General features: G+C 57.1%; 3 protein-coding genes across 3 annotated transcripts in view; 2 read left to right on the forward strand and 1 right to left on the reverse strand.

The window, feature by feature from the left end:
* Positions 1-6,916, forward strand: part of CCN5 (cellular communication network factor 5) — a 7,356-nt gene extending 440 nt beyond the window's left edge. The window contains exons 2-5 of the mRNA XM_055140226.1: positions 1,068-1,179; positions 2,045-2,261; positions 3,972-4,223; positions 6,240-6,916. Of these exons, the coding sequence (XP_054996201.1) occupies positions 1,120-1,179; positions 2,045-2,261; positions 3,972-4,223; positions 6,240-6,448 (738 nt within the window). The 5' untranslated portion in view covers positions 1,068-1,119 and the 3' untranslated portion in view covers positions 6,449-6,916. The remainder of the gene's footprint in view (positions 1-1,067; positions 1,180-2,044; positions 2,262-3,971; positions 4,224-6,239) is intronic.
* An 8,735-nt stretch (positions 6,917-15,651) lies between these two features.
* KCNK15 (potassium two pore domain channel subfamily K member 15) lies at positions 15,652-21,411 on the forward strand. Its single transcript, XM_004612613.2, has 2 exons — positions 15,652-16,734; positions 20,446-21,411. The coding sequence occupies exons 1-2, from the start codon at positions 16,452-16,454 to the stop codon at positions 21,096-21,098; spliced, it is 936 nt and encodes a 311-aa protein (XP_004612670.2). The 5' UTR covers positions 15,652-16,451; the 3' UTR covers positions 21,099-21,411.
* Positions 21,412-21,608: 197 nt separating this feature from the next.
* Positions 21,609-81,583, reverse strand: RIMS4 (regulating synaptic membrane exocytosis 4). Its single transcript, XM_055138256.1, has 6 exons — positions 81,332-81,583; positions 41,293-41,431; positions 28,173-28,285; positions 27,837-27,938; positions 27,056-27,195; positions 21,609-25,098 (listed from the first exon to the last, which is right to left on the reverse strand). The coding sequence occupies exons 1-6, from the start codon at positions 81,426-81,428 to the stop codon at positions 24,880-24,882; spliced, it is 810 nt and encodes a 269-aa protein (XP_054994231.1). The 5' UTR covers positions 81,429-81,583; the 3' UTR covers positions 21,609-24,879.
* Between the last annotated feature and the right edge of the window lie 45,182 nt (positions 81,584-126,765).

The raw sequence follows: 126,765 nt of genomic DNA on the forward strand, positions 1-126,765 counted from the left end.
GAGAGTGCGTGGGTGTGTCAGCCTGTGAGTGTGTTATGTGTGTGAGGCAGTGTGTGTGTGTGAGAGAGCGCGTGGGTGTGTCAGCCTGTGAGAGTGTGTTATGTGTGTGAGGCTGTGTATGTGTGAGGCAGTTGAGTGTATGGATGTGTGTGTGAGTGTGTGAGGCATTGTGAGAGTGTGTGTGTGTCAGTGTGAGTGTATGGGTGTGCGTATGTGTGAGTGTTTGGGGCAGTGTGAAAATGTGTGTTGTGAATCATTGTGAAAGAGCATGGGTGCATGTGTGTGCAGGTCACTGTGAGAGTGTGGATGTGTGTGTGAGTGTGTGTGAGTCAGTGTGAGTTTATAAATGTGTGTGAGTCAGTGTTGACTATCTGGACGTGTGTGTCTGTGTGTGAGTGGATGTGTGTGTGAGTCAGTCTGTGCAGGTCAGAGTGTGTGTGAGATAGTGTGTGTGTGAGTCAAAGTGGCTGTGTGAGTCGATGTGTGAGTGTGTGAGTCAGAGTATGTATGTATGTGAATCAGAGTGTGTGTATGTGAGTCAGAGTGTGTGTGTGTCAATATGTGAGTACATAGATGTGTGTGTGTGAGTGAAAGTGTGTGAGTCAGAGTGTGTGTGTCTGTGAGTGTGCGTCGGTCTGTGTGTCAGTGTGTGTGTGTGTGTGAGTGTGTGAGTCAGAGTGTGTATGTGAGTCAGAGTGTGTGTATCAATATGTGAGTATATAGATGTGTGTGTGAGTGTGAGTGTGTGTGCGTGAGTCAGAGTGTGTGAGTCAGAGTATGTGAGTCAGAGTATGTGTGTCTGTGAGTGTGTCAGTGTGAATGTGAGTGTGTGTGAGTGTGTGAGTGTGTGTGAGAGTGTGTGTGAGTGTGTGTGAGTGTGTGAGTGTGTGTGTCAGTGTGAGTGTGTGTGAGTGTGTGTGAGTGAGTGTGTGTGTCAGTGTGAGTGTGTGTGAGTGTGTGTGAGTGAGTGTGTGTGTCAGTGTGAGTGTGTGTGAGTGTGTGTGAGTGTGTGTGTGAGTCAGTGTGAGCGATGCTGAGAATGATCTCACAGCCTCCGGGACATAAAGACTCACAGGTCCTGCCTCCGAGCTCCAGGCTGGCTCCGTGGGGGACAGTGGCATGAGGGCGGCACCGTCCACTCACCTCCTGGCCTTCCTCCTCCTCGGCCTCCTGCCCACGGTAAGGGGGCGCCAGCCCTGCCCCTGGGCACGGTGGGGGGTGACGTCACAGAGGTCCCCGGGGCGCAGCCCTGCCTCTGGCCAGCGCTGCTGTGTGACTCAGCTGTTCCCGGCCATCTCTGAGCTGCGACGCCCCGGGTGGGACCGGCACACAGCAGGGGCTCCAGAGAGGACTTAGCCTCCCCCCACCCGCCTCCCAGGCCCCTCTTTGGAAACGGGGCGAGGGCAGAGCCGAGCACAGCCTGCTGGGGGCGGGTCTGCAAGCTCAGCCACAGGGCATTGGAGCTAACTGGGTCCCCGGGTGGGGTGGGGCACGGGGGAGGAACAGGAGACCCTGGAATATTGGCCTTCTCCCCAGAAGTGCTTGGGACATTTCTCAAATGGACACTTGGCCTCGCCTAGTGTGCCCAGCCACCCAGTGATTACGCCCCGTTTCCAGTCCAGCCGGGCTCAGAGAGGGCAAGCAGCTGGCTCCATGCCGCACAGCACACACAAAACCCAACGGAACAAGACATAGACGCCTCAGCACCACCGAGCGGGCAGGGCGGGGGCGGGGGGGGGGAAGGCTGAGTCTCTGGGGTTTCGTTTGCGCCCCCGGGTCCAACCCTGCCCCGGGCGGCCGCGGCTGCTGAGCACTGTCCCGAGTACCACCAGGAGTGACCCCTGAGCATCGCCAGGACTGACCCCCAAACAGAAACAGGCGGCGGGGGGGGGGCACAGTCTGGAACTCGAGGCCTGAGGCCCTGCTCCTGCCTCTCGGGGGTCCGGGCCGGCCCGGGGGCTCTGGGGCGGACCCCGCCCCCGCCGGAACTCGGGCCGGTCGGGAGCGCGGCTGAGCGGCTGAGCGCTGTCCCCTCTCTCGGCAGGTGTGCGCCCAGCTGTGCTCCGGCCCCTGCGCCTGCCCCGGGCCCGCGCCCCGATGCCCCCCGGGGGTGCCCCTGGTGCTGGACGGCTGCGGCTGCTGCCGGGTGTGCGCGCGCCGGCTGGGGGAGCCCTGCGACCCGCTCCACGTCTGCGACCCCGGCCAGGGCCTGGTGTGCCGGCGCGGGGCCGGCCCGGGGGCGCCGGGGGCCGTGTGCCTCTGTAAGCAGGTTTGGGGGCCGCGGGAGGGCGCGCGGGGAGGGCAAAGGCTCTGGGGTCCAAAGGAGGGGCTCCCCCTCCGTCCCCCCAGGGTCCCGCGGGCCTCTCCCCTGCCAGCCTCCGCCCGGACGAGGCGCCCCCCCTCCCCGCTAGCCTCCCCCATCTCCGCGCGCGTCCAAATTACTGTCACCTTGCAAATGTCTCCTCCTCTGGGAATCCCTCCGGGGTTTTCAAATCATCCTCCTCCCACCCCCGAACCCCCACTGAAACTGACAGCTCATGGGCTTCAGAGCCCCACACAGTACCGTCCACAGTACCGGCCACAGCAGCCTCACAGTGGTCCGACTTGGTTGGTACTTTCAGACCCATTGCCCTGACATGCACAACAAGGCTGGGGATGGTTTCCCGATGGGCTTCTGTGCCTCTTTCCGGACATGCACGGGACATTCCCGGCCAGCTCCTCCCAGACCGGGAGCCTTCGGACCACAGCTTGAAGTCCGTCTCCTGCTGGCCCCCCACGCCCATTCTCAGGGGGCAGCTTCCGCCACTCTGCTCTGGGGTGGATCTCAGAGCAGAGCTGTTCGCTTTGCCAAGAGCACCAGGGGGCGATACTCAGCCCCACTTGAGAGCCACAGCTGGTTTTTTTGGTTTTTTTTTTTTTTTTTTTTTTTTGCTTCTTGGGTCACACCTGGCGATGCTCAGGGGTTACTCCTCGGCTCTGCACTCAGGAATTACTCCTGGCGGTGCTCAGGGGACCATATGAGATGCTGGGACTCGAACCCGGCTCGGCCGTGTGCAAGGCAAACACCCTCCCCACTGTGCTATTGCTCCAGCCCCGAGAGTCAGTTTTAGAACCCAGAGGAGGTGGGTGCGCCCCTGTTTAAAATGCCTGACGGTGAGCCTGGAGGGCAGTTTGACCAAGTCGCCTCTTCCCACCTGGGCATCCGACTGGCACGCGTCTGCGGCATGAGAACAAACATGAGGGCTGGGGTTGAATCCCGGCGAGGAGTCAGGAGGACCCCAGCGTTAAGAAGAAGGCAGCGGGGGGCTGGAGTGATAGCACAGCGGGGAGGGCGTTTGCCTTGCACGCGGCCGACCCGGGTTCGATTCCCAGCATCCCATATGGTCCCCTGAGCACTGCCAGGAGTAATTCCTGAGTGCAGAGCCAGGAGTAACCCCTGTGCATCGTCGGGTGTGACCCAAAAAGCAAAAAAAAAAAAGAAGGAGAAGAAGAAGGAGAAGGCAGCGTAGACAGCAGCACGGCGGGGAGATAGTTGGCCTCGCATGTGACTGGCCTGGATTCAACCCCGGCTTCCCACGGGGTTCCCGGAGACTGCCAAGAGTGACCTCTGAGCACAGAGCAGGACCGCTGCAGCCCATTTTGTGGATAAAAAGACTGAGGCCACAGGGAGTAGAGCGATAGCACAGCAGGGAGGGTGCTTGCCTTGCGCAGGGCTGACCCAGGTTCGATCCCTGGCATCCCAGATGGTCCCCTGAGCCCCCGCCCAGGACGGATTCCTAAGTGCAGAGTCAGGAGTAAGCCCTGAGCATTGCTGAGTGTGGCCCCAAAAGAAAACAAAAAAGAAAGAAACTGAGGTAGAAGAGGGGTCATCACCGGGCCGAGGTCCCTGAGAGACGGGGCCCCGGGCTGGCGGCGGGGAAGGGGCTGGGGAGACGGGGGGTCACGGATGGGCTCGGGCTTCTCCTGCGCAGGGCCGGACGATGACGGCTGCGAGGTGAACGGCCGCCAGTACCAGGACGGGGAGACCTTCCGGCCCCACTGCGGGACCCTGTGTCGCTGCGAGGACGGAGGCGTGACCTGCGTGCCCCTGTGCAGTGAGGACGTGCGGCTGCCCAGCTGGGACTGCCCGCACCCCAGGCGGGTGGCCGTGCCCGGCAGGTGCTGCCCCGAGTGGGTGTGTGACCGGGGTCCGCAGCCCGGGGCGCAGCCCCTGTCGGCCCCAGGTGAGCGCCGGTCGGGGGGAGGTGGGGGGCGGGGAGGGGGCACTGCATCACAGCAAAGGTTTCCTGTTCTCACAAAAATCACAAATAAGGTGGCCAGAGAGGGTCAGAGCGGGGAGTGCGGTAGTCCAGGGGGGAGGGCGTTGGCCTTGCACGCGGCATGCCCGGGTTCGATCCCCGGCATCCCACAGGGTCCCCTGAGCATTGTCAGGAGCAATTCCTGAGTGCAGAGCCAGGAGTAACTCCCGAGCATCACCAGGTGTGACCCCCAAACCCAAAAATAAATGAATAGGGGCCTGGGTGGTAGGACAGCGGGTAGGGCGCCTTGCATGCGGCCGACCTGGGTTCGATCCCTGGCATCCCGTATGGGACCCCTGAGCACCGCCAGGTGTAATTCCTGAGTGCACAGCCAGGAGTAACCCCTGGGCATCTCTGGGCGTGACCCCCAAAAGCAAAAATGAATGAATAAATAAACAAAGCGTCTGGAGAGAGAGTACAGCAGGTAGGACACTTGCCTTGCACGTGGCCCGCCGGGGTTTAATCTGGCCCTGGCGCCCCGAGCCCTGCTAGGAGCGACCCCTGAGCACAGAGCCAGGAGGAAGCTCTGAGCACCAGCGGCTGTGGGTCCCCGAAACAAAACAGAGCCGAAGTAGGTAAGGTAGAATCTCCAGTAAGGGCCGTGGGGAGCGCCTCGAGTGGGCCACACCAGCCCTGATGCCTCTGTTTGCTCAGAGGCAGACGCGACTCTGTGCCCAGTGCTCGGCGACCATGTGACGCTGAGGACGGCCCCCCAGGCCCCCCACATGCAAGCGTGTGCTCAGCCCACTGAGCTCCCTGGCCCGAGACCCGGTCTGTGTGCATGAGGCCTGAGGGGTTTGGTGCCACAGGGAGGGAGGGCGTGAGTACCCCCCGACGAGGCTCCCAAATTGGAAAATAAACGAATCCCAAGTGGCTAAACATTGAGATTGGTGGCGGGAGCGGGGAGCGGGGAGGGAACTAATATTTGAGCAAATTCTCGAATTCGTGGCAGGTTCCACATCTCTAGCATCTTGTTTGTGTGTGGAAGGAAGGTCTGGGCCTCCTGGCGGTGCTCAGGGGTCACGCCTGGCAGTGCTCAGGGATCACTCCTGGAGGTGCTCAGGGATCGCTCCTGGAGGTGCTCAGGGATCACTCCTGGAGGTGCTCAGGGATCACGCCTGGCAGTGCTCAGGGGTCACTTCTGGCGGTGCCCAGGGGACCATGAGGTGCCAGGGGCTGAGCCCAGTCGGCCCCGTGCAAGGCAAACGCCCTCCCGTTGTCCTATGGCTCCGGCCAAGTTCTTGACTATACTGGTTTCCTGAGGGTCGCCTACGACCTGCTCTGGAATGTTCTATCCAGAGTGTTGGCAGCCTCTTCAGGGCTCTGGGGAGCGACTCAGGACCAAGCTCAGCAAAGGGGCCACCCGGGGGACCAGCCCAGGGCCGAGTGTGGGGTCCACCCGGGGGAGGAGGCTGCAGCCCTGCGCACTCTGCACCCCCCACCCCACAGGGCACCCGCATCCACGCCCCCCCACATGCAACCCCCCCCCGCACACGCCCCCCCACCTGCACCCGCACCTGGCCCTGAGCGCCCTTCCCAGCTGGGGGCTGTCCCCTGGGCCTGGCCACAAGCCGCCACCTGCACCCCTCCCTTCCCGCCCCCCCCGCCCCGCTGTCTCCAGACACTGCCAGTGTCCTCCAGGGACTGCGACCCTGGCGAGAAACCCCCCGGGATAAGAATGGTCAAACTGAGGCTGGGGGTCCCGGGAGCCCCCTCGCTCCTGAGCTTCCTGGCCTCAGAGTGGGACCCCCACGTGGGCCACCCCCCTTCTGGAGCTGCAGGAGGGGACAGACATGAGACACTCGCCTCTCCGGGGCCACTGTCCTATCCGGTGAACGCAGGCGGAGGCTCAGAGGGGTCGTGCCACCTGGCCTGCGCTGCACAGCCAGCAGGCTGCTCACCTGCCCGCTGGCCCCCGCTGCCCCCTCTCTCTCCCCCCAGGAGCCCTCCAGGCACCCCTGCCCGCCGGAGGGCCCTGCCCGGAGTGGAGCACCGCCTGGGGGCCCTGCTCCGTCACCTGCGGGGTGGGGCTGGCCACCCGCGTGACCAACCAGAACCGCTTCTGCCGCCTGGAGCCTCAGCGCCGCCTGTGCCTGGCCGGGCCCTGCCCGCTGCCCAGCGGCCTGCGCGCCCCCAACGCTGCCTCTTAGGGCCCGGCTGGCCCCTGCGCGGAGACGGACGCCCACCCCCGGAGAAGGCTCAGCCGCCCCTGGGCCCGGACACACGGGGGCGCCTGCCCTGTTCCTCCGACAGGCTGGAGGACGGGCCATGCCCTCTAGAATCTTCTCTTTGCCCCCGCTTCTCTCATGACACCCTCCCCTGACCGCTGGGTCAGGAGATGCTCAGAGTCGGCCTCCTCCCCTGGAGCCGTGTGAAAATGTCTCTGAAGACGCGCTCACGCAAGACCTTGAGTCAGGCTAGTGACATCTAAAAACGCTCCCACCACACACACCTCCACACGCATGCGCACACACATGCACTCACACATATGTGTGCACACACACACGTACACACATGTGTGTGCACACACACTCACACACATACATAGATGTGCACGCACATGTGCTCGCACACATGCACGCATGCGGGCTCACCTCACACACAAAGGCACATGCACACACATACGCATGCGTGCACACACATATGCACACATATGCACACGCATGTACACACATACGGATGCACGCATGCACACACCCCATTCCAGACAGAATCCAGGGGCTGGGTGCTTTTTGGAAACCACAGTGGGATTCTGCTGTCCCGAGGAGAAACAGGATGTCCACTGGTAAGAACGACCCTTCGTGGGGTGCGGGGCTGGGCCAGACGCATCCCCCACACGAGTTTCGAGACACCGTCGGCCGGGTGAGAGTGGGAGCATGAGGGATGCACCCTGAGGTCCTGAGACTGGGTCGGCCTCAATAAACCCCCCCAGCCCCCGTGCGACATCCTGTCTGAAAGCCCGTGTTTGTCATCGGCAACGACAAACCGGCCTGGGAGAGCTCAGAAAGCTGCACGCAACCCCGGCCACGGGGGGCCTGGCCGCTGCTGAGGTGGCTCCTGGGCCCCCGGCCCCCCGCATCTGAGCAGCACGCGGCCAGGGTGGACCCCTGAACCTCCGGACATCACTAGAGTGACGACAGCCGAGTGACCCAGGGCCCCTAGCACCACTGGGGGTGGTCTCGTGTTCTAACCCCCCTACATGGAATAGTGACACCCTCCTCTGTGACCGGTGTGTTTGTTTAAAAATAAAAAACTGTGGGGCGGGAGATGGCCCCATGGCTAGTGTGAGGTCATGAGTTCAATCCCTGGTACCAGTATATGTTGCTCTGTGTGTGTGTGTGTGTGTGTGTGTGTGTGTGTGTGTGTGTGTGTTTTCGTGAACCCTGATCCCAGTGCCAGAGCAGTTTACAGCTGGTGTGGGTGAATACTGCTAGGGAAGGGTGGAACCCCAGCAAGCCCCATACTGAATCAACATGCGACCCCAGGTGATCATGTGTGTGTGTCTCAAGGAATGGAGTGCGCCCCCTAGTGATCATGTGCATGAAAGGACTGCCAGTAAAGGAGTGCACCCCCCATTATGATCATGCGTGTCACCACTAAAGTGCGCCCCCTGGTGGTCACCGTTGCCAGTTGCACAGCCTCCCATCACTACCATCCGCAGCTGAGGGTGGGTTGGGGAGTTTTTCAATTAAAGTTGGTTTGGGGCCAGGGAGACAGCTGAGGAACGGCGGTGCACACCGCGCACGCGCGAGACCCTCAGTTTGCTCCGCCGCTCTGCGTGCCCTTCCTCCAGCAGTGCTTGGTGGGCGGGGGCCTCGGACCCTACGGCACAGCCGGCCAAGCCCCCGCGGAGCATCCCCAGGCTCCCTGAGCACTGCTGGAGAGCCCCGCGCTCCATCCACACCCTCGGCCGGGAAATCTGAGAACACTTCTGTATTTAGATAAGGGGTTCTTCTTCTTTATTTATTTTTTCTTTTTGGGCCACACCTGGCGATGCTCAGGGGTTACTCCTGGCTCTGCACTCAGGAATTACCCCTGGCGGTGCTCAGGGGACCCTATGGGATGCTGGGAATCGAACCTGGGTCGGCCGCGTGCAAGGCAAATGCCCTCCCCGCTGTGCTATTGCTCCAGCCCCAGAGTTTTTCTTAAACTCATTTTACTTGTTGTTTCATAGCTTTTTTTTTCTGGAGGGGAGCACACTTAGTAGTGCCAGGGCTTATTCCTGGCTCTGTGGCTCAGGATCACTCCTGGTGGAGCTGTGGGGGGGAACTACATGGGATTCTGGGGATTGACCCCAGCTTGGCCATGTGCAAGACAAACACCCTAAGCCACTGTACTATCACTGGCCCCTTCAACTCATTTTATTGGCATGTTTTAAGGTCATGCAGTGAGCACGAAGTCAGGAGTATGACCCCAGTGAGCACTGTGTGACTCCCCCAGCGAGCACACCAGGTGCCTCCCTAGCATGAGTCGAGCGTGTGCGACTTCCCCAGTCAGCGGGCAACCGCGACAAAGGGAGAGGAAGGGGCATCAGGGTTTGTTCAAACCTGACAAGTTTCTTCAATGGAGCATGAAGGAGAATGGTGGGGTGCTGCTGCCTCCTGGTGGTCATTCTGGGCATAGCCCGCCGAGGGGGACTGACCAGAGGAGCCTCAGATCGTGTCCGGTGACCAGCTGGGTCCAGGAGGCTTTCCTTTTTGTGCGGGCTCCCCGGCCTTCTTTGAGAGTACAAGCAGGTCGGGCTGGAGCGATAGCACAGCGGGGAGGGCGTTTGACTTGCATGCGGCCGACCCGGGCTCGACTCCCATCATCCCACATGGTCCCCCCTGAGCACCACCAGGGGTAATTCCTGAGTGCAGAGGTGGGAGGAACCCCTGTGCGTTGCCGGGTGTGACCCGAAAAGCAAAAAATAAATAAAAAATAAAAGTTCAAGCAGGTGCCAGTGAGGGGCGCTATGGGTCTCTCTCCCCCACGTCAGCCATACCGTGCAGAAGGAGGAACTTTCTGGAACACCCTCCTGAGCTGTCAGCTGCCCTCTGGGCCGGGGGGAAATCTCCTGAGGCTGCCTTTTCCCCAGACTTGTCTGTGCCCGGCCACACGGGAGGTCTGACCTCCCCAGGAGGGGCCTCCAGCTGCCTCTTCCTCCCCCACCACCGATCCATCCCCTCCGGCCTCCTTCCCTGCTCGGCACCCCCCCCCCCATGCCTGCTGTTCCTGCCCACATCTCGCCCGGGGGCACCGTGCTGGCGCCTGTGGTCCACCCAGCAGCCCAGCGGGTGTGTCCAGGCCCGGCCGGAGTGGGGGGCCCTGGGGGGAGCTGCCGGGGGTTCCTGAGAGGAGCGAGACTCTCTGTGCCCCTGGTGACCCTGAGTGAGCCCCACGGCCAGCGTGAACCCCTCGCCACTCCTCACCCTTCCCCTGACGCCCAGGCAACGCCCCCCACTCCCATCACTCAGACCCAGCAGCAGTCCTGGGGCTCCCACAGTCTGCTCCCAGGATCTCCCCCAAACGTCCTCTTTGGGGAGGAAGAGGAGCCCGCCCTCTGGGGGGCGCCCAGGTGTCCCTCCACGTTTAAGGGGGTCCCCCATCACGTGGTTTGTCCCCACTGCCTGGACTATCCCGGGGGACCCCCAGGCCCTCGCCAGAGCATCTGCATCGCGAGTGGAGACGCAGCTGTGCCCCGGGCCCTTGGCATGAGCGCAGGCCCAAATGTTCAGTGCTGGGACTGGCACGGGGGTCCCGGGGGGGGGGCGTGGGGCCTGGAAGGGAAGCTGGCCCCGTGCCCCCGCCCAGAGCCGTCTCCGGGTCCCCGCAGGCTCCCACAGCCCCGAGTGAGCCCCGAGCCTCCGCTGCCACCTCGCAGGAGCCGGGCGCGTGTGCCCGAGGGAGCACTCAGGGGAGCACTCGCCTCTGCCTCTGGGCAACCACCACCCAAACCGGCCCAGGGACGAAAGACGAGGAAAGAGACGGAAGAAGGGGATGGGCTGGGTGGGCCTTACGGTGTGGGGCGCCCGTCTATGCTGCCCCCACTCTGCGCGTGTGTGTGCAGAAATGTGTGTGTGAATGCAAGAGTGTTCACGAAGGGGTGTGTGTGTGCGTGTGTGTGTGTGAATGTATGTGTGAATGTGTGGGTATATGAGTGTACACGAATGTGTCTGAATGTGTGTGTGTGCACATGCATGTGAGTGTGTGTTAGTGTGTGTATGTGAGTGTGAATGCATGTGCATGCATGTGTATGTGTGCATGTGTGTATGAGTGTGTATATGTGTGTGAGTGGTGTGTGTGTTTGTGAGTGTGTGTGAGTGTGTGTATGTAAATGTGTGTGTGTGTGTGTGTGTGTGTGTGTGTAGTGTTGAATATCACTCCCAGGGCCTCACATGCACACGAAGCACTGTGGCATGAACCCTCCCTGGCCCCTGCTCTCACTTCCATTCGGCCTGATGGGGAGTCTCCTTCCTTCCTTCCTTCCTTCCTTCCTTCCTTCCTTCCTTCCTTCCTTCCTTCCTTCCTTCCTTCCTTCCTTCCTTCCTTCCTTCCTCCCTCCCTCCCTCCCTCCCTCCCTCCCTCCCTCCCTTCCTCCCTTCCTTCCTTCCTTCCTTCCTTCCTTCCTTCCTTCCTTCCTTCCTTCCTTCCTTCCTTCCTTCCTTCCTTCCTCAGCAGTGCTCAGGGCTTACTCCTGGCTCTGTGCTCACTCCTGGCGGTTCGGGGGGCCCTCTGGGTGCCTTCATGACCGTGGCTGTGCCCCCCGCCCTGGACGAGCGTCCTCCCTGGGCCCGTCTCCCCGGCCGGGCATGTCTGTGGAGCCGAGCTCTCCGCGGGCTCCTGGCTCGGGGCCCGGCAGCAAGTGCTGAACACGCAGGACTCCGCGGCCCTGGGGAGCACCTTCCTCCCAGCTGGATTTGGAAGGGGGACATCCAAGTCCTCGGCGACTCTGGCCGGGAGGGACAGAGGAAAATTACTAGGTCCGCTGAGGCCCTCCGAGGAGCGAGGGGAGGGGGGCCGGGGGTGCCTGGGGGTGTTGCCGTTTCAGGCGCTGGCTCAGCTGACAGCTCCCAAGCCGAGAAACACGCCGACTCCAGCCTCCCCGGGCTTAAAATAGAGCCAGTGCGAACCCCTGGCACCCGGCAGTCACCTGCCCGGGGACCAGCCGGCTCCCCGCGGCCCGTCCACGCTCCCGCCCGCTCCGGGCTCATCTGCCAGAGCAGGTCCCAGCCGGGCCCTCGGCGAGGGGAGCTGCCCGCCAGCCCTGCCCCTTCCAGGAGGCAAGGAAAATGAGGTCCCGGAGGCCTTGGGGATGAGAGGCGGCAAAAGTCAGCTGGAGAAAGCCGGTGGGGGGGGGGTGCGCCAGAGCCTCTGCCCCCAGGTCCCTCCCCCCGCTGCCGGGAGCCTTCTCCCCACGGGCCCGTCCTGGAAGGACCCCACTTGCGCTGTGGTCCAGCGTCCGGAAGCAGAGATCCCGCCGCCCACAGAGGGGGTAAGGGGGGCCGGGCCCTGCAGTGACCACCCCTCCGTCAGCCGCTGCAGGGCCCCAGGTGGTGTATATTTCCTGCTTGCCCCCATTCCCCCGGCGGGAAAACTGAGGACAGGTGTGGCGTGGCCATGGAGGAGTTAGGAATTGGAACCCAGGCCTTGCTGTCCGCAGCTCGGATCCCGTCCCTGTCCTTTGAACCAGGCCCCCTCTCTCCCGGAAAAGTCCTGCACTACCCCCCTACACACACCCCTCGCCCGACTTTTACCCAGGTTTCTGCTCCTCTGAAGGCTGGGCGGGATCCAGGGACCCAGGCTGGCTGCTGGCGCTGCTAAAAATAAGGCCGAGGCCGGGCCCTGCTTCTGGGCCGCCAGCCGCAGCCCTGCTTCTCCAGAGAAGGAGAGGCCCAAGCTCCCCCCCAGCACCCTGCAGGGGCCCCGAGTGAGGCAGGCGCTGGCTGGGACCCGCCTCCCTTGCCGTGGGTGAGGCTGACACTTCCCCACGTGGCCTGTGGGCACTGCCCAGGGGGCCACCATCGGCCCCTCTCCCCAGACACTCTCTCCCGGGGAGGGGGAGGCCGGTGCACACTGGAGGGACACGGACCCCCTTTCTGGGCATTTGAAGGAGAAATCTGCATCCTTGTCTTTTCTTTTTTTTTCTTTCTTTCTTTTTTTTTTTTTTTTTTTTGCTTTTTGGGTCACACCCAGCGATGCTCAGGGGTTACTCCTGGCTCTGCACTCAGGAATTACTCCTGGCGGTGCTCGGGGGACCATATGAGATGCTGGGAATCGAACCCGGGTCGGCCGCATGCAAGGCAAACGCCCTACCCGCTGTGCTATCCCTCCAGCCCCTTGTCTTTTCTTGGGTCTTTCTGTTTGGTGGGTTTTGGGGCCACAGCCGGTGGTGCTCAGGGCTTTCGCCTGGCTCTGCTGGGGGTGCGCGGGGACTGAACCTGAGCAAGATGAGGGCCCTGCCCGCCAGCCTGTCTGTCTGGCCCCTGCGTCCTTGCTCTGACAAAGCCTGAGGTCACCTGCGGTTCTTGGCAGCCCCTGTCTGCACCCTCAGTGCCCAGCCGGTCCTCACGGTGTCTCTGCAGCTCCCGTTCCTGCCTTCGCCTTGGCTACCGGGGTCCGTGTCGGGACAGTGGCCCACCCCCATCCCCAGGGGACTTGCCCCACTCAGGGGGCAAGTCTGATTCCATCCATGTCCTTCACTCCCCTTGGCCCCACCGCCTAGTCACGAGTCCCGGGAATGTGACGTGGGTGTCTCTGCCTGATTGGTTCATTTGACTGTGGGGGTGTGGAGGCATATCCCATTTCTCACCACTGAGAAGCAACAGAACAGTCAGGGGGGGGGTCTATGGGGCAGGTCCATGTCCTTGGGAGGGGGGTTCCCCAGCAGTGCTTGGGGGGCGTGGCGCCACTCCTGGAGATACTTGGTCAGTTGGTTTTTGTTTGGGGGGTCACACCTGGATTACTCCTGGCTCTGTGCTCAGGGATCACTCCTGGTGGGGCTCAGGGGACCATATGGGGTGCCACTGGTTAGTTGGGTCAGCGCGTGCAAGACAAATGGCCTTCCCACATTCCTGTCGCTCTGGGCCCTTACTCTGTCAGTTGTCAGTTGGGTTGCACCGTCCAGTGCTCCAGCGGGCAATGCTGGGCTCTTGGGCACCCCTCTCCCTCCGCACACACACTGGTGTCCAGGGCCTCCAAGACTGTGCCCGGAAGTGCTAGGAGTGGAGGCTGAGGCGCCAGGGATCAAACTAGGGCCATCTCCTGACCCCTGAACCACCTCCCTGACCCCACACCTGTCTTCCTGCACTCCAAGCCCATATTCTTTCTTTTTTTTCCTTTTTGCTTTTTGGGTCACACCCGGCGATGCACAGGGCTTACTCCTGGCTCTGCACTCAGAAATTACCCCTGATGGTGCTCAGGGGACCATATGGGATGCTGGGAATTGAACCTGGGTCGGCCGCGTGCAGGGCAAACGCCCTCCCTGCTGTGCTATCGCTCCAGCCCCCATCCAAGCCCATATTCTTCATTTCCACAGGAAGCTGCTCATGGTCCACGGTCAGCGGCCGTGCTCTGTGCCAGAATCTGGCGCTGGGGACAGAGAGGTGACCAAGCTGGGATCACGGGGAGGCCACTTAGCTCTAGAACTTCAGAATTACAGTGCGGTGTGTGTGTGTGTGTGTGTGTGTGTGTGTGTGTGTGTGTGTGTGTGTGAACACCAGTGGCAGGGGCCGAGAAGCCCCCCTCGGAGGAGTGAGGAAAGGCGACTCCAGCTCAGCTGAGCTCAGAGTTTCCCAGGTGAGGCCGGCGTCGGTCAGGGACAGAACTTGAGACGCAGGAGAGAATGTTCCAGGTGCAGCGAGAGTCTGTGCGAGGGGCTGACAGCAGGGTGTGGCAGGAGCAGGCAGCCGGGGCTGCGGGGACAGGCTGGAGCCGCAGTGGGGGGACACGGGGTGCAGCAGAGAGCTGAACACAGGCACCGCGGACAGCTGCAGAGCAGAAACCTGACGCCCGGCCCGGCTCCGTGGCTCCGGGAAGCACATCCGCCCCGCGCTGGGGAGCAGGTGTGGACGCAGGGCAGTGCGCTCAACAAAAGCTCTGCCCCAGGCCCCAGCTCCTCGGCAAAGACCCGGGTCCCCGAGTCCTCTGAGATCCTCAGCTAACCCATCAGCATCCCCGGTGGGTGGGGTCCCCCTCTCAGAGGCCCTGTCACGGAAACGGAGAGCGGGGAGGTCTCAGTGCAGACCTGGTGAATGCAGCGGCAGTGGCCACCCACACCCACATGCCTCGGGCTACCACCCACCACGAACATGTCTGTGAGTGAGGCCCACAGTGGCACCTGCCTCTCCCCAGGGCCAGCTCCTGACTTAGCTCAGCTCTGACCACCGTCTCCCACCACACGTGGACCATGAGCTCCAGAGTGGTCGCCATTCTGTGGCTCCCATTCAGTGGCTCCTGTTCAGTGGTCTTCATTCAGCAACCCTGTTTGGCAATCTCCATTCACTGGTTCCCCGTTCAGTGGTCTCCATCCAGTGGTCTCTGTCCAGTGGCTCCTCATTCAGTGGTCTCCATTCAGTGGCTCCCATTCTGTGGCCTCCATTCAGTAACCCCTGTTCAGTGGTCTCTATTCAGTGGCTATCACTTCAGTGGCCTCTATTCAATGTCTCCCATTCAATGGTCTCTATTCATTGGCTCCAATTCAATGGCCTCCATTCAGTAATCCCTGTTCAGTGGTCTCCATTCAGTGGCTCCCATTCAATGGCCTCCATTCAGTAACCCCTGTTCAGTGGCCTTCATTCAGTGGCTCCCATTCAGTGGCCCTCATTCAGTGGCTCCCTTTCAGTGGCCCTCATTCAGTGGCTCCCTTTCAGTGGCCCCCCCATTCAGTGGTCTCCATTCAGTGGCTCTCATTCAGTGGCCCCATTTAGGGGGCCCCACTCAAGCACACCCCCTTTTAACTTTTAACTCAGCAGCCACTGCTCTTCCTTCAACCCTGCAGGCCGCTGTAGCCTGTGTGCCCCTGCCTCCCTGTCCCCTTGCCAGTTTCCCTTCCTCAGCCCCCTGCAGCCCAGCACGGATTCACAAGGCTCCAGCCACTCAGGCATCTCTGCTTCAAGGCTGACACTTGCACCAGGAAGCCTCCCCGTCACTGCTGGGGGTCTTCCCTCCCCGCCCTCCCCGGTGCCGCAGCGCCCAACACGTCCTCTGAGAACGGATCCGTTTGCACCCCTTTTTCACCCTTGCCTGGCCTGTGTGACCCTGGCTTCAGCTCCCCCCTCCTATCCGACACCAGCCTCCTTCGCACCGGGGAGGGTGAGCACCGTTGATGCAGGGTGAATATTAGTCGGGTGACGGTCACGAGAAAGAAATGAAAGAGCGAGCGGTGGCCAAGGTCACAGGACTCCCGCGGAGCCCGCTGCGGGTGCTTGGTCCCAGCTGTCAGCGAGCGCGCACACATTAGCCGCTCGCCCAGGGTAAACAGAGGCAGGTGTGTGGGCGGGGCGCGGCGGGGGCTCTGCCTCCGGCACCACCTCTGGCCGCGGGCGCGCGCGCGGGCGGCCGTCGGGGTGCTCGGAGAGCGCGCTGGGCCAGGCGCGGGGCGTGGGGCGTGTCTGGGCTGAGCGCGCTTGGGGACAGCCGTCGGGGCGCACTGAGCGGGCGCGGGGTCTGGAGCGGGATTGGGCGGGGGACTGGGGCTCGGGGCCGGGGCGCAGAGAGCGGGCGCGGTGTCCGGTGCGGGGTTGGGGCACGGAGCCGGGGCGCGGGACTGGGCGCAGGGCGGGGCGCACGGAGCGGGTGCGGGTTCTGGCGCGGAGCCGGAGAGCGGGGCCGGGCGCACGGAGCGGGAGCGGGAGTGGGCGCGGGACGGGGCGCACGGAGCAGCTGCGGGATCCGGCGCGGAGCCGGGGCGCACGGAGCGGGCGCGGGCCGGGGCGTGGGGCTGGAGCTTGGGGCTGGGGCGTGGGACCGGGGCGCACGGAGCGGGCGCGGGCCGGGGCGTGGGGCTGGGGCGCGGGGTTGGGGCTTGGGGCCGGGGCGCACGGAGCGGGCGCGGGCCGGGGCTTGGGGCCGGGGCGCACGGAGCGGGCGCGGGAAGGGGCTTGGGGCCGGGGGCGCACCAAACGGTCGCGGGCCGGGGCTTGGGGCCGGGGCGCACGGAGCGGGCGCGGGGCCATGAGGAAGCAGAGCGTGCGCACGGCCGCGCTGGTCCTCTGCATCCTGTCCTACCTGCTGGTGGGCGCCGCCGTGTTCGACGCACTGGAGTCGGAGGCGGAGAGCGGCCGGCAGCGGCTGCTGGCGCAGAAGCGGGGCGAGCTCCGCAGCAAGTACGGCTTCTCGCCCGAGGACGACCGCGAGCTGGAGCGCCTGGCGCGCCAGGCCGAGCCGCACCGCGCCGGCCGCCAGTGGAAGTTCGCCGGCTCCTTCTACTTCGCTATCACCGTCATCACCACCATCGGTGAGCGGCCCCCGACGCCACCCCCTACCCCTCACCACACGCCCCCCGCCAGCGGGCACCAGCTCCGACCCCGCGCGCCCCGGCCCCGGGTTCGAATCCCGCCTCTGCTCAGCGCGGGCGACTTTGAACGAGGCGATTCCGCTCCCGAAGCCTCCCGCCTTCTCTCGGTCCTGGAAGGCGGGCCCGGGAGGGGTCCGGAGGTCGCTTTCGACAGACAGGCGACCCCACACCCCAGAGGGTGGGTGGGAGACGGACGCGGTGGGGTCCGGAAAGCCACGTGGCTCCCGTTACATTCCTGCCGAGCTGCTGTCTCTCCCGGCTGTGTGACCTCAGACAAGGCGCCTAGCCTCTCCGGGCGTCTCAGGGAGAGGTTGACGCAGGACCCTGAGATGTTATTTCCAGGAGACAGCACGCAGGAAGTGTCAGCACAGGACCTGACACGTGGAAAGCCCTAAAGAGAGAAGGATTGATTTGGTTTTTTTTTTTTCTTCTTGTTTTCACTTGTTTGGGGTCACGCCCAGCAGTGCTCAGGACTTCCTCCTGGCTCTGTGCTCAGGGATCACACCTGGCCAGGCTCGTAGGACCGTATGGGGTGCTGGTGATGGAATCCCGGTGTCCTCAGGGTGCAAGACTGACGCCCTCCCCACTGTGCTAAGGCTCCAGCCCCAGGATTGATTTTTGTATCATGACAACCGCTCGGTTTTCCTCCAGGACAAGACCTAGCCTGCCTGAGGCACTGTACTATGGCCAGTGCCTGCGCTTAGTAGATGCTCAATAAATATTTGTTGGAGGAATGACTAATTACCCTGCGGGACCCAGAGCACTTGCTGGCAGCATCTGGAGCGCCAGCTGTTGCCATAGCTACTGTCTGGCAGGTATCTGCGGAGCTCGGGGGAGCAGGAAGGAGGGAAGCAGATTCCACGGGGCTCCTGCTGGGTGCCAGCCAACCCCCGGCCAGCTGTGGGCTGGCATCCAGGACCAGCCGAGGAGATTTCTAACCAGGGCTCGAATGCGTGCATGTGAGCTGGGGGGTGAAATGTCTCCGGGCCACGGCTCAGTTCTCACCTCCTCTGGCCTCCTGGGCTCTCTGTGGCCTCAGTGGTGTCTCCTGGACCCCCTCGGTCGCACGCCAGGGCCATTCCTGCCCCACTGGGAGGTGGGCGGGTGTCGTGAGCGTGTCCGACGGTGTGCATGGCGCCTGAGGCTCAGTGAGTTCTCAACTGGCCACTTGTGAATCGTTCGTGAATTGGCCGTTTCATTGTTTGCCCTCCTCCTGCCCCTCTGCCCCCCCCCGCCTCCACCTGGCATCCCAGTGCCCCTCTCTAGGGACCAGCCTGAGCCCGTGCTCACTCAGGGTACTTCTTCCCTCCCCGACCCCGCACTGTGGATGCTGCCTCTCCTGGCTGTTGCCCGCTAACTGGCCCCTGGCGTTTGGGGAAGGGACTGTGTGCCCCACCCTCAGGGTCCACACGATTGTCATTCCTGTCACACTTTTTCTCTGTGTGCTGGCTGCGTAAGGCAGTGTGGTGGGGGCCAGAGAGACGGGGCATGAGGTTGGGGGGGGGGCCCTTGCCTTGCATGTGACCAACCCCGGGCAGCGCATCTGATCCTCCGAGCACCGCCAGGGGGCACTGCTGAGCACCATCAGCCTGGAGGAGCTCCACATGCCTGCAGTGAGCGTGGCGCAGCTCGGAGCAGCCGTGGCGGGAGGGGTGCCCCATGGCGGGAGGGGTGCCCCGTGGGGAGAGGGGTGCCCCGTGGCCTGGGGGGCCGCTCTCCAGCCTGATTTCCTTGCCTGGGAAGGGTGGCCGAGTATCCGTCCTCTAGTCCTCGCTGGCATAAGCCAGGTGACCCCTAGGGTGCCCCTCATGCCTGTCCCGCTGCCTCACTTCAGTCTGGGCAGCAGGAAGTGTGGACGGAGCCACGGGCCTTCGCAAACACTGTATGTTGCTTGTTACAGGAGCCCGCTGAGTCTTAGTTTGGGCCTGTCCTGTGCCTCTGACAGGGGCCAGCGCTATCCGTGGTCTCTGCCCACCTGGTGCCAGCAGCACGCCACCTTCTGGCAGTGAAGACGGCCCCGAGGGGCAAACTTGGCCCCTGCTGGTGGCAGGGCTGCTGACTGCGCCAGGCCGCTTAGCAGGGACACGCAGGACCTTCCACTGGGCACTGACGGGCGAGCCCAGCGGCCACCTGCACGCACAGTCACTTTGCACAGGTGCCCCTGCAGGCCCCAGGGCCTGTGCCGGGCTCAAAGAGGCAGTTCTGCTAAGCTGTAGGAGGGGCCTGGGTCCCTGGCGTTGGGTCTCCTGTGACAAAGTGGGCGCTTTCTTATTCATGGCCACGCTTGCTCCCCAGAGTCCTCTCTGGGGCCTGGGGCCCCTGCTGGGTCCACCCATGCCCAGCCCGGGTCCAAGGGAGTGGACGCCCCAGACTGCAGAGGGAGACTGGAGCAGGGCCAGATGCCCGGGCGGAATGCTGGCAGGAGAGGCGTTGTCAGTACGCATGGCTAGGAAGGGGCTAGCAAGGGAGGGGTGTGTGTGTGTGTGTGTGTGTGTGTGTGTGTGTGTGTGTGTGTGTGTGTGTGTGAAGGGTACAAGGGAGCTTGGACACCACTGAGAAGCAGCCGTGAGTCCTGGGAGGCTGTGGGCGACTTTTCCCTCCCTGCCCTCCTCTTCATCAAGACCTTATGGACACACCCCAAATTTCACTTTTCTATGTACACTTCTGAGTTTTTCCAAAGAAACATATATTTGTTTTGTAGCACTGTAGCACTGTGGTTGTCCCATTGTTCATCGATTTGCTCGAGTGGGCACCAGTAACATCTCCATGGTGAGACTTGTTGTTACTGTTTTTGGCATATCGACTACGCCACGGGGAGCTTGCCAGGCTCTGCCGTGCAGGCGGGATACTCTCGATAGCTTGCTGGGCTTTCCGAGAAGGACGGAGGAATCAAACCCGGGTCAGCTGCACGCAAGGCAAACACCTTCCCCGCTGGACTATCGCTCCAGCCCTCCAGTGCTCTTTACTTTGTAGGCATATATAATTTTGAGGTCATTTCAGTGTTTCTCGGGGGACTGTGGGGTGCTAGGGGTAGAACCGTCGTGGGGTGCTGGGGATGGGGAACAGGGTGGGGGTGGGGGCATGGAGTGTTGGGGCTGGCGTGGGGGGTGGGGGTGCCCCCTGCCTAGGAAGCGTGTGCTCAGCCTGTTGGTCACTCTCAGCCCCTGCAGACGTGTCTCCTAGTTGCCACCACGCCAGACATGGGACATCCCCAGCACCCCCTGCCCCGGGCCAGGCCCCTTTGTGGCTGGCACCTCCCCCAGCCCAAAGGACCGTCTGGTGAGCTCCCTGGATGTTCCCAGAATGTTGCCTACATGGGACCCAGCAGTGTGTGCCCGAGGAGGCGCCTCCCACTCGGCAGAATCCTCACCCCGCCCCCTTCTTCCTTTGTCACCTCCTGCCACCGCTGTGGGGCGTCCACTGTGCCAGTAGGTTCTGCGGTGGCTTATCCAACCCCCAGTCCAGGGCCGTGTGCAGTTTAGGGGCGACTCTGGGTCCCCATGGGAGGTTGGGAGGCAGAGGAGTGCGCCCCCCACCACGCCCCCACCAGCACCAGCCTTCCGGACCCCTCGGGCAGTTCTGGGGCTGGTCAGGAGGGCGTGAGAAGGAGCTCACGCCCCCACCCCTCACCCCCACCCCGTGTCCCCACAGGGTACGGCCACGCGGCGCCGGGCACCGACTCGGGCAAGGTCTTCTGCATGTTCTACGCGCTGCTGGGCATCCCCCTGACGCTGGTCACCTTCCAGAGCCTGGGCGAGCGGCTGAACGCGCTGGTGCGGCGCCTCCTGCTGGCGGCCAAGCGCGGCCTGGGCCTGCCGCGGCCGCGCGTGTCCACGGAGAACATGGTGGTGGCCGGGCTGCTGGGCTGTGCGGCCACGCTGGCCCTGGGCGCCGCGGCCTTCGCGCACTTCGAGGGCTGGACCTTCTTCCACGCCTACTACTACTGCTTCATCACGCTCACCACCATCGGCTTCGGCGACTTCGTGGCGCTGCAGAGCGGCGAGGCGCTGCAGCGCCGGCCGCCCTACGTGGCCTTCAGCTTCCTCTACATCCTGCTGGGGCTCACGGTCATCGGCGCCTTCCTCAACCTCGTGGTCCTGCGCTTCCTGGCGGCCAGCGCCGACAGCCCCGCGCGCGCCCCCGGCCCGGGCCCCCGCGCGCGGCCGTCCCCGTCCCTCTCCTACCGCGTCCAGCAGCTGGAGCTGGGGGCCCGCGACAACCCGGGCTTCTCGCCCCCCGCGAGCCCGAAGCGCGCGCGTGGGGGCCGGCGCTGCGGGCCCCGCGCCAGGCGGAAGTCCATCTGACCGCCGCACAGTGGACACCTGTCCCTGAGCCTGCAGAGGGCTGCCGGCGGGTCCCTGCAGAGCCAGGTCCCGCCCCCACCCCCTTGTCACCCAGCCCCAGCGGAGGCTCTTCGGGGCGGTGTTTCTGCGGCTGGAGCGGGGGGTAGGTTTTTCCGGGTGGTCCCGGAAAGCCTCCGGTGCGATCCTGAAGCCCCCTCAACAGGATCTGGAGGGGTCAGCCAGAGGGAGCAGGGGAGCCGGCAGCTGGGGGTGAGGCACACCCACAGCCCCCCAAAACGGCTGCTCTGTCCTTGCCAGTCCCTTTTGGGGGACCCACCTAGATGCACGGTGGGTTGCTTTTCGGGAAGCTGTGAGGAGGGTCTTACCCACCGCCTGATGCCTGGCCTTGGAGTCTCCAGCCCCTGCCCCAGAGCGACCACACCCCAGGAGGCCACGCCCCACACAGAGAGGCCACGCCCTCACAGAGCGGCCACGCCCCCAGCCGAGGCGGCCCCCACTTTCCCCAGCATCACCTGCTTTTTGCCCCTGCTAGAACGGACTCCACGCAAAACAGCAGGTTAGAAAAGCCAAAAACTTTACTTTTCAACATGAGCTACATGGTCATGAACGCAATGCAACGTGGAGCGCGCCCCCCGTCCGGGCTGGACCCCTTCCCGCCACAACCCCCGGCTCCTGCCCTGGACAGGGAATGAGGGGGGAGGGGTGATGGAGAGGGCCCGGGGTCCTGGCAGCCCCCAGAGGAGAGGGGGCCCAGCTCGTGTCGGCCTTGTCCTCCCCCCCGCAGCTCTGGTGTGTCCCCCCGCGGGGTCTGTGTCTGCCGAGCTCAGGGGCAGGGGAGCTCCGTGTGACCCGAGGGGCGGCCGTGCAGATGGGGCGTGGGGGACGGGCGCGGATCTGTTGCTCAATAAATAAACGCAGGTGGCCTGGCCTGGTGCAACAGTGCTCCTGGGGGGTGGGGTGGGGAGCCCGGGGGGTCTGGCCGGTGTGGGGGCGGGTGGGGGGAGTGTGCCCTGATGGCTGGGGACCGGTTCTAGTCTGGGCTCAGCTCCCATCTGGGTGGGGGGGACCCCCGCAGGTGCCTTCCTGTGGAGGGGAGTCTCTGCTTCAGCCTCTTGAAAGGGGGGCAGGCAACCAGGCCCCTCGTCTCAGGGGGTCCTGGTGGGGGCACCCCCAGATAAAAACACTTTGAAACCCACTTTGGGTTTGGAAAGCATGATGGGACAGGAGGCGTGATTTCATCTGAAGTCTGAGGGTCTCCCTCAGATGGGGGGGGGGCAGCGCTGCCATCCCTCCCCCTCGGCCCCAGGCAGGGGCCTATGCAGAACCCCCAGCCCCCACATGTTCCTGAGGGGTGAGAGTCCCTCGGCCTGAGCTCCCACCCCGAACAAGCCTGGGGTCATATTCCGAGCCACATCTAAGTCCAGGCAGGGGCTGGTCTCGCCAAACCCAGAGAGGGGGCGAGTGGGCAGGGAGGGCAAGAGCAAGGGGGATGTGGCCTGGGGCCTCTGTGCCCAGCAGGAGGGACCCCCGGTGGCGCCCCGCCTCCCCCCCTGTCTCTCCTGCCTCCCCCTTCCCCGGGTACCTGGGAGACTGCGGAGAGAAGCCGGGGAGCCTGCGCGTGGGAAAGCGCCTCAGGACAGAGGCCGGGGCCCCCTCACCCGGGACCCACAGATGGAGCCAAGGGCCGTCTCCTGGAGACCCCAGGCTCTGCTCCCAGCACCTACCGCCTCCCCCCAGATGCTGGCTCTGAGCTGGTAGAGGGTCGCGCACAGCGGCGCTTGGGACTGGGCTCCGAGGGTCCCGAAGAACACGGTGACAGCAGGCTGCCCGCTCCCCAGAACCCCGTCCTCGGAAGAGGCCAGGCCAGGGCTCCTTCTCGGGGCGGGGGGGGGGCACAAGCTTACAACAACAACACAGAGAACCGGGGTGTCTGCCCCCCAGCCCAGCCCTCCAGGAGACGGGTGGGATTTCACAGAACAAACAACGGAGTCGCTGGGGGGCCCTCAGAGACCACCCCAGGATGGTGTTATTGCTTTGAAGCCCTCACTCGCTCGCTCCCTACAGCCTGTGTGGGCGCGGAAGGGGGTCTCGGCCCAACGGTGAGTACGAGCAGAGGGACTCGTGGCCCAAAGCCAGCAACGGGGGAGCCGTCCCCCCTCCCTCGGCCCGGCGCCAGGAGGACCCCGACCCCAGGAGGCTCCGGGATAAAGGGGTGCCCCTCTCCCCTGTACAGTGTGAGCCACTGGAGAGGGGGCGTGAGCTCCAGCCAGAACTTAAGGGGAGACCCGGTGGCTTAAACAGGTGAAGGGGTGCGGGAGAGGGGCTTCAGGGGTGTGTGTGTGCTGGGGGGGCAGCAAACGTGACCCCTCCCCCGTGCCCCAGCCGCGGGAGTGCTTCGCCAGAACGTTGATAGGAGCTCAGCTAGAACCCTACAGGGGTGAGAGGAGGGGGGGCGTGCACAGACCCGGGCCAGGGCCAGCCCCAAGGTGGGGACCCCCTTGCGCCCCGCCTGGGGCCCTCAGGGACTCTGTGTGTGGGCAGAACAGGGCCCGGCTGGAAACCCCAACCACCCGCCTAACCAGGGAGGGGCCCCACACGGGGGGGGGGCAGAGGGGAGGGGTGGGGGCCGCGGGGGGGTCCTCCAGGGCAAAGTGGCAGAAATGTGCTTCTATAAAGAGGGGCCTCCGAGCTCCCCAGCATGCAAAGGGGCTCCCGGGGCCATGTGTCCGTCTGTGTCCGTCTGTCTGGCTGCGCCCAGGCCTGTCTAGGAAGGAGGGGAGGAGCCTCCGCGCCCCCCCACCACCCAGGACCCTCCCAGACCAGACCTGCCCTTGAGCCACGGTCAGTGAGGCTGGGTGCTCGGGACAGGGCGGTATGTCGAGAAGGACTAAAATCGGGGGCTCTGTCGCCTCCCGGGCCCCAAGAGTCTGGAGGGGGCAGGTGTAGATGCAATGACCCTTGACCTCAACCAACAAAAGGAGGGGATTTTCCAGCTCGGGAAACCCTGACCTTGGTGCCCAGTCAGCCCCAGGTCACTCTGCCCAGACTCGCTCTCCAGGCCGCACCCCTACAAGGCGGGGTGGCCAGCTCGGGTTTCCCGCATCCTGTGCCCCACGCCCGCGGGTCCTCCGGGTGTTTCCAAACTCGCTTGCGGCAGCCCCGAGGGACAAGGCGCCCCGGAGGCCGCAGCCGGCGCCCCCTCTTCCTCTTCTCCTCCTCGGGTCCCCGCTGGCCCCGCTGCCTCCAGCCCCCCGGAAAGGAGTGGAGCGACAGACCCCGACAGGCGGCGGGGGAGGCCCGAGCTCCTGGTCCAGTTGAGGGGGGCTCTGGGCGCCCCGGAGCTGGCTCCGGATCCTTGCAGAACTGCCCCGGGGGGCCCTGGGCAGGAGCAGCCCCTGAACCCGGTGCCGCGGGAAAGACACTTGCTGGTAGTTGGCACCATGGAGACGGCCGCGGGGGTCTGGGCTGGCAGCTTCGGGGGAGGCGGAAGAGGGGAGCAGCGGGGGGGGCGTGGGGGTGCGCTCTGCCGCCTCGGTCCTTCTCTCCGTCCGTCCCTTTCTCCCGACAGCAGCCGCGTCCTCCGGGTCGAGGCCCCGCCAAGGGAGGGGGGAGGGGGGAGGAGGCCCAGGAGGGGTGAGGAGGGGCCCGAGGGGGGTGGATCTCCCCATCCTGCCGCTGCGTCCTCCTCTGTCCGAGGTGCCCCTGGGCCGCGGGGCGGGGGCCCCCGGGCCGGGGCCGGGTGGTGGCGAGGCCGTCTGGGGTGGCCCCTGCCGCCCCCGCACTAAGACCTTTCCCCGCAGGGCCCCACGGTGCTCTCGAGGGACAGCTGCGACGCCTGCCGGAGCAGGGGCCCCGTGGCCGGGTCCACCATGGAGGAGGTGGGGAAGAGCTTGTACCAGCCCACGGCCAGCGAGCTCAAGTCCAGCTCCTCCAGCAGCACGCGCGCCACGCCCATGAACTGCTTCCGCTCCATCCGCCCGTAGTTGCCCCACACGATGACCTGGAAGACAGACACGGCGGTGGGGTGGGGGCCCGGCCGGGGGGGGGGCCCAGGCCTCCGCCCAAACCCCCTCCCCCTGGCTCCCACCCCCGGTCTCCCCTCACGCCCCGCCGGCGCGGCTGGGAGTCAAGCCTGAATCTGGGGAGCAGTTTCCAGGCGCCACGCGCGTTGGGTGTGCTCAGAAGGGCGGGGCCAGTGTGGCATCCCCCCAATCATAGACCCCCCCGGCCCCAGGTGTGGGGGGCAGGACTCAGGGCCCGTCAGGCGACAGGAAGCCCCCAGGCTGCTTCCTCACCTCCCCGCCCCCTACAGAAAACAGGAGGCCAGACCACGCACACCCGTCCCAACGGTCTCTTCCCTTTTCCCGCCCCAGACAACTTGAAACCCCGTTTCGCCTCTCGCAGGGCACGGCCCTACCCCAGCCTCGCCAGGGCGGCCGGGAACGCGCCCCGACAAAGTACTACGGTTCCTCCATCTTTACTTGTCTCTGTCTGTGCCAGGTGAGGGGTCCCATCTGCCAACTAGGCGCGGTACCCATCAAATGAACCAAATAACCTGCTGGAGTCTGACCCATCTCCCCCCCTCCAGGGGAGCTCCCGCCTCCTGGCCTCCTTCCTGTGCCCCAGGAGGACCAGAAACTTCCAGCCATGTTCTCTTCCTGTAAGAAGGAGCGATAGCATAGCGGGCAGGGCGTTTGCCTTGCACGCGGTCAACCCGGGTTCGAATCCCAGCATCCCATAGGGTCCCCTGAGCACCGCCAGGAGTAATTCCTAAGTGCAGAGCCAGGAGTCACCCCTGTGCATCGCTGGGTGTGACCCAAAAAGCAAAAAAAAAAAAAAGATGCTTGTTGAGACCTCCCTGACATACCTTCCTCACCCCCGGTGGGTCTGTGGGTCGGCACAGCTCTGCTCTCGCAGGGTCCGCGCTCCCCAGCCTGCCCGAGGCCCACTGGGCTCTGCCCACCTGCTTTCCCGCCCTGGCTCAGAGCCAGAAGCAGGTGGCCACAGGGCAGCTTTGCGGCCACAGACCGAGAGCTCCTGCAGGCCTCTCACCGCCCTGGTGGTCACCCACAGTGGGCCTGGGTCTCTAGCTCCGGCTCTGAGACCACTGACCCCTCTCTGGACCCTCAACAGCTCCCGCCTGGCTCGCCAGGTGACGATGTGCAGGAATGAGCCGTGTGGGGCGCGGCCTGCAGCAGCTTCTCTCGGGAGAAGAGTTACCCCGGCCCAGACGAGGCATCAGCCCGCACAGTGGGTGCCCCCGCATCCCCGTTTCATAGAGGCTGAGTGAAGGCTCAGAGAGGGCGTCTGCCATAGAAGGACTGCACATATTTGTGGAGTGTGGGATAGCATCACATGAGGCTGACACCCAAGGATGGCAGATACAAGGGCCAGGGGGATTGCCCCATAGCTGGAAGCCTGCTTCATGAGCGGAGGGGAGAAGGCAGATGGAACAGAGAAGGGATCACTAAGGAAATGATGGCTGGAGGAACCAGCTGGGATGGGAGATGTGTGCTGAAAGTAGATAATAGACCAAACATGATGACCTCTCAGTGTCTGTGTTGCAGCCATAATGCCCAAAAGTAGAGAGAATATGGGGAATATTGTCTGCCATGGAGGCAGGGGGAGGGTGGGAAAGGGGGGGTATACCCGGGCTATTGGTGGTGGGGAGTGTGCACTGGTGGAGGGATGGGTGTTTGATCATGGTGAGATTGTAACCCAAACATGAAAGCTTGTAACTATCTCACGGTGATTCAATAAAATTTTAAAAATAAAAAGAGAGAGGGGGGGCGGGGTGTCTGCTCCACGTCCCTCGGTCAGCTGAGAAGCTTGGAACAGCCAACGCTCTTGCAGAGGGAGCTTCAAGGGACTGTCCCCATCCTAGGCGGCCCCTGCCCCCACCCTCCCAGGAAGCCCCCCTCTCCTGCTGGTCCCACATGCCCTCCCGGGCCCCTCACCTGCAGGACTTTGCCCTGGGGACTCTCGGGGAACAGCAGCACCTGGTTATACAGCGGGTCCAGCGACTTGCGTGCGACTTTGGTCTTCTTCTTGGCAATGCAGACCCCGTTCTCCAGCAGGTAAGCCTTGATGTAGGCCGCTGAGGACAGGGGTCAGCCTGGTGAGTTCCGCCCTGGACAGCCCCCTCACGTGCATGCCCAGAAGAAGGCAGCTGCCCACCCACTGCTGCCCGGAGTGCCCCCCAGTGAGGCAAGACGGGGGGGGGGGTGTGGCAGGGCGGCCCTGCTCCCCTCCCCGCTTCCTTCGCTCACTCTGGACCTGTTTTCTCTCCCCTACCCAGCCCTTCCCCGAGTCCCTTACACCACTGACCCACTCACTGCTGGGCATTCACTGTGCGCCAAGCCGGGGGGTACATCCAGGAGAGACAGGACCTCCGTCCAGTGGGGGAGACCAGGAATGTGAGGGAACAAGCTCAGCCGGGTCCTAGCACCAACCCCAAGCGACCAGTTCGACGGGACTCACTGGGTTGGTACAAAGAGGTCCCCGCTCCCTCCACCAGTGGGGGCCCCAGCTTTGCTGGGTGGTGGCGCTCAGGGATCACTCCCGGCAGAGCTCGGGGAGCTTCGCATGTTGCGGGGACCGAGTCCTGGTCAGCCGCACGCAGGGCAAGTGTCCTCCCTGCTGGGCTCTCCCCCTCTGCACCGCCACCTCCTCCCCCTGCCCCCCGACTCTTGGGTTCCGTCCGGACCCCTCAGGGCTTCCTCCCAGGCCTCAGCCCACCTGGCAGTGTCTTGGAGCCTGGCTTGGCGGTTAGTCCCCGAGCCTGGATGATGTCCACTTCCAGCTGGCCGTTCCGCTCCTGCAAGCCAATCTCCACATCCCCTGCAAGAGGCCCCCGAGATGTGGCTGGGAAGTGGCCCAGAAGCTCAAGCAAGGACCCGGCCCCCATCCCTGCCTGGGGGCCACCCCCACCGGCGTCTCCAACTAGAGAACCAATGTCCACGTCCGGTGCCCGGCTCTGCGGGGGTGGGGCTGGCCCAGAGCAGAGGGGAAGAGAGACACGGGCAATACCCCCTCCCCCCCACACCCACTGGGAGCCGGTTTGGGGGTACTTACCCATTGGCGTGGTGGCCAGGGTCTGGCGACCCACGAATTGGGCGGGCCCCATGCTGCCCAAAAAGTCACTGAACTGCGCGTCCGAGGCCAGGCAGAGTCCACCGTAGTTCAGGCTGTCGGGAGGAGGAGGCTCAGCCGGGACCCCTCATGCCGAGGGGATGCCAGCCCAGCCCCACCCTGTCTCAGCCTGACACGCACCCAGTCCCGTTTCTTCTCCCTCTCTCTCTCCGGCACCCACCATCCTGCATGTCCACCGAGAGGCCTGGGCTTTTGGGTCCCATGCCACCCCCCCGCCTCGCCCTGACCAGCCTCCGGGCGCAGCTCCATGCAGTGGGCAGGGTGCGTCCCACTCCGTGGGGGCTGTCGGGGTGATGGGAAGGTGCCCGGGTCAGTGAGGGGCTGCGGCTCCTGGAGAGAATCTGGAACACAGGGGTGCCCCTCTCTGCCCCGGAGTGAACGGGAGCCCAGGGGGGCCCCTCTCTGCCCCCGAGTGAACAGGGGCCCAGGGGGGCCCCTCTCTGCCCCGGAGTGAATGGGGGGCCCAGGGGGCCCTTCTATGCCCTGGAGTGAATGGGGGGCCCAGGGGGGGACCCTCTCTGCCCTGGAGTGAATGGGGGACCTAGGGAGGCCCCTCTCTGCCCCCGAGTGAATGGGGGACCCAGGGGTGCCCCTCTCTGCCCCCGAGTGAATGGGGGACCCAGGGGTGCCCCTCTCTGCCCCCGAGTGAATGGGGGACCCAGGGGGGCCCCTCTCTGCCCTGGAGTGAATGGGGGGCCCAGGGAGGCCCCTCTCTGCCCTGGAGTGAATGGGGGGCCTAGGAGGGCCCCTCTCTGCCCTGGAGTGAACGGGGGACCCAGGGGTTCCCCTCTCTGGCCCTGAGTGAATGGGGGACCCAAGGGGGCCTCTCTCTGCTCTCGAGTGAGTGGGGGACCCAGGGGTTCCCTCTCCGCTGCCAGCTGCAGCCTCCAAATGTGCATCTCCATCCTGGCATGGAAGACCTGGTGTCCAGGCCGCACTGGGTCAGCCCGGCCGAGGCCCTGCTGCAGCTGCCTGGCCACGCCTGAATCCACAGCAATATGGGAACAGACCTGCGTGGCCACTCACTCCCAGGAGGCAGAGCCCTGCAACGCCATGGATGCGTGTGAGCCCAGGCTGCCAGTGAGCACCTGCCTGTCCAGTGCTGCCCAAGGCAGCCCACACGAGTCTGCCCAGTGACTGTGAGAAGAGGAAGCTCTTGTATTATCCCACATGCACCTGAGAAATAAGAGGAGCATCTCCAGCAGCTCTCTGGCTACCACCTGGGCCCGTAAACAGTCATCAAGTCAGTCACATTGCCTGAGCTGCTGGATCAAGCTTTGCCTGAAGCAGTTACTGTTGGTTTTATTGTTTGTTTGTTTTTCCTGTTTTTTTTTTTATTACAAATGTTAAAAACAACAAAATTCCTTATGATCACTTTGCTTAAGCCAACTTCAGTTGGCTTTAACTTTCCCACTGATGAGGTAATAAAGCCTCTATCTCCGGGGTCTCCCGGCTGAGACAGGCACCAAGTGCCATGCCTGGTGGGCCCCATTAGCGGTAGAAGTGAAACACTTGCAATTATTCTCTCCTGGGATCACCGCAGCCCCAGAAAGCTGCTTCCTGCCTTTCCTGCCAACACCAGGAATGAGGGGTGGGGGTGGGGAACAGAAGGCCCAGCATTCCCAGGAGCATGGACTCGTGAGCCCCAGACCCCCATGCTGCTGCCCACCGCTCTCCACAGAGAACGTGCCCAGAGCCACAGCCCAGGGTCAGGAAGCATGTGTGGGGTTGCAGGCCTCACCTCAGCAGCGGGGTCGGGGGCTGATTGGCCCAGGGGTCCCTGGGCACCACCACTCGGCGAAGCCCGTGTGACCTCAAGCTTGAAGAAGCAAGAAGGGGCATCCGGGTGAGGAGGGGTTTCTGCCTCTATGCCCCAGGGGTGCCCCCTTTAGTTCCGAGCCATTCTCTCTTCCGCTTGCAGCACCGCAATCCTGCCCCTTCTGTGCTTAGACACGGTCTGTGTGCCCCATCGACCAACCTATCCCCCTCCTGTGCCCCCCATCGACCAACCTATCCCCCTCCTGTGCCCCCCCATCGACCAACCTATCCCCCTCCAGTGCCCGCAGACCACACCCTTCCTTCCACCAGGCCGGCCCCCAGCTCAGTGAGCGAGTGAGTGTGGCTGAGGTGCTAGGGGCCGCCCCCAGGCCTGTTCTGTAAAAACCACCCCCTGGACCGGGCGCCATAGCACCGTGGGAAGGGTGCCTGCCTCACACACAGCCAACCCGGGTTGGGTCCCCAAGGCCCACTCCAGGGGCAGAGAGGGGCGCCCTGCAGTCCCCCAAGCCCCCCCAGGCGTGATCCCGGAGTAATCCTTTACAGAGCCAGGAGTCAACCCTCAGCACCGCCAGGTGTGGCCCCCAAACAAAATGAAACTGAAAAAAGACCCTCCCTCCTGCCAGCGCGCACCCATGGCTGCTACCAGACCCGGAGCGGAGCAAGAGGAGCGCGGCAGAGCGGGCCAGGAGCTGGAGAAGCGCACCCCTTCGCATTGCGGGGGGTGTGCAACGGCGCAGCCGCTGCCCAAAACTGGATGGCAGTTCCTCAACAAATCAAAAATAGAATTAACATATGATCCAACAGTTCCATTTCTGGGAATATACCAAAAGAAAAGAGGGGAAAAAAAAAACACCCCTCTGAGCACACGGTCTCTAGAAGGCGTCTGGACGCCCCTGAGCCCAGGAGCGTTATTTGTGGTCGCCAAAAGGTGACACCAGGGGCTGGAGGGATAGCACAGAGGGGAGGGCGTTTGCCTTGCACTCGGCCGACCCGGGTTCAATCCCCGGCATCCCATAGGGTCCCCTGAACAGCGCTGGGAGTAATTCCTGAGTGCAGAGCCAGGAGTGACCCCTGTGCATCGCCGGGTGGGACCCAAAGAGCTTTTTTTTTTTAAAAAAAAGGGTGACACCAGCTCCGTGCCAGTGACTGGATGAAGGGGTAGGTGAGACGGGGTATGGACAGACATTCTGGGGCCGGGAGAGATAGTACAGGGGTTAAGGCACTTGTCTCACACTCTGCCACCCACATTTGATCTCCCAGTACTGCCCCCAAGCCTGCCCTCCTCCAGGGGCACAGAGCTGGGAATGGCCCGTGAGCACCACAGGGTGTGGCCCCCCCAACAGAACACGAAAGAAAGGTGCTCTGACAGCCTGACCACAGATGAGCCGGGAAGGCCTTAGGATGAACAGCCTAGGGTTGTACCTGGCCGGGATCCGTAAGAGGAACCACAGTCACAGCGGAACGGGTTGGCGGGGGCCTGGGTCTGGCTGAAGATCCATCTTGTTGGATGGATCCAGTTTCAAAAGATGGAGAGACAGAGACGCAGTGAAAGAGCAACACACACACACACACACACACACACACACACACACCACATACCCTGGTGGGGCTGGGGGATACCAAAGCCACACACACACACACACACACACACCACACACCCTGGCGGGGCTGGGGGATACCAAAGCCACACACACACACACACACACACACACACACACACACACCGGCGGGGCTGTGGGACGCCAAAGCCAGAGGCAGTCCTGGAGCCTAAGCAGCCAGGCGCTCGCTCTATCACCTCAACAGCTATGCGGGAGAGGCCCCAAGACATTTTACAGATCCCGATTGGTAAGTATTGGGGTCCCCCATCAACAGCCCCTGGCTGAGAGCACGTGACAGGGTCCTTCCTCCGCACGCGCCTCTGTCCCTACCCTCCAGGACACCTGCAGGCTGGGGGAGGGCGTGGGAGCTCGGCTCTGCCCTGAAGGAGGGCCTGGGCTTCCAAAGCGCCCCAAAGTGCTGACTCGCGGGTTGCAGAGCGCAGCCGGGGCCCAGCCTGCCGGGCCGGGTGCAGCCTGAAATTGAAAGTTTCCTCCGACAACCTCGTCGTCTGCGCTGCGGTTCCTGGTGAGGCTGTGAGCAGACAATGGGGAGCTGGCAACCCTGGTAATTAGCAGTAATTGTTGATAATGTCTGGGCGGCTGCCTGATTTCCCGTCCCAGGGTGCCTCGCCGGCTGCCAAGGAACCAGGCTGATGCCCCAGAAACCCTGCATGGGTTGGCGCGTCCTCCTGGGGGCCAGAGGGAGGGAGGATCAGGTGGTGGTGGGACCCCTCGGGCCAGGGACCGGCGTGTCACCAACCCTGCTCAGAGTTGGAGACTCCCGGAGTCGGAGGAGAGACGGGCACCGCACAGCCACGGGCGCTGGTCTTGCCAGTGGCTGGCTTGGCGTGAGCCCCTCGCCAGCTGCCGACCCAACTGTGCCCACGTCTGACGGACGAGAGGGTGGCCCAGAGCACTCCAGCTCTGCGGGTCCTTGAGACCCATCGCCGGGGGGGCGTGGGGGGGAGCGGGAAAGTGCCGGCAGAAGCATTGAGTGCCCCCTCCCCTGTGCAACTACGGACCGTGCCCCTGGCCAGCTGCAGGCTGGGCCTCCGGCGATGTGGCTTGGGGACTGCCATGCGCTGCGGCTTCCTCATGAACAAGAGGGAGACCGACCCCCACCATGGCAGGTGAGGGTTGTCGGGGGAATGGATGGCAGCTCAGACCGGATGCTCGTCACGGGGTCTGAATGAAGGGGGGACGCGTCCCCCTGCTATGGTGCAGGTCTGTGAGGCCTTTCTGGTTCTGGCTCGAGGGCGGGAGCAGGATGCGGTGGCCTGAGACCTTCAGGGCGGGGGCCGGGGAGGGCGATGGCATCTGGCTCCTCCGGGGATGGCCTCCAGGCCGGCCACCAGGCAGAGGCCTGGAACTGGATTATCTCGGAGCCCCGCGGCCTTTTGTTTTGTGGGAGCGGTGAAATGAGATTTCCCGCCGCTCCAATCTTGTTAGTTTTGCCGGCCGAGCTGAGACCCATTCGTCTTTTCTCATTAACCTTCGTGCTCCGTTTGGCCCCTGGATCTTCTGCGACGGTTCAAGACGTAATCGGGTTATTGAGGGGCTGAGTCTCCGTTTTGCAGATGAATCACCTGCCAGCCCGCACCTGTCCAGCCGCTCGGAAAAGGGCCTAGTGGTTCCGGGTCGGGCTGCCGCCCTCCCCCCGCCATGTCCACCTGTCCATCCACCTTCCCACAGACTGTGATAGGGTCACCTCCGCGGGAACCCGCCCTCGACTCCTAAAGCTCTCTGCGAAGGGCTAAAAGCGGCAATGAAAGTCTTCGAGTTTACGGGGTTCGGGGGAGGGGGCAACAAGGAGGGGAAGAAGAGCAACAGTGTCACGTACAGGCCACACGTGTGGCCAAGTGGGAGCTCACTGGTGAAGACATGAGAAAACCAGGGGCTGGAGAAGCGGCCTTGCAGCCCTTGGCTGTGTGAGGCTCTGGGTTCCAGGCCTGGCACCCTGAAACTAAAAACGAAAAAAAAGAAAAGAAAAGAAAAGAAAAAAAAAAAAGGAAATGGAGGCACATGGGTCGGGGAGACAGCTCGGGGCCAGGCACACAGGCCTTGTACGTGCAAGGACTCAAGTTCGATCCCTGAGACCACGTGGCTGCTGGAGCGTCACTAGGGGGCCTGCTGACCATGACTGAGTACTCCCCTGGGTGCCCTCAGCATTGCTGGGGAGGCCTCTGCCCGAATAAAGAAACGGAGATGGGTGCAGACATGCCCTGAGGGTGCATCGCCCTGACTAAAGCCTCAGGTTGGCTGGGGGGAGGGAGTGCGTGAAGGACCCCAGCAGGGGCTCTGATGAAGTAGTGTGAAGAGACGGCGTGCAGGGGGCAGAGGTGGGGCCGCGGCTGTGTGGTGGCCCCCGGGGTTCAGTGGCGGGTGCCAGGGGGAGAGTGTGTTGTGAGTGCTCTCTGGTGCAGTGCTCGGCATTCACCTGTCTCTTTCCTCGGGTGGGGCTCACGCCTGGTGGTGCTCTGAGGCCACTCCCAGCTCCCCGAGGCGTCCCCTGTGTCCCGTGGGTGCAGCGACGCAGTGCCAAGGTGAAAGGGCTCTGCTCCGCTTCCAGGGATCCCACGTATCTCTCTGGCGCTGGAGCGGGTTTGCGTTTTCAGACCCAGGGTGCGGCGTGCGGGGCCCACGGCAAGGCTCCTGGGCTTTTCAAACCCGAGGAACAGTCCAGAACCTGCTCCCAGCCCCCGGGATGTGACGCGACCCGTCAGGGGGTGTTTCTTTCTTAAGGGTCAAAAGTGTGCAGAGAGTGCACGGGGGGCACGAGGTACTGGAGCTCGGGCCCGGCCTGCTCACTGCACAGCCCGCGCTCAGCCCCGGGAGAGTCTCAGGGGTCCGAGAGCCCTCGGAGCTGGCCCCACCCTGGCAGCTCGGTGCCCATCGTGCATGTTTCAGCCTGGCTGGGCGCCCACACGATTGCTGCCCCGTCCTGTAACACTGACTCCAGCTTTCACCGAAACGGGACTTGCTGTCTGGGTGCCGGGGACGCAGGGCAGTGGGTAAGGCCCCTGCCTTGCCTGCAGCGGACCTGGGCTCAATCCCGGAACCCTGCATGGTCCCCCAAGACTCAGCGGGAGTGATCCTTGAGCACAGAGCCAGGAGTGAGCCCTGAGCCCCATCGGGTGTGGCCCCAGAACAAAGAAACAACACACACACACACACACACACACACACAAAATCTAAAAAAAATAAAAATTAACAAAACGCATCGAGGCCACTGCTGAGTACTCGAGTGCCAATGTGAACGCACTCATCCTCCTCCAGCTCCCTGGAAGCTGTACGTTAGGATCTTCGGGTTTGCACCATGCACAGGGGCAGAGGCCGGAGCACGGAGACGCTGGAACCCAGCACGCGGGACTGGAAGCCCGAGACCGCTGGCCCCAAGCAGGGCTGGGCTCGAGGCTGCCCGCCTGGGGGGGGAGGGGTCCTGCTGCGGGCACAGCGCCCTCCCGCGCCCAGCCGCCAGGGTCCTTCCCGCAGAGGAGGAGTCGGGGACAGCTGGGTCCTGGGCAGCGCCGTGGCGTGGAAAGGAGCTCAGGTTCTCGGCCCGGAATCCGGTGCGGCCGAACGCTCTGCAAACACGGGCACTGGGGATCAGGGCGAGGCACACAGCTGCCCCGCCCCACCCGCGACCTCAGCCACCCTGCCACGTCCTTCAGGAGTGATGCCAACAAACCCGCAGAGCTGGGCAGGGGCGGGCGAGGGGAAGGTCCTGGGCCCTACCCAGACCCCTGCCCTGGGTGACTGAGGAAACCACCTGAGCAGGGCAGCAGCCCCGAGCCTGGGTGCCATGGCTGGCACAGGCCTGCCATGGACACGGTGACCCAGGCCAACAGGGAGCAGGATGTCGTGACCCGGACACCTCGGGACAACCGTGGGGAGGGGCACTGGAGTCAGCTGGGAGGGGACGGGCATGGCGGAGAGACTGCCAAGACCGGGGGAGCGGGGGAGACATGTGTGCAGGGAGGGGACATGTGTGTGCAGAGAGGACACGTGTGTGCAGAGGGGACATGTATGTGCAGGGAGGGGACACATATGCAGGGAAGGGAACATGTGTGCAGGGAGGGGGACATTCATGTGCAGGGAAGGGAACATGTATGTGCAGAGAGGAAACATCTGTGTGCAGGGAGGGGGACACATATGCAAAAGGGGACATGTGTGTGACGGGAGGGACACGTATGAGCAGGGAGGGAACATGTATGTGCAGGGAAGGGACACGTGTTCGGGGAGGGGGCATGTGTGCAGGGAGGGCACATGTATGTACGCGTCACACGGGGGCCCACTCGTCGTCTGAGCAGGTCCGTGAAGCAGCCGTGGCCCGCGCTGCCTGGTGGGACAGACGCCCAGAAGCAGGAGGCTGGGGTGCCGGGTGTGGAGCCGGGGAGAGCAGGGCTGCATGAGGCCGGGCAGCGACAGTCGCGCCTGCCATCGGCGCTGGGCTCCGGGCCCTTCTCCCATGCTGCAACCGTGTGCCAGCCAAGCTCTGGAGGAGGCATGAGTCAGAGCGGGGAGGGGGAAGGAGAACCAGGTGGGGCCCGAGGGGGGCAGGGTTGGAGGAGATGAGGCTTGCGAGGATGCTATGCCCTGCAGAGGAGCCTGTTGGTGTGCGGGCAGGGGTGCTGCAGGGGGGTGCGGGCAGGGGTACTGTGGGGGAGTATGTGGGTAGGGGTGCTGCAGGGGGTGTGTGAGCAGGGGTGATGCAGGGGTTGTGTGGGCAGGGATTCTGCAGGGGGGTGTGCAGGCAGGGGTGCTACAAGGGGAGTGTGCGGGCACGGGTGCTCCAAGGGGGTGTGTGGGTAGGGAGGCTGCAGGGGAGTGTGCGGGTAGGGGTGCTACAAGGGGGTGTGTGGGCAGGGATGCTGCAGGGGGTGTGCGGGCAGGGGTGCTGCAAGGGGGTGTGCGGGCAGGGGTGCTGGGGGGTGTGGGCAGGGGTGCTACAAGGGGAGTGTGCGGGCACGGGTGCTCCAAGGGGGTGTGTGGGTAGGGAGGCTGCAGGGGAGTGTGCGGGTAGGGGTGCTACAAGGGGGTGTGTGGGCAGGGATGCTGCAGGGGGTGTGCGGGCAGGGGTGCTGCAAGGGGGTGTGTGGGCAGGGATGCTGCAGGGGGTGTGCGGGCAGGGGTGCTGGGGGGTGTGGGCAGGGGTGCTGCAGGGGTTGTGCGGGCAGGGGTGCTACAAGGGGAGTGTGCGGAAAGGGGAGCTACGGGGGGTGTGCAGGCACGGGTGCTGCGGGGGATTGTGGGCAGGGGTGCTACAAGGGAAGTGTGCAGAAAGGGGTGATGCGGGAGGGTTGTGGGCAGGGGTACTGCGGGTGTGTGTGGGGGGGGGCAGGGGTGCTACAAGGGGGTGTGTGGGCAGGGGTGCTGCAGGGTGTGCAGGCAGGGGTGCTGTGGGGGTGTGTGCGAGCAGGGGTGCTGCTGGGAGGTGTGCGGGCAGGGGTGCTGCAGGGGGGTTGCGAGCAGGGGTGCTGCTGGGGAGTGTGCGGGCAGGGGTGGTACAAGGGGAGTGTGTGGGCAGGGGTGCTGCTGGGGAGTGTGCGGGCAGGGGTGCTACAAGGGGAGTGTTTGGGCAGGGGTGCTGCGGGGGGTGTGCAGGCAGGAGTGCTACAAGGGGTGTGTGCGGGCAGGGGTGCTGCTGGGGGGTATGCGGGAAGGAATGCTGCAGGGGGGTGTGGGCAGGGGTGCTGTGGGGGGTGTACAGGCAGAGATGCTGCAGGGGGGTGTGTGGGCAGGGGTGCTGTGGGGGGGGAGAAGTGGATGAAGTCAGAGAGAGTCGAGCGCAGTGGTGCAGCCCGGCGAGGGCGGGCCTGCCCTGAGGCCCCCGCTTTTGTGGTCTGGGCAGCTGGGAGGAGCCGGTGCCCAGGACTCAGGCGGCCCAGTGGGCCCGGCTGCCCCCAGGGCCTCCCCGCGCCCGGCTCCTGGCCTCTGCCAGCCTGTCTCTGGTGCCCAGGGCCCACGGTGCTGCCGGCAGGGGTGGGTCCCGGGGCTGCCACCGCGGCGCCCTCCCCTCCCCGAGCCCCCTGGGCTAAGCTCTGGTGCCCCCTCCCCGGGCAGCCCTGCTCAGCCTGCCCTCAGCCCGGGCCGTGGCTTCCAGAATCCCCTCCTGAGTGAGCTCCCTGCTCTTCCATGTTTGGGGGGTCTGGGGCTCAGGGCGTGGCTGCACGTGGGAAGGCGGGTGGGGGGAGTTCGCGGTGGGGGTGGTCTGGCTGCCTCCACTCCCCACCAGCTGCTCCCTTCCACCCTGTGTGCTTGGGTCCTCTCCTGGCGGTGCTCGGCACTCTCCGGGGCAGCTGGCCTGAGGCCGGGCCTGCCGCAGCAAGGCCAGCGTCCTCCCTCCGCCCGGGGCCCACCCCGAGGGAGAGTCCTGGGTCAGTTCCAGGGATAAGCCGCCCGGGTCCCACGTGCTGAGGCCCGAGAAGGGGAACTCTGCAGGGACAAGGACACCTGGAGGCGGCTCAGAGCCACCAGGCCACCCCTGAAGTGCCCCTCTGGGAACTCGAACCCCAGCAACCACAGGATGACACGACGCGGGTGAGGACGTAGGCCGATGCCAGATATCTGCATCTGCACCGGGGGTGCCCGTGGCCCCGCAGACGCGCCTCCCCTGGGCCTGGCTCCTTGCCTGTGGGGGGCCATGATGGCCCCCACGGCCCTCGGCTGACGCGGGGATTGAATGAGTCGACCCTACCGCCCTGTTAGTGGACGCTCCAGGGCACCCACCTCCACCCGCCGCGTCGGGGCTGCTGCCGGCTCTCAGGAATCCCTCCTGGGGGACACAGAGGGTGCTGGGGATTAACCCGGGTGGGCCACAGGCAAGGCCAGAGCCTTCCCGCTGCCTCCCTCCTCGGAAGCACCTGGGGGTCTCTCCTCTCGACACTGACCTGCTCTGTTGCCCACCTGGCTGCTTCACACCCCTCCTCAGGCGACCTGCTGGTCCCAGTGCCAGGGGGTCACCACGCTGACGCCTAGCTTAGCACGGGCCCCGGTGGGCACGGTGCACAGCAGCCCGGCACTGCAGGGCCCCTCGGCTGGGCGATGGGCACAGGCCTTCCCGAGACACTCCCGGGGGACTCTGATGCAGAGTGGGGTGTGTGGGGGGGTGTGGGGGTCACTGGCAGCTGGAACCACTCGCCCTGGGGCCCGAGGGTCTTCTCGACAAGCACCCAACCCTGGGGGGGGGGTAGGGTGTTGGCCTTGCCCGTGGCCGACCCGGGTTTGACCCCTGGCTCCCGCGGTCCCTCTGCCTGTCCCCAGCTACCCCACCGCTCAGCACTGGTCGGCAGAAGGCAGGGTCTGGGGGTCCCAGCCCCGTTGTCGGGGCGCAAGGGGAGAGGCAGACGGCATCTCCTGACCTGGAAGCCCCCGGGGGGCAGCCCAGTGTGCCCTCGCAGGGCGGCAGGCGGCTCTCAGGGCTGCCTGGGAGCCTCAGCTGGGCTGGCAGGGGCCCAGGGGGAGGGCGCTGGCATCTGGGTCACACCAGGGCCCAGAATACCTCCCGCAGAAGCAGGGGGCTGGCCAGGCCTCACTGACCGCCCCCCTCCACCCCCACCCGCCCAACCGGGACCCTTGACTTCCCTTTCTCACCCAGATGTGGGGGCGGGGGAGGGGCCACACCCGGCCAGCTTCCACCAGGACTCGGCCCCTCTCTCGGGACCACAAGACTCCGTGCTCTGCTGGACCCAGTTCCCTGCCCACCCTGGGGCTGGCACTACCACAACGCGGCCACGCGGGCCCCCCTAAGCGCCAGGTGAAACGCTCACTGAGTCCTCCGGACGCCCCGGGCTGCAAGCGGCAAGCTGCCCAGGCGGAAACCCTAAGCGCGGGTCTGCAGACAGACGCGTGGCGGGTGCCAGCCTCCCTCAGGGTGCTGCTTTTCCAGATCTGCTCGGTTAACCCTGCCACGCCTCTCATCAGAGGGCTGCTCTGGCCCTGCTCCTTCCTGCAGACGAATGAGTGGGGCTCAGGGAGGTCGAGCCGCTCCCCCAAAGCCATCCAGCGCCTGAGGAACGGGGCACGAGCCCGGGCTGCCCGGCCCCAGAGGCTGGCGTGGAGTCTCCCCACTGTGAAGGGGTGAGACCCTCCGTGGCCCGGAAGCCGCCGGTCAGGGGACCACGGGGACTGTCTCCTGCTGTCACTCGGGCACCGTCTCCCCTGGAGCAGGTCCTGCGGGCTCTCTGGGCCTCCGGCTCCTCGTCTGTGCCACGGGAACGCGGCCCCGCCACCCCCGGAGACCGGGGTCAGGCAGGGCGAGGGCAGGGGCTGTGGCAGGGCCAGGCAGGGGCCCAGAATATCTGCCTCCCAGTGTGCTCTGGGCTGACTCCCTCAGGTTACAGACCGTGCTCGTTCCCTCCTCCCCCTGCTCCCCCTGCTCTCCCTTCCGCTGTCCTCCCCCTCGCGCACCCACAGGAAAGTCTCCCCAGGAGGTGGGTGGATCTGCAGCCTCTGCCAAGGCGAGCCCATTCACAGCGGCCGGAGATGCTCGCTTTAGGAGGGCCGGGGGGGGGGAGGGGGCAGGGGGTAGGAGCCCCCAGCTGCCAGGCGGGGCCAGAAACGGAAAGGGAAGCAGAGATGGGGGCAGACCCGGGGCTCAGTGGCGGGCCAGGGCCTGCCTCAGACCCCAGGGCTGCCCTCAGACGCCCCCAGAGCTGTTGTCAGTCTCCCCCTCCCCGTGCTGCCGTCGGACCCCGGTGCTGCCCTCAGATGCCCCCAGTGCTGTCGCCAGTCCCCCAATGCTACCCTCGGACCCCCGGCCAGCGAGGACCATCCCTGAGCCAGTGTGTGTGGTGGAGGGTCAGGCTCAGGGGTCCCCCAGGCGGTGGCATACGGCTCAGAGGACAGGGAAGGGAAGATGGGGGTCTCACTGCAGACAAACTTGCTGTTCCGTGGCCTTGTGTCCAGGCCAGCGTGTGGACCTGCCCAAGCCCAGGCCTCTCGTGGGAGCAACAGGGGTGCTGATGGCCCCCACCCCCGTCTGGGAGCTGGGACTCCGGACTTCCTGACTGCCCCCCACCCACCCCCACACCCACAAGCTGTGTGGCCCCCGGATGACTCCTCAACCTCTCTGAGCATTCCGGCAACATCCCAAGCAAGGGCATCTGTGAAACTTGCACTCCCCGGGGGGACCAGGCCCTGGGCAACCCCCCAAACTCCCAAAGAGGCCGAAAGCACCAAGACCCGTGACTCCTTCTGCTAGGCTGCCTGGACCCCCAATCAAACCGAAGCAAATTCTTCAGTCTTGAAGACCAAAGCCGAGGTTACCAGAATGGGGGCAGGGGTGGCGGGTAATCAGGACCTCGGGGTCCCTGCCTGGTGGTGGTGACTTGGGGCCGCCGACAGGCACGGAGGCCGGTGGCTAACGACGCGCCCTCAAGGCCCCGCGGTGGCAGAAAGCAAAGCCGGCACTTTAAAATCAGGGCCGGAGCAGTGACACGGGGACGCCCCCGACACCCCGCGAGGGAGGCTCCATGGAGCCCATATTCCAGCCGAGGAGACTGAGGCTGGGCAGCGGCCCGCACACACGGGGGAGAGCCAGCGCCCAGCCGAGTGGCCGGGCGGGGCCGGGAGGGTTCCCTCTCCTCGGAAGCCGCAGCCGGGGGGCCCGAGCCCCCCCCCCCCCAGCCAGCCTCCCCACACCCCCGGCCTCGGCCCACACTCACTTGCCCTCCGAGCCGTAGCTGTTCATGCTGTCCTCGATGGACTCGTGGCTGGCCTGGCGCAGTGTCCGGCTGGGCATCTCCACGGCCAGGCCGGTCTCCGTGCTCCTCTGGATGGCGCCCTTCAGCCGCCGGCTGTCCCCTGCTGGGCAGAGAGGCCAAGGGGCACAGAGAGGGTCACCCGGCTAGCCGTCTGCTGCGGGGCGGGGGGACACGGGGCGGGATAGAGGGGAGGCGCTGCCCTGCCTGGGCCCCGCCCCGTCCCCACACGCTTCCTCTCCCTGTGGCTCCCCACACCCCCCTCCCTGCCCCGCGCCCCAGCACACGGCCCGCATGGGGGCTCTCACCGTGACCCCCGCCCCCCTTTCTCTTAGGTCACACCTCCCCTGCAACCCTTCCTGACCTCCCCTCCTCCTCTGCAGTGACGGGGACCCGAGGCCCACTGAGTCTCCTTCTCTCTGTCCCTGGCCCTGCAGGCCTCGGACCCGGTGTCCCGTCCTGGACCCGCCCGGTAGTCTGTCGGGTTCCTCTGGCCGGCAGCTGCCACCCACTGGGTCTGGTGGCAGCCTCCAGCTCTGTCTAGGCGCTGAGAGCCCCCCCTGGGGCTGGGGACGCATGTTCCCCGAGTCGGGGACCAGAGGACGGCAGCTCCTCCCCACTGCGGGAAGCTGGCGGGCGCAGGGGTGAGTCTCAGCCCCTCGGAGCTCCTTGGCACTGAAACGGGAGACGGGCTCACCTGAGGCCGCGTGTGTCATGCGGCAGGATCTTGGGGACCCTCCTGGGCCCTCACACCCCTCTCACCCAGGACTTCCCTGTGTGTCTGCCGTTTCCTCCCAAGGGCTGGGGTGCGGGAACAGGAGCCAGCCCTGAAGGTGCTCAACCACGGCGTCGTGAGCGCACCCCGAGAGCGTTCTGGGGTCACACCCTGCCGGGGACCAGCAGCAGCAGCGCCAGGACGCGGGCACGGAGGAAGGCACCCGCAGCGCCAGGACGCGGGCACAGAGGAGGGCGCCCGCAGCGCCGGGACGTGGGCACAGAGGAAGGCGCCAGGACACGGGCACAGAGGAAGGCGCCCGCAGCGCCGGGACGCGGACACAGAAGAAGGCGCCAGGACACGGGCACAGAGGAAGGCGCCCGCAGCGCCGGGACGCGGGCACAGAGGAAGGCGCCAGGACACAGGCACAGAGGAAGGCGCCAGGACACGGGCACAGAGGAGGGCGCCCGAAGCGCCAGGACGCGGGCACAGAGGAAGGCGCCCGCAGCGCCGGGATGCGGGCACAGAGGAAGGCGCCAGGACATGGGCACGGAGGAAGGCGCCCGCAGCGCCGGGACTCGGGCACAGAGGAAGGCTGTGTTTTGTGCAGAGGTGGAGACTGTGTGTGTGTGTGGGGGGGGGTGGCAGGACCTGAGCCTTCAGGGCACACCCGCAGGCCTGCAGCGTGCAGGGGGAGACCGCCAGGGCACTTCCTGTGTCTCCACAAACTCCAGCGCCAGCCGGGAGACCCCACAGCTCCCAGGGTGCTTGCTACCCCCACGGGGGAAAGCAGCATGGCCCAAACCGCATTTCCCTGCTGGGCGGGGGGAGGGGGCCAGGACTAACAATTCCCCAAGCCAAGTGTCTGCTTTTATCCAGACTTTCCCACAAACACATATGCATGCATACATGCTCACACACATACACACACATACATGTATGCACATACACACACGCACATATCTCACACACATACACTCACATATGCATGCACACACATATGTATGCACATAAGCTCACACACATGCACATACACTCACATGTACACACTCACAAATGCACACACATGCACACATGCATGTACACAGCTTGTCACACATGCATGCACATATACTCACCATGCACGTATGCACATAAACTCACATGCACATACAATCTCACACACACCTGTACATATGCAATACACACATGTATGTATATACATTCCCACAGTTCATGTTTAACTCCCACTGTATCTGTAACTCCAACATACAAATGCCCATTCTCCCAAAGACACCAAGAGCACACACACACACAAAGGCAGAACTCATTCATGTATGTCCACCTGTACCTTCACAGGTCCCTGAATGTCCACCTGTGTTCCATATTTGAGTACCCACCTGTGTTCCATGTTCTCTGAGTATCTGCCTGCGTGTTCCGTGTTCTCTGAGTATCCACCTGTGTTCTGTGTTCTCTGAGTGTTTGCCTGTGTGTTCCGTGTTCTCTGAGTATCCACCTGTGTTCCGTGTTCTCGTATCCACCTGTGTTCCGTGTTCTCTGAGTGTTTGCCTGTGTGTTCCGTGTTCTCTGAGTATCCACCTGTGTTCCGTGTTCTCTGAGTGTCTGCCTGTGTGCTCTGTGTTCTCTGAGTATCCACCTGTGTTCCGTGTTCTCTGAGTGTCTGCCTGTGTGTTCCGTGTTCTCTGAGTATCCACCTGTGTTCCGTGTTCTCTGAGTGTCTGCCTGTGTGTTCCATGTTCTCTGAGTATCCACCTGTGTTCCGTGTTCTCTGAGTATCCACCTGTGTTCCGTGTTCTCTGAGTGTCTGCCTGTGTGTTCCGTGTTCTCTGAGTATCCACCTGTGTTCCGTGTTCTCTGAGTGTCTGCCTGTGTGTTCCATGTTCTCTGAGTATCCACCTGTGTTCCGTGTTCTCTGAGTATCCACCTGTGTTCCGTGTTCTCTGAGTGTCTGCCTGTGTGTTCCATGTTCTCTGAGTATCCACCTGTGTTCCGTGTTCTCTGAGTATCCACCTGTGTTCCGTGTTCTCTGAGTGTCTGCCTGTGTGTTCTGTGTTCTCTGAGTATCCACCTGTGTTCCGTGTTCTCTGAGTGTCTGCCTGTGTGTTCTGTGTTCTTTGAGTGTCCCCCGCATGCCCATGGGTCTCAGTGTTCTGTGCCGTTCCTCAGACTTCATGTCTCCCACAGGCGTGTGCGGAGGTAGCACCTGCCCTCCAGGGACCCTCCTGGAGAGACACGACATGCCTGTGGCAGGGAGACGTGGGTGACACCCGCGTCCCTCGTGACTCAGTTTGTCCCTGACCTGCGTCTGCAGCCTGACCCCAGCCTCCTGGCCCCATTTCAATTCCTCAGCGGGTCTGAGGAGCGGAGCCAGAGAAGGATCCAGAGCCACACACTCACTGAGCACCAGGCCGCGGAGCACCTCTGGCTTCCCTGGGGCGCCCCGAGCCCCGTGCCCCTCACCAGGTCTGATGCGTGCTCCCGGGGGCTGGGGACGGAGGCCAGCCCCACGCAGCCCCGGGGGAGGGGTCACAGCCCTGGGCGCGACCTCTCAGCAGTGGCCCACCCCCCGCCCGGGGCAGCTCCTACCCGCTGCCCTCCCCGCACTGCTGGGCCTGGCACACGGCAGGGGCCACGGCACAGACACAGCCCAGGGCTCCGGGTGACCCGCGCTCTGCATGAACCCCAGGGAGAAGGCGGGACCCAGCGCTGCCGGTGGGGCCCGTCTCTGCCCCCCGCACTGCCTCGGCACCCCTGCCCCTCGGTCACAAGGGGACAGGACAGGTCCCTGCCCTGCAGCCACTTTCCCTCCCTCTCCTCCCCCTCCCTCCCTCCCCTTCCCCCTCCTCTCTCCTTCTTCCCTTTTTCCCCCTTCCTTCTCCCCTCCCCCTTTCCTCCCCTCCTCTCCCCACACTTTCCCTCTTCTCTCCCCTCCCCTCCCATCTTCCCCTCCCTCTCCTTCCCTCCTCTTCTCTCTCCCCTTCCTCCCCTCCTCTCCCTCCCTCTCCCCTTCCCTCCCCCTTCTCTCTCCCCTCCCTGTCTTTCCCCTCCCTCCCCTCTCTGTCTTTCCTCTCCCTTCCCTCCCCTCCTCTTCTCTCTCCCCTTCCCTGCTTCACCTCCCTCCCCCACTTTCCTTTCCTCCCACCCCTCCCAGGCTTGCGGGCCCCACCTGACAGTGCTCCTGGGGCTCGTGCAGCACGTGGCCCTCAGCACTTTGCCACGGCTCAGACTCTCCTCTTCAGCGGACTTTGCCTGGCTTCCAAATGCCGCCATCCTCAGACCCCCTGCCCTGCGCTGCCCCGCCCCCTCCCTCCGCGCTGGTGCCTGGTGCGCCATCTGTCCTTCTGTCCCACCTCCTCCCACCCCTGCAACGCCTCCCTCCAGGGCCCCGAAGCTGCCACCTCTCCTTGGCTGCTCTTTCCGCTCCTGCGAGCCTGCTCAAGGCTCCAGCTCTCCGCCCGCCGCCGCCGCCTCCAGACGCAGCAGCCTCCCGGCGCACACCCCGCACAGCCTCACCCCTGCAGCTGGCCCTGAGCAGCGGCGTGTCCACTGCAGGCGCACACAGGCCTGCTGGCCGGCTGGGCCGCCCCCGTGCAGGTGCTGCAGCAAGCTCGCTGGCAGATCGCGCCGGCGGGAGACAGTGGGTGCCGGCTCCTGCTCCCCCCACCCGCTGGGGGCCCGAAACAGACCCCTGGTGCTCGCCCGTGGCCGACAGTATTGGGCCTCCGTGTCCTCCTGCCCAGGCGCCTTGTGTCCCTGTCTGGGAGCCCAGCCCACCCACTGCTTCCACAGTCACCCCCTGTCAGGGCGGCGGGGCTGGGAGTCACAAACCCCAACTCGGGGGCTGCCTCGGCCCCTCCCGGCTCCCGCCCTCCCGGCCCCACCGTCACGGCCAACCAGGGGGCCGCCCTCAAGTTGAAATTATTTTAACAGCCTCCTAACTGGTGTCTCAGCTTCTAGCCCCCCCACCCGCCAGCCACTGGCAGCTGAACTACCTCGGGACACCACTCCAGACCCCGACTACTCCACTCTTCACAGTCACAGGAGAACACAGATATGCAGGAAGAGGTTTCCCACGGCACCACGGACTCAAAAGAAACGCTGAGCTAACTAACCTGTCAGCAACAGGGGACCAGGTCGCCACACGACACAGCCCCCAGTGACACGCTGCCCCTTGGCTAGGAAGCCCACCGAGGCCTCCCTGTAAGGCACTGTGCAAAACTACCTCCACATCTGTGTTTTTTTTTGCGGCGGGGGTTGGGTCACACCCGGCGATGCACAGGGGTTACTCCTGGCTCATGCACTCAGGAATTACTCCTGGCAGTGCTTGGGGGACCATATGGGATGCTGGGAATCGAACCCGGGTCGGCTACGTGCAAGGCAAACACCCTACCCGCTGTGCTATTGCTCCAGCCCCTTGTGTGTTAAGCTCAACTGCACGTGCAGGAGATTATCGAAGACATAATGCCACACTGTTATATACATACACTGATGTGTGTGTGTCTGCATCTGGAGCTTTGGGCAGAGGCAGAACATTCTGGAAAGATTATACATCAAACTGCTCATGGAGAATAACTGTAGGGAATAGACTGTTAGAGGAGACAGATTAAAGAGCGTTTTCAAAACTTTAAGTACAATGAAAAGTGCACACACCTGAAACGTATAGCTTGAGGAATTCTCACATGCGAAATACGTTCATGTAACTAGCACTCAGAGAAGGGGCAAAAGAAGCATTCCCAGAGCCTGCTTGCATCCCATTGGTTTCTGCTTGTTGATTTATTTGTCTGGACCAATCTCACTACATCAAGAAAAAGTCCCATCCTGACCTCTAACACCAGATATTAGCCTCACCTATTTTTGAGCTTTATATAAAGAGCCTGGACTTGTGTTGGGAAGAGAAAAAAAAATAGTTTCTTCTGCTCAAAATTATGGTGGCTCGGGGCTGGAGCGATAGCACAGCGGGTAGGGCGTTTGCCTTGCATGCGGCCGACCCGGGTTCTAATCCCAGCGTCCCATATGGTCCCCTGAGCACCGCCAGGGGTGATTCCTGAGTGAAGAGCCAGGAGTAACCCCTGTGCATCACCGGGTGTGACCCAAAAACCAATAAATAAATAAATAAATAAAATACAAAATTATGGTGGCTCAATGTGCATGTACCACCTCAGAGGGCCAGCACCCATGTAACCTCAGAGGGCCAGCACCCGTGTAACCTCAGAGGGCCAGCACCCGTGTAACCTCAGAGGGCGAGTGCCTGTGTAACCTCAGAGGGCCAGCGCCCGTGTGTCACCCATCCACCTGAGCAACAACCCCCACTACAAAGGCAATTATTAATACAAGAGTAATTTTGGGGGGCTGGAGCAATCGTACAGTGGGTAGGGCGTGTGCCTTGCACGCAGCTGACCCAGGTTCAACTTCCAGCATCCCATGTGGTCCCCCGAGCACCGCCAGAAGTGATTCCTGAGTGCAGAGCCAGGAGTAGCCCCTGAGCATCACCGGCTGTGACCCCCAAAATAAAAAAAGTAATTTTTGTTTCAGTGTGTGTTGTAACAAGCAATGCCAGCTATTTTGTGCCTGCGAAGGTGGCTGGCTTGGGGGGTGGGTGCAAAACTGGGGAACTGGGAGGGAAGGTCACACTGGTGGTGGAACTAACGTCAATGCCTGAAACAACTGTATGGTGAACAACTTTGTAAATCATGGTGTTGAAATGAAGTTTTAAGACTGTTAAACACACAGCAGAAATGCCGTTGGCTCTGTGACAGCCGTTCATAGCTGTTCCCCGCGCAGCGTGTGCTGGGAGGATGCTGATTATTGCTGCTGGGGAGGTCCGGTGTGCAAAGCCCACCCCACGGACATGGCCGTTGTACTGCTGATGGCGCTGACTCCCCTCCTGCCAAGGGCCTTTACAGAGAATGCTGCTTTGGTCACTTCGGTGAACACTTGCACCCGAGTCCCTCTGAAACAGGCCCCGGGGGACCGCTGGGTCACAGGGTAAGCATTTGTTTGGCTTGGGGGAACGCTGCCAAGTGATTTTCTAAAGCAGTTTTACCAATTTACAGTCCAGGCGGCCAACAGGGGAGGTTTGATCTCTCTTTTGTTTGCTTGCCTTTTGAATCTTTTCAGCGCCCAACGTATTAATTATGTAAGGCAAATTCTATAATGCAAAAAACAACTCACACCTACATCACGGTTCCAATCCCAGGGACAACTCTGCCAAATGTCCCGCTGCCTTAAAGGAGACTCATGCTTCACACCCAGGTATCCCATCCCCGCCCGTCCCCCGTGACCTGCCGCCCCCCCCCCAGCCCCCACTGGTCTCTCCACCCCCACCCCCACCCCCTAAATAGTTCCTGTTGCTCATACACCTTTATTAATCTCTCCACCCTGCTTTCTCTCCTTAGCCTTCTTCCCTTCCTCGCTCTCCCCATCTAAAGTTCAGCTTTAAACACCAAAAGATGAACGACTAGGCCATGTCCTACCATGACAGCACTTAATCTCCTGGACCTCCTAGGTGAACTGCAGCATGACACAAATTTAGCTGTTATGAATCCAACACGAGGAAAACAGCCTGTAAAAATTTTTGAATAAAAATTTTAATAAGTGAAAGTAAAGTAAAATTTACCAGTTACACAGGCGGGGTGGGGGGCTGGGGAGGTGGGGGGTGGGGCAGGTATACTGGGGTTCTTGGTGGTGGAATATGTGCACTGGTGAAGGGATGGGTGTTCGAGCATTGTTTAACTGAGACTTAAACCTGAAAGCTTTGTAACTTCCTACATGGTGATTCAATAAAAGAATAAATTAAAAAAAAATTTTTTTTACAGGGGAAGACAATGAGGGTCCAAAAGGTTGAGTGATTTTTTTCCCCCTCAAGGACAGACACAGCAACAAACGGTGAGCCAGAGTCCCGGCCCAGGTCTCGCGGGCTCAGTTCACCACGGGGTGTTTTTTGTTTGTTTGTTTTTATTTGTTTTTAGTTTTCGTGTCATGCCCGGTGATGCTCAGGGGTCACTTCCTGGCTCTGCATTCAGGAATTACTGCCGGAGGTGCTTGAGGGACCACGCTGAATGTTGGGGCATCGAACCCGGGTCAGCCTCTTGCGAGGCAAACACGGCCTCCCTGCTGTACTATCCACCCGGAACCCTGTGGGGTGCCGAGGATCGAATCCGGGTCAGGTCCGTGGGAGGCAAGTGCCTTACCCGCCTCGGATCACTGTATTTCAATGAACCACTCAACCCCGCTCCACTCACTAGGCTCCGCCCCTGGGTTCCAATGCCATCCCTTCCACAAAGATATCCTTGACCCGACCCCCGAGGCACAGGCCACCTTCTCCCCACCCCTCCCAGTTTCTGCTCCCCACGCCGCCTTCCGAGGAGTCTCTGGGTCACCTGGGTGCGGAGGCCAGGAGGCACCCTCGCCACTTCCTTCCCTTCAGCACCTAGAACAGCGCCCGGCCAGCGCATTTCAAGGGAATCGCCTTCATTTGGGGGATGTGTCCCCCCCCCCCCCCCCGGAGAGAAAGTGCAAATTCTCTCCTTTAGGGAAAAAAAAAAAAGAGTCTCACTCCGTGGTTTATGCCTGAATACGGATGTGCTTAACGTCCCTTCACCCTCAAAGCCAGCACTCATAAGGAATGGGATGCACGGGAAAAAGAAAAAAAGAGAGAGAAAGGCAATTAGAGCAGGGAGCATTATTTTTAGCACTGGCTGTGCCCGGCACTGGGACACGTACACTCCACACATACACTTCAGCCACCGCGGGCGTGGAGTGCTGTCCCCATTCTGCTAATAAGCAGGCGCAGGCCAGCTCAGCCGCTCGCCCGAGGCGACACCAGGCTGGGCAGACTGAGCTCAGCGGCTCCAGTCCCCACCCTCACCTCCCCAGAGACCCCGGGGCGCGGAGGGAGACGAGAGCGCAGGCGTCCACGCGACACGTGATGCAGATGACTCTTTCCAACTTTGCTTCCCAGACGTGGAGTCCAGGGCTGAGGGGTGACGGGGCCCCCACGCCCCAACGATGTCACCATCCAAGTGTGACTTGGCTCCCTCGAGGCTCCTACCAGAGGAGCCTCCTGTACAGAAGAGCGCTGGGTCGGGTCAGGGGGTGGTTTGAAAGGGGAGAGGGGCCCGGGCCACCCTCTCCCCCCCACCCCTGCACTCCACAGGCCGGGGGCTGCTCTCTCCGCCGTGGTCAGCCTTGTCGGGGCTCGGTATTCCCAGACATGTCGGCCTTCCTTACCGACGTCTCCAACCTCCTCTGAAAACCCAGGGCTGCGGGGACGGGCCCGTCCCGCGGAGGAGAGCAGCCTGCCCGCTGCCTGGCGCAGAGCAGGTCGTGCTCGGGCGAGCCGTCCTCAAAGCACATGTGAGCATTCAGGTCCCGTGAAAACGCACGGTTGGAAACGGCGCCGTGGGCCTGGGGTGCGGGTCCCTCCGCCAGCGCCACCAGAGAGGGCTTCCTTCCTGCGCCCAGCAGCCGCCGCCCTCCTCCTGCCCAGGGGCGCTCAGCTTCCTGCTCAGCTTCCTGTCGCGCCCGCCAGGCCCTGAGGACGAGCTGGGGACCTGGAGGGAGGGAGCCACCGACACGGCTCTGATGCTGGGCCAGGCCGGGAGAGGGGGCGTCCCCCCGGGACTGCTGCCACCAGCTGATCCCAGCTGGTCCCACGTGCCCTTCCCTGGGAGTGCAGCACACACAGACACACACAGACACACACAAAGACACACACAGGCACACATAGACACACACTGACATACACAGACACAGACACACACAGGCACACACATAGACACACACAGACACAGACACACACAGGCACACACATAGACACACACACAGACACAGATACACACAGGCACACACATAGACACACACAGACATACACAGGCACACACAGACACACACAGGCACACACAGGCACACACATAGACACACACAGACACAGACACAAACAGGCACACACATAGACACACACAGACACAGACACACACAGGCACACACATAGACACACACACAGACACAGATACACACAGGAACACACATAGACACACATAGACACAGGCACACACAGACACACACAGGCACACACAGGCACACACATAGACACACACACAGACACAGACACACACAGACACAGACACACACAGGCACACACATAGACACAGACACACACAGACACAAACACAGACACAGACACAGACATACAGACACACACAGACACAGACACACACACAGACATACAGAGACACAGACACAGACAGACACAGACACACACACAGACACAGACACACATATAGACACAGACACACAGAGACACACTGACATACACAGACACACACAAAGACACACATAGACAAAAACGCACAGACACACACACAGACATGCAGAGACACAGACGCAGACAGACACAGATACAGAGACACAGACACACATACACAGACACACAGAGACACACAGACACAAACACACAGACAATATACACAGACACACAAGGACACAGACATACACACACAGACATACACACACAGACACAGACATACACACACAGAGACACGCATAGACACACAGAGACACGCATAGACACACAGAGACACAGACACACAGACATACAGACACACATTGACAGACACACACAAAGACAGACACAGACATACAGACACAGACACAAAGACAAACATAGACACAGACACACACACATACAAAGACACAGAGACACACACTGACATACATAGACATACACAGACACACAAAGACACATAGACACACACAGACACACACAAAGACACACAGACACACACAGATAGACACACACAGACACAGACACACATAGACACACACAGACACACAGACACACATAAAGACACAGACACACACATATGCACACAGTCACAGGCACATACAGACACACACAGACACACATAGACACACAGACACACACACAGTCACACACACACACACACACACACACACTGCTAGAGCCTCCGCTCCTGTCCGGGTCCTGAGCAGGAGCTGAGGCAGGAGGCTCAGCGCACAAGGGGGTCTGATCTCAAGACCACAGAAAAACATCTTCGCTTGAGCTTTAAACCACGGGTCCTGGGGCTGGAGCAACAGAACAGCTGGAAGGGCGCTTGCCCTGCACGCAGCCACGCCAGGTTCGACCTCCAGCACCCCACTTGGTCCCCCAAGTCCCACCAGGACTGATCCCTGAGCACGGGGCCAGGAGCAGGCCCTGAGCCCTGCCGGGGTTGCCCCAAACCAAAGACGAGTAGAGCCAACCCCAATCCTGCCAATGGCTCGCCGAGGCGACCTCCCGCCCCCCAACAGAGAGGAACAGCCTCCCGCTGGCTCCGTCCACACGCGGTGCCGCACACACTTCTCCACTGAACCCCACAGTGACAGCGGTGTTGTTTTCAGAAGACTAGGGAAGGTGGCCTGAGGGGGTTGCCGGGTCTCGTGCACGTGACACATGAACCACATCCCCCGCCCTTATTTTCAGAAGAGAAAGTGGCCCCTGGGCTGAGCGATAGCACAGCGGGTAGGGCATTTGCCTTGCACGCGGCCAACCCGGGTTTGATTCCTCCGTCCCTCTCGGAGAGCCCGGCAAGCTACCGAGAGTATCCCGCCCGCACGGTAAGAGCCTGGCAAGCTCCCTGTGGAGTATTCAATATGCCAAAAACAGTCACAACAAGTCTCACAATGAGAGACGTTACTGGTGCCCGCTCGAGCAAAATCAGCGAGCAACGGGACGACAGTGCTACAGTGGAAGTTGGCCCCGAGGTGAATGAATACCTAGAGGTCCCTTTCTTGGGCAGGGTCAGCTGGAACTCTTTTCCTTCTGTGGCCCACAGACCAAACCCAGCGTATCACTCCTGTGAAGCAACTGTCTATTGCCCGGCGACACCCCCAGCCCCAACACAGACGAGAGAGCCCGGAGCGATGTTTGGTGGGCAGTGTGTTCACCCGGCACGTGGGCGACCTGGGTTGGGTCCTCAGCATCCCACAGGGTCCCCCCAAGCCTCCCAGGAGTAATCCCTGACAGCTGGGTGGGGCCCCAAAACCACCAATCAAAACTGGTTAGACCGGGGTGTGACTTGTCATTTGTCATTTGTGTCGTGGCCCCCGCCGGGCAGGCAGTGCTCGGGCCCACACGGTTCTGTGGGGGGAGGACACGCAGGTCTGGGCCTGGAACCCAGGGCCGGGCACACATCCGACCCGCCCGTGCTTGGCTCCTTCCTACCCAGAGGGAGGAAGCTTCCAGAGAGAGTGGGGGTGGGGTCACGGGAAGCGAGCGGCAGGAGTCAGGAGCTTCAGAACCGCGGAGGGAGAACAGATGTGTCTGGGATTGGTTGGGTCTCGGTTTGGGGGCTGTAGCCAGTGGTGCTCTGGGCTTACTCCTGGCTCTGTGCTCAGGGATCACTCCTGAACAGGCTTGGAGGACCACCTGGGGTGTGGGGGACGTGCCCCAGGCAAGTGTCCTGCCCACAGGACTATCTCCCCAGTCCCCAGCAGTGGGGAGCGAGCCCAGGTCTCTACCACGCCTGAGCACCTGGAGATTCTGAGAGAGGAACTGGGTTCGTTTATACGAGGGCGTATTCTGCTCCCGGAAGGGAATATTCTCACTTCTCCAGTGAAAGGTGCAGTAAATGTACGTTAAGTGTACATGAAATGTACATTTCCTGGACCAAGCTTTTCTTCATCTTAGGCCCCTGCCTAAGACCCAGTCTTTGCTCTGAAGGATCATACAGCTGGGGTGTGTATGTGTGTGTGTGTGTGTGTGCATGCATGTTTGTGTATGTGCGTGCGCACACACGCCTCTGTGTGTGTGCATGCATGCTTGTGTATGTGCGTGCGCACACACGCCTCTGTCTGTGTGTATGTGCACGCACATGTGTGCATGCATGCTCCTGTATGTGCATGCGCACACACGCCTCTGTGTGTGTGCACGCGCATGTGTGCATGCATGCTCCTGTATGTGCATGCGCACACACGCCTCTGTGTGTGTGTGTGTGTGTGTGTGTGTGTGTGTTTTGGGGTTGAAATGGATACGTGATTATCATTCATTCAACAAACTCTTACCAGGCGCCTATTCGGAGCCAGGTCTGCGCTCCAGACTCCCACTCAGCTGAATTAAACCCCGACCTTACTCAAACTCCCCGTCTATCAGGAGACAGACAAGGGGGCAATTTAACGCAAGGTGTTATAATGACAGCCCAGCACAGTTCAAGGGCAAAGACACACACGGCACCATGGGAGCGGGGAAGAAGAGCCATGAACGCTGCAGCGGGGGCAGAGACGAGGTCTGGGGCGTAAGGAGGATTATCGCGAGGCTGAATTACCCTTGATTGCCAATAAGATCATAATAAGACTCCACGGTAGACGGAGGCGCTGCCTCCTGAGGGGGTAAGGCAGGGGGGTGTGCTGACAAGCCAGAGCCTGGGGGGAGGAGCCAGAGAGGTGGGACCCACAAGGAAACTGAGACTGCACTTGGGGGAGCTAAGGCGGGGGAGGCGGGTGCTCATTGAGCAGGGCAGGAGTGAGCGGAGTGGGGCTTCCTGGAGCCGGGGCAGCTCCGGGATGCTGGAGAGAAGACAGCGAGCAGTGAGTGCCCTCACACAGCCTGGCCCCGGAGCCACGCCAGCACGCGACACGCGCTGACCCCGAGCTGGGAAGCGTTGGCTTCTGGGCCAAAGGCAACACGGTGGCGCTTCCCAACCCACCAGGCTTCCAGGATCACCCCCAGACCTCTATCACCTGGCCCTGACGTCGGGCCCGGGCCAGGTGTTCTGTCCACTTGTCACCACCAAACACAGCCCACGAGCCCCCGTCTTCCCAAGAGCCCGAGCTCCGGCGCCAGAACAGACGGGCCGAGGCTGGGAAGCATCCCCGGATCCTTCCTGGGCAAAGCACCTCGGGCCTCGGCTCCCTTGGAAAATAGCAACGGGCGGAGGGGGCAGGCGGGAAGGGCTGAGGGGAGGGTGCGTTCCCCTGGGCGGGGCCGCGCTAACCAATAACTTCCCCGTCTCCCTGGCTCCCCAAGGCTGGTCATACTAAACGCCCAGTTGTGGCTCCGCCCAGGGATTCTGTGGGGACAAAGGACAGAGCCCCCACTGGGGAGGCCGGGAGAGGAACTTCCATCCGTGGCACTTTTCTCTGTGTATGTTTCAAATGCTGTTTGCGGTACAAGAGAAAAATGAGCATTTTCCATAGTCATGTGAAAAGGTCAAAGGTGAGAGTCTTCTGTCTCTGTTCCCCCAACCCACTCTCTCTCTGTCTCTCCCTCCCTCCTTCCTCTCTCTCTCTCTCTCTCTCTCTCTCTCTCTCTCTCTCTCTCTCTCTCACACACACACACACACACACACACAGGAGAACTCAGCAAGCGGCCGAGCACTCCCTCCACCCATCAGGTTCTCTTTGATCTGCTGTCCGCAGGCAGCAGGGACACAGGCTCCCCTCACTGTGAAATCAATCCTCTCCTTCCCTGTCGGCGGAGCTCAATGGCAGCCGGGGCCTGTCCCGGGAAGATAAAGGCACTGGGCAGACCACGGCCACTCTCCCTGACAACACTGCGATCAACAGTAGCATCCCCAAGTCCCAGAATCTCAGAAAACGGAGGTTTAGGGACAGAAGCGCTTTGGCCATGGTCCCGGGCGTGTAAGTGGGGGCGCGGATGCAGGACTCTTCCGGTCTGCTCGGACGGGTGCACACCGGTGCTCCCTCGGCATTATTCGCATTAGCCAAAAGCGAGCTCGGAAGCCTCCGGTTCCCCCACCCCCGCCCCACACGCCTAGTGGGATGCAGGAGCACTGCTGTCTGGGGTCCCGGGCCCTGCCACCGCACCTGCCATCGCTGGCATATTGCAACCAAGGTTGCATGAGCACTGCCACCGAGCGTGTGGAGCCTGGCAGGCCCATAAGCAAGAGCACAGCCAAGGCTCAACCCACCCCATCATCACAGCCACAGCAGAGGGAAGGCCGGAAGCAACACAGGGCGGGGCCCGAGAGAGAATGCCAAGGACTCAGCACATGTGCAATTCACTACGGGCCCAGGTTTGACCCCCAGTATAGCAGGAGCCCCTGAGCACCACCCAGGGCAGACCTTGAGTGTCACTGGGTGTGGCCCCTAAACAAACACAAAATAGGTAGAAACAACCCAAGTCATCCTCAACTCACAGTGCTAAGAACCGACACGCACAATCCAAGTGCCCGAGAACAGGCGAATGGATAAAGTAATGATGGTACATCCACACAATGGAATACTACGCAGCTGTTAGCAAAGATGAAGTCATGAAATTCACCTATAAATGAATGGATATGGAGAGTGTCAGGCTGAGCGACATGAGTCAGAAGGAGAGGGACAGACATAGAATGATGTCATTCATTTGTGGGATATAAAAATAATAGTATGAGACTAATATCCAAGGCCAACCAATGGTTGGAAGCTTGCCACAAGGTGGCAGGGCAGAGGGCAGTTAGGATAGAGAAGGGATGGGGTGTGGAGGGCAGGCTGGGGGAAATTGCCTGCCATGGAGCAGGCGGGGGTGGCGGGAGGAGGGAAACTGGGGACACGGTGGCGGAGAAATGCACACTGGTGAAGGGTCAGGTGTTGGAACACTGTATGACTGAAACCCAATCATGAACAACTTTGTAACTGTGTATCCCACTGTGATTTAATTAAAAACAAATTTAAAAAATACCAACCCTAAAACGCAGCATATCCAGCAATTGAAAACTATTCTAAAATCGAGACTATAAAGTATTACATAAGTCATACATCATTATTAATAGCATAGATGGTAGGAAAGTCTACTATGTTGGGTATGAATGGGTAGTCATTAGTGAACATTTCCATGATCTTGTTATCATCCAGTTACCAAAAGGAACGAAGGACATGCTCGCCACGACTCGAATGAGCTTCGAAAACATTATGTGAAATGAAGGGGGCTGGTCACACAGCCCGAGGCGAGTCCCATGAAGAGCCCAGACAGGCAAGTCCACAGAAATCTAAAGCAACTAGGCCTTTGGCTAGCACAGGGGACTTTGGAGTCACCCAGTGGGCTTCTTCTGCATGTGTGTGTGTGTGTGTGTGTGTGTGTGTGTGTGTGTGTGTGTGTGTAAATATGCTACATCAACTCTGGTGGCTTCCACTAACTGTGAATACGCTGAAACCCACGGGTGGCACCATTTCAGTGAGGGGCGGGGTGCCGTTTGTCATCTGATAAAGTCCGTCTCTACATAGACAGAGCTCACATCTACACATGGACACACTGGAGCTATTAAGTATTTCCCAAAGGGGGGTACAGCCCCCCAAGGGGCACGGGAACCATCCAGAGGGTGGCAGGAGCCTCAGGTGCAACTAAAAGGGGTGGCTACTGTCTGTTTACTCACAGGCTGACCCCACTGTGCACCAATGGTAGCTCACACGTGGACGTGGTTTAATTAGTGCAATTACAGTGCAGATACCAATGTGTTAAAAAAGATGAATTTCAAATTTTTTCTTTTTTCTTTTTGGATCACACCCAGCGACGCACGGGGGTTACTCCTGGTTTATGCACTCAGGAATTACTCCTGGCGGTGAACGGGAGAATAGAACCCAGGTTGGCCATGTGCAAGGCAAACGCCCTACCCGCTGTGCTATCGCTCCAGCCCCAGAAGATTGATTTCCAGGAGAAAGCTGAATACTTATTTACATATCAGTTTTTTTTCTGTAAGACAAAATACGAGCCCCTCTGATCTAGTGTGTGTGAATGTATTTACATGTACACGTATAGGTGTGCGTGTATGTGTGTGTGTGTGTGTGCGCGCGCGCATGTGTCTGATATCCCAGGCCCTGTTATCGCTCCCGGTCCTCCCCTGACCCTGAGAGGAGCCCTTGGGGTTGGCGGGAAAAGGCTTCTTCTGGTCAGAGCTGGTCTCTGCTGGGACTCCGAGCTCAGGCGGGCACATGGAGATCCGTGCAGAGGCAAGGGGGGACCTGGGCAGTGCAGACCGTGCCCCCCATGTGCCATCCTCAAAGCACATGATTCCTGACCCCCACAGAGACACACGGGTGTAAACACACCGTGGCCCGCGGGGGCCTGGGGCTGGGGGGGTCCCCTCCTCTGGAACCGCCAAGGAAGGCTTTCTGTCTGTGCCTCAGTTCCCCCAGCCACCCTTCCCTACCTATGCATGCTCAGCTTCCTTTGGAGCCTGCCAGACCCAGAAAAACTAGCCAGGACCGGCTGAGACCAGAGGAATCCGCACTCAGAGGAAACCACCGGGGCTCTCAGCCCCCTGGAGGGGCTGTGGGGAGGGGGGTGCGGGGGGGAGGGAAGGGAAGCTTCCCTCCCCCGTGGTCATGGCTGGGTCTCCGAGTTGGGGGCAGGAAGCAGAGTCAAACATGAGGTGCAAACGCCTCCCTGGGTTTGGTCTGAGCCCGGAGGCCCAGCAGCTGGGCCCTCTCCGGCCTGCCCACCCTGCTTTCTCTTCTCTCCCCCAAGGCGGGCGGGAGCCAGGTCTGTCGGGAGCCCCGGGTGGGGACCCCGTGCAGGTGCAGAAGCGGAAGCTGCCTTCCCCACCCGCAGCCTGGTGCTCCTCAAGCCGGAACATCTAAAGGGGCTGACCGGGCAGCTCATTCGCGAGCCTCATGTCCAGGTTCTGCGCCAGCCGGTCCCCCGGCCCGAGACTGCAGGTCTAACAGCTCCACGGTGAAGCCAGAGCTGCCGGCCGAACGCTCGTGCCCTGGAGTGGCAGGACCGTCGCCTGTGTCACTGGCTCCGTGGGCAGCTTCCCGGGCACCCCGGAGAGGCCCCGCTCTTCCCCGAGAAGGGACCCACCAGCACGGACAACGCGGGCACGCAACTGTGAGGCTCGCACTCCGTGGGCTGACAACTTTTCTTTGGAGAGACCAGCCTTGGTGCTCATGGGAAAGAGGCCGCAGTAGGGGCTGGGGGTGGGGGAAGCCCCCGCAGACTTGGGCTTCTTGGGTCTGGGTCCCGCTCCACTCCGGCCTTCCAGTAGAACATCCAATTTCTGCCTCTCTCCGAGTTTTAGCTGCTGCACCACTGGGGGCCTGGACCAGAGTATGATGATAAATGGGTGTTCCCTAATTTTGGCCAACTCCGGTAAGCTGTTGCCTAAAAATACCCAGGGCTAAGAATTCTTAGACTATGCCTGGGCTTGGCAGGAAAGGGTGCTCTGATTGGCTGGTCCCCAGGAGGGAGGGGTGATTGATTAGTGATGTCTGCCATGGTCCCCGGGAGGGAGGGGTGATTGATTGGTGATGTCTGCCATGGTCCCCGGGAGGAAGGGGTGATTGATTGGTGATGTCCACTGAGGCCCCAGGCCTGGAGGACTGTGGGCTTCCGGCCAGGTGTCAGCCTACTTGGAGAGTCCTTCCAGCTGGGACATCCGAGGACTCACACAGAGCCATCCCCGGCCGGGGAAGGCGGCCTGTGCTTGTCCTCTGGGCGTGGGAAGGGGCCCTGCTCCAAGCTGCTGCGTCTCAAACCAGCTGTGCTGCAGCCCCCTGAGACGAGGTGGCAAAACATGCCTGCTCTGGGCAGAGAAGGACAGAGCATCCTTGGGCGCCCATCTCTGGGCTATTTTTAGCTCCAAGGACAGAGGCTCAGGCAGAAGCCAAAATAATCCCCGGGCTGTGGTGGCCCACCCGGCCCCAGTGGCAGGAAGCCCCCAGGCCTCCGGGGGCGCCCCTGTGGCTCCGTGGTCGGCACGGGGAGACCACGGTCTGCGGCCTCAGAAACCGAGGAAGGCCCCTCCCCACCCACGGGAATCCTTCCATGTCTCTGCCCCCTGGGTACCACCACAGGCCCTCTGCCGGCCCCCTCCCTGCCCCAGCCCCTGCTCGTTCACGCATCCCGCCCGCGCCCAAGGGACGGGCCTTACACGACCTCTGGAGACCCGGCGGCAAGCAAGTGAGGTGCTGGCGCTGAGTCGGGGCCCTGCCGGGCGATGGGGGAGAGAGCGCCCAGGCAGGAGGGCAGCTCGAGACTGTGCTTTCTCTCCTCTCACGCGCTGGGGGGCCACACCCAGCGGTGCTCAAGGACTGCTCCTGGCTCTGTGCTCAGGGATCAGTCCTGGAGGTGCTGAGGGGCCCTGTGCGGTGCTGGGGGTCAAACTGGGTCAGCCACGAGCAAGGCGAGCACTTTCCCCTTTGTCCTATCTCTCCGGCCCGCAATGCTGCACTCTCGGCTGTGCTCTCTTCACCGCCACGCCCCCTGCCAGGAGTCCCCGTGTGCCGCCTAGACAGACGGGAGGAAGGCACGTGCAGAGCCGAAGGCCCCATCTGAACTCTTGTAGGGACAGGGGGACTCGCGCACAGAGAGGGCTGTGACTCACCCAAGGCTACCCAGCGAGCATATGACCGTGCGTTGGAACGGACACAGATGCTGATGAGCCGGAGCTCTGTCCCACGGGCCCTTTCCCTTCCTGCGGAAGGCAGGGATGTGGCTCAGGGTCTCAGGGTCTCATGGTACGGCACCCACAGCCCTGGTCCAGGCCCCACGGGACCACTTAGATGAAAAGCTTTAAAAATCAAGCATTGGAAGTTTCCGCCATAAGAACCATGTTCTGTCCAGGGAAGGGGAGGGCTCTCGCCTTGACCTCTGGTCACTGTGCAAGGCAGACAGGTGTCAAAGGATGGGCGGAACCCCTGAAAGGAACAGGACATCCCGTGTCGATGAGAACCAAAAACCAGACACACTGAAAGCAGGCAGTTCCCCGGGGGCACTGACCAGACCATCGGGGCTGGCCAGCCACGTGCCACGCGGCCCAGCACACGCCGGGAATGTGCTCAACACTGCAGACACCACGCGGGCAGCGCTGTCCTAGGTCTCAGGCTCTGCCCTCTCTGTCCTTCCACTGGCCAGGGGCTCCGAGGAATGAGCCTGGCCTGGACAGCAGGGGGGCAGCGAGCGCCCCCAGGGTTAGGGTTAGAGACGTGCAGGAGGGCGAGGGAGGTCAGAGAGCACGAAGGAGACCACGGTCACCCACAGCTGCACCAGGCACGTCGCCGGCTGGGACTCGCCTGGCCTGTTACAGGGACCCTCTCCTGGTGCCCTGTCTTGTCCCCCTGTGGGCGAGGGGGAGTTGCCTGAAGTTCCTCCGGGGGGCAAGGGGGGGCTCTTCCCTCCAGGGGAGTGTGATCTCTCAGGGGCTGAGGGCAGGGGCACTTCGTGGCCAGCCAGGACCAGTCTGACACCCCCCAGCAGCGACCCCGGCTGGCGGGGGCTGTGGACCGGGACCGCCACGCTACAGACTACTCCTGCAGAAGGTGAGACTCAGGTCCTGGGCGGGCAGAGCACCCAAACAGGAGTCCGAGGGCACTCCCCGAGCACTGGGCGGCTGCGAGATGCTCAAAGGCACCAGAGCGAGATTCCTCCGAGTGTTGGGGAGAACAGGAAGGAGCACTGAGCCAGGGCTGGGGGAAGGAAGACCTTCTGCAGGGGAGCTGTGGCTTAACGGGACGAACCCACCCCGCCCCACCCCCGCCCGCAGGAGACTGTGGCTCCCGCCACAGCCATCCAAGGAAGACAGGGCTGAGACCCGGTCCCCAGAGGGGTCCGGGATGAAGGTCAGAACCCCCTTATGGAGCGTGTGAAGAAATTAGCTTCCAGGCTCCACCCGGGCCCAGCTGAGCCTGGACCCCTCAGGAACCCAGAGACGCTCACGATCGACTGAGTAATAACAGCAATTTGCCAGGGTCCCACACAGCCCTCTCCCCGGCTCCCGTTCCCCTTCCTGACTCCAGCCGACTCCTCCTCCAGGAAGCCTTACCTGACTCCCAGAGCTACGGGCCCTTCTAGAATGAGGCGACCTGCATCTGTGGATGTCCGTGTCACCAGGTGGGGGAGGGTGGAGGCTCGGGGCGCCGGCCCTGGCCAGGGACCTGCAGGGCTCGGGGGCAGCTCAGGCAGCGAGGGGACGGCCGCGCAGGCAGGAAGTAATCCAGGTCACCAGGTTGGGAGGAAAGAGAACCTACAAACTCTCCTGCTGCCACTCAGACGCGGCTGGACTATTTATAGCTCACAAGCCTTCTGCTCCTTGCATTTAAATGTAAAGCCAGGCAAGGAATAAAATCCTAGGAAGGTTTGTCAGTGTTCAAAAAAAAAAAAAAAAAGTTGTGGTTTTTTTTTTTTTTTTTTTTGCTTTTTTTGTTTTTAACAAGGACAGGACCCAAAAAGGAGAGATGACAGGGAAGCGAGGGTGCTGAGGTGAGCTGAGAGGGTGTCCCTGGGCTGCCCTGGCCCCTCGGCGATCCAAAGTCAGGCCATCCTCTTTTCTACACTGGGTCCTGGAAATCAGGATGTCTCGGGGCTGGAGTGATTAGCACAGCAGGGAGGGCGTTTGCTTTGCACTCGGCCGACCGGGGTTCGATTCCCAGCATCCCATAGGGCCCCTCAAGCACCGCCAGGAGTAATTCCTGAGTGCAGAGCCAGGAGTAACCCCTGAGCATCGCCGGGTGTGACCCAAAAAGAAAAAAAAAAAAAAGAAATCAGGATGTCTCTGAGCCAGCAGCCTGCAAAGGTCCTTTTAAGGTGGCTTTAAAGTGGTGGTTTCAGTTTATAAAATAGTACCACAGCGCGCGCGCGCACAAACACACACACACACACACACACACACACACACACACACACACACACTCACACGTGTGCGTGCGCACCACCCCAAACACCCTCCTTTGGACAGAACTGGAGTTATTTCGTTGCCCTTTTTGCTCTCCCCGGATTCCCGCCAGGGGTGTGAGGAGCCTATATGGAACACGCTGGACCCAAGGCGACGGATCCTGCCCCTCACCAGCCGCGACCCTGACGCAGTCCCCTAGCTCCCCGGTCTGTAACGGGGGTGAGGGTGTGAGGGGCGGGTGGGGCGGGTCCCGCTTCGAGGCCCCCCTCTGCAATTGTATGGGGACCGTGCATGACATCTCGGCACTGGAAACGGCCCCTGCCCGGCAATGCCAGGAGCACCACCGTGCACGTGCTGGGAACATACAACATTGTTCTAACATGCGAACGGCAATACCCGGTGACCCCCGCTCTCGGGACGGGAGGAGCACCGGGGCGGGACAAGACGAAGGCCCGCGCCTCTAATCTAACCTGGCCAGGCAGGCGTCCTCGGGCCCTGCACAGCACAGCACAGCACGCCGGTCCGGGTGCAGACGGAAGCGCACGTCAGGGGAGGCTGAGGCCCCGAGGCCGAGTGCCTGTGTCTAAGGCCTGCCCCCCCCCCCCGCCGCCCCCAGGAACCCAGAGACGCTCATGATCGACTGAGTAATAACAGTTTGCCAGGGTCCCACGCAGGCCCCCTCCCCGGTTCCCTATCCCCTTCCTAACTCCAACCGACCACTCCTCCAGGAAGCCTTACCTGATTCCCAGAGCTAAGGGCCTCTCTGTAAGGGCCTGAGCAGGGGAGCCACTAAGGCCTTTCCCAACCCTCCACCTATATCCTGATCGCCCCACTCTTTCCCTAGTTGGGGACACATGTGGGGGTGCTCAGGGATCACTCCTGGTGGCCTAGGGAAGGGCAGGGGGCTGCAGAATGCCCTGCCCGCCGTATCAGCTCTCCACTCCCATTCTTAACACCCCTGCCCTACCCCAGGAGCACCAGGAGCCCCTGTGAGGCCCTGTCCCCAGCATCTTCATGCAGCATCCCCCGCCTGCTCCCCCCGCCCCCCGCCCCGTGGCCAGAAGCACTTCCCAGAAGCACGTCCAGCCTGGCACGCAGACCCTCGCCCATCAAGGCCGGACTCGGCACCCCCCGCCCAGTGGGGACACTCAGGTCTCTGCTCAGCTTCTCCTTCCCCCGTGTCTGGGCGCTGTCCCACTCTCTTCCCCAGACCTCCAGAGCCCTGGCCCCCGGGCTGGGGGCGGGGGGGGCTTCCCAGCACTAGAGATGCTTTTCTACACGGGGAGGGGGGCTGTGCGGGGCTCAGAGGCCTGTCCACGTCTGTCCAGTGAGCCGGCCAGTGCAACCTCTTCACTTTCTGCTGTGTCTACAGGGTAACGCCGGTCAAGTGTTGGGAGCGCAACGAACGTTTGCGACCAAGAGGAGGAGGGCGCTGTTAAAAATAACACGCTGGGGCTGGAGCGAGAGCACAGCGGGGAGGGCGTTTGCCTTGCACGCGGCTGAGCCGGGTTCGAATCCCAGCATCCCATAGGGTCCCCTGAGCACCGCCAGGAGTGGTTCCTGAGTGCATGAGCCAGGAGTGACCCCTGAGCATCGCTGGGTGTGACCAAAAAAGGAAAAAAAAACACAGGAGGCAGTGGGAATGGGGGCGGGGCTCCGGCAGACCCTGACCTGCACAGGGAGCCCCCCCACGGGCGGGCCGCCCTGCAGCCTGGTTTCTCTTTCCAGGCCATCCGCTCCCCTGGCGCCGCCTTCCTCTTCCCCCTAGGGGAGGTCTAGTTTCTTGGCTCTGCCTATTTTCTGGGGCTCCCAAGCAGTCCCCGGGAGGCCCCGGCCGCACCCGGCAGGTCTCAGCCAACCGGGCCAGGGGTCCGGTGCGAGAGACGACCAACGCCACCACCCACATTTTGCCCAGCTGCTCTGGAGGGCCGTGGTGCTGGGGAAGGAGCTGGCGTTGGCCCCAGTGTTCTCGCCAGCCCCAGGGGACCGCGTCCACACTGTCACCAGGGTACCCCGTGAAGCCCGTCTCTGATTCACCCTCACCCAGGAGCGCCAGGACCCGAGCATGGGACCCTGGGGTGGGGTGGGCAGCTCTCAGTTCCAAGAATGACATAAAGGCACCGCCGCCCCCCCCACCCCAAACCCTGCAGGAACCAGGGCAAGAGCGCAGTGGGGGCCCTCCCCGCTGTTCCAAACGTGCGAGCCGTATGCGTCAGGCCACTGAATAAAATATGTGCCGTCCTTCCCTTCTGACAAGCGTGCCTTTGTGTGACCTTGAGGGCCAGGCCCGGTTCCCAGTTAGACTCCCAACGGCAGGGGGCTGCACCTGCCGTGGGGGGCTCTCTGCACCCCCGTCCGCTCTCACCCCGGCACACACCTCTCTGGGTGCCCCTCCTGACGCCGTGACAGATCCAGACCCGGGAGGACCTAGGGAGGGGTCTGCAAGGGCCCTGAGCTCACTTGGGCCTGTCTGGTGAATTCTCGCCTTCGGATAGGACCCTGAAAGATTGGGCCTGGTGGGGGGGCATTCCTCCTGACCCCCCAGCGGAGAAGGGGGGGACAATGGGGCCCCTCCGCTTGGCAGTTCTGTGGGCCACTCACCACACGGCTCAGGGCTGAAGATCTTCAGAGGGGGGAGGGGGGTTCTCCTGGCACAGTGCTCGGGACCACTCCAGGGATGAACACAGAGCCCAGGGCTCCCGTGTGCAAAGCAAGTGCTCGGCCCCTTGCGCTGTGTCTCTAGCCCTGGATTGGGGGGACTGTGGCCCAGTACTGACCAAGTGCTTTTCCAAATCAACAGAGTCGCCAGCCCTGGAGGTGACATGCGCCCGAGGCCCTCCCCCGCTTCCTGCTCCCACAGTGCACCCCGATGTCGGGGTCTTGGCATCCGGGCACCTGGAGCAGCTCGAGGGCCCTGAGCCGCTGGAAGGCCAGAGACACACGGACCCGACCCCTAGTCCTGGCCCAGAGTGCGGCCACGGGCGACACTTCGACCTCGACCTTTCATGCCAGAGTAGGCCCCCTTCACTTTTTTTTTTTTTTTTAAATCTTAATTTCTTCTGAAGACGTAGACATCCCCCTCTGGAGAGAAATTACGGGTTCCGAGAGTTCTCGACAAAGAGCTTCCTTCCAGCAACGTGGAGCCGGCACTTTAAATTTGGTTCTTATTCACTGCCGGAGAGTATTAGAATGAAGATTACAAATTTAATAACGCGACACGGCGGGAATTGGCCCGGCCTCGGCTCCGGGAGGGTAATTGGTTCCTGCCCTCACGCTGCCTCCTCCAGGCTCCACCATCGCCGACCAGCCCCGACCCACGCCACCGCCCCGACACCAGCCGAGCACTGCGGTCTGCGGGAAGCGGCCGACCCGTAGGGGAGTGGGGCGGCCAGCCGAGGGAGCCAGCCCGGGGCCTCCCGCGCCCCCTGTGGCCAGAGTCTCTCGACTCTCCAGACCCCTGTGAACCAGCCCTGCTCCTCTCTGGGCTTCCCAAGCACCCCCTCTCCTCCCCACCGCAGAGCCCCCCCCTTTTTTTTTTCTTTTTGGGTCACACCTGGCGATGCTCAGGGGTTACTCCTGGCTCATACACTCAGGAATTACTCCTGGTGGTGTTCAGAGGACCCTATGGGATGCTGGGAATCGAACCCGGGTCGGCCGCATGCAAGGCAAACACCCTACCCGCTGTGCTATCACTCCAGCCCCCCGCAGTGCCTTTGCACAGCCACTGGGGCTTAAAGCACCCATAGGGCACCGGCGGGCACTCTCAGTGCAGACACGGACAACTGTCCTCTCGCTCACTCACAGCCCGCCCTGGGAGCCGAGTAATGAGGCTCAGGTTCTGATGGAGACGGCAAGGACTTGATTCCTTCCTCTGGGACCCTCGAGCTGTGTGGCCTGGGTCTCCTACTTGACCTCTCTGTGCGCGTTTCCTTGGCAACCCCACCAGGTGCGCCAAGAGTGCCTGCATGGAGGAGGAGTAGCTGAAGGGTTCCAAAGAATGAGCAAGAGATGAAGCTTCCGAAACGGACGTGGCCCTGGTGAATCACCGTCACCCCCGTCCACTAAGAGAAATGGCATCGTTCAGAGGCTCAGCAGTGACCGAGGGGCTCCGCACTACCAGCGGGCGGGGAGCGGCCAGACCCCCTGGGCTTGGGCCGCAACACGGCCACTCTCCAGGGGAAATCTGGGAAATGTGCAAACACGCACTGGGACGCAAGATTTCCCCGTGGCCCTGCCATGCAGATGAAATCAGAGTTAATGTTCCCAACTGTGTGCGGACGCTGGAGAGAAGTTGTGCAGAAGCGTGAGAGAGGAAAACGGAGGGGAGGAGGAGAAGAGGCAGAGGAGAGGAGGAAGGCAGGGTGGAGGACGGGAGGGCAGGGGAGAGGAGGGAGGGGAGCAGTGAAGAGGAAGGGGGGAGGAGGGGAAGGGAGGTGGAGGGGGAGTGGAGGGGAAGAGGGGAAGGCAGGGGAGGAGGGAGAGGAGGAAGGGAGAGGTGGAGAGGAGAAGGGAAATGAAGAGAGGAGAGGAAGGGGAAGGTGGGGAGGGGAGAAAAAAGAGGAGGGTGGAGGGAGGAAAGGGGACGAGAGGCACGTCACCGGGGGGTCCAGGGTTCCATCCCCCTCTTGAAATAACTCCCAGAGTAAGCTCAGTCCGAAGGTGCCCATCTCCCCCCCCCCCTCGCCCCACCCTCCTCTGGTCCCAGCCCCACCCCCACCCGCCATAGGTGAGTCTTTCCTGGCAGCCCACACTCGGCTGGTGCTCACCGCCGTGGTGATCCATCCACCAGGCGCGCCTGGGGTTAGCTCATGTCTAAGCCGCCCCCACGCCAGACTGGGAATTCGGTGAGGACCAGCCTGGGACTGTCTGGGGCCACCGCCCCGGGGGCAGGGTCCGTCTGTCAGCACCTCCAGGGGCGGGCCAGGAGGGAGACTGAGCCCGCTGCCCCTTGTCCTGGACCCCGTGGGCCCGAGCTCCCGGCCCCACTGTCCTGCTCGGCAGTGGCAGAGCGACCATGGCCAGACAGTGCCAGGCTGGAGAGAAGCCCAGAGGCCCCACGCCACGCGTGGCCGGGAGGAACGCGCAGCTCCCGGGCGGAGAGGGGGAGGTGAAGGCAGGGGAGGCGCTGGGAAACGTGCGGGCCCAGAGGGGGCCCAGAGGGAGAAGCCGGCTTGTACCTGGGAGTGGCCAGAGCCAGAAAGACGGGAAACAGGAACTCGGTAACCAAATGAGCCCACACCGACTTTCCTGCCCTCCCTGCCGTGTTCCATCTGAGTCTGGTCTCCAAACACGGCACACTGTGCCGCCAGCGTTGCCGCCCCCGGCCCTCGCCCTTCCAGGAGAGGCCAGCCAGCAGCCACTGCCTTTCCGCGCCGGCCCTGGGGTAGAACAACCCAGGTGCATGCTCTTCATGGGAATTCTTTTTTTTTTTCTTTTCTTTTTGGGTCACACCCAGCGATGCTCAGGGGTTCCTCCTGGCTCTGCACTCAGGAATCACTCCTGGCGGTGCTCAGGGGACCCTATGGGATGCTGGGACTCAAACCCGGATCGGCCACGTGCAAGGCAAGCACCCTACCCACTGTGCTATCGCTCCAGCCCCGGGAATTCTTTTTTTGAAGGAAAAGAAAACTGAATCCTGATCATGGGCAATTTTTAAAAAATAGAGTTTTAGTAGAACACAGCCTTGTTTATGGTTTTTTTTTGTTTTTTTGTTTTTGCTTTTTTTGGGTCACACCCGTGATGCACAGGGGTTACTCCTGGCTCTGCACTCAGGAATTACTCCTGGCGGTGCTTGGGGGACCATATGGGATGCCGGGGATCGAACCCAGGTCGGCCGCATGCAAGGCAAACGCCCTACCCGCTGTGCTATCGTTCCGGCCCCCAGAACACAGCCTTGCTATCACTCCCTGTAGCCCGTCGAGGCTATCCGTCACCCAGGCCCTAGCAGTCCCCGAGGACCACGCCGAGGCGAGAGCCAGACGAGCGCCCACCTTTCTTCAGATGCTTCTTCTCGGGCTTGCCTGAGACCTCATCACCTGCCAAAGGCCATGGCCGGTTGGGCCGCCTTCTCTCACCTCCCTCACTCCTTTCTCTCGGGACCTCAGGGAGCTGTCCAAGAACGCTGTGTGTGCAGACGACGCCTCTCTGGCTGGAGGCACCCACAAGATTCCACCAGGGTCAAGCTTTCCCGTGGGCAGCGGCAGCGGCGGTGGGGCAGGGGACCCTCTGCCGGCACCCAGCCCACCCCACGGAAGCTGGGCAGAGGCGGTCACTCTCTGCAGCCAGATGTCTCGGGGCCTCGAGGCCTGGTCCAGTCCTGGTGTTGGGCCCCGGGCGGATGAGTGATGTTTCTTAAGACATTTGCTGAGGAGCTAATTAATTCCCATTACAGGCCCCAATTAGTGACACATCCGCCCGCCCACTCCCCGGGGGACTCCAGGCCGCATTTCCCAGGGACACGGAGTGCTGGAAAGCCTGGCTGAGCGCTGCCAGCTCCCTGCCAAGGGGGCCCGGGGTGGCCGGCCCCGTCCACGCTGGCAGAGGCGAAGACCTGGGCCGGGAGGCCGGGAGGATCAAGGCCTATTCCGGGCCGGACTGAGGACACAGGGCCCCGCCACCCCCGCCGCCTTCCGGCAAAGGTGCACGGGCGACCTCAGAGAGACTCCTGGCTCGGAGGCTCAAAGCCAGTCCCGGACCCGCACTCTCTAGACAGCCCTTGGCAAACTCCTCTTCCCTCGGTGCTCGCCCCAGCCCGAGGGCCACCGTGACCAGCCCCACTTCCAGACAGGGCAACAGAGGCTCAGAGGGGCTCAGGAATCTGGCTGAGGTCTCGCGGGCAACAAAGGGCAGAGGCGGGACGTTATCCCAGGCCCCCTGGTCCGGAAGCCCGACTGATGTGGGCCCCGGGCTGCTGGGTGCACTTTGAGGACACTTACACCCGCAGGGCGAGGGCGCTGGCCCTGGGCCCAGCACCCCCAAAAGGGCTGCATGAGAATTTGATACCTGGGGGCGGGAGCGAGCGCTCAAAGGGCGGGAGCACTATGCCTGGCACAGTGGGGCCCCCTGAGCACCACGGGTGTGGCCCCGAGCACCAAACCCGTCAGGTCTGCACTTCCGGGAGGAATCCCAGGCCTGAGGATTCTCCCCCCTCAACAAAGAATTTGATCACTGGAAAGCAGAGAGAGAATGGGAGCCTCAAAGGCCACTATCAGGGCTCTGGGAGGTGGAACTGGGCAGCTGAGGAGGGAGGGAGGGAGGGAGGGAGGGAAGGAAGCTTCCGGGGAATCCTGGGGCGGCTGTTTATTGCTTTTAACCACGCAACTTAATATTGTCGGTTTATGTTATCATCAGTGACTGCAGCAGAAAAGGCTGTGGGCTTGTCTCTGGGAGGGCCAGGAGAAGTCGGAAGGAATGCTTTTCATCTCTGTGTGTGTGTGTGTGTGTGTGTGTGTGTGTGTGTGTGTGTGTGTGTTCTTGCATGCTTTAACCATGTTGTGCTAGGGGCCAGGAACCCAAGTCAAGTGAAGACCACGTGACAAGCACATAGGAGTCAGGGCTGCAGGACTGGGCAGTGACCCCAGGACAGTCTTTCCCCCTATTAAAATTAAAATGACCTAATCCAAATGATATTCTTCTGTGCGTGGGGTGGGGGTGGTGGGGGGGGGGCTGCCACACCTTGTGATGCTCAGGGGTTACTCCCGGCTTTGCACTCAGGAATCATTCCTGGCAGTGCTCGAGGGATCACATGGGATGCTGGGGATTGAACCCGGGTTAGCTACGTGCAAAGCAAACGCCCTCCCCGCTGTACTATCGCTCCGGCCCTCAAACAATATTCTTTTAAATATTAGTCCGTGGCTGGGACAATAGCACAGTGGGTAGGGCGTTCACCTTTGCACGCAGCCAACCCAGACCCAATCTCCCCCACCACACATGGTGCCCCAAGCACTGCCAGGAGTGAGCACTGAGTGCAGAGCCAGGAATGAGTGAGCCCTGAGCACTGCTGAGCGTGGCCCCCGAAACCAGACAGACAGACAGACAAATCAAGGCTCAGCTGGAGAGAATCCGGGGCTGGCAGGGAGGAGGAGATCTGACCGGATGTGGAGGGAGGCAGCCCCGGGACATGGGTTCTCTCCTTCATGGGCGAGCCCGGGTGACTGCGAGTCACACGCAACTGACCCTCACTGTGCTGATGGGGCCATGGAGCTCGGAGGGCCACAGGAGCTGGTGGCTGGGGTCCCCGAGACTCGATGGCCGCAGGGAGCTGTGTCCTGACCACACCAGGCAGGCAGCAAGCGCCCACCACTCCCCATCGCTCACCCAGGGGGTCCCCCATCATGGGCGGGCAGCCCTGCCCGCCAGTCCTCGCGGGGCAGGAGGGACTCTCCACCCTGCTGCCACAGGCAGAGGCCCCGAGCGGGCACGTACTGTCAAGAGCCAGCGGGACGTGGCAGACTCCAGCCCAGGGGTGGGGGTGCGTGTGGGGGGGTCCTTGCAGCACCCCATGTCTGTGTTCTCCTCCCTGAGAATATTTCCGTGTGGGACCATCCTGCCTGGGCCTTCCCGCACCTGCTTTTGTTTTCAGAGCCTCAGTTTTCTGGGGAATCGCTGCGTGACCTCTAGTTCCCCCACCGGCGACGGTAGCATCACCGCGGCCACTGGTAGCCGTCCCCAGCGTCTTGCCCCTTACGTGGACGACCCCTCTGCTTCCTTCCCCGCAGAGGCCTGTCCTCGGATGACCCTCCCGGCTGCTTTTCCCGGCCCAGGAGAGGGACCACATCCTGCTCCCGCTGGGGCAAGTGCTCGACCCGCGCCCTCCCGGCTCCCCAGAGCTGGAGTCCAGCAGCCCACGGAAGGCCACCGTGGCTGGTGGCGTTAGTCACATGGACCCATCCGTCTTTGGGACAGACGACTTCCCGAAGGATTGATGGGGACCTGCGCCTCAACCAACCCCAGGGCCAAGCAGGGCAGAGGCCCATGGGGTCAGAGGCCAATTTCCGATGATGGAAGCAGGAGCGCCCCAAAGACATCACCGTCCTGGGCCCTGGCACCGACGACATGGGGAACAGACCCACGTGCAGATGAATTCGCCGTTTCTTCCGCCTCCTCCTCCTCTCACCCGACGGCAGTTCCCCAGGCAGGGTCCCGGGAGCAGGAGCACCAATGCCAGGATCGCTAGCAACAGGCTCCCCAGGTTCCACCAGACCAGGTGACAAGCTCAGCCACCCAGCCCTGGGGAAGCCGTAGAGATGATTCTGACCCACTGACACCAAGAGTCAACAACATGTCAAGGTTGTGTGTTGGGGGTGGAGCACATGCTCTTCATGCATAAGGCCCTGGTTAGATTTCTGGTACCACACACACACACACACACACACACACACACACACACACACACACACATGCACACAAAAACTAAATTTATTTTTTAAATAAATTGGGGCTGGAGAGATAGAAGAGCAGGGAGGGTGCTTGCCTTGCACAAGTCCAACTGGGGTTCCGTCCCTGGCACCCCATCTGGTCTCCCAAGCAAGCCTGCCCGGAGTGATCCCTGAGTGCAGAGCCGGGAGTAAGCCCCATGAGTAAACACCAAGTGCAGCTCCCAAACCAAAAATAAATAATATGGGGGGGGGGGCTGGAGCAATAGCACAGCGGGGAGGGCGTTTGCCTTGTACACGGCTGACCCGGGTTCGATTCCCAGCATCCCATAAGGTCCCCCAAACACCACCAGGAGTCATTCCTGAGTGCATGAGCCAGGAGTAACCCCTGTGCATTGCCGGGTGTGACACAATAAATAAATGAATAAATAAATAAATAATAAAAATAAGCAGCAGCCATCACAGCTGCAGTGAGCGTGACCAACGGGCATCTCCTAGGTGCCCAGCGTTGGGTACGCGATCATCACACCTGTCCTTAGCACCCAGCAAACCTCCACTCTCCACAGCCAGGCTGGGCAGGGATGCCTGTGGACTGCCTCACTCCTGCCTGCCGAGAGCCCTGGGAAGAGCTCACAGTGGTTAGGCCCCAGCACAGATGAGGAAACAGCCCCGGACCACTGAAGCCTCCCCGCCCGAGGTCACCCCCCAGCAGACACGCCCGGCGTCTTTTCCGGCTCCACGGGCCCGAGATACTCGGCTGCAGGCAGGGGAGGCTTGAGGCCGAGAGACGGGCAGGAAGAGTGGGCAGGAGGGCATGGCCTGCCTCCACAGCAGCGTCCCGCCTTTCCGGGCAGAGCCGGGGGTCCAAGAATAGAGACAGACAGGACAGGCTCACAGCGATCTCTCACCGTGCGGGGCCTAAAGGAACTTGGTGGGGGGGGGGGGGAAGGCAAACGCCTGACAGCAACAGAAACACAGGGCAGGACAATGGGTCTTCAGTAGGCAGCCTGGCACCGGGGCGAGGGCGGGGGAAAGGGGAGGCTTAAATCGGGGAAGGGAACAGCAGGGCAATGAGGGCAATGGCGGGAGGGGGGGAAAGTGCCCACCACAGAGACGGGGTGGGGCAGGGGGGAACTGGGGACAGCGGTAGAGGGTGGCGGACCCTGGTGAAGGCCTTGGTGCCGGAACACTGTACGCCGGAAACTCAATCACGGGTATTTTTGTGACTTTGTGATTCACTACGAGGAGAGAGAGAGAGAAAGGGGGGGGGGTCTGGGAGGCATGAGTTCTTGGTCCCCTGGACTGCCCAGCTGGAGGCCTCTTCTCTTCCCTCTCTGGGCCTCAGTTTCCCCACCTAGCACTCCCTGTCATCCGCTACAACTCTTCTCAAACTCTTCCCCACGGTGCACCCTCTCCGGCCGTATTTCCTTTCTGTGGTCACCCCACCCTGCAGGCTGGCCTCCGAGCCTCCCCCTGCGCCTCTCCCGCTGATGTAACCTTCACCTGTGCCCTCCCCCCCTCAGGACTCAATCTGGCCAGGGGGCCCCTGACTGAGAAATGCTGGTCCACAAGACGACCGGCCCCTTGCTGATTCTCTGCCCTGCCGTCCACTCCAGCCGTCCGGCCCATCCTGACCCCTACACGCGCAGACGCACGCTGACCACTGGGCCCTTCTCTGCAGCTGCTGTTCCCTGTGCCTGGGTGGCCCTTCCCTCCCTCTCCCTCCCTTACCAGAACCGCCCATGGCTGGGCCCCTGTCCTTAGGCCTCGGCGGACCCCTCTCCCCTCGCCCTGCTTTCTTTGCATGGCACCGAACACAACCTGGAATGAGGCCTCAGTGCTCACCGTGTCCTGGCGAGCTCCTGCACCCCGGAGCATGACTCCCTGAGGGCAAAACCCGCGTGCCCCGGAACGCCGACAGGCCCCGGACCGCGCCGCTAACACTTGGGTGAACGAACAGCTCTCAGAGAAGGAGACCCAAGAGTGAGAGTCCAGCCCTCGGCTCTCCCACACGTGAGCCGAGTGAGCCTCCCCGCCTCTCCGGGGCCTCCTCCCTCCTGCCCTGCCCACGGGGGTGTGGACGAGACACTCGCCCAGAGTCCTTGCATGGCAGCCAGGCAGGCTGGCTGGTTCCGGCCAGAAGGGGGCAGCGGGCCAGGGTCCCTGCAAGCAGCTGGCCCCTCCCCTCCTCCACCTGCCGGTGTCCCTGCCCAGCCACGCAGCCATCGCACCCACTCCCCCGTCGCAGAAACTGTTAATGAAGTGCGCGCTGCTAAATGCAGTTACAATTACGGGGGCTAAGAATAAGGCGCTGACATCAGCCTCGTCAGTTTCCTCCCAGTGAATCAGAAGGGGAGGGGGGAGGAGGGAGAAAAGGGGAGGGGGGCGGCGCTCGGGAGCTGTCAAGTGGAAATAGCACAGCGTTAAATATAAGCCCGCGCTGGCCTACATCAGGCTGGAGAGGCAGGTGACGGCTCGGCCCCGGGGCCAGCGCAAACCACTGGCCTCTTCCAGGAGCCCCGGGAGCCTAGTGATGGGGCAGGAGCGGGGCGGGAAGGCACTCCAGCAGGCCAGGACATGCCACAGCCGGCGGCACCACCTGGAGGAATGCACGGTGGGCTGCTGCATGGACACCAGCACCACCACCACTGACCACACACACGCTGGGGTTTTGACGGCACAAGCCCAGCCCCACACCAAGCCCAGGGCTAAGACGGCCTTTTCCCACCCAGGACCTCCCTCCTCCCCTGCCGAGGGGCGTGTGTGGCCTCTGCGGCGACACACACCTGGCTTGGACGCCCCACGGTGTCACCCAAGAAAGTCGCTCGAGCCCCACCAAGGTGCCCAGCTTTTCCTCATCTGCAAAATGGGCGCACTGGCCACAGCAGCCGCCCCTTCTGGTTGCCATGGGAGCCAGTGAGCTCACGGCAAGCTCGGAGCCAAGCCAGCCTCTCCATCATTTTATTTTTACAGCCCCCGAGAGATGCGCAAGACAAGGATCATTAACCCTTTGGTACCAGGTACCGAAACTTGGTGCTCCGGACTTGCTCGAGGTCCCAGAGGCAAAGCGGCATCCAACCCAAGGGCATTGGGTTGGACTGGAGGGGGGGGTGTTAGGGGGGCAAGAGGAAACTCCAGAAACTCCAGTGCGGTCATTCCAGGCACCCGGAGGAGGGGACTGGAGGCCTGTCTGCGGGATGGCCAGGTTGCCCTGGAAAGGTGGGGACGCTCAAGAAATGCACCTTACGACAACTTCCTCTGCGAGGGAACATGCCAGCCTGTGCTCAGGGCTGACTCCCGGTGCAGGGGGGAGGGGGCCAGAGACAGCGCCGGGGATCGAACCTGGGACCACGGAGTCAAGCAACACCTTCCTATTTCTCCCCACCATACCATCTCTCTGGCCCCTGGCAATTTTTCCTCCCCCTTCCCCCGCCCCCCCCCCCAGCAATTCCTAAATGCTGAGGCCAGACAAGAAAGGCAGGAATGGAGGGAAAGGAGACAGGGTGGAGGTCAGCGGGCCCATCCGGGACCAGAGGCTTCTCGCTCCCTGCTCTCCACCCCTGCACCACCTTCCCTCAGCCTTCGGTTCGAACAGGCTCTGCCTCTGACACTGGGGGAGCAGGAGAATGGGTTGGGGGGGGCTGGGGAGGGGGTGGGTCAGCCGGTCCTCCTGGAAGGAGGCAGCTCAGGCAGACCAGACCAAACCAGCTGGGCCCTGGCAGCAGCAGACTCCACGAAAACTGCACTGATGTGGCAGCCTGGGGCTGGGGCAGAGGGGCTCCCCGAGGGGACGAGAACAGGCTGAAAACCCACTAAGGACATCAGAGTGGGTGTGCAGGTCCCCTGGGATGGGGGAAGGGAGCGTCCCCTCCGTGTACCCCCTTCCTCTGAGAGAGCTCGTCAGGATCAATGGGTACCTCAGGGAAACCTGAATAGGGACACAGTCGTGTGGATCTACACTGAGTCCCCCCCCCCGCCCGAGGCCAGCCCCCCATGGGAACTACGGGAATCATGGCTTAGGTCAGCCTCGGGGGGTTCTAAACAGAGGAGACCCAGCCCCCAGCTCACTTGGTGAGAACGAGGGGGAGGGGGGCGCAAGTGGCCGGCCCTGGGGGTGAAGGTGGCAACAGAGGATCCAAAACCTCTACCTCAAGTGGCCCGGGTCCCACAGAACCTGTGAAGCCCTGCCCCCACCCCCACCCCGTCCCGCACCCCACCCCCCTTTCTCCCAGGTCAGGGCTGAAGCGCTGTTCCCCCCATCTCACGAGGAGGGGGGGGTCTGCAGGACATTTTGTTTTCCAGAAAAAAAAAGCTCAGGTCAAATTTCAAGGACAAGAGTTAGCACTTCCTCAGGGAAAGAAAACTCTGCCGAATGGAGGAAAGTGCGTGTGGTGGGGGGGAGGCAGAATCCTGGGAAGGGTTGGTTGGGGGGGGGTCCTTCCAGGTGCCAGGGAGCCAGGGGAATCAGAGGTCTAATTCCCCTGCCAGGCTCTGTCTGGCGGGCTGCGGGCAACTGTGCCCCCACCTAAAAGTCCTTTAAACGGTCCTTTCCATTTCCTCACTGTCCAAAGGCAACGGGGGGAGGGGGGTGGGGGGACTGTGTCGTCCCCTCACCAGATTGGGCCTGAATGGAAGAGACCGTGGCCACGGAGGGCTTTCGAGCCGGAGAACATGGCCCAAACGGCAGCAGCGGCTGCGAGAAGGACCGGTAGCCGCCGGTGTTGCCATGGCAACTTCCTCCCTGCGCTGGCTGGAAGCATCCTATGGGCAAATGGGGGCTGGAGCTGGCGGCGCCGGCGGCTCCGCCCTTCTCCCGGGCGGGGACAGGACTGGACGCCCAAGCCACCCGGTCAGACCTAGGAACCCGGTTTTCAGCCCTAAATCCTGACGTAACGAACCGCCCCCTTGGCATTTGCTCGAAACCAGAGGTGCCTCTGCACCCCAGTAGTGCCCAAGGCAGATCTGGGGCTCGAAATACGATGCCAATAAACTGTTAGGCGCAGGGAAATGGGCGCTGGATTACTCTCCACGCTCCTGTTTAACATCCAGCCCCCTCCCCCACGCTTGCTAACTGCCCCTATTTAAACCCCTTCTGAGGAAGGTCCAACTCTCCCATAATAGCTCTATCAATACACTAAAATTAGCTTGTAAAATTGATAAAAGCCAACATTTGGGGAACCAAGCTCTCTCCCTCCCCATGGATCTCTTCAGGCTCCAAAACAGTTCCCCGTGGTCATCAGTAACAGCCACAGGGGGCTGAGAGCCCGCAGAGTGGCCGGCACGCTGACCCCTCTGCCTAACACCCCCAGCAGGTCCCTGAAAAGCCAGGATACTCCTGTCAGGGGGCTCGAGCTCAAACCCGACTCGAGTTCACTTCGCCGGTGACCTTGAGCTCCCTACGTGGCTCAGTTTTTTTCACCTGAAAATGGGGGGTGTGTTTAAAGGATGTCAATTTCACAGCGCCTCTGAATTCCTGGTGGCAAGAATTCAGATTCTGTCCTTCAAGTGGCTACGGGGCTGCTGAGCCAAAAAGGTCGACGTGTTTTCAGCGCTGGCCCTCCTAAGGTCCATGCGACTGTTTCCTTCCTCAAACAGAGGAGAACACGCAGGTCAAGTGTCTAACTCCCTCACGCACGCCCTGTTCCTCCCCAGGAGGACAGAGAAGCACCGAGGCTGGGGGACAGGGCAGTGGGGGGGAGGGGGACACCTCTCGAAAGTGCCGGCAGCCTTGAGAAAAGGGGCAGAAGCAATGGAAGGAAGGAGTCCAGGGTGCGAGCGGGAGACGGATTCTAGGAATCTGCAGGAGCCGCCATGCCGAGCCCCCCCACCCCCGCTGGGTAGAGAGGCAGAGAAGGAGGGGGGCTCCCAGCCCACCCAGGAGGGTCCCAGCCTCCTAGGCGCAAGGCAGGAAAGTGTTCTGGCCCAGTTAAGGTTCTTGCAGTCGGCTCCTCCTCAACCCGTTTCTCCATAACCTGAGTGAACGGTAGCATGTGAGCCCTCGAAATGGCTCTGGCTCAGACTGGTTGATTTGGGGGAAAAAAAAAAGAAAGATGCGCTGGACCAGAGTGAAAAGCAGCAACAACGTTGGGGAGGGGAGCAGGGTCTGAGAGGAGCCAGAAGCCCCTGGGAAAGGCCTTTCTGAGCGGGAGCCACGGGAGAGGGAGGCCAGGAGCCGACAGGAGTGGCCGAGCCACTCGGTTACCAAGGCGCTCGGTCCGGGATGGAGAGCCATTCAGGCTGCTCTTAGAAATCAGTTCCGCGTGGGGCGGCCGGGGAAGGACGGGTCCAAGAGGCTTTCTGAAAGGAGGAAATGAACCAGAGATACTGAGCACTGGGGCAGCACTCCCTGCTGCTGATGCTACTCCACTAGCTTTCTGGAAGTGAAACTGGACTTCCTGCAGCCCCTCCCCAACTTCAAGGCCGCTTCTAGAAGAGCAGACATCTGCCAGACAAGGTCCGGGCTGCCAGCCGCCCTGGGTGGGGGTGGGGCTGGGTGCACCTTACCTGGGAACCAGTTTTGCACAGTGAGGCCAAGCTTTGGGGGGCGGGGGGTTGGGAAAGAAATTCTCTTTCAAAGAAAGGGCTCCTGACTTACTGGAAAGAGAACCGGAAGCGTTGCTTCTCACCAGCTCTGTGCCCGCCTCACTGGGTGACCTTGGGTTACACACACACGCACACTCGCACACACAGAGACACACACTGGTGTGTGTGTGTCCAGATGCACACGCACAGGCACTCCCCCTCAGACACTCTCACCCGTATGGGGGCCAAGCAGTGGTTTCTGCCTTTCTTCCCAGGGAAAGACAGAAGACCATGAAGGAAGCTCCTGGGAAAACACACCGGGTGGACCTTGAGGAAAAGCTCTGGTATGGGGGCTGGGGCGATAGCACAGAGGGGAGGGCGTCTGCCTTGCACGCAGCTGACCCGGGTTCAATTCCCAGCATCCCATAGGGTCCCCTGAGCACCGCCAGGAGTAATTCCTGAGTGCAGAGCCAGGAGTAACCCCTGTGCATTGCCAGGTGTGACCCAAAAAGGAAAAAAAAAAAGCACATTAAAAAAAAAAAGCTCTGGGGGCTGGAGTGATAGCATAGCGGGTAGGGCGTTTGCCTTGCACGCGGCCGACCCGGGTTCAAATCCCAGCATCCCATATGGTCCCCTGAGCACCGCCAGGAGTAATTCCTGAGTGCAGAGCCAGGAGTAACCCCTGTGCATCGCCAGGTGTGACCCAAAAACCAAAAAAAAAAAAAAAAAAAAAAAAAAAAAAAAAAAGCTCTGGTATGACATGAAGTTACCCTGAAGGAGGCCTGGTCCACCTCACAAGAGCGGCCAAAGCCAGTGACCCGAGCTCCATCGCCTGCCCCGTGTCTCCTCTGGGCTTCTGCCCAGCCCCAGGAGACCCAAGGGGCCTGTTGCATCAGAGGAGGGGCGGGGCAGAGCTCCCTTTGGCCGGTGGGCTCCCTCCCCAGACCCCCCTGCCAGTCTGGCTTCCTCCCGCTTGCTCCAGTGTCCTCACTTGCTTGAGAGTAATCCCCGCCCTCGCCTTGTCGAAGGTCAACGTTTCTCATCTGGGGGTGTAGGAATCCTTGTGGGGCCCCAGGATCTTCCAAGAGGGTCCCAAACGAAAATCGCAGCAGCGGGGAGACCACAGCATAAGACTGGGGGCCACTGGTCGGGCGGGGGCCACAGGAAGTTAGGAAGGTCAGGAGGAGACCACTGTGGGATGAAGGCTGAGAAACGCCAGCTCGGAAACTACAACCTCCCACCCCACCCCCCCAACACACACAGTTACTTCCATTTTTTTCACCATATAATCATCACAGATTTCATCCTCTCCTTTCCCTCCCCAAAATAAACTGGTGTGGAACCATTAAAGTTTTTTTTTCTTAAATTGTGCCAGCATTACCTAAAAATCATGTATTATTAAACTATCTTTGATGCAACATTAGGATTCACAGGATATTTATGAATATATTAAACACAGGAAGTGCACTGTGCAGTGGAATTCGGCGTAAGCCTCGGTGGATTACTAATTTTTTCCTGTAAAATGGCTCTGCGGGAGCGATTTAGCCCAGCCCGGGCTCCAGCCGAGGCAGGAATCTGCCAGTTACCCTCTGGGGGAGCCTCCACCTGCTCTGCTGCCCCCTGCACCCCTCACCCACTGGGTTATCAGCTCGGGGCCCCTCAGACAAGACACTGTGGGCAAGAAGTGCAGACCGGCTCCATGTGCACCGTGCAACTTGTAGACCAGATGTTAGGGTGCTGCATACGTGTGGTTCCTGGAGCCCCCTCACATTCGCACCAGGTGCTCAAAAAAAAGGACCATTTCGCCCCTCCCTACCATCTACTCGCATCTACCCCCTCCCCGAATCCCAACCCTCCCGGGCTTCCGGTGGCGGGTTCCCAGGCCCCTTTAACTCCATCCTCTCGGCCACCCCAGCCCTGTGCCTGGGCGCCGTCATCCCATTTTCCAGGTGGAGAAACGGAGGGCCGGCGCCAGCACGGCCGGCCCAAGGTCACCCGGCGCCAAGTCCAGGGGCAGAGCGCCCCTACTCGCCACCCCCCGCCTGGAACTCGGGCGCGGCGGCCCCCCTCCCACCCGGGCCCCCGGAGCCGCCCGCACCTGTTGGCCGATCCGCAGCCCCTGGGGGCCCCCTCGGGTTCTCTCGGCCGGGTCAGGACCCCGAAGCAGCAGCGCCCCCTACCCGCCCCTCGGGCTCGGGCTGGAGGACCACGGGCGGGGACCGGCCCCCGGGGAGGGACCGGCCCCCCGGGGAGGAATAGGCCCCCACAGAAGGAACCTGCCCCCGGGGAGGGATCGGCCCCCCGAGAAGGAATCGCCCGCCCCCCGGGAAGGGATCGGCCCCAGGGGAGGGATCGGTCCCCCGGGGAAGGGATCGGCCCCCCAGAAGGCACCGGCCCCCCCGGAAGGGATCGGCCCCCGGGAGGGAATCGGCCCCCGGGGAGGGATCGGCCCCCCGAGGAGGGATCGGCCCCCCGGGAAGGGATCGGCCCCCGGGAAGGGACAGGCCCCCCCGGGGAGGGATCGGCCCCCGGGAAGGGATCGGCCCCCGGGAAGGGATCGGCCCCCGGGGAGGGCGGCGCGCGGGGCTCTCGGGAAGGGGCGCAGGTGCAGCCTCGGGGAGGACGCGAGAGGACAGGCCGGCGGCGCCCCCCTCCCCGACCCCGACCCGGCGGCCGCCGCGGGGTCCGGGTCCGGGCGCCCCTGCGCGCAGCCCAGACAGACAAAGCGGCGCGGGCCGGCGCGCGAGCCCCGGCGCGGGCGGGGGTCCCCGGGGCGCCCGGCTCACCCGCGTCCTCGTCGTCGAAGGAGTTCATGCAGGGGAAGTAGATGGCGAGCGCCTCGAAGGAGGCGGACAGGCTGAGGCGGCTCTGCGAGCGCTCCATGCCCGCGCCCGCGCCCGGCGTGTCGGCCGCGGCGGCGGCGGCGGCGGGCGGCTTGGGCAGCTTGGCCGCCCCATTCTTCACGCGGAGTACGGCGCGCGGCGTGGTGGCGGCGGCCCGGGGCCGGGCCGGGGCTCGGCGGGGCGGCGGGGGAGCGGCGGCGGCGGCGGGGACGCGGGGACAGCGACAGCGGCGGCGGCGGCGGCGGTGGCGGTGGCGGCGGTGGCGGCGGCGCAGCGCGCTCTGGCCCGCGGCGCCCCCCAGCCGGCCGCGCGGGGCGGGTCCGAGCCGCCGCAGCAGCCAATGGGCGTCTCGGGGGGCGGGGCTTCCCGAGCGAGGCCCGCCCCGCCCCGCCCGCAGGTGTGCGCCCCGCCCCGCCCCCACCGCACCGGCAGCCCAGGGACCCCTCAGCGCTCTGGTCCGCAGCGCGCGCCGAGACCCCCGCAGAGTCTCGCGGGCGCTCCGCCCAGAGACTCGCCCCCCTGAAGGCACTTGTAAAACCAATCCCCCGACCCCAGGCTTCTGACGGCCCCCACAGACCCCTCAGGGACCCCCCCCCCAACAAACACCGGGAAGATGCAGGCACACACCCAGACTCACGGCCTGAGACCCCTTTGGCCACTGGGGGAAGCCCTCGGGAAGACACCCTCAGACCCTACACAGCCCCCAGAGCAGTCTGGACAGACACGCGAGGTCTCACGCACCACCCCCTCTCTCTCTCCGCTCTCTCTCTCTCTCTCTCTCTCTCTCTCTCTCTCTCTCTCTCTCTCTCTGTCTCTCACACACACACACACACACACACACACACTTCAATGATATGTGCTCTCACAGGGAAACCCCAGGTGGCCCCTCTCAACCAGAGTCACACACAGTCACACTCTTGGACACGCACAGCCACCCTCAGACTCTGAGACACTCAGCTGTGACACTGCCACACGGACGACATCAGCTGCCATGACAGGAATATTCTGAGCCACAGGCTCCCTCAGACTCACACACCGACCCTGACACACACCCTCCAAGCTCCCACAGACTCGCCCATACACACACACACACACACACACACACACACACACACACACACACACACACACACACACACTGGCCCAGGTGGGACCCAAGTGCCATCAGAAACCTGCTCTCTATTCCCTATCCCTGACCAACCTGGGGTCTCCCAGCAGAGGATACCACAGGGGCAGCCTGTGGGAGGAGGGTGGTGGGAACTCAGAGTTTTGACCCCATTTGCAGCTTTGTCTGTCCACAGGACCTCAGACAAACTCCCTTACCTCAGTGACCTGGTCCCTCCTCAGGACCCTGGGAACAGCAGCCCTCCACTGAGACGGGTGTAGGGACTGGTAAGAGGGCCTGTGTTCGTGTTGGCGTTGCTGGATAAGAAGATGGTCACAGAAACAACACTCATTTATCACTTAGTGACTAGAAAAGCAAGTCAGAGACAGCTATTCCTCTTCCTGCACCCTCCGTGGCACCAGCTCTCTGTGGAGCAGGGTTCCAGACCTCGCAAAGCCTCGCTCTTCCATAGCTTCTCCCTCTCACGCCTTCCCGCCACGCCCGGCTCTCTTGGCCCCAGACCAGCCTTCTAGGCCCCCTCTCTGAAACACTGTTTCCTCCACAGAACCCTCTGGTTACCTCTTGGAGGCGACAGTTTCAACGGTCACTTCCTCAGTCTTGACTCCCCACCCTCTAGGAGCAACAAAGGGCTAAAAGGAGAGTACAGAGGGTAGTATATTGCCTTGCGTTGCAAAACCAGTATTGCCTTGCACCCAGCTGACCCGGGTTCAATCCCCGGCATCCCATATGGTCTCCCGAGCACCGCCAGGAGTAACTCCTGAGTTCCTGAGTGCAGAGCCAGGAATAACACCTGAGCACCACCGGGTGTGGCCCATCAAAATAAAAAAATAGAAGCAGTGCACCCCGTTCCCAAAATGCCAGCACCCTCTTTAGTTTCCTCCCTCCTTAGCTACCTCACCGTCCATCACCTAGGTATATTCTGCATCTTTTGCTCTTATTTGCTGTGATCTCACTCTGCCTCTGTCCAGAGCTTAGCCGAGTGCTGGTGAAGGCAGCCCATAGAAATCCCTGTTGGTGGATGCTCCTGCTAGCACCCCACAATTCACAGAAGGAACCGGGCTCCGAAGAAGCGCCTACCTATCTCAAGGTCATGGTCAGTGGGAAATGATCATGGGTTCTGGGACCAAGCACAAGTTCAAAGTCACTGCTATGGGGTTCTTGTTGGGTTTTAAGAACTAGTTGGGTGATGGGGAACGGCCTGAGTGGTGGATGGGGAAGGAAGCGCCATTCCTGGAGAGAAAGGATGAGGAGCCAGGCGCCAACTTCTGACTTTGACTTTCCAGCACAGTGAAGTGGGGGATCCAAAGGGCTAGCCAGCTGGTGAGTGGGATTGGAGCCCACATTTGTTTAGTTGCTTGTTTTTGCCTTATCTAGCAGTGCTCAGGGGCCACTCTACACTCTGCACTTGGGAATTCTTCCAGAAGTGCTTCAGACACTGGGAGACGCCAGGGTTCAAGCCCTGGTCTTGGAGCCCAAGTAGTGGGTCCCAAGAGGGTTTAAGTGCCAGTTCTTATTTTTAACTGTGTGAGCTTGGACTAGACTGTCAGAATTTTTATCCCAAATGCGTATAGTTCATACTCACTTTGCCAAGTCCTGCTGACTGTTAGATGTGTGTGCGGTGCCTGGCATATAGCAGACACTTATAGATGCGCTCGTGGCATTTAAGTCCTGCGTGCCCGCTCTGTGAGTCCTTGTACCAGCTCTCAGAACAAGGACGAGGAAAACAGACGAGGTCCCTGACCTCTCGGGGCTTGGAGTCTGGCCCCAATAAAGAATGATGCTGCTCATTATTTCACTACAACATTAGATGACATTTTTATTATGATCCTTCTAATTACAAGTGTGATAAGTGTCATCAAAGACAGTGAATGTCTGTGCAATGTGTGAAAGAGCGAGGGGGCCATCTCACCCAGCCGTGGGGATCTGGAAGGACTTGCCAGAGAAAGTGTCATTTAAGCTGCAAGTGGCACCTATCCTGGCACTGTTCTTGGCCCTAAGGATAGATCTGTAAATAAATTCAATTTACTGTGTTCACATTGGCATTTAAAAATAATCTTAAGAAAGGGGGGGTATAAAGGATTGCCTTCCTCTTCCTGTCACATGGTGGTGGTGGTTTGGGGGTCTATTTGTTTGGGGGGGTTGTTGTTTTTTTTCTTTTTGGGTCACACCTGGTGATGCTCAGGGGTTACTGCTGGCTCTGAACTCAGGAACTACCCCTGGCGGTGCTCAGGGGACCCTATGGGATGCTGGGAATCGAACCCGGGTCGGCCGCATGCAAGGCAAACGCCCTACCCGCCATGCTATCACTCCAGCCCCTTTGTTGGGTGTTTGTTTGTTATGGTTTGGGGTACCTAGCAATGCTCAGAAGTTACTCCTTTGCTCTGCACTCAGGAATTACTCCTGGTGAGTGCTCAAGGGACCATTTGGGATGCCGGAGATCGAACCCAGGTCAGCCATATGCAAGGTAAGTGCCTTACTCTCACCCCAGCCCCAGGAACCAATTGTTTCTAACATGGGCACAGTGGGTCTGGCGAGTGGCATTGGCAGAGCACCTGCCTTGCGCGTGTGAGGAACTTGATCAGATCCCAGACGCCTCATGCTCCACTCCCAGGTACGGTCCCCAAGCAACATAGCAACAGGCATAGGGAAAAGGCCACAGGAAAGACCAAGGACATAGAGAAATAATTCCCACGAGAGTGGAGAAGTAAGAGGGAAGGGGTGGCAGACTAAGGGTCTAGGACCTGGGAAGAAGGGGAGCAAAAGGGCAGAGCCTGAGCGAGTTGAGAAAAAGCTTGAACAGAATTGGGAGACCGTGGGCCAGTCAGGATAGGAAATAAAAGCAGGGACAGAAGCCCAGCTGAACTTTGGCTCTTGGAGAGCAAAAAGCGCTCCTGGGGATCCCCATCCCTCTTTACACATCTCCTACTAAGCTGAAGCACTGAGGGAAGAGCCCCAACAATTTGCATGTGATGTAGGTACTTGGGACTGGAGCGATAGCACAGCGGGTAGGGCGTTTGCCTTGTACTCGGCCAATCTGCGTTCGATTCCTCCGTCCCTCTCGGAGATTCTGGCAAGCTATCGAGAGTATCCCACCCGCACAGCAGAGCCTGGCAAGCTACACATGGCATATTAAGTATGCCAAAAACAGTAACAACTGGGGCTAGAGTGATAGCAGAGCGGGTAGGGCGTTTGCCTTGCACACAGCCGACCTGGGTTCGATTCCCAGCATCCCATATGGTCCCCCAGCACCACCAGGAGTAATTCCTGAGTGCAGAGCCAGGAATAACCCCTGTGCATCGCTGGGTGTGACCCGAAAAGCAAAAAAAAAAAAAAAACAGTAACAACAAGTCTCACAATGGAGATGTTACTGGTGCCCAGTAGAGCAAATCGATGAACAGCGGGATAACAGTGGGATAATGCTATACAGCAGGTATTTGGCTCCCACTTAAAGGGGCTGAGAAGTAGCTGGGAATAAAGAGAAAGATTGAATTTGTCTGTGTTCTGTCTGTGTTGCTGCCCTTGCTGCTGATGCTGGTGTGTGTGTGTGTGTGTGTGTGTGTGTTGTGTGATCTTTGTATGTGTATATTACTGAATCATTGGACATTTCTGCGTGTGTGTCCTTGACTGTGAATGACCTTACCTCCGAACACGCTACTGTGAGGTGCTCGTGTGCAGAGACTAACTGAGCTTGACATGCAGCTCGCATCCTGGCCTTTGTGGGGACCGGTGTGTGAGAGACGGGCCGACTTGAAAAGCCACAATTGAGCTGGTGTCTATTCACCGCTCAGCAGCCTGTGTCCCGAGACTGCCTTTGCTTCAGTGGGGAGGAGCTGGGTCTCCTGGTGTTCCCGGGCTCCTTCTCTGTGGCTGCCGTAGCCTTTCCGTGTGAGGGCATCTGTGTGTACATGCTGTGGAACTGGGTCGTGAGTATTTCTGTGACAATGTAGGGTTTGGGTTCTTGTCCACGTGTGTCCTTCCCCCGTATCAGCAGGGCTCTGCCCTTGCCTGTGTGTGGATGCCATGATGTGGGAATCTGTCTGTGTAGACTGGGACTACATATTTCCTTGGATTAATCGCTGGCCTTTAAGTGGCTACTACACGCCTCAGCGCTGATAGGAGATTGAGATAAATATATCTTTAACTCCAAAGTCCCTAGCCAACAGGCTAGCCATTAATTTATTCTTCCACCCATCCGTCTCCATTGCTCTGACATTTAGTAGTTATGTAGTTATCACTCCTGGGAAAGCTATTCGATATATCTGTCGCTCAGTCATCTCGTGCACAGAGGGGGGTGATACAGTCCCAGCTGGTTAAGAGCTGAGAGCGCGGAACCAAGTGACACGTTGCCTATTAGCATTTTGGGTCCGAGCTATAGTAAAGAGGGCAGGGAGTCAAAGGGAGAGAGAAAGAGGGAAATTGTCTGCCATAGAGGCAGAGGGTGGGATGGAATGGGGGGGGAATACCGGGAACATTGGTGGTGGAAAATGAACACTGGTGGAGGGATGAGTGTTCAATCATTGTGTGACTGAAGCTCAAACATGAAAGCTGTGTAACTGTATCTCATGGTGTTTCAATTAAAAAGAGAGAGAGAAAGAAAGAAAGAAAGAAAGAAAGAAAGAAAGAAAGAAAGAAAGAAAAGAAGGAAGGAAGGAAGGAAGGAAGAAAGAAAGAAAGAAAGAAAGAAAGAAAGAAAGAAAGAAAGAAAGAAAGAAAGAAAGAAAGAAAGAAAGAAAGAAAGAAAGAAAGAAAGAAAGAAAGAAAGAAAGAGAAAAGAGGAGAAGAGGAGGCAGGGTGTTTACCTTGCACATGACCAACCTGGATTCAATCTCTGACCCCCCATATTGTTCCCTGAACCCTTCTAGGACTGACCCCTGAGCACGGAGCCAGGAATAAGCCCTGAGCACTGTGGGGTGTGGCCCCAAACAAAAAGAGCTTAGCATGTCTAATCCATTAAGCACAACAAATCAACACAGCATATAGTAAGTGCTCACTGCTCTAACTGTCATTGGCAGTAATATTGCCAGGGTTGATATTTTTCAGCAAGTTCCCATCAACACTACCCCCAAGCTGGAACCAGGTGGTTCCAGGTGGTTCCAGGTGGAACCACCAAGCACCTTAGCATGGAGAGAATCCCAAGCCTCTCTGAAGGAGATTCCGCATGCACGGCGCTCGACAAACTTCAGTCAGCAGTGCAGGGGTCACCCCCCAACCTCTAAATCGCAGAGGTGGGTCCAGCATCATCTGGAGGGGCGGGTAGAGCTTGGGCAGAGCAGTCCCCTGTGCCAGTAGAGTGTTCGGCCCCCTGCCACCTGCCGCTTCCTTCCTCCAACTCCCAGTCTCCTCTGCCCCGTGAGAACGCCACAGACACACGCTTGGCCACGTGGGAAGGACCCGGAAGCAGAGCAGGTGGGAAAGAACTTCTCTGACTGAGGAGCATCTCAGTGGAGGGGGCTGTGAGAATGTATGATTAAAAACCAGGGGAAAAAAAGGGGGGTGGCTGGAGAGCTAGTACAGCGGGTAAGGCGCTTGCCTCGCACATGGCCAACCCAGGTTCGATCCTTGGCATCAACTATGGTCCCCCCAAGCAGAGCCTGGAGTAAGCCCTGAGCTCCACTTCAGTGTGGTCCAAAAACAAACACATTTTTTAAAAAATTTTAATTTTTTTTTAAATAAAAGAAAGAAAAGGAGAAAAGAATGGGCCATATCAGGGAGTATCATCTTTGCCCTGATAAATCAACCCTTTGGATTCCAGATAGAGAGAAAAAGGGAGCAAAGCATTTTTAAAAAGAAAAGAAAAGAAAAAAAGACAGAAGAGCCATGGGAACAGAGAGAGAAAGAAGGAAAGACACAAGCAAAAGCGAGAGAAGGGGCAGCAGAGAGCTAGCGATGGGAAGACAAGAAGGGAAGACAAATCAGGCTTAAATTCACACCTATACATAGCACAGCGGGTAGGGCGTTTGCCTTGCACGCGGTCGACCTGGGTTCGATTCCTCCGCCCCTCTCAGAGAGCACGGCAAGCTACCAAGAGTATCCCCGCCTGCACAGCAGAGCTTGGCAAGCTCCCTGTGGTGTATTCTATATGCCAAAACCAGTAACAACCAGTCTCACAATGGAGACGTTACTGGTGCCCGCTTGAGCAAATCGAAGTACAACTGGGACTACAGTGCTACAATGCTACACACTCACAAAGAGAGCATGGTGGGGGGAGGGGGACCTGTGGGGAGGAGAAGGAAGGAGGCAGAAATGAAGGGCGTGGAGAGAAGCAGCTTGCAGGGCTGTGGGCAGTGCTAAGTCTCACCTTATCTGGGCCTGAGTTTCCTCTCTTGGAAAATCAACCCTCGGGCCTCGTTAGTGACTTCCAGGCTAGACAGGACAATGCATGTGCAAGAATTTGGGAGATTTCTTGCAAAGGAGGGTGGAAGTTAGAAAAGAAGCTTTGAGACTAGCCCCGCTGAAATCACAGCTCTTAAGGAAAAATAAACATATGCAAATTGTTGGGAAAATGTGGCTCAGGATAAAGTAGAGGAAAATCGTGAGAGGATGAGCCCTGGGGCTGCAGTGATAGCACAGCGGGTAGGGCATTTGCCTTGCACACGGCTGACCCGGCTTGATTCCCAGTATTCCATATTGTCCCCTGAGCACCGCCAGGAGTCATTCCTGAGTGCAGGGCCAGGACTAACCCCTGGGCATCGCCAGGTGTGACCCAAAAAGCAAAAAAAAAAAAAAAAAAAAAAAAAAAAAAAAAAAAGAAAGAAAAAGAGAGGTACAGTAAGTTTTTAAAGGCTTAAAATGGACAAATGCGGGGCTGGAGTGATAGCACAGCGGGTAGGGCATTTGCCTTGCACGCAGCCAACCCAGGTTCGAATCCCAGAATCCCATTTTGTCCCCTGAGCACCTCCAGGGGTCATTCCTCAGTGCATGAGCCAGGAGTAACCCTGTGCATCGCTAGGTGTGACTCAAAAAGCAAAAAAAAAATTTTTTTAAAAAGGACTAATGCTCTTAATATATAAAGAGCTCTTACAAAATAGTGAAAAAAGGGGCTCTAATAGGAAATGGAAATGGGACAAAAACAGGCAGTTCACAGAGAAAGCATCACAAATGACACGCAAAAAGCAGAACCTTCCTCTGCACCTCTCTCAATGAAAGGAATGTCAGTTAAACCAGAGAGAAACATCGTTCCACCCATTAGTCTAATAAAGACGCAATTGCCTGACAATAAGTTGTTTAGAGAGGGGAAATAAACACACACACTATTATCACACACTACTGGTGGGAGGATCTATTAATTGATGGAAACACTTTAGTTTAATTCGTTAGTGTCTATCAAAATATTTAAATCTATGAACCATTTAACTTTGCAATTTACCACTTACTATCAGCAATATCACTTCCAAAAATTATTTATATAGATATTGTTGTGCATATTAACATACAGACTGTATCGAGGAGTGTTTGTTGCAGCACTGAGTATAATAACATGGAATTTAAAACAAGTTAAGTGTTCATCAGATAAATTAAAAACCACGGTACATTCCTACAGGGGAACTCTATAGTCATTTAAAAATAGGTTGATATAGAGGCCAGAACGATAGTACCGCAGGTAGGGCATTTGCCTTGCATGTGGCCAACCCAGGTTCAATCCTTGGCATCCCATATTGTCCTCCAAGCACCACCAAGAGCAATTCCTGAGCACAGAGTCAGGAATAACCCCTGAGCATCACTGGATATGACCCAAAAAGCTAAAAAAAAAAAGGTTGATATACACTAACATATAGATGTAAATCAAGTAAAAAGGCAAAATCTGAATAGTATAATCCCATCTGTGTCCAAATATACATCTATGCATATATGTTAATATGTTTTTTTCAGTATAGACTCAAATTTGTAGAATCATAACAATTTTAGATTTCTTCTGGAAAGTTAGAATATTTTCAGGTGGGAGTTTATGTCTTTTATTTTATGCCCTTCTCTACGATGTGAATTTTTTTCCATTGACTTGTACTACTTGGGGATCTTATTGTGGTTGCTTAGTTTTGTTCATTTCAGGACCACCTACTTACTCCTGAGCTACAGCAGGAGAGCCAGACACAATGATCAGAGAAGAATTGTCAGGGCGCATCTGACGACCCGCCCACCTTCTTCAGATTCATTTTACGCATCCATGAAATCGGAGTGTGAATCTCAACTGTTCCTTTTGGGTTAAAAATCATACTGGTGCCAATCTTGATATCTTATTGTGTCTTTTCGTGTCCCATTTGGATTTCTCCTTTTCCTGGACTACAGCAACCAGACAAAGTAAGTACCGGCTGTGCTCTGATCAGAACGACCTTTTTTTTTTTTTTTTCTGCTTTTTGGGTCACACCTGGTGATGCACAGGGGTTACTCCTGGCTCTGCACTCAGGAATCACACTCCTGGCAGTGCTCAGGGGACCATATGGGATGCTGGGACTCGAACCCCGGGGTCCGCCCCGTGCAAGGCAAACGCCCTCCCCACTGTGCTATCACTCCAGCCACAGAAGGACCCCCACGATGATGGGGCTCTTGTTGCAGCTGGCATCACGACAAACAAGGGCATCATTATTCAGGCCAGGTCCTGGCTCTCCTGTTGCACGGATCCCACGTGATTCCCAAAAGGGGAAAGGCAGGGCAAGATCAGGAACATGGTCCTAGAGGGAGGGGAGCATCCATCTGGAATGTTCTAAGGTGCCCAAGGTGGTGCCTGATAATCTAGAGGACCAAGACCCTGGCAGAGAGTCTAGAGGTCCAGACACCAGAGGATAATCACCTCGGCATCCTCTCCTCATTTTAAGGGACTACGTTCTTTTTTTTAATAAATGTTTTTTTATTAGTGAATCACTGTGAGGTACAGTTACAGACTTTTTTTAAATAATTTTTTAATAAAAAATTTTTTTATTAGTGAATCACTGTGAGGTACAGTTACAGACTTACAAACTTTCGTGCTTGCGTTTCAGTCATACAATGATGAGTACCCATCCCTCCACCAGTGTCCATTCTCCACCACCAATGGTCCAGTATCCTTCCCAACACCCCCACCCCATCCCACCCCGCCTCTGTGGCAGGGCATTCCCTTTTTGCTCTCTCTTTCCTTTTGGGTGTTGTGGTTTGCAATAGAGGTATTGAGTAGCCATCGTGTTCGATAAACATAGTCTACATTTGACACGCATCTCCCAACCCGAGTGGGTCCTCCAAATACCCTTTACTTAGTGTTTCCTTCTCTATCTGAGCTGAAGGGCCCACATTTTTGGAACATAATAAAGAAATATTCACCTACCTCCTTAGTTTTTTTTAAAAAAAGGAATAAAAGAAACAAGGCTTTACCTTGCCTTCTTCTCTCTCTCTTTTTTGGGGGGAGGGGTCTCACCCAGTGACGCTCAGGGCTTACTCCTGGCTCTGCACGCAGGAATCCCTCCCAGCGATACTCAGGGGACCACATGGGATGCCAGGGAATTGAAACTCGGGTTGGCCGCCTGCAAGGCAAATGCGCTCCCCACTGGCCTAAAATCCTTCTATAGGAGATTTCTTCTATAGTCTGGGAACTTCTTGCCTTGTATTTATTTTTTTTTAGTGAAGCAAGGTAGTTTTTATTGAACAAAATTTACTTATAAAGATGTGGGGTGGGGAGAGGGAAGGCACGTGTGAGAGAGCACGGGCTCGAGAGAGTTAGCAAGCCGAGGGACATCTAGACAAGCACGCGAGATACGAGTCCAAGGGGGAACAGGGGTTAGAAAAGCAAGCCCTGCTTCCTGCCCTCGCCTCCCCCCATAAATAATATCTTTTCTGCATCCAGCCGCTTGATCTCTAGCCCCTGCTTGCAGTCTGGACGGCCTGGGCACAGGAACCTGGGCATCTGCATCCACTACAGCCTCATTTTCATCCTCTTGCTGTGCCCACTGGGCACTGCCAACCCACTCCTACCACGAGGTGCCTGGCTTTCTGGAGCACCCGCCTTCTCGTTATGAAAATGCACCAGTCTGGGGCTGGAGCAATAGCACAGCGGGTAGGGTGTTTGCCTTGCACGCGAGAGACCTGGGTTCGATTCCCAGCATCCCATATGGTCCCCTGAGCACCACCCACCAGGAGTGATTCCTGAGTGCAGAGCCAGGAGTAACCCCTGCTCATCTCCAGGTATGACCCAAAAAGCAAAAAAAAAAAAAAAAGAAAAAGAAAAAGAAAATGCACCAGTCTTCAATCTCCTTAGGTGCCTGGCATTGGGAAAAAAATCAGTTATCCTCCCTTCCTTGGAAAATGATCTTAGTGGATTCTTCTGAACATGCATGAATAAAGTCACCTCAGTGCCTTTCTCACCTAAAGGGGGTGAGGTCACACTGTCTGGGGCCGGAGTGAGAGTCCAGAGGGTGGGGCACTTGCCTTGCATGCTTCGAGCTGGGTTAGATCTGTAGTTCTCTACGTGGTCCCCCGAGCCCCCCTAGGAGTGATCCCTGAGCACAGAGCCATGGTAAGCCCTGAGCACACTGGGCTTGCCCCCAAAGATAAATAAAGGGGGTCACTCTCAATGGGGGGTGAATAACTGAAATATCAATATGTTCCTTGGGACAGGACTGCAGGCCAACTTCCCCTTCTCTGGGTCTCCAGGGGTAAGTATTAGATTCCAAAAGGAAAGCAGTTAGTGAAATATTGAAAGCAGTAAGGGCACACCCCCAGGGGCCACTGTCAAGGCGGAGGGAGGCTTTGCTTCACCTCCCCTGGGAGTGGGGAAGTAGGTTAAACTCCCAAAATAACCACTTGCCATTCCCCAGGCCCTCCTGAGCCCAGGGTGGCCCGGCAGGTGAAGCAGAGGCAAGCTTTCTCTAGGACCCAGGACCTCATCTCACCACGGATGCAGCCCTGGCGTGAGGACCTGTCCTTGGGGGTACCCGGGACAGAAGAAGGAGCGAGCTTGTATTCCAGTGTAGAGAGTGGGATTAGGGTTTTGTTTTGCCACCAGTTGATACTTTGGAGAAGCTGTTCTCTGTCTCCGGACCTCAACTTACCCACAAGTAAAAGGAGGTCTTCAGTGAAGGGTCTTCCAGGTCTGGCATCTTCTTGAGTCTTAATTTGGTTTCAAATTCTACTATCGTGACCACTATGGGAGGGAGTGGGGGACAAACACACTAATGAATTTGAAATGAACCTGAGCCCTGGAAGGCATGGTAACTGCAGCAAGTTACTTCACTGCTCTTGGGCTGCGTGTCCTCTCTGCAGAGCACGACCCCCAAGGGAGCAGGCACACAGTACACAAAGCACCACCGTCATCATTGTCACTGTATCACTGTGGTCCCATTGTTCATAGATTTGCTCAAGTGGGCACCAGTAATGTCTCCATTGTGAGATTTGTTGTTACTGTTTTGGGCATATTGAATATGCCACAGGGAGCTTGCCAGGCTCTGCCGTGTGGGTGGGATACTCTAAGTAGCTTGCCGGGTTCTCTGAGAGGGGCGGAGGAATCCAACCCGGGTTGGCCAAGTGCAAAGCAAATGCCCTACCTGCTGAGCTATAACTCCAACCCCTCCACTGTCATGTGTTTGCTTTTCTCTAACTTTCTCTTCGTTCTCCTCTTCCTCCTCCTTGTCTTTTTGTTCACCCATCCCTTTTTCTCTTCTTCACCATTTAGAGTTTCACTTGAACCTCATCTCCTCTTCTTTTGGGGGGGGGAAGTGGGGAATCACATACCCAGCAGTGTTCAGGGCTTACACCTCACTCTATACTCAGGGATCACTTTTGATGGTCCGCAGGGAACCAAATGTGAGACTAGGGACTGAATCCAGGTCCGCTGCATGCAAGGCAAGTGCCCTACCCACCGTTCTATCACTCTGGCCCCAGTGGCCCCCATTAAGGGCCTTTTTACCCTATTTCTTGCTTTGAAACCTAACAGCTCTCCTGTCTCTGGGAGGGGGCACACAGCATAAGCTGACCACTGGCTATTAAATTCATGCAAAAATTGTGAATCAGGGCTGAAGCGATAGTAGAGTGGGGTATGAGTTTGCCTTACATGTGGACCACCTGGGTTTGATCCCCGGCATACTATATGAGTGATTCCTGGTTTTAGACCTTGGAGCAAACCCTGAAGAACCACTGGGTGTGGCCCAAAAAAAAGAAACAAAAAATCGTGAATCAATATGTGACCCCTGTTCAGCTCACCCATGGATATCATGGATTAACAAGGTCCTCTTGAAATTCAGTTAAGTTTTCTTTGCTTTATTCTTTCAATGAGCCATCTCTTCCCTCTGGATAGTCACAAGCCCTGAAGGTTCCAGAAAGACGTAGGGGCTGGAGAGATGACACAGGAGGTAAGGTCCAACGCCGGTTCAAATCCCAGCACCTCTCCTGAGCACAGAGCCAGGAAGAGTCCCTGAGCACACTGGGTGTGGCGCCAAGACCCAAAACCCAAAATGACTTTAGAAAGATGTGCAGAAACCCAACAGCCAAGACATCCCACTGTCACCACCACGTAAGCTCATCTACCAACCCTGTTCCAGAGACTCATAAATAAATCTCGAAAAAGATCAACTCGTCGCAAAAATTTCTTGAATACTCAGCCCTGACTGAAGCTTCTGGGGTGTTCTTAGAGGGAGGTGGGCCAGCTCTCACCCAAACAAAGCCCCAGCAACTGCTCTCACAGCCCAAAACCTCTGCCATGTCTCCGGCTGAACTGCCCAGTTAAATATCATGAATTTTCTGGAGCCCGCAGACATCTCCAAATCTCCAGTAGGAGCACACCAGATCATATGGGTGTAAAGTAGAAGTCAAACAATCCTGCCCGACAACATATTAACACAGAAGACTTAACTTGCAGCAACAGCTCAGTAAACCCTCAGACACGGACTTCATGTACCCATGGTGAGATCTAACAATTTTCAAAATTTTTTACTCATCATCATCATCATCATCATCATCATCATCATCATCATCATCATCATCATCATCATCATCATCATCCCATTGATCATCAAATTTCTTGAGCGGTCTCAGTAGTGTCTCCAATTGTCCTAGCCCTGATATTTTAGAAGCCTCTCTTTACTCATCCTTCCCAACGAGGGAGGCTCTTTTAGGGTCAGGGGAGTGAGACCCAGCATTGTTACTGGTTTTGGCATATGAATACACCATGGGGAGTTTGCCAGGCTCTCCCCTGTGGGCAGGAAAATCTTGGTAGCTTGCCAGGTTCTCCCAGAGGGAGAAGTAGGCTATAAGATATTCCACAGCCACAAAGCGGCCACAGGCTTCCAGGAGCTTGGTTTTAAGTCTCTGGATGCTGGTTGTTGGTGGGATTACATGGCGAGGGGGGCAGTCCCTGGGTGTAACCGCCTAGCTACTGGAAAATGGGAAATGGGTGGAAGAGGCCCAGTCCCAATCCAAGCAGGCTTGGAGGTCTCAGCCCCGGGTCCCACACACCTGGGTTCCTCTGCCGGTACCTTCATGCGTGAGGCAAAGACCTCCGGAGCTTTAGCCACAGCCATGCTCAAATTTTATTCCACAGAAATATCTTTTGATCATTCCATTATCCACTTAGTGGTAACAAGCAATATAAAATAAACTATTATGGACCTGCTCTGGGGGTAGCCTTCAGGGTGGTTGGGAAAATGGAGACGGTGGGAGAGAAAAGGTGACAGTGGTGGTGGGATTGGTGATAGAATGTTGAATGCCTGGGGTCCGAAGCAATAGTACAGTGGGTAGGGCGCTTGCCTGGCACAAGGCTGACCCGGGTTCAATCCCCAGCATAACATGTAGACCCTTAAGTACCACCAGGAATAATTCCTGAGTGCAGAGGCAGGAGTAACCCCTAAGCATCACTGGGTGTGACCCAAAAAGAAGAAAAAAAAAGCAAGAATGTTGAATGCTGTAATAAATCATCATGAACAACTTTGTAAGCCAAAGTTTAAAAGAGAGGGATGGAGAAATAGCACAGCAAGTAGGGTGTTCGCCTTGCATATGACAGACCCTGGTTCGATCTCCAGCATCCCATATGGTCCTCCAAGCATTGCCAGAAGTAATTCCTGAGTGCAGAGCCAAGAGTAACTCCTGAGCATCATCAGGTGTGACCCCAAAAAAGCCCCCCCAAAAGTTTTTAAAGAAATATGTGAGAAGGGAGCTGGAGAGATAGCACAGCGGGTAGGGCGTTTGCCTTGCACGCGACCGACCCGGGTTCAAATCCCAGCATCCCATATGGTCCCCTGAGCACGGCCAGGGGTAATTCCTGAGTGCAGAGCCAGGAGTAACCCCTGTGCATCGCCAGGTGTGACCCAAAAAGCAAAAAAAAAGAAAAGAAATATGTGAGAAAGAAAGAAAGAGAGAGAGAGAGAAAGAGAGAAAGAGAGAAAGAAAGAAAGAAAGAAAGAAAGAAAGAAAGAAAGAAAGAAAGAAAGAAAGAAAGAAAGAAAGAAAGAAAGAAAGAAAGAAAGAGAGAGAGAGAAAGAAAGATGGCATAAAAATAACAAATATGCTGGGGCTGGAGTGATAGCACAGCGGGTAGGGCGTTTGCCTTGCACGCGACCGACCCGGGTTCAAATCCCAGCATCCCATATGGTCCCCTGAGCACTGCCAGGAGTGATTCCTGAGTGCAGAGCCAGGAGTAACCCCTGTACAATGCCAGGTGTGACCCAAAAAGCAATAAATAAATAAATAAATAAATAAAATAACAAATATGCTAAATAAATTGGGGAGGGGCAAATAAATACTACAGAATTAGTTCTGATTTCCCTGTCCCCAGAAAGCATCTGTCCTGACTTGTAGGAGTGTTTCCACATCATTGACAGCCATGTTAAAGGAATCACAGGTTCTCTCATTTTGTTTCTAATTTCTTCTGTCCATGATTCATCTATACTATTGCACACTATTCTAACGCATTCTCTTTCATCCCTTATTCCTTATCTGTTTTTTTTCTTTTTGGGTCACACCCAGAGATGTTCAGAGGTTACTCCTGGCTTTGCACTCAGAATTACTCCTGGCAGTGCTCAGGGGACCATATGGGATGCCGGGGATCAAACCCGGGTCGGCCGCGTGCAAGGCAAACGCCCTACCCACTGTGCTATCACTCCGGCCCCCTATTCCTTATCTGAACATAGTGTAACTTAGTACCCCTTCTATAAGGTGGTGAAAATTTGGGTTGACTCAAGCTGTTGATGATTATAAATGAACTGTGAAGTGAATTATTACTAACCTTTCATGCATTTTGGGGTACAAGTGTGCTCTCATCACTCTTCAATATGCACCTACAAGTCCATTTGCTGAGCCGTTGTGTAGATGCGTGCTCCTATTTAATGAGAACTTCTAGATCGTTTGCAAAGGCAATCCACCTATTTATACTCTCAGCAGCAAGAGCTGAGACTTCCAATCTCTTCCTTCTTTCCCAACACTTTATATTCAGTCTTTTTCAAATTTAGCAGCTCTGGTAGATGCGCAGTGATATATCTTTGAAGAGTTTAGTTTTCATATACACATCTATAACACATCTTAAATTGTATGCGATGCACAGTAAAATGTCAAGGCTTATTTTTCCCACAAAAATATCCAAGTGAGGATTTGAGAGAGTACAGGGGTTAAGGCACTTGCCTTGCGTGCAGTCAACCCTAGTCTGAGTCCCCGGTACTACATATGGTCCCCTGAGCACTGCCGGGTGTGGCCCCCAAACCACAAAATAAAGAAATAAAGTAAAATATATAATTGACCTACGGCGATTTATTAAAAAACATCCTTCTCCATTGTAGCCCTTGTCCATCAATCAGGAGCAGGTTTATAGACTTAGAGGAATAACATTTTGATAAACTTCTTTCTAGATTTCTTATCATGCAGAGAAACTCATTCACTTTTAAATAAACAAGTTTAGGTTCTGTCACTTTTTATGAATTGTTCATTATTATGCAGACATATTTTAGTGTGAAAAATGTATAAGGTTTGTTCTTGCATGACTGTTACCCTCTAATAAGATCGCTTCAGCACTCTTGATAGGCCATACCTAATTTAGAACATTATCATCAATTCCGTGAGAAACATTCCTATCTATAATTTATTTTTGTTACTCATTATATATATATATGTATTTTCCCTCTTGACTAGACATACAGTTGCACAGTAGATCTATTAGTTCCTTATAATTTATTTCTAGAAGTGTCAAAGTAGGAGGAAGAACCTGGTGTATGTCACAGATGGACAGACTACATTTTCTGCCGGAACTGTTGTGTCCCCTCCCACCCAGTAGTCATAGGGGAATCGGGAAACACCTCACCCCAAACTCTGATCTCCCCTAGACTTCTCACTTGGCCTCTCTTGGCTTTGCTGTAATCTTCATCATATGGAATCCTTAACTGGGGCAGACAGTGCAAAGGGTCCTCCCTCAGAGTTGTATAGCTGTGTCTCTTTGTTTGGGTTTGGGGCCACATGCCACAGCGTATGGGAGCTTCGTCTGCCCTGTGCTCAGGGAACCACATGTGTGGGGGATACTCTAGGTCTCCTCCTGTGCCCAGCCCATTGGGCATCTCTCTGGCTCTATAACATCTTCCTACATGTCTATCAGGACTGTCCCTGGCTTCCCTTGCAGGAAGCCCAAGTGAAGGGCCCCATGTGACTGAGATCTGGCCATGGAGAGTAGAAGGAAGAGACACGTGCTACTTTCACTACTTTTACTTGTGATCCTTAAAATCCTGGTACTCCCCCCGCCCCACCTCCCATCTGTAATGGAGAAAGGGCCAAAATCGAGAAGAGGGTAGAGTCAATGAAACAGAAACTGATCAGGTGACCAAGTGACTACAGTGGATAAAGCTTGTACACACACACGGACACATGCACACACACACACACACACACACACACACACACACACACACACCACATGTTCTAACCCAATCTGGATTGCAATGCTAGCAAGAAGTAAAATTTTATAATCTCAGACCAGAAATATAGTTCAAAGCATATGGAAAGCGTATGCTTCCAAGTGGGAAGCCCAGGACACATCCTTAGTACTGTATGGTCCCCGGAGCACCACCAGCAGTGAAACCCGAGTCTCCAACAGAAGCACCCCAAGACCAAAAAGAGGACCTGATCTCCTTGACTTCTGTGTCTGAGATTACAAAGTTGTGTGTTACAGAGTTGATCTACCCGGGCAAAACATTTCCTGGGTACTTGTCCTTGAACTCAGAGGAAAACTTAAACTGACTTAAGCTGGGACCAAAGGAGTCTTGCCTGGGTCCTGGGTCTTGTGGGATAAAGAAGGTCAGAGTTTCTGGAGAAACAATAGAATGAAGAAGTCTGTGGAGGGGGCCAGAGAGATAGTACAGAGGGGAGGGTGCTTGCCTTGCGCATGGCCGACCCAGATTCAATATCCAACACCCCGTATGGGCCTCTGAGCCCACATGAGGAGTGATCCCTGAGCTCAGAGCCAGGAGTAAACCCCGAGCACAGCTGGGTGTGGCCCCCAAATAAACAAACAAATCGACAAAAGAAGTCTGTAGGGCGCTACCGGGACAGGGAGCTGTGGAAGTGGGGTTTAGGGGGGAGTCCACAGTTGCTATTTCACTTACACGTTTCTTGGGGTCACCCAAACACACCCGGGAGCCCCCCATCTTCCTGCAACCTCTGTTTCTGTCGGGTAATTCCCCTCCCGCGGGTGTTTGCTCTGAGCATGTAACTCCAGGCTCTTCGGAGCCCCGTCAGTCACGGGAGCAGGGACCCACAGCTCCTCGGGAAGGCTCCTCCTCCCTTAAAGAGTAGACACAGAGAGGGTGGCGGCCTTTCCACTGCTGGACCACACGCATGGCGACCCAGAGGGACCACCGTCGGCACAAGGTGGAAGCGCTGGATGGACGGTAGAGCCGGTAGTGGCCAGAACCCAGATCCTTAACGGTGCCGCTGAGCCACCGAGTTAACCATCCCTGGAGCTGCCCTACTCAGTGGCTCAGTCTAGTGACTCATACCCATTTCATCACTGTTCGGTAACAGTTGGTGCCTGGCTTTGTTCGTTTGTGTTTTTTTTTTTTCTTTTTCGGATCACACCCAGCAATGCTCAGGGGCTACTTCTGGCTCTGCACTCAGGAATTACTCCTGGCGGTGCTCGGGGGACTATAGGGGATGCTGGGGATCAAATCCGAGTTGGCTGCGTGCAAGGCAAACACCCTACCCGCTGTGCTATCGCTCCAGCCCCCGTTTGGTTTGGTTCTGTCAGTGCTCAGGAGTCATTCCTGGCTTGCTCAGGGAAAACATGCGCAGTGCTGGGGATCAAACCCAGGTCAACCCCAGCACCTCTATATTCTCTCTTTAGCCCCTCTGGTTTTGGGGATCTTGTCTCAAAGCACCCCAGTTCTCACTCATCCCTGACTCTATTTTCCAACAATCTCTCTGCCGTCCCTGCCAAGGGCTTGGGATAAACCCCTCCTCCAATTGGAAAATGAATGAGTTCAATCTTCTGGGTGTCACTAAGTCATTTGAAATGGCTCATCAGGGGGCTGGAGTGATAGTACAGCGGGCAGGGCGTTTGCCTTGCACGTGGTTGACCCGGGTTCGATTCCCAGCATCCCATTGGGTCCCCTGAGCACCGCCAGGAGTAATTCCTGAGTGCATGAGCCAGGAGTAACCCCTGTGCATCGCCAGGTGTGACCCAAAGAGCAAAAAACAAACAAACAAAAAAAAACAAAACAAAAAAAAGAAATGGCTCATCAGTGTGAACACACTGATCTACTAGGCTTAAGGCACTCAATTCCCCGCCCCCTGGCCAGCCCTTGACACCGTCAACTGCAGGGCAACAGCATCTTGCCTGACGGGTGACTGCCAGTGTTGTTCTCATTCCCCCCATCTCCTCTCTGTAGACTTGTTTACTGGCTACTGGAGTAGCTCCTCCAGCAATTCATTGGCTGCTTTTCTATTGGGCGGCCAGGTTTTTTTCTTGCTGATTTGCTACTCATTTTTTTCCCCATATAAATTAGACTTGATTAACTGTTGCTGCAATCATACTGCAAATACCTTTCCCCGTATGTTAACAATTCAGTAACTTGTTTTTGTTTGGGGGCTACAGGGATTACTCCTGGCTCCGTGCTCAGGATGGGATGCTCAGATGGGATGCTGGGGATCAAACCTGGGTTGACTGCGTGCAAGGCAAGTGCCCTGTTCACTGTACTTGTCACAATGGTCCCTGGTTTGGTACCTTTATGAGGCCTTGTATTGACTGAGAACCTAACAGTCATTTCCTTTATGGCTTAGACTTTCTGTTTCCTATATAATAAATGATTTCCTAACTTGATATCCTAAAATTTTGCCTTTCAACATTTTTCTAACTTCTTGAAACATCTGACTTATGTCTCTCCAGGGTGTAGGATAAGATATAATTTTTCTTTTTCCACACCATAGAACTATTTCTGCAGCACCATTAACATAACACCTCCTGTCTCCATTGATTCGTGTTGCCACCTCTGTCACATACCAAATATTCATAAGGTCTGTGTCTGGATTTCTCTCCTCTGTTCCACTGGTTCATAGTTCTTACATTAAAAGTACATTTTAGAGGGCTGGAGTGATAGCACAGTGGGAAGGGCGTTTGCTTTGCACACAGCTGACCCAGGTTTGATTCCCAGCATCCCATATGGTCCCCCGAGCACTACCAGGAGTAATTCCTGAATGCAGAGCCAGGAGTATAACTCCTGTTCATTGCCGGATGTGACCCAAAAAAACAAAAAAGAAAAAAAAAAGTACATTTTAGAGTTATTATGTCTTCATTTTCTAATAAATAGAAATGGTGTCGGGGCTGGAGCAATAGCACAGCGGGTAGGGCGTTTGCCTTGCATGCGGCCGACCCGGGTTCGATTCCCAGCATCCCATATGGTCCCCTGAGCACTGCCAGGGGTGATTCCTGAGTGCAGAGCCAGGAGCAACCTCTGTGCATTGCCGGGTGTGACCCAAAAAGCAAAAAAAAAAAAAAAAAAAAAAAAGAAAGAAATGGTATCTTCCTTCAGAACAGCAGGTTTTCTAGTTATATCCCTTCAAGAGTCTGTCTCCTGGATCACCTCCTTGATAAGGGACTTCAGAACCCCACATTAAACCAGGTCAAACCAGTAAAACAATAGCTCAATGGGCAATTGTCAAGAGTATCGAAGCGAGCATCTGAGACTCAAAAATAACTTCGGAGATAAAAAGAAACGGAGAAGATTTTATTGACCTGAAATCCTCCCAATCTGTACCAATCTGAAGACAATATTTTTTAAAACCCACAAAAAGAGAGTGAATATAGGGGTGAAAGCTCTTGCCTTGCATGTGGCCAGCTCTGGTTTAATCCCAAGCACTGTGGAGGGTTCCCTGAGCACCCTCAGGAGTGATCCCTGAGCATAGAGCCAGGAGCACTGACCGAGCACTCCTGGGTGTGGTTCTCATCCCTCGCCCCCCAAAAGAAAAAACAAATGAGGGCCTGGAGCAATAGCACAGTGGGTAGGGCGTTTGCCTTGCACTTGGCCAACCCGGGTTCGATTCCCAGCATCCCATATGGTCCCTCGAGCACCGCCAGGAGTAATTCCTGAGTGCAGAGCCAGGAATCACCCCTGAGCATCGCCGCGTGTGACCCAAAATCCCCCCCCAAAAAAAAAAGAAAAAAGAAAAAACAAATGAAAAAAATCTATATTTAAAATAGTGCTAAAAAAAAAAAACTGGTGTAGGGATGGGTGTTCAATCATTGTATGACTGAAACTCAAACATGAAAGTTTTTTAAATGTTGCTCATGGTGATTCAATAAAAAAAAAATAGTGCTTAAAAAAATTGTAAAGGAGGTATCAAGATACAGGACTCTGGTTTCCTTAAGCGCATGATCCAAGTTTGGGCTGAGTTGCTTGCTGCCACAAGGCATCTCCTCAATTTCTGCTTCACGCACCGCCTAGCTTCTTTTTTGCACAAATATTGAGGACATACGTGCTTCAAGACAAGAGAGGATTCTGAATTCCAAGTAGTGCCGGGCGTCTACACACGGCAGGCTGGCCTGGATAGAAAAAGACTTTCCAGTAGCTAGAGGTCCTGGCCTGAAGGAAGCAGAAGTTCAAACCTAGAGGGGCTGGAGCAATAACACAGCGGGTAGGGCTTTTGCCTTGCACGCTGCTGACCCGGGTTCGATTCCCAGCACCCCATATGGTCTCCTGAGCACCACCAGGAGTAATTTCTGAGTACAAAAGCCAGGAGTAACCTCTGCGCATCTCCGGGTGTGATCCAAAAAAACAAATAAAAAAAAAAACAAAAAGAAGTTCAAACCTAGAACATCAGGTACTCCACCTAGTGGGGACTTGGAAACAGGGAACCGAGGGCAAAGGCCTCTTCCAGGAACTGTGGCCTGCGCAGCGGGGACAAGGCCTCTTGGACAGAGCAGGGATCCATTGGCTGAAACGGACATGTGATCAGACAGGAAAAAAGCAATGGACAAAATGCCAAGCAGAAAATTTTCAAAAGGATGAGAACCAAAGAAAAAATATATATGCATTTAAAATAACATATGAGGATAACACCTCAGGACAGCAGAGAAAAGGGCCAGGAGAATAGGTAGCTCCACAGTTTGGAAGTCTGCCTCACGTGCTGGGGGAGAAGGCAGTTGGGATGGAGAGGGGACCACTAAGTCAATGATGGATGGTTGGAGGGATCGCTCCGGATGGGAGATGCATGCAGGAAGTAGACTAAGGACAAACATGGTGGCCTCTCAGTATCTGTGTTGCAAACCATAATGCCCCGAAGTAGAGAGAGAATAAGAAGGAAGGTGCCTGCACAGAGGCAGGGGTAGGGATGGGGTGGGGGTGGCGGGAGGGATACTGAGAACATTGGTGGTGGAAAATGCACACTGGTGAAGGGATGGGTGTTTGATCATTGTATGACTGAAACTTAATCATGAAAGTTTGTAACTGTATCTCATGGTGATTCAATAAAAAAGAAAAGAAGATATATATATATATCAATTATATACACACATATATATATATGTGTGTGTGTCACTAGAAAGCAAAACAAAGGGATTTTTTTTTCCCTGTCTGATTAGCCAGATTTTTTTTCTTTTTCCTTCTGGTTCTTTCTCTTTCTCCTACTACGAGGCTCGCTGCGGAGAGCAGAGAAAGGGCACTCTCACGCACAGATGCTGTTCTGTGAATTGGCACGGCCCATCTGGAGGGCAATTTGGCAGACTATTAAAAACCCTAAAGACAAGCGCTCCTTTTGATCCAGCAATTCTACTTCTAGGAATTTCTCCTTAGGAAATAATTAGAAGCCAGCACCAGGACGAAGGAGAGAAGCCGAGCATGTCCTGGGGTTTGCTCTGTGCCCTGCCATGGGCTCGACTGTTCCTGAATTATTTTAACTCCTTCTGGCAGTGCAGGATGAAGGTTACTCGACCATGGTGGATGGGGAAACTGAGTCTCAGAGAAACGTTGTTAATGGTGTGGGTTTAAGCAAATGGTGACAGAAAGGAGTTCCGAAAGCCCAGATTCTGCAGGGCCTGAGGGGCTGCGGGAAGGGTGTTTGCCTGGCACACAGGAAACCAGGGTTCGATCCCCACCACCCCATATGGTCCCCCTGCCCTGCCAGGAGTCATCCCTGAGCACTTCCCTAGAAAGAAAACCGAAAGCCCAGTCTCCGAAACACCTTTCTAAAGTATCTTCTTGGAACTGTGTAAAAACAATGTCCCACAGAGATTAGCCAAAATTTCAAAATAAATGCGTAAGAATTGAGGGATAAGTCAATAGATCATGTAGAATGCTGTGACAAAATATGCCGCCGTTTTATAAGTTTGTGGGGGGGAGGAATGACACATGAATAATTAGCTTAAAATTCAGTATAAACCTGGGGCTGGAGCAATAGCACAGTGGGTAGAGCATTTGCCTTGCACGCAGCCGACCCGGGTTCAGTTCCCAGCATCCTATATGGTCCCCCGAGCACCACCAGGAGTAATTCCTGAGTGCAGAGCCAGGAGTAACCCTTGTGCATCGCTGGGTGTGACCCAAAAAAGAAAAAATAGATCAGTATAAACCAGCTGTTTCTCATCTTAATTTTTAAAATAAATCTATGTCGCCTTAATGAAGTTCAAACAGAGGAAAAGCTAGACCCAGTCTGGGCTTTCATAGGAATTCTCAATAGGGAAAACTCAACTCGGGGCTTCTATAAACATATGCTGTCTTGACTGGGGTTCTATTCAGAGGGTGTTTGGTGTATTTATATGTAAAAACTCAGTTGTAGTATTAAGAGTTGTTTGTTAGCTAAGCTATAACAGCTTCGGGGGTGGGGGGGAGTGCTTTAAAAACAAAGGAAAGTTATTCCTTGTTGCTACATAAAATTACATTTTATTCTTGCTACTATTCTGTATTCAGTGTTGCAGCAAATTTCATGAATTTGTTCTTTCTTAGAGCTGTACAGTATTCCACTGTGTGTAGATATATATATATATGTATATATCACAAAGATATTCTGTATCTTTCTATTATTCTCTCCCCCTCCACACACAAACATCTAAAAAAAAACAATTAACCCTGTCTTACCTTTATAATTAGAAAAAGAAGACTGTGGGGTTCCCAGTTGGGGGTGGGGCGGGCAGAAGCAAGCACACGCGTTTGGGGCACACTGGGGAGTTCAAATGTCTGGGCTCAAGGATAGAGAAAGGGGGCGGGTGGTTGGAGCACAGCGGGCAGGTGTTTGCCTTGCATGCTGCGGACCAGGGTTCGATCCCGGCATTCCATATGGTCCCCCAAGCACCGCCAGGAGTGATTCCTGAGTGCAATGCCAGGAGGAACCCCTGAGCATCGCTGGGTGTGACCGAAAAAGCCAAAAAAGGAAAAAAAAAAACACCAAGGATAGAGAAAGGGGGAGGGGCGCCCCGTGCTTAGCTTAGGGCTCCTGGGACCCGCAGCGGCGCCACCTGGGGCTGAGCCCTCCTGCAGGACTGGCCGGCGTCCACTCTGCAGCTAAGCCCAGCCTGCCGCCTCGGCACCAACTGCACGCTCTGCGGCCAGGGGGCTGCGCGGAGGCTCACGGGTGCTGACCTCCTGGGAGACCCTCCCCTCCATCTGGGGCCGGTTCCTCCCGGCTCTGCACTCAGGACCCATTCCCAGTGGTGCTGGGGGACCATACGGGATGCTGGGGATTGAACCCCGGTTGGCCACGTGCAAGGTAAGTGCCTTTCCCGCTGTACTGTCTCTCCAGCCTCCCCCACTCCTCTCTCAGAAGGGGCAGCATCTTTCTACTGGGGAAGGAACCGGGTTGAAACCACCTCGGAGCCTGATTCCAAAGCAGCAGAGAGGCACAAGGCAGTTTCCTGCGGGTGTCTCCTGACAACGCAGTATATACCCTGATGATAAAGTCCTCATAACCAAGAGAAAACAAAAATTCAGAATTTAGGTAAAATGGACCACTGATATATAAGATTACTTATTGTAATCTCATCAACGGCCAAGATCCAGAGACTGTAAAACAAAGCTCCTGGAAGAGAGCTACGCAATTTTTTTTTCCTGGAGTGCACGGCTGCAAATTTTTATTTTTTTCCCACACAGCAGTGCCTGGCAAGCTACCCATGACGTGTTTAATATGCCAAAAACAAATAACAACAATGTGCTCTTCATGTTCCTGGAGCGAGCAGACGCCATTGGGCTACACCAGCACGCGACAGGGACAAATGAAGACATTACTGGGGCCCGCTTGAGCAAATCGATGAACAACGGGATGACAGTGATTGCTAATTATGCTTAAATATAAAGCAAGGCGGGGGGGATGGCCAACTCTTAAGAATTAGCAGATTTTCTTTCTCCCTTACTAAGAAATAACTGGTTTGTGAAAGGACATCAAATATGACTGGTAAAGACAAATCCCACCTTTCCTAGCTCCTGTTACAGGAAGGGGTAACTTATAAACAGTGACAAATTATATCTATAAGTTATAATTAAAGAAGATATAGACTATAAGTGTTTGGAGAGATTTCCTTGAAGTGGTTGTTTTCTCTTTCACCCTTTGTGAAATAAGAATGCGATGGCTGGAGTGGCAGCAACTGTTTTATAACCATGAGGAATCCCTCAGGAGAATTGCAGAGAATTCAATCCTAGCATCTCTGAAACCCCAAATCAATGACAGCAACTATCTAATTCTTCACTCCTTGTTTATTTAAACTACTGTGTGCTTAGGTTCCCTGGGATGACTCAAAATAATCATTAGCTGATTCACCCAACAACGTAAAAATGAGGTAACTAATACAAAACCAGAAGTTTTGGAGAAAACGTAAGATTACCACTGTCTCACAGTGGGTAGTCACTATCTAAAATAGGAACATATGATTACAAATGATAAAGCTTCAAACCTCCTGATGTTTCTCAGAAGATTCTTTGAGAAATTAATATATATTTTGGTGGAAAAGTAGCTAATCTAAGGATCAAGACTTCTTTTATCTCTACTTTCTCTTTAAAAATTATGTGAAGGGGGCTGGAGCAATAGCACAGCGGGTAGGGCATTTGCCTTGCACGTGGCTGACCTGGGTTCAATTCCCAGCATCCTATATGGTTTCCCAAGCACCGCCAGGAGTAATTCCTGAGTGCATGAGCCAGGAATAACCCCTGTACATCACCCAGTGTGACAAAAAAATATTATGTGAAGGGCTGGAGTGATAGTACAGCAAGTAGAGTGTTTGCCTTGCATGCGGCTGACCCAGGTTCGATTCCCGACACCCTGTATGGTCCCCTGAGCACTGTCAGGCATGATTCCTGAGTGCAGAGCTAGAAGTAACCCCTGAACATTGTTGGGTGTGACCCAAAAAGTAAAAACCAAACCAAAAAATATGTTAAAGTCCAGGCCAGTAGGATAGTATATGATGGATAAGGCACTTCCCTGTACACAGCAGCCCGGGTCTGATTCCCAGCACACGGATGGTGTCTCGAGCCTGCCAGGAGTGAGAACCAAGAAGGACTAAGTCCTGAGCACTGGCGGGTGTGTTCCCCCACCCCCCCAAAATAAATTTCTGTTAAGCTTAGGTAAAATGAACATAATAACTTTCAAAGTGTAAGAACAACTTTTGTCATTTTTTTTCTGATTATCTGTGGACTTGCATTAAATGATATTTGGCATGATGTTCATTACACTTGAATTAAGCAAATGTCAGGCATTTTTTTTTGCTTGAAAATTCTAATTTTGAAATGATTAAGGAGTTGGAGAAGAGTTTTAAAGATAGTTCAGAAAGGACAATGCCATTTATCCTTCACCCAATGTCTTCTAATATTAGCCTCTTACATAAGAAGGTTCATTTATCAAAATTAAGAAATACCTCGGGAGAAATGGAGTGAGGACATGAACACTTTCCCAAAGAAGACGTGCAGATGGCCAGTTGGCATATGAGAAGGTGCTCGTCATCACTCATGATTAGGGAAATGCAAATCAAAACAACACTGAGACATCATCTCATGCCAGTGAGAATGACACATCTCAAAAAGTCTGGAAGCTGTCAGAGTTGGGGTGGGTTATGGTGAGAAAGGGACCTTCAGCCATTGTTGGTGGGACTGTTGTGTGTGTTAGCCTCTGTGGAAAGCAATACGGAGTTTTCTCAGAAGGAGAATAGAACTCCATATGCCCCACTGATGTCACTTCTTGGCATCTGTCCCCTGTATCACTGTATCATTGTATCACTGTCAACCCGTTGCTCATCGATTTGCTGGAGCAGGCACCAGTAATGTCTCCATTGTGAGATTTGTTGTTACTGTTTTTGGCATATCGAATATGCCATGGGTAGCTTGCCAGGCTCTTCGAGAGGGGCAGAGGAATTGAACCCCGGTCGGCTGTGTGCAAGGCAAGTGCCCTACCGCTGTGCTATTGCTCCAGCCCCCAAAATACAAAGACATTAATTCAAAAGGATATATGCACAGATTTGTTCAGTGCACTTCTTAGTATAAGGGCCAAGGTGTGGAAACAACCCAAATGCCCAACCACGGATGAATCGATTAAGAAGCTGTGGTATGGGCTGGAGTGATAGCACAACAGGTAGGGTGTTTGCTTTGCATGCAGCCGACCCGAGTTCGATTCCCAGCATCCTGTATGGTCCCCTGAGCACCGCTAGGGGTAATTCCTGAGTGCAGAGCCAGAAGCAACCCCTGTGCATTGCCAGGTGTGACCCAAAAAGCAAAAGAAGAAGGAGGAGGAGGAGGAGAAGGAGGAGGAGGAGGAGGAGGAGGAGGAGGAGGAGGAGGAGAGGAGGAGGAGGAGGAGGAGGAGAGGAGGAGGAGGAGGAGGAGGAGGAGGAGGAGGAGGAGAAGAAGAAGAAGAAGAAGAAGAAGAAGAAGAAGAAGAAGAAGAAGAAGAAGAAGAAGAAGAAGAAGAAGAAGAAGAAGAAGAAGAAGAAGAAGAAGAAGAAGAAGAAGAAGAAGAAGTATATATATATATACACAATGTAATACTGTGCAGCTCTAGACAGAACACACTCGTGAAATTTTCTGCAGCACTGATGGAACTAGAGGATATCATGATGAGTGAAGTTAGTAAGAGGGAAAGAGGCAGATACAGAGCGATCTCTCTCGTATGTGGGACTTGAAGATATACAGCAAGGGAGCAGCAAAGAGCCAAAAACAGCACGGTGGGAAAACTGACCCACACAATCAAGTTTGTGGGGGAGGGGTACTGAAAGGGAGTGGTTTGGGGGTCTGTGGGGGAGGAAGCTGGAGACAAAGTGATAACTATGATATTGAAATGATGCACATAGAAAACCATCATTAACAGTATTGTAAATCTTAGACCCTCAATCAATAAAAATTAGATTAAAAACAAAAATAAAGGGGCTGGAGCAATAGCACAGCTGGTAGGGCGTTTGCCTTACATGCGGCCGGCCCGGGTTCGATTCCCAGCATCCCATATGGTCCCCTGAGCACCACCAGGGGTAATTCCTGAGTGCAGAGCCAGGAGTAACCCCTGTGCATCGCCGGGTGTGACCCAAAAAAAGCAAATAAATAAATAAATAAAATCACAAAAATAAAACTCCCTATTCAAAGAGAAAATTATATAAATAATATCCCTTCCTGTTTTAACACACATGGTAACTGAAGCTAAACGCATAAAGCATGGCATTTATGTGGGTCAATTACATCAACAAATGCAAATATTGCTAAAGAAAAAAAAAACCTTGGGAATTGGGATGATACTGTCCACGACATTACAAATGTCATTCATTGTCTTTTCCCATTTTCCTACTACTGTCCTTTTCCTGGTCCAGTTTGCAAAACACATTGAGGTTACATGTCCTACCTCCTTCGTCTCCTCTGGTCCACCTATGACCGTTTCTCCATCCTACCTTATTTCTCCTAACCTTGACACTTCCAAAGAGCAGAGGTTGGTTATTTTATAGGAAGGCCTCCATTTTGGTCTGTCTGATGTCCCCTTGTGATTAGATCCATGTAATAGGTTTGGGAAAAGGTAACCACCAAGGCCATCGACTTTGGCTTTTTGATGATGCGATGCTTTTTCTCCTCACATCATATCAAGCATACATGACACCCAGCACCGTGGTTTATAATTGGTGAGGCTCACCTTTATCATCGGTGATGATCCCCTGGCCATTTCACTCCCTTCTCTGTACTTTTCCTATAATGAGCATGTAAAAAGCCGTGGGCCGGGGGTGCTATCTAAAATGGAAGGACTCCTCTGATAGGAGGGTTAAATTTTTTATTGGACAGACAGAATTGATGACTGAGAGTTGGCTGGAAGCGGGAACAGGAGACAAGTATAGCAGCGCTATCAATGTTTAATTGGCCTGGAGGCTCGCCAGGGCGGCAGGGAGAGATGGAGATGACTTTGGGATTTATATAACTGCTGGCAGAACAGAGCACCGGGGCTGTGTCCGGATAGCCTGAATCTATTTCCCTTTACGTGGTTAGAGCCCCAAGTAAGAGTGGAAGCCACCCCTGGACGCCTCTTTGGAGATGACAGAACAGGAGAGCAGATTCTGGTGAGACAGAAGGCAGGTAGAGTAACTAGTACTGACCACAGACCTTCTCAGATTCAGGGGCTTTGCCTCAGTCTTTATCAGTCTGCTGGCTAGCTAAGATGATCCGGTCCATTTCATGGATGGGGCAACTGAGACTCAGAGAAGGGAAGTCGTGTTAACCATCAAGTGTTCTCAGGCAATGCATTGGAAAGGCCTGGGAAAGGCAGTGTTCAAACCTACATCTCCGTGACCTCAAACCTACACTCGGTCTCTCCGTGCCATACCACCTGCTCGGAGTCAACTGGAAGAACAGGACTGTCAGTCACCGGACAGGCTGGTGAACCTATGTCCATGGGGCATAGTCTTCCTGATCCCCCGGTCTTCTCACTGATGGGTCACCGAGCCGTGAGTTCAGGATCTCAGTTCCCGAGCGACGCCTTGGACAACTACCCACAGCAATGGGGCAAAGGCCAAGGGACACCTTCTTCTAAATCTTTCCTGGCAGGATTTTTTTTTCTTTTTGGGTCTCACCCAGCGATGCACAGGGGCTACTCCTGGCTCTTCACTCAGGAATTACTACTGGCGGTGCTCAAGGGACCATATGGGATGCTGGGATTCGAACCCGGGTCGGCCGCATGAAAGGCAAACACCCTACCTGCTGTGCTATCGCTCCAGCCCCCCTGGCAGGATTCTTTCTAGGTGCAAGGAGACCAAGAAAGGAAAAAAGGCAGAAAGGGAAGGAGAAGAAGAGCAATCAGAGCAAAGAGATAGGAAAATCACTCATTTGGGGATTCTGGAATCTTCTTCCAGTCTCTGCCCTAAGAATGGATCTGAAGTACTTTCCAACTGGATTAGTTCAGGTTTGTTTTTTTTGCAACATGCCGCTGGAGTATCCTGGTGAACACCTTCTCCTTAACTCTTATTTCTTCCCTTTCTTCACATCATCGGTCCCTCAAAAACCGTCTGCCTGCCTGGGCTCCCACCTACTGCATGTTGGGGCTCAAATACAGACTCTAGAGGCAGAATGAAAACATGATCAAGCCCCAGTCCCTCTACCAATAAGTTGGGAGGCCTGGGGGCAAAGATCCTTCTCATTCGATCTTGTTCAAGCTGATAAATGGAGGTAATAATATTCCTGCAAGGAGGATGATAAGAATTATACAAATAATGCATGCAAGGTGCTTAGTACAACACAAATTTAGCTTAGTATCAATAAATGGTAGTAACTGTGATTATTTCATTATTCAACAATCCTTGCCAACTGATCACAATATATTGACTTTCCAATTCCGTGAGACATCTGCTGGTCTCAGCCTTATCTTTTTTTTTCTCACCAGGCCACTGAAGCCATTTGTCACTGGCTGACTATGTAAGTCTCTCAGCTGAAGGAGTCTGACTCAGTTCCTTCCTCCACCTCTGAACTTTGAAATTCCAGCTAAAGTCTGAAACTGTATGGCTGGCCTGTGTGAGGTGGTATTCTGGAACATATGTAACAACCTGAATCAAAAAACAAATACACATACAACCCCCAAACCAAAACTTCCATGAGAGAAGTACTCCTGCCACGGCTGATTTCAAGCTCTCAATGTGATGTCATTGGAGACAATTGGAACAGTGTTTGCTGTTAACTGGCTTCCGGAGACTGGACTTGGCCAAGGTCAGCACACAATCCCACCCCCCCACCCCCCACCCCTCCACCCCACCCCTGCCCCTGTGTAAGCAGAATTTCATCAAGAGGATTTTTTGTTCATTTGCTTTGGGATCCACTCTCAGCAGGCAGTGCTCAGGGATTACTCCTGACTCTGTGCTCAGGGATCTCTCCTAGTAGTGCTCTGTGGACCGTATGAGATGCAGGGTATGGAACCTGGTTGTGCGGAAGGCAAATGCCCTACCCACTGTACTGCATACTATCTCTCCAGCCCCTGAAGTAGATTACATTTTCAATTTTTTAAAAAGTTGTTTTGTTTTGTTTGGGGGTCACACCCGGCAATGCACAGGGGTCACTCCTGGCTCATGCACTCAGGAATTACTCCTGGAGGTGCTCAGGGGACCATATGGGATGCTGGGATTCGAACCTGGGTCAGCGCGTGCAAGGCAAACGCCCTCCCCACTGTGCTATTGCTCCAGCCCCTAAAGTTTTAAAGTTTTATTAACAAAATATACACCAGTGATTATGTGTACTAATTGCACTTTTTTTCACATACAAAATTGGTTGGTTAGGTTCAAATGGACGTGTGTGTGTGTGTGTGTGTGTGTGTGTGTGTGTGTGTGTGTGTGTGTTGGGGCCAAACCCATTGGTGCTCAGGCCTACTTTCTGACTCTGCACTCAGGAATCACTCTTGCCAGCTTTGGGGGACCCTATGGGATGCTAGGGGTTATAGCCGGGTCGGCCGCATGCAAGGCAAGCACCCTACCCGCTGTACCTGGCCCCCTTAAATGGATTCAAAGTGATTCATCAAGGTGTTTCTTAGGTTGAAACTTTTAGGGAATGAGAGAAGCAGAATAGGACCAGGGAGAGAGCTAAGGGGGAAGTAAACTGTAGGTTCAGCAGAATCTAGCCTCAGCCTGATCCCACAGAGTCCTGTATCATGAAAACTGCTGCTCAGCCGTGCCAGCAGGAGGCTGAGATCCAGGGGAAGATGGGGAGGGAGCTGTAATTTATGGGTGCAGGCCGCCTTCTGGGGGTGGGGGGGAGGAAGACTTAACTTCCAAGCCTTTCCTAGCAGGGTTCTGCCGGCAGAGGGGCATTCTCTCTAGGCTAGGCACGAGTGTGACCTTCGAGCAGCCACTCCAGAGACACCCGTGAATGAGGGGACACGCATGCAGGGGTGTCTGGGCACTGCCACTCACGATGCCACTTCTGTGGGGAAGATGACAGAGGGTGGCGACTGTGGAAGGCAACGCTGGGTCTCGGTGGATTGAGGTGTTGGCGGTAAGGGTATGCCAAGGCGTTACAGTGATGGTAAGTATTCGGCGATCCACGGTGGGGGTGGGGGAAGAGCGGGGAGGGGGGGGCAAAAGTGCTGAGCATCAATGGGACCAGGAGCGGAGATTCTGTGCCCATTGCCCCCAATCTCCGGTGACCCTGGGGTCACACCCATAAGCCACCTCCTGCCAGCGCCAGGTAATCTCATCATGGGCCACCATCCGGATCCCACGGCGTTTTCTCCCAAGAGGGAGCAACATGACGCCCGCCATAGCCGTGCCACAGAACCCTGGGGTGTTTCACACTCAGCTGTTTCACTCGGGGCGCCCCAGAGGGGCATGGGTGAGAGCCCGCCCTGTCCCAAGGGACCCAGCCCTGGCAGCCGAAAACCTCCAGACCCCCAACTGCCGCTATGCTCAAGGCCGCTCCCCACATGCTCGGGCCAAGCCTCACGCATATTCCTGGACACATCATAAGACACGCCCTACCCATTCTCCATAAGTGCCATCCCACATTTGACGGGGTTCAAGTGGTAGGCAACAGACCATAGAGGGAAGTATATCCATATATATGCATACATACATATTTTCACATATATATGCAAAACCTCACATCACTCAACCTTTAACAACAAGTTAGTGATATCCTAAAGAATGCCTTAATGGCCCCGGCCAAAATAGAACAATTTTCACACTGTTTCCTCTATGGATACTTTTTTGTAGCCTTTTCAGCGGTTTTTCATAACCGACAATACAAAATACATTATTTCGGTTGTGCTTTGGGGCAGGGATTGGGACTTGGGATGGAAACACCCCAAAATATGGTGGTGGGAAGGTGTCATGGTGATGGGATTGGTGTTTGAATATTAAATGTAATCAAATATTGTCAACTACTTTTTTTTTTTTTTTTTTTTTTTTGCTTTTTGGGTCACACCCAGCAATGCACAGGGATTATTCCTGGCTCTGCACTCAGGAATTACCCCTGGTGGTGCTCAGGGGACCATATGAGATGCTGGGAATCGAACACGGGTCGGTCGCGTGCAAGGCAAACGCCCTCCCCGCTGTGCTATCACTCCAGCCCCAAAATATTGTGAACTACTTTATAAAATTAAAAAAAAATTTTTTTTAAAGTGCTGAGCGTTGCAAACACACAGGGAGCTAGAAGGGAGGAGACACCGAGCCCCTGTTTCTCCCGGGCTTGTCTCTTTCTTTTCTGCTTTGTGTTTCCACAAGGGCCCCCGGGGAAATGAAACCACTTAGAACATCATCTTGTCCAGACGGGTGGATACAGGCACGGCTGAGAGCCTGTCATCTGCTCATGGCCGAGGCCAGTCCTGCCGGGCAGAGTTTTTCTTAAACAATGCACACGTTCCCCCCGGCCGTAACTGATCCTGTTTGCCATGCCACGTCAGGGTTCTCTGTGAAGCGGAGGGCTGTGCTGAGTTCCCACTCTGCAGAGTGGGACCCAGGCTGGCTGGCTGTCCCCCCAAACCTTCTCCCGCCGTCAGGAGTGGGCGCCCACTACTCCAAACCAAGCCCCCATCACCCTGCATTTTCAGCAAAATAGCCTGGTGTGGAAGGGGGGCAGGGGGAGGGGACTCCAGGACCAATGCAGAATGTGCCGGCTCTGCTATAAATTCAGTACTTAGTGAGTCACGCAAGGGTGGGGCAGAGTTTGGGGCCAGTGGGGTGTGTTTTGCATGTCCAGGAACTAAGTTCTATCCTCAGCACCTGGTGGTCCACCAGGCATGCCTAGGAATAGCCTGGTGGCACCCAAGCACTGTGGGCTGTGGCCTTGGTGACCCCCCCCCAAGCCCTGCTGGCTATATCCCTGGTGGTCCCCGACCCCACTGGGTTCAAGTTTGAGTCATCTGGCACAAGCAGATCCAAGGATCAAGGAGGGTGGCCTTCAGGCCCCTTGAGCACTATTTGGGAGTCACCTCTCCCCTAAAAAACAAACAAACATGGAGCCATGCACAAGTCCAGGGTGGGGGAGACAAAACTCCCGGCCCTCCAGAGATTTTAGTGGACTCCGGTGAGGAATCTGGAGTTTCAGTTGGTTCATTGACTGGGCTAAGGGTGGAGAGTAGCAGGCCAAGGCCAGCCTTGCCCTGGCCCTCATTGATTCTGTGTTATCTGCAGGGGACACTTCAAGTTTGCTTTTATCGCCTGACATCTTGCCATGTTCTTCTCATGAAACCCCTCCAGCTGCTTCTAGGAAGCCACCGTCGCCTGGGGTTCTGTGTGCCGCCCCGGAGGGCTCTCGATCCAAGCTGAAGGTCAGGTGCTGGGTCTGCCACCCTGTCTCCCGGAATTGTGACGCCCCTTATACGCAACTGGGTTTCCCAGACTAGCTGGCAGTCCTGCGAGCCATCCCATACTCTTCCCCCAAATTTTAAAATAGGAGCAACCTGTATGGTGCAGGCTTGAGGGGTTGGTGCAAGGGCCGGGCAGTGTGGCACTAGGGTCTGTCCATGCATAGGGGCCACCCAGAGCACACTCAGGAGTGCTAGAGGTGGTGATCACGTGGGATGCCAGGATCAAACATGGGTCAGCCATGACCAAGACAAGCGCCCTACTTGCTGTATTTTCTCTCCAACCCCAGCAAAGACTATTTCTTGCCATATATGGTCACTCAAGTATGTTCCTTTAGCTCATGTTCTACTGGGGCTTTGAACGGAGATTCCCTCACATACCAGGAATTAGAAACAAAGCAAATAACACAGCTTCCAATATGCAGATTGGCTCTGCGTTGGGTCACTTCTTGGGCCTTTCCTGCTCTGCAACCCTGCCTGGGATTTCATTTCTTGCTGACACTGAATGAGCTCTTTTCAGAAGTGCTCTTTTCCCTTAGCATTCACTTGTTTGTTGTTCACCTTTAATAGCTTTCCAGAGTTCTGACAAAAGTTGATTCTAACGGTTTTTGCTTGTGTTTCAGTGTGTCTGTGAAAAGTATGAAACACCTTTTCTTTTTTATTTATTTATTTATTTTGCTTTTTGGGTCACACCTAGCAATGCACAGGGCTTACTTCTGGCTCATGCACTCAGAAATTACTCCTGGCAGTGTTCCGGGGACCATATGAGATGCTGGGAATTGAACCCGGGTCGGCCACGTGCAAGGCAAGTGCCCTACCCACTGTGCTATCGCCCCAGCCCCTGAAACACTTTTTCTTAAATGCAGTTCAGGCTTCTATAACAAATAAACCATAGACAGGGTGGCTTAAACACAATAGAATGAATTATTCCTCACACTTCTGGAAGCTGTAAATCCAGGACCAGGGGGTCAGCATAGTCCACTTCTGGTGAAAACCCTCCTGCAGATTGCAAACTGCCAACTTCTCATTGAGTTTTTTTCTGGGCTGTTCACCAAAGAGAAGAAACAAATTCTCCAGAGACTCTTAGGATCCCGTTCATGGGGCTGCCACCTCGTGATGTCAACTAATCCTAATCACCTCTCCAAAGGGATCCTCCAAAGGGGGCACCAGGGTGGTAGAATTTCCACGTATGAATTTTGGGAGGATACAAACATTCCGAACGGTTTGAGGCTCTTTGTGTTCCTGGAGCGAGCAGACGCTATTGGGCTACGCTAGTACACAACAGTGACGAATGGAGACGTTACTGGCGCCTGCTTGAGCAAATCAATGAGCAATGAGATGACAAGTGATACAAGTGATATAAACATTCCATGCATAACAAACCCTGCTCTGCCTCCCCCCTTCCATGTCTACAGACTCTCCTGTGTAGCCAAAGCTGATGGGGAGGAGATCTTGATATTACAGCTTTCAACATGCTGCTCCAGGGACTATGATGTAGCCAATCAGAGGCTTGAGAGCCTGGAGAGTAAATAAAGCCCGAGGCTGATCTCAGATGTCCACCTTCCTTGAACATAAGCGTTGGGCTTCCCTCGTCGTCCTCCAGTTCCTGGGAGCCAGACAGGATGAAGAAGTGACCCTCTGTGGGAGTGGCTCCTCGTGTGTCTGCTGTGGCTCCTCGTGCCCAAAGAGACATCTGGCAGTGTGTCGCTGCCTCGGGGCTGGCTGAGGAATTGACTCACTGCTCCCATTTGCTTGGCAAAGGAATCAGAACAGACTTTATGTTTGGATGGGCCAGATTGAATTGAAGATTCTCAGCATTATCTTTCTACTGGGACTCAGCACCTGGGTCATTGGCACCTGAGCTAGACAAAGGCTTGCAGCTGTATAAGCTCTCAGGCAAGGGCAGCTGAGTTAATAGCCCCTAAGTTCAGCGAAAGTCCCCTGCTAGGCATGATGTTCTCGAAGACTAGTAGTTCAAGGATGGCTAAGGGGTTACTTCCTTTCTCACCATGTGTGATCACGGGCAAAGCTTTAAGATCTTAGTCCCAGGTTCCTAATCTGCATGGTGAAAATAATTACCTGCATCAAATCCTGTACAACCCAGCTATTCTTGACATCTACCCTCCCCCAACACAAAAACATTTACTTGAAAAGATACGTGCACATCTACGTTCAATGCAATGCTTAGTACAATAACCAGGAATGGAAACAACCCAAGTGTCCAAAGACTGATGAAGGTAAAAATGTTGTGATCTATCTACATAATGGAATATGATGCAGCTGTAAAAAAGGATGAAGCCATGAAGTTCATTGCAATGCGGATGAAACTGAAGAGTATCATGTAAAGTGAAATAAACGAGAGGGAAATGAACAAATACCAGATGATCACACTTGTCTGTGGAATAAAGAGAAATAAAAGAAGAGACTACTAGACAGTATCATCAATGACAATTAAGCTTGGATTACAAAATTTATTAAACAGTGGGGGCAGGAAAGAAGAGAATGAAGATCAAATCTGAGGTAACATAAGCACAGTGGTGGATGGGCATAATATTTGATGGTACTGATATGACTCTCAATGTCAATAGCCTAAACTTTAACACTAGTGTAATCATATTACCTAAATTATAATTTTTTAAAAAATCAAAGTGATTTTCTGCCTCAAATCGTATGTGTGCATGTTTCTGTTTTTTGGGTCACACCCAGTGATGCTCAGGGGTTACTCCTGGCTCAGCACTCAGGGATGACTCCCAGAGGTGCTCAGGGGACCATATGAGATGCTGGGTATCAAACCTGGGTCGGCCACATGTAAGGCAAATGCCCTACCAACTAATATATTCAATTTACTTAATTTTTCTTTATCTCATTATCTTTCAGGGCCTCTCTTCTCCCTTGCACTTTAAGATCTCTGAGCATAGAACCACATCTTTCTTATTTACTAACGTCTGTGGGTGCTCTGAACAATGCTTGACATGTAACAAGCTCTTTAGTCAGTGGATCTGAATGATCAGGTACTTACCAAGTCACCTTCTTTGTGTAATTTGACTTCATATTTAGCTCTGCCTTCAGGAAAGAAAGTGCTGGTCATGCTGATGAGGCCATTGCAGACAATTTAACAATTATAATTCTTGTTATCAACGAATTCATTAACATCCCACTTTTCCTCTCTGTCCCATGAGCTTTGTAAATGTAACTCCACTCTGAGAGGAGATATCAGCTCCAAGGCCTACGTAGAATCAGACAAACTATGGATACAGATGTGCATGTCTAGTTGAATTTGATAAGACTTTGAAAGAGAGGGAGAGTAATCTGGCAGATGGAAGCATTTGGAGACTTTCAACACTGGGCTGGAATTGCCTTCTCAACCAGGAGGAAAGGTGGTTGGCTGTTAACCCTGCTGTCACCACAGCAGACAGTAAGCCAAGAGCATCACTGGAAGCCAGCCAAATGGACAAAAGTTACCTTTCAGTGAAAATTAGATACTCAAGAGTGTCTAATTTTAACAGGAGAAAAAATTGGATATAGGTGGTGACTCTTTAGATTCAGCACTAAATGCGTGATTACAAAAGAGATAATTGTTGCATGGGACTTGCAAAAGACAACGGAGAAAGAATGAGAAGACAAGTCAGAAGTGATTGCAAAAGGCCCATCTGACTAATGACTGTTATTTGTAATCTACCAAGAACTCACCCTCAATAAGAAGAAGATAAAATTCCATTTAACATGGATTCAAAAGGCTGAGTAGATGGTTCAAAAGTCTAGAGAGCATGCTTTGCCTTTGGAAGCCTAGATTCAATCCTTGACACTGTACAGGTCCCCAAGCACTAAGATGGGATAGACCCCAAAACGTGTTAATTGTGGCCCCCAAAGAAACAAACAAACAAAGAAAATCAATCACATATCCAAGAAGTCGAAGGTCTTAACAAACACCTCACAAAAGAAGTTATCAGGATGGCAGATAAGCACATGAAATATGTTCATATCATATGTCATCAAGAGAGAGCAAATTAAAATAATGAGACCTCTGACCCCATCTAGAACCCCAACACCACCAAACACTGGGGAGCGTGTGAGCAGTGGGAACTTTGGTTAATTGCTGGTGGAAACACAAAAATGAGGACTGGAGCGATAGGGCATTTGCCTTGCACGCGGCCAACCCTGGTTTTATTCCTCCGTCCCTCTCGGAGAACCTGGCAAGCTACCGAGAGTATCCCGCCCGCACAGCTGAGTCTGGCAAGCTACCCATGGTATATTTGATATGCTAAAAACAGTAACAACAAGTGTCACAGTGGAGACATTACTGGTGCCCGCTCGAGCAAATCGATGAACAGGACGACAGCACTACAGTGCTACCTCTTGGAGAGACAGGTTGGCCATTCTCGTAAAACTGAACATCTTCATAGAATTCAGCCATTGCACTCGGAAAAGGAGAAAACTTCTGCCCACACAGCAGCCTGCACACAGATGCTTACTCTACAAAGAATTGCCAAAACACAACTACCCAGGGCCATCACTGCATATGAACAAATAAACAAGCTGGCTGGCATGTCCTGATAATAGAATACTACTCAGTGCTAAAAAGAAATGCACCTGTGAGATGCTTCAGGACCCTGAGCAAGACTGTCGTCCGGGGCACCTGGAGAGGGGCAGGTAAGCCCAGCAGCTCCCCAAACACAGCCTGGCAGCCACAAACCTCCACATTCCACAATCACTAGCATGCTCCTAGCGGGATTCCAGTGCTCAGGACAAGCCTCATACAGAAATTAATCTGTTAAAAAAAATCATGTATGCAGGTTTTGTGACTGAAATCTCCAGGCTTTCACAGAGTCGGAGATGGACTACCTTCCCCCATCTCCCTGTACTTCTGGAAACCCCAGCAATTAAGCACATGGCCAAAAGCCACCATCCAGTTCAAAAATTTAACTCCAGCTGTAACATCTCATTAAAAATTTTGGTCTTCTGGGGCTGGAATGATAGCACAGAGGGCAGGGCATTCGCCTTGCATGCGACTGACCCAGATTTGATCCCCAGCATCCCATATGGTGCCCCAAGCACCGCCAGGAGTAATTCCTCAGTGCAGACACAGGAGTATCCCCTGTGAATCTCTGGGTGTGACCCAAAAAGCAAAAAAAAAAAATTTGGACTTCCTGGACCACATCATGAAACATCTCAAATTCTACAACACTGATAAATGAGAAGTAGTAGCACACCAGATTGGATGGGATGAAATGTAGAAGGCAACCAATTTTGATTAACAAAATATAAACACAGAAGTCTCAATCTGTAACAGCATCTTTGTAATCTCTTAGACAAGGGCTTAATGGCACCATGCTGAGATACAACTAACTTTCTTCTAAGAAAACATTTTTTGATCTTTCTTTTAGCAAATTATTTATAACAAGCAATATAAAATGTCTGTAATGAGGGACTACAGTGATAGCACAGTGGGTATGGCATTTGCCTTACATGTGGCCAACCCAGGTTCGATTCCCAGCATCCCATCTGGTCCCCCAAGCACCACCAGGAGTGATTCCTGAGTGCAGAGCCAGGAGGAACCCCTGAGCATTGCCAGGTGTGACCCAAAAAAGTTTTTTAAAAAAAGTCTATAATGAATCATCACAAACAACTTTTCAAAAAGTAAAGAAAACGGGGGAAATAAAGAAAAAATGAAAAGAAATGCACTTTCAAGTCGTGAAAGGACCAGAGGGACCATAAGGACATTTGACAAACCAAAGGAGCCAACCAACTCTGGGTTCAACAGGACGGGGAGTGGAGAGCCTCTACCCGTTTCCCCCAATCTCCAGCGACCCAGAAGCCACACCCACATGCCACCTCTCACTAGTGCCAGATAATCTCATCATCGGCCACGGCCCAGATGGCATGTCCTTCTCTCACAGAAGGGAGCGACATGAGACGCTCGCCATAGCCATGCCACCAGATTTTGCACCAGTCTGTTTCACTCAGGGCACCCCAGAGGGGGGCGGGTGAGAGCCCTCCCCACTCCAAGGACCCCAACCCCTGCAGCTGAAAACCTCCAAGACCCAACTGCTGCTGTGCTCAAGGCCGCTCCCCACATGCGCAGGCTAGCGAACCTATTCCTGGGACTGTGTGGCCACATTTGCAGCCACCTGACACATCATAAGACACTCCCTACTCATTCTCCATTATAAGATACTCTCTACTCATTCTCCAATTATACCACATTTGATGGGGCTACAATGTAGCCAATCAATCATAGAGAGAAATATATATACACATATATAGATATATTTACACATATATATCTAAAAGTTCACAATGTCTGTATAAAAACACAAAAATAAAAAGAAAGGCGCGGGCGAGGGAAAGAGCGCCTCACCGCACCGAGCCAGGCACAGGGCCTAGGGCAGCAGTGCTGTCTCTCCCGCCACCCGAGTTCGGTAGTCTCCGGCCGCTTCCCCCACCCCGGGGAGGTTGATGGCGATGATGTGGCAGGTGAAGGAAGGAACGGAGCCAACATGGTTGGTCTCAGTTGCAGTTTATTCCAAACTTCTTTCTCCATTCTCCTCTGATTCTTCTCTTCTTCCTCCCCCATCCTACTTCATTCTCCTTCTCTGCTTCCACTCAACTCGCCCCAGCCCCCCTCATACCGCTACCTTAAATCACCCGCATCCTCTCTGGATGCTGCAGGCCGGGGCTTATGCGTAGGTGTGGTTACAATCCATAGGGGGTAAAGTTCTATCCCTTACACTAGGACAGAATCTCTCTCAGCGGGACATCCGCCCAAGAGCAAATTCCATGGGTGTGTTTGTCCGACAAATGTATAAGTATTCATATTATAAATCATTTTGTAAGGACATAGCAAGAGACCATAGCAAGAGACGCATTAAGCTTATAGAATTGCTCTCCGGGGGTCACCTCGATCTCAGACTACAGCACTCAGGCCAGATTAGTCTTTCCTAGCCCTAGCAGGGCCTAGTCTCGTCGTTGCTTTTGGATCATGACATGACAAGCCCAAGACCAAGCTCTTAACATATAGTTAAGCATTAGGCGCTTTGGCCAGGCCCATCTCGATGCCAGGGTAGCACATAACTCACCGCTTGCCCTGAGTCCATCTCGTTCCCCGTTGGGACCCTGCTTTTGAGGGTGCTAGGAAGTAAGGGCAGCTGAGGCTTAAGTCGAGAAAGCAGATGCCCAGGAACGAATAATATTTGAAGCCAATTAAATCCCATGTTACCAAAGCATATTAATAAATGTCTTTCTTTGTCCATACAAAAAGGATATTGTTTTAAAGTAAACTATTCAAAAGACATAAGAGAGGAGAAATACAATATTAACTTAAAGACAATATTAACTTACACTGTCCTAGCAAGGTCTGACCTTACAAATTAACAGAGTCTGATTAGGGGAAGAGCAGATAAACTGTTAGAAATGGTTACAGATAAACAAAGGAATGGGAGCACTTTGATGGGCGTGACTGATAAACCTAAGCTCCTTGCGGCAAGGGGAGCAGGACAAACCAATGATATCCAACAAATGTCAACTTTGAACAACATGTTAGTGATATATTAAAGAAAGTCTTAATGACCCCTGCCAAAATAGAACAATCTTCACACTGATTTCTCTATGGATACCTTTTTTGGTAGCATTTTCAGCGGTTCTTCATGACGAACAATACAAAATACATTATTTGGGACAGGGCTAGGGGCTTGGGATAGAAACATCCCAAATATGGTGGTGGGAAGGTGCAATGGAGGTGGAATTGGTGTTTGAATATTAAATGTAATCAAATATTGTGAACTACCTCATCAAATAAAATACAAATTTAAAAAAGGAGCCAAACTAAAAGGGCTTCGCACTGTGTGATGCCAAGGGTGTGGCACTCTGGGAAAGACAGTGCTATAGAGAAGCCAAAACATCAGTGGTCATCAGGAATAAGGAGGGCAGGGGCCACGAATACACCAGCACCCACAGGATCTTCAGAACAGTGAGAATATTCTGTGTGATACAGAGACGATGGGCACGTGTCACATTCGTTTGTCCAATTCCACAGCGGTTACAACTCCAAGAATAAATCCTAATGTCCATTTTTGATTCTGGGTGATCATGATGTGTCCACTAGGCTCGTCAGTTGTGACGGTGGCCCCTCTGGTGGTGGACGGTGAGAGCAGAGAGACTGTACATGTGTGCGAGTGCAGAGGAGTGGGGGGGGGGGAATCTCAAGACTCTCCTCTATCTTGCGGTGAGTGTAAAGTGCTCTTAAAAGGTGAACCAAGAAAAGGGGGCAGGAGAGATAGCACGGGGTTTGGGCACATTGCTGGCCTGCTGCCAGCTCAGGTGGATCCCCGGCACCACATATGGTGCCTGAACACTAGCCCGGAATGCAGAGCCAGAAGGCCCTGGGTGTGGCTGAAAGGAACAGCCTTCCCCCCGCCCCCAAAAAAAATGTAGAAAAAGAAGTCAGGTGACTGGATTGAGAACGGCAGTTGGCAAGGGTGAAGGAGAGGGACGATTCACAGGCTGGCATGCTTCAGGCAGAGACAGGAGGGCACAGCATCGGCTACAGCACAGCTACTGACCAGCTGCTGGCCAGCTCTTAAACTTAGTAAGTTAGATGATGGACAGGATAGATTTGCTTGAGAATCCCAAGGAGGGTACTTGCAAGAGTCTTAGCATTTTGTTCCGATTAACATAAAATCTTTTTTTGGCTTGAGTTTTGAGCCCACACCCAGCTGTGATCACGGTTTATTCCTTTCATGTGTGTGTGAGTGTGTGTGTGTGTGTGTGTGAGTGTGTGTGTGTGTGTGTGTGGTTTTTGGGACAGAACCAGCCGCACTCAGGGCTAACTCCTGACTCTGAACTCAGGGGTCACTCCGGGTGGGTTCAGAGTGTCAGAGATTGAACCCAGGTTTACTTTGCATGCAAAGCAAACACCTTACCTACTGTCCTATCTCTCCAGCCCTATATAAATTCACTGTAAATTCTTAATTAAACACACACACACATACACACACACACACACACACGCACACACGCACGCACACACTGAACTATAGAGATAGAGAGATAGTACAGGGGCTTAGGACACATGCTTTGATTTGACCAAGTTGGGTTCAATTCCTAGCACTATAAGGTCCCCAAGCACTGCCAGGTACAATCCTGAAGGACCCTGAGCACTGTAGAGTGAAGCGTTGGAGACTCCTTCCCCCAAGCACTGCAGGGGTGATTCAGAGTAATCCCCAGTGTCTGAGTCACTGTCCCGAGCTGACCAATGGCCCCTGGTGCATTCAGGGCCAATGACCATCCTCCTAGCTTATGGACAGAGGAATGGGTCCACAGGCTGGTAACCAGTGGCACTTTATTCAAATTTATCAGCATTATTATAGAGAAATCATGAAGGATTGGGGGCAGCAATTACACCTAGGGAGGGTTGAACAGAAACATAAACAACGAACAAATATAAAGACCCTCCTTCAGGGGAAATTTTTCTAAGAAACCCACCCAAGGATGGAATTCCAAGTAGGGGCTTCAGTACTCTAGATTCCTTCTAGGAGATCCACCCGTGGGCGGCATACCATCTTGGGGCATATTGCTTCTCCTTTCCTTTCCTGGTAATCCATTTAAACAATCATATTAAATTTACTTCTTAGGGTTTCTACTCATTTTGTGTAAACACAGTAAGAGATATAGACTTTTATCTATACCCTACCTTAAGCTTATAATGGTCTCTCTGGACTCATGGCAAAGGGTGACTTTTCCTGGGGACATCGTGCTAGATTTCCCAGACTACAGTCCTCAGGTCAGGTTAGTTTTTCCTAACCCCCAATGGAGTCCTTATTCAGTTGCTTCTTGTTTGGGTCATGTCAGAGTTTGTTCCATGACCATGCTCTTAAAATACTTCTTATGGCCCTTGGGATGTTTTGTGTCAAAGCCAGGGTAGCTTAAGGGTTGCTCCTGGGTCCATTCAAGTCCCTCGGTGGGACCCATCTTTTGGGATGTAAGGAAGTAAGGTCAATCTAAGGGCAACTGATGCTTAAGTCAAGTAAAGATGACAGATGCCCAGGAGTAAATATTTTGGAGTCAATTAACTCCTATATTACAAAAGCATAGCATTAACTGTCTTCTTGTGCCTATACAA

This window comes from Sorex araneus, chromosome 5, assembly GCF_027595985.1.
Source record: "Sorex araneus isolate mSorAra2 chromosome 5, mSorAra2.pri, whole genome shotgun sequence".
Classification (NCBI taxonomy): Eukaryota; Metazoa; Chordata; class Mammalia; order Eulipotyphla; family Soricidae; genus Sorex; species Sorex araneus.

What these genes read in the sequence shown, in the direction of transcription:
- KCNK15 (XM_004612613.2), top strand. Translation starts at nt 16,452, where the DNA reads ATGAGGAAGCAGAGCGTGCGCACGGCCGCGCTGGTCCTCTGCATCCTG. An exon ending in CACCGTCATCACCACCATCG is followed by an intron (nt 16,735 to 20,445) that starts GTGAGCGGCCCC and finishes GTGTCCCCACAG; the next exon opens with GGTACGGCCACGCGGCGCCG.
- RIMS4 (XM_055138256.1), bottom strand. Translation starts at nt 81,428, where the DNA reads ATGGAGCGCTCGCAGAGCCGCCTCAGCCTGTCCGCCTCCTTCGAGGCG. An exon ending in AGCTACGGCTCGGAGGGCAA is followed by an intron (nt 28,286 to 41,292) that starts GTGAGTGTGGGC and finishes TCCTCCCGACAG; the next exon opens with CCTGAACTACGGTGGACTCT. An exon ending in CCTGGCCACCACGCCAATGG is followed by an intron (nt 27,939 to 28,172) that starts GTAAGTACCCCC and finishes GGCCTCTTGCAG; the next exon opens with GGGATGTGGAGATTGGCTTG.